The following is a 144,179-nucleotide window of genomic DNA, read 5'->3' on the forward strand; positions in this document are numbered from 1 at the left end:
GATCCGTTATTTCCAAAATTCGACGAATTGTGACTGATGGCAAAAACCTGATGTGTGATAGGGGCCTTGTGTTGGGTCTGTAGGGGCATTTTTGCACAGTACACACAGCAGCCGTCGTTTGCTCGGAATCATCGGCCGCGACATGTACGGCTTGCTATACGACTGTGGCCGCTGTGCAGATGGTTCTAGTCTTGGCCTGCAGTGCATTTCATGTCCCCTGACTGGAGCATACCATGTGTAAGGGTGTATGGCGGATTTGGTTGCATCATATTATTCCAATCATGTCCTAGTCCAGGACTTGTGATGGAAAAGCACTATCCGCCTATTTTTACTACTCAATAGATAATAACACATATATTTAGTAGTTGAGCCTGAGTGTCACAGAGTGAAGCCCAGCAGGCAGTAGCTCTTCCTTCCTGCAGCGATTTCCAGAGATGAGCACTCAGCACCAGCAGAAAACCAGTGTCCTTTCCTTACACCACTTCCTGACAAATTGGCCAGGGAATGATTTATCGACCCAATCAAAAGACGCGATACAGAGCTTGTAAGTTTGGAGATCAGTTTGTGTCCAATCAGAAGCCGCGTTAGAGATATGACTCTGTGCGTGTTGTAAATAGAAGCGGCAGGACAGCGGAGTCACGTGACGGAGCGCACCCGCACTACAGCGAGGAGATGAGCAGTCAGTCACCGGCCAGAGCGGCCGCTCCTGCCCCGCTAATCCCGAGCCCGAAGCGGGACAACAGATACTCCGTGGGGCCTGCGACCCAGCTTATCGGCAGGGGTATGGCCGCTTACTGCATTGCTACAGGGCGACGCTGTGTATTATGGTGATAGAATTGCTGTATGTTCAGCGGTAGAGCTGGGGCTGCATCACTTCCAGAAACAGCGCCTCTCCTGTGCGCGGGCTGTACCTGGTAGTGCAGCTCAGCCGCAGTCATTGCTTTTCTGTGAAGAGATTCTGGTCAGTGTAATGTCATGAGAAACCCGTGTAATCAGACCTTTCTAATTGTGGAGAATGAGCCTGGCCCTTCACTGAGCCCTATAGACCCACATACAGAAGTGCTGCCCCCCATTGCACTAGGCACTGCCTGTTATGACGAGGACTTCTAACCAGAACTGTCAGTACCTCAAAAATGATCAATTCCTTATAACAATTCCTGATTGGGCCGCTCTTCTCTGTTTATGTGCTGTGATGATGCTTCATTGCAGAGATATTCACAATTGTTGCTTTTGGAGGTCAGTATGTGAAATCTCTGCTTGCAGACTAACTTGGCGTTTCTCCAGAGTTTCCTCTGCGGGTGGTCACTTTCCACCCTCCCTCCAAGATGCTGATAACTGCCAAACCGTGTCTTGGAGGGGGGGAGTGACAGCATCATCTCCCGTCCCCCCATCTTCAGGGAAGACTCTGAAGAAACACCCAGCTGCATTATGAGCAGAGATTTCACATACTGCGCTCCAAAAGCAACAAATGTGGACATGTCTCTGATGGAGTGATGCACCGGAAAAGGGCTGTGACAGCAGGGAAGCGCAGGGATTGTTGCAAGGTATTTAACTAATATAAATAGGTTTTTTAATTCTTTTTCTGTTGACATAAACATATGGGGATTGTTGTTTTCAGGGCAGTGTTGTAGTTTTGAATTCGCTTTACTATATAATATATTGAGAAAAAAAAAAAACAGGGAGGGGAGTACTGTGACATGGAGGGAAATACTAAATCATGCCAATGTTCTTTTGGATTCTTCTTTTACATTAACTGTGCAATAAAAATGAATTTGCAGCATGATTCTCCAGGTCAGTACAATTTCTGCAATATGAAATTTATATAGAAGGTGTTGTTTTTTTTTTTTTTTTATTTAATCTCATTGGCTAGTGAAGTGAATTTTTTTATATTAGCGTTTTTTACGGATATACCGTAAGTGCTGTATGTTTTGTTTTTATTTTTATACTGGAACATGGAGCTATCTTGTATAAAGCGTGTGTGTGTGTGTATATATGTATATATATATATATATATATATATATATAAACATTTTCCCCAACGTTAGTCCTCCTCGGGGACTTAAAACCTTCCGATTAGCTGCACCACCGGGATCATGCCTCTGTCAAAGGCAATGTTAAGTATTTGAGTTTTTCCCATCAGTATAAGTAAGTCAAAACCAGGAGTGGGTGATAAATCCAGAAGTGGTGACGTGTTTCTATTATACTTTTCCTCTGATTGTTCCTCTCCTGATTTTGGCTTACAAATACTGAGGTAAAATACTGACCAAATACTGACCGTGGCCTAAGTGGATAAAACCCAGAGATCGCAGTTGCTGGCTGTATAACACACAACTCTGGCATACACTACAAATACATCGTGAGCACACTCTTGGAGTATATTCCCACAAACATGTTTTCAGTCCGAGTGGAGGATGCACAGCACATGGAACCATGTTAGACTGTGCTACTGATACTATCCACATGGACCACTTCACAGACCAGAAGAGTGCAGGTAAAAGGGCTGTTCCTGCACCACTCCATAATGTGGATGGCCACATGGAGCAAGTTACATTTACAATTTGCAGTCTTGATTAATAGAGACGTGTAGATCGAATCATGGGATTCCGGTCTATCAGCCAGGTCAGTAGTCTCTGGCTGCTGGGCAGGAGGCCTGCAAATCTTTTACCTTCTGGTATTCCTGATGTGGTGTCATCTTTGAGTCACTCTTCAATTATGACGTTGCTACAACCCTGGATAATCAAAAGCCGAGCATACAAGAAAGTAAGCGATTTGCAAGGCTCCCCTCCAGCGGCCAAAAATTATTGTCCAGGCCAATGGACCAGCGTCCCGCGAATCGATCTATCCATCTCTGTAGACTGCTTTATAAATTCAGCGGCCCTGTGAGCTTGCATTAAATAGGTTGGGGTCACATGCAGTAGCAAATCTGTTTGTATTCTTCATAAGACACATTTTTATTATATCTCAAATCATTTTACAGATATTGGAGAAATTCATTCTAGATTGTTGGATCATCGACCGATCATTCAGGGTGAAACGCGCTACTTCATCAAAGAGTTTGAGGTCAGTCACTCCATTCTTATTTTCCCTTTTTACTCTTTTTTTCAGCTCCTGTATGTTTTTATACTATTGGGCAGTGAAGAAAGGATAGTTACATTTTTACCGCTAAAATGTGTTTTGGTCCCAAGTTTATTTTTCTAAGGGCTGATAAAAAAAAAAAAGTGGACCTTAGTTTGTTGTAAAAAATTTTCATCATTTACTTTGTACAACTATGGGACTTTCACTCTCAACAGCCTGATCGCTGTTCTAATCCATTGCAATGGATTATAACTGTTAGTACTGCACTGACGCAAGTCCCTGAGACAATGCACTGTGCATGGTTTGAGGGGCTGTCATGTCATAGATTTTCAATTGAATCCAGGGCTTGGCTTAGTGGCTCTGGCTGAGCCATATCAAAACTTTGAACTTCTTCTGGCGAAGCCACTATGTTTTTGCTGTCGTGCTAAAAGTTGAAATTCCTCTTCGGTTTTTTGGTGGAGGCCTGAAAGTTGATGCAGAATACAACAGATACAACTGTTCCTAATTCTCTTCACCTTGACTAAAGTCCCAGTTCCATCTCCCTCCAAAAAACAGACCCAAGTTATAATTAAGCATTCATCATGCTTCATTGTGGGTATGGTGTTCTTTTGGTGATGCGCAGTGTTGGCTTTATGCAAACATACCTTTTGGAATTGTGGGGAAAATGTTGAATTTAGGTGTCATCAGACAATGCTTGTTAATGCTTTTGGCAGACATGATGATATATGTTTTGACAAAACATTGCCAGGCTTGAATGAGGTTGTGTTTTTTTTTTTCTTAGAAAATGCTTCTGCCTGGCCGGGTTACTCCAGGCCAGACATACAAAGAATACAAGAGATTATTTATACTACTACACAACCAGTACTTGACAGAAATTCCTACAGCTCTTATAATGTTTCTATAGGTCTCTTCGCTGCCTCCTGGACCAATTTTTTTTGAGGGGGATGTCCAGTTCTAGTTAATGTCACTGTTAAGCTAAATATAAGCTGCTTCTTCATGACAGTCTTCCTTGGTATATTTATTGCCTTGGAAAAAAAGTTGTACCCTTCTCCTGACTAATAACGTTCAACACTTATATCCATTTGCGGTGTTGTAAGCAGTTTAAAGACCATGGCTTTGTACACAAGTCTTTTCATAGAATCGTAGAGTTGGAAGGGACCTCCTGGGCCATCTGGTCCAACCCCCTGCTCAAAGCAGGATTCGCTAAATCATCCCAGACAGATGTCTGTCCACCCTCTGTTTGAAGACTTCTATTGAAGGAGAACTCACCACCTCTCGTGGGAGCCTGTTCCACTCATTGATCACTTTAACTGTCAAAAAGTTTTATCTAATATCTAATCTGTGTCTCCTCCCATTCAGTTTCATCCCATTGCTTCTAGTCTTTCCTTGTGCAAATGCGAATAAAGATGATCCTTCTGCAATGTGACAGCCCTTGAGATATTTGCAGACAGCTATTAAGTCTCCTCTCAGTCTTCTCTTCTGCAAGCTAAACATTCCCAAATCCTGCAAGCTTTCCTCATAAAACAGGGTTTGCAGACCGGTCACCATTCTGGTCGCTCTTTTCTGAACTTGCTCCAGTTTATTGATGTCTTTTTTAAAATGTGGCGCCCAAAACTGGACACAGTATTCCAGATGAGGTCTGACCAAAGAGGAGTAGAGGGCAATAATGACTTCACGTGATCTAGACTGTATGCTTCTGTTAATACATCCTAGAATTGCATTTGCCTTTTTGGCTGCTGCATCACACTGTTGACTCATATTCAGTCTGTGATCTATTAGTATAGCCAAGTCTTTTTCACATGTGCTGTTGCTTAGCCATATTCCTCCCATTCTGTATATGCTGTTTTCATTTTTATTGTCCAGATGTAGTACTATGCATTTTTTTTTTTGCCCACTTCTCCAGTTTATTTATATCTTTTTGAATCCTCTCTCTCTTCTCTAGTATTAGCTATCCCTCCTAGCTTTGTGTCATCAGCAAATTTAATCAGTTTAGCCTCAATTCCTTCATCTAAATCGTTGATAAAGATGTTGAGCAATATAGGGCCCAGGACAGAACCCTGTGGTACCCCACTTGAGACATTCTTCCAACTGGATGTGCAGCCATTTACGACCACTCTTTGGGGGTCCGATCACTACGCCAGTTATGAATCCACCTAACAGTTGCCTTGTCCAATCCATACTTAGCCATTTTTTCAATAAGGATTGTGTGAGATACTTTGTCAAATGCTTTGCTGAAGTCAAGATATACTATATCTACAGCATTTCCATGATCCACCCAATCAGTGATTCTGTCATAGAAGGAAATTAAGTTAGTCTGACATGACTTATTAGTTACAAACCCAAGCTGACTCTGTTTGATCACTTCATTCTTATCCAGGTACTGACATACATGTTGTTTAATAATTTGTGCAAAGATCTTTCCTGGCATAGAAGTCAAACTCACTGGCCTATAGTTGCCTGGGTCCACCTTCTTCCCCTTTTTTGAAGATGGGAACAACATTTGCTCTTCTCCAGTCTTCTGGGACTTCTCCTGTTCGCCAAGAATTTTCAAAGATTATGGAGAGGGGGTTCAAAAATTTCTTCTGATATCTCCTTCAGTACTCTGGGGTGTAATTCATCTGGACCTGGAGACTTGAATTCATTTAGGTTAGCTAAGTGTTTCCTCACTATCATTCTGTTTATAGATATCCTGGATTCTTCTATTCCCTTAATAGAACAGTTGATGTTACATTTCCTTTTTGAGAGAAAACAGATGCAAAATAGGAATTTAAAAGTTCGGCCTTCTCAACATCCTGTCTTACCATTTCATCATTTTCATCCTGTAAAAATCCTATAGCATCGTTGACTTTTCTTTTACTTTTGATATATCCCCAAAATCCTTTATTATTGCTTTTGACGTCTCTTCCAAGCCTCAATTCATTGTCAGCTTTTGTAATCTGATTTGTGCCCTGCAAGATCTGCAGACAGCATTATATTCTTCTTTAGATATGCCTCTCCCTTTCCATTTTATAAACATTTGTCTTCCTTTTTAGCATGTGCTTAAGTTCAGAATCTGCCTGCAAAAGTGCCCCGTAAAATGAACATAAGGCACAGCAATGTCAAAACAGCGTTGCTGTGTTTGCAACTGTTCAGTCTTGTCACTTCTTCTAATTGCTTCATGCTTTGGAAACCCTTAAATGGTTAAAAGAAATGACATGGAAGAATCCTGACAGTACGCGCTGTGGGCAATGTGAGGATTCACAAGTATGCTGTCAGTAGATCAAGGAAGACACGTTACTCCGAAAACTATTTTCAAGGGGTGCACAGAAAGGGGTACAAGTCCCAATTATAAATAAAGGAAAAAATCCAGCACTCCCTTTGCGAGAAAATTATTGATTCTTTATTCACAAGATAGGAATCCAAAAGGTTTATAATAATATAACGTTTCGGTCTCAATATGGACCTTCTTCAGACATGTGGATGCAGAAGCCGGGGAACCTGTGACAGTGGCGCCAGACATCATCGCGGGTGAACCGTTACAGGTAAGAGGGGCGCTCTTACCTGTAGTGGTTCACCTGCGATTCTGTCTGGCACCACTGTCACAGGTTCCCTGGCTTCTGCATCCACAAGTCTGCTGTCAGTGACTGCAGACTTAAGTTAAACCAGGACAACCCCTTTAGGTGCTTCTTAATAACGATCAGGCGGATATTTCTTCTTCCGTACCCATTTGATCGACTGTAGGAGCCCAACTGACAGTCAGGCTTTTATCGAAATTGTAGGGATCAGTAAGAATAACAATCAGAGCATTTTTACCATTAGATGTTGCTGTTAATAACAACAGCTTCTAAGTGGTTAAACAGAAGGAGTTGCCACTAGATTTAGTGAGAGAGAGAGAGAGAGAGAGAGAGGGTAGACTCCTTCTCGCACCAGTGCAACGTGATCAAGGGGGAGCCGAGGGTGGGTTTGCAGTAAGGCTCGGCTCACATTTATCCTGCACTCTGCTCTGAGCGCTTACACGTGGACTTCTGTTTAAATCTCTGAAATATATGATACAGATGGATCCACTGTGGATGCTGTCTGGCCTGTGATGCAGCAGTGCCCCTTTTTTTTTCTCTTTTAAAAAAAAAAAAAAAAAAAAAGGCTTGCATAAAAGCCCTGTCCGCCATAGTTTCGTGCACTTCTTAGGCTGGAGTCACACACAACGTATAAAAATCGGTCCATTTTTGTACGGTTGAGAATCGCATCAATGTTTCATGAACAGTGATCCGTATGTAATCCGTTTTTGATGTGAGGATGCGATTTCTTTGCATCAAAATATCCCTGTGACATCGGTATGGCATCCGTACGCGGCTAGCAAAATGGACATGAGTCCATAGCCTCGGATATTCGTGAAAAGTGTGTATGTATGTGTGTGTGTGTATATGTATATGTGTATATGTATATGTGTGTATATATATATATATATATATATATATATATATATATATATGTATAGCAGAATAGGTGAAAATTCAGTTGGCGGCATCTGTAAAATCATTACAGGACCCATATGAGGCATGGTTTACATACAGTAAACCATTGCATATCCATTAGATTTATATATGTCCCTCACTAATAATGTTAGTAGTGTGTGTATTAAATTTTGGAGCTGTAGGTGTTAAATTAAAGGATTAGGCTAGTTTCACACTTGCTTTTTTTTGCAGCGCGTTTTTCCCGCAAAAAAACGCATTAAAAAAACGCATACAAACGCTGCGTTTTTTTTCAAGCATTTTTATGCGCATGCAGGGAAAAAACGCAGCGTTTTTGTGCGTTTGTATGCGTTTGCGTTTTTTTACAGACTTTGGAAAAACCCCACAAAAAAGAAAAAACAACCATTCAACAACACACAAGACCAATGGGACTTCATTGTGGGTGTGGTATGTTAATATATAGACCCTGTCTACAGTATTCTTCACATTTGCTTGATTCTTCTCGTGACCATGGATCTGCGCTGGAAGAGTTTTCACTTCAACTTGGATTTGGACATCGCGATGGCTCAGGCGTATGCAGTTGCTTGCCATGAACAAAGGAAGAGAGAGAGGCAGCGAAGACGGCGGCGTATGTGGATACATCCGATTGTTGAACTCCGGGAGAGCCGTGGGGCATACCACACCCTCTACAGCGAGCTCCAGTCAAACCCGGAGAAATTTACAGATTATATCCGGATGTCCCACGAAAGTTTCATGGATTTGCTTGCTCGTGTCCAACAATCCATCCGGAGACAGGACACACAGCTCCGTCGTGCGATTCCTCCTGAGGAACGGCTACTGGTGACATTACGGTATGTTTTAAAAACCAAGGGGTGCGGTCTGATGTTTTTTTTTTAAATTTAGTATTCAAAACCTTGGGTAATTAGTTTTCGTGAATGTACTAATATTTTATTTTATAGTTTTTTAAAATATACATAAATATTAATTTTACTTCTTTGTCTGTTCACAGATTCCTGGCGACTGGAGAAACCCTATCTTCACTACACTTCCAGTACCGTATTGGAATCTCTACCTTGTCTGGAATTGTTGCTGACACCTGCCGGGCTCTCTGGAATGTTCTTTGTCCAGAATTTATGCCCCTGCCCACCGCTGAAAAGTGGATGGAAATTGCTGACAAATTCTGGACAGTATGCAATTTTCCCAACTGTTTGGGAGCTGTTGATGGTAAACACATACGGATCATCAAACCCCAAAGAACGGGATCTGAGTACTATAATTACAAAAAGTACTTTTCAATAGTACTCATGGCGATTGCGGATGCCGGATGTATGTTTGTAGCAGTGGACATTGGAGCATTTGGCCGTGGTAATGACTCACAACCTCCGGCCCATGTCTGAGTTTTTAAAAGCCTGTATGGCAACCGATTTAATTTCCCTATGCCACGGCCTCTTCCTCACACCGAAGCTCCGCCACTGCCCTTTGTAATGGTTGGCGATGAGGCTTTTCAAATGTGCGGAAACTTACTGAAACCCTACTCCAGCCGGGACTTGGACCACACCAAAAAAATATTTAATTACAGGCTGACCAGGGCCAGAAGAACTGTCGAGTGTGCTTTTGGGATTCTTGTCTCCAGATGGCGAATTCTGGGCACGGCCATTAATCTTAAACTTGAAACAGTCGATGAGGTGGTGAAGGCCTGTGTGGTTCTACATAACTTTGTGATGGCTACAGAGCACCTGACCTTTGAACTGGACGATGATGCTCCTAACCCATTGCCTGAATTCACTCAGCACACTCTCAGGTCATCCGTTGAAGTTGGCCAAATGAGGGACCAATTTGCGGCCTACTTTATTTCTGATGTAGGACGGGTGCACTGGCAAGATGAAATGGTGTAATGTTTTTGTTTGTTTATGGTAATAAAAAACCTTATTTGATACCATTACTGAGTGCACTATATTTTTTAATCTCCAATTAAATAAAAATATATTGGAACGAGCAAAGCTGCAGGCCATGAATCAGGAAACCAATTTTTTTCAAGAGAAAATTGTGCAACTAGTTGAAAACAAAGTATGTGATTTTCTCAAAACACAACCCTCAAAACCCAACCCCAATGAAAGTCCATGGGGAATACAAGTCAGCATTGAGTGGATGAATGTAATCTGCTCCATTCCAACTTACAAGTTATTACACTAGGCCTTGGAATGACTATACTAGGCCGTGGTATTTCAAATATGAGTATAGTAGGCCTTGGGGCTAGTAGTATAGTAATATGTGAAATACCACGGCCTAGTATAGTCATACCAAGGCCTACTGTAATAACTCGATTTTTAACAACTAGCATCTTGTTTCACAAAAAACAAACTGGTGAAACTAGAAAGAAACTTATTTTTTAGACAAGTTTCAACAGTTTGTTTTTCATGAAACCAGATCCAAGTTGGTAAAACTCGAGTTATTACACTAGGCCTTGGTATGACTATACTAGTCCGTGTTATTTCACATATGACTATACTAGGCCTTGGGTTGGTTTTTAACATGTATTTACCCATCAGTGTGTGTGAGCGGCGCAAACAACATTAATGAAACTTTTTTTAATGGTGAACCACAAATGTAAATTTATTTTTAATCACAAAAATAAACCAAAAAATTATTTTTTACGGCGTTTGGGGGCAGATGGTTTCAATTTGGGGGTGTGCAGGGAATATGCAACACTTGCAGTTGAAGACGGTGTTTGAGGGGAAGGGGCAACAAAACTTGTGGGGGAAGGTAGTCCAGTTAAGGGAATTAAACTAGGAACACTTGGAGGAGAGGAAATCTGTTCAGGTACATTAGTTGTAATGGCATGTCGCCGTAGGCTTGTGTGCCTGGACCGACTTTGGCCCAATGCCCGCCTTGATAGATTTCGCCTTGAACTAGGGGCAAATATTGACTGTAGGTCCCCCGTCTGCTGGTGTGGCTGCTGCTGAGGTGGCTGCTGCTGAGGTGGCTGCTGCTGCTGCTGAGGTGGCTGCTGCTGAGGTGGCTGCTGCTGCTGCTCTTCGTTGGCAGTGCTCGTCCTTGCAGGAGGACTGGTGGCGGCAGTGATGGTCCAGGTTTGTAGAGTGGTGGTGGCAGGGCTACTACATGTTGTTGTAGCGGCAGGGCTGTTCCATGTTTGCCTAGTGGTGGCTGAGCTCCACGCATGCATGGGAGTGGCGGTGGTGCTCCAGACAGGAGCAGCGCTTGCCATGGTGGTGTCGGTGAAGTGACCAGCTGCACTCAGACTTGTGGTGGTGTAACGGTGGGTGTCCTGGCTTTGAATAGAGGTGTCCGTGCAGTGGTATGCAGCACAAGTCGGTAGTGAGGTGAAGCGAGTCAATGGTGGCACAGGTGGAAATGACACCACTGACTGCTGACCGTACCGATTATGCTGCATAGCCTGCAAGAAAGCATTGTTGCAGGCCTGCAGCACATTCAGCTGTTGCTCAGGACTAAGGTGTTCCGCCATGCCCTTTTCAATCTTACTAAAAAAATGGTGTGCTGGTCTGTTGAGGTCGGCCTCCAGACGGTCAAGGCGCTGTTCTACAGAATTGAAGCGGTGTTCAAAGTGGTTAAAACCACGTTCCATGAGTGCAAAACCGCTTTCAACTCTGTCGGACAGTGACTTGAGGCTGGAATTAAAGGCCTCGCTCAAATGCATAAACTCGGGCAAGACATTCCTGTCCAAGGCCCTCTGCCACTGGCGGGTAGTGCCCGCATAACCAGTGGCAGAGACCTGGGATAGGGGAACACCTGATGGCCCAGCTTGCTGGTCACCAGCTGTGTGTGGTTGACCTGCAAGGTGCTTCCTGGCTGTCGGATGGCTGGGACGGGTCAGAGGACGTCCGAGGAAGGACCGCTCCAGGGCCAGGTTGCAGGGTGCTGCTCCAGGTGCTGTGGAAGAAAGGAAAATCATTACTACCATGCCTTTACAAGAAGCATCAGCTGTGGATTAGAAAAACACAGATTAATAAAAACCCAAAATTTATAATACTTACGATCTCGTGGCAAGGACCGGTCTTAGGAACTGCAACGCGTGATAGTGACGGTATCTAGTTCTGGTCCTTGACGCAGATCCACTGCGAACCTGGCCCTCAGCACAAACATCACTGTTGAAGCGGTCCTTGATCGAACGCCAACGTGTTCGGACTTTGTCCACTGTTGGTAAAAAAAAAAAAAAAAAAAACAGTGCCGTCAAGGACAACAGTCACTGCGGCACAATGTAGCAATACAATACTCAAAGCAGTCACTGTAGACCCCGATGACACTGTTGGGTTTCCTGCTAGAATACACCTAGCACGAAACCCAACAGTGCCGTCAAGAACAACAGTCACTGCGGCACAATGTAGCAATACAATACTCAAAGCAGTCACTGTAGACCCCGATGACACTGTTGGGTTTCCTGCTAGAATATGCCTAGCACGAAACCCAACAGTGCCGTCAAGGACAACAGTCACTGCGGCACAATACAGAGCAGGGAAATACTCACTAAACGCCTTTTTGGAGGATGCTGTGGCGCTGTCCCAGCCATCCATCAACGCTGCGGCCACCTCATTCCATAGCCGCCGGGTCACCACAATGTCCTTGTGCAGCCGGTCACGGCTGTCCCACAACGGCGAACGCTCCTGGACCAGGCTGATGAGCTGCTCATTATCCAGGTAGACGTCTTCATCCCGTTGTGGAACCTAGACAAAACACATTCATTAGAATAATCAAATTTAAATTGAATAAAAAGTTACAAAAAAAGAAACATAAAAAAAAGAGTAAAAATAGAAGATAAAAAATAAAGAACATTACAAATCATTTGATACATACATTCCGTATCACCACCGGGACTTGGCTTCGCTGCTCCTGCTCTTCGCCCTCACTAGTCCCGTCCGCAGAAGATGATGATGACGATGTCTTAAAAAAGTTGAAAAAAAACGTAAGAGATTTGGAGAAGCTGCAGATATACTTACCAGATGCACGAAAATAATCACCTCACGGTCTGCTTGCGCCAATTCCTGCCGCGATGGGGAATACTCGGATTCTGAAGACATACTGCATGTAAAAATAATAAAAATCATTAGTACATACATAATTTAAAAGGACAGGCATATAATGTAATATACTCACATTCTTCGCTGATAGAAGATGGGTTCCTTGTTGACTGTCTGCTCTCCAATCTGTCAGTGTAGTAGTGGCAGAGTTTTGGCAGGCACCTCCTTTATATAGACTTTTTTTTTTTGACTTTAGAAGATTATAACTAGTACAACAAGTGGACACCACCAAAAAAACGCAGCGCTAAAAAAACGCTTACATGCGCATGCCAGTGCGCACGTATGCGCATCCATAGGCTATAATGGCCATTTTTAGCGCAAAACGTGCGCATGCGCTTTTTTGCAGGGCCAAAAAATGCAACATGCTGCGTATTTTTTTTTTTTTTACAGGAGAACCAGGGCTGTGGAGTCGGAGCTCATTTTGGTGGAGTCGGAGTCGGTATAAAATGGACCGACTCCTAAAATATATAATAAATTGGGTACAGTAATTCAATGCAGGATGTGCTGAATATTTTTTCATAGGAGTTTGGGAAAGTTATGAAATGTCCTATAAATGGCTGTTATATTCCTGATCTAAGGCTACATTCACACACAGCGTTTTTCCTGTGTTTTTTGAGGATACGTTTTTCAGCTGCAAAAGCTGATCATCTTTTTAAAAAACTGCATCACCTGAAAGGTTTTTGAGCTCATAGATAATGTTTTCAATAGCAAAAGCAGATTAGAAATCTGCTCTATCTATCCATTTATCCATATCTGTCTATCCATATCGTATCTGTACCAAAAAGAATGAAAACCGGGTAGTACACCAATATATATTCTGTTCTATCTAAATATCTTGATTATTGGATCATAAAAATGATTAAATGTCTGAGGTTCACATTGTACTACAATAAATTTTTCACTTAAATATAAGCAATATGTGTCGGAGTCGGAGTCGTGGAGTCGGAGTCGTGGAGTCGGAGTCGGAGTCGGTGTAAGGGAAATTGAGGAGTCGGAGTCACAGGTTTGGCTTACCGACTCCACAGCCCTGAGGAGAACGATGGCTTGGGCGTGTAATAAAGATGGAAAAAATGTAAGTCTTTTTTCTTAAAGTGTGTGGTTTTTTTTAACCCCTTTCTGACTAGTGAATCAATAATGAATAGGTGTCTTATTAACATTATTAACCGCAAGAGAAGTATGCTGCCTCCCAGGTGCGAAGATCAAGGATGTGACCGATAGGATACCAAAGCTCATCAGGTGCAAGGACGTCCACCCATTTCTTCTGATACATGTTGGCACCAATGACACGGCAAGGAAGGACCTACCGACAATCTGCAAGGAATTTGAAGAGTTGGAGAAGAAAGTAAAGGAACTGGATGCACAGGTAGTTTTTTTCTTCTATCCTTCCAGTAGACGGGCATGGCACCAGGAGATGGAACAGGATTCTTGATCTGAACAACTGGCTAAGACGATGGTGCAGACAACAAGGATTCGGTTTCCTGGACCACGGTGTGAATTACCTGTACGATGGACTCCTCGCCAGAGACGGACTACAGCTCAACAAACCTGGGAAGCACACATTCGCCAGAAGACTCGCTACACTCATCAGGAGAGCGTCAAACTAGAAGAGGGGGTGGGAAGAAAAATGTTAGACACGAACATGAAACCAGATATTATACTGATGAATGATATGAGGTGTGGCAAAGAAGATCCAAGACAACATACTCAGAAGGGAGGTAAGAACATTTCTAAAACAATCAACAGGGAGGAGATTGGAACAATGCAAAAATCTCTAAAATGCATGTTCGCAAACGCCAGAAGCCTGACAAACAAGATGGAAGAACTAGAAGCAGAAATATCTACAGGTAACTATGACATAGTGGGAATAACTGAGACATGGTTAGATGAAAGCTATGACTGGGCTGTTAACTTACAGGGTTACAGCCTGTTTAGAAAGGATCGTAAAAATCGGAGTGGAGGAGGGGTTTGTCTTTATGTAAAGTCTTGTCTAAAGTCCACTTTAAGGGAAGATATTAGCGAAGGGAATGAGGATGTCGAGTCCATATGGGTCGAAATACATGGAGGGAAAATAGTAACAAAATTCTCTTTGGGGTCTGTTACAAACCCCCAAATATAACAGAAATCATGGAAAGTTTACTACTAAGGCAGATAGATGAAGCTGCAACCCATAATGAGGTCCTTGTTATGGGAGACTTTACCCGGATATTAACTGGGAAACAGAGAACTGCGAAACCCATAAAGGCAACAGGTTTCTGCTAATAGCCAAGAATAATTATCTTTCACAATTGGTGCAGAATCCAACCAGAGGAGCAGCACTTTTAGACATAATACTATCTAACAGACCTGACAGTATAACAAATCTGCAGGTTGTTGGGCATCTAGGAAATAGCGACCACAATATTGTACAGTTTCACTTGTATTTCGCTAGGGGGACATGTCAGGGAGTCACAAAAACACTGAACTTTAGGAAGGCAAAGTTTGACCAGCTTAGAGATGCCCTTAATCTGGTTGACTGGGACAATGTCCTCAGAAATAAGAATACAGAAAATGGGAAATGTTTAAGAACATCCTTAATAGGCACTGTAAGCGGTTTATACCTTGTGGGACTAAAAGGACAAGAAGTAGGAAAAACCCAGTGTGGCTCAACAAAAAATTAAGAGGGGCAATTAACAGTAAAAAGAAAGCATTTAAACTACTAAAGCAGGATGGCACTGTTGAAGCTCTAAAAAACTAAGGAGAAAAATTCTTTATCTAAAAAAATAATTAAAGCTGCCAAAAAGAAAACAGAGAAGCATATTGCTAAGGAGAGTAAAACTAATCGCAAGCTGTTCTTCAACTATATCAATAGTAAAAGAATCAAAAGTGAAAGTGTAGGCCCATTAAAAAATTGTGAGGGAAGTATGGTTGTAGATGATGAGGAAAAAGCTAATACCTTCTTCTCCACGGTATTCACGGTGGAAAAAGAAATACTAGGTGAAATGCTGAGAGACAAAGAAAACCCTATATTAAGGGTCACCAATCTAACCCAGGAAGAGGTGCAAATACGGCTAAATAAGATTAAAATAGATAAATCTCCGGGTCCGGATGGCATACACCCACGAGTACTAAGAGAACTAAGTAATGTAATAGACAAACCATTATTTATTATATTTAGAGACTCTATAGCGACGGGGTCTGTTCCACAGGACTGGCGCAAAGCAAATGTGGTACGAATATTCAAAAAGGGCTCTAAAAGTGAACCTGGAAATTATAGGCCAGTAAGTCTTACCTCTATTGTTGGTAAAATATTAGAAGGGTTTCTGAGGGATGTTATTCTGGATTATCTCAATGAGAATAACTTTTTAATGCCATATCAACATGGGTTTATGAGGAATCGCTCCTGTCAAACCAATCTAATCAGTTTTTATGAAAAGGTAAGCTATAGACTGGACCAAGGTGAGTCATTGGATGTGGTATAGCTTGATTTTTCCAAAGCATTTGATACCGTGCCACACAAGAGGTTGGTACACAAAATGAGAATGCTGGGTCTGGGGGAAAATGTGTGTAAATGGGTAAGTAACTGGCTTAGTGATAGAAAGCAGAGGGTGGTTATAAATGGGATATTCTCTAACTGGGTCGCTGTGACCAGTGGGGTACCTCAGGGGTCAGTGTTGGGCCCTATTCAACTTATTTATTAACGATCTGGTAGAAGGTTTGCACAGTAAAGTATCGATATTTGCAGATGATAAAAAACTATGTAAAGCAGTCAATACAAGAGAAGATAGTATTCTACTACAGGTGGATCTGGATAAGTTGGGAACTTGGGCCGAAAGGTGGCAGATGCAGTTTAACAATGATAAATGTAAGGTTATACACATGGGAAGAAGGAATCAATATCACCTTTACACACTGAACAGTAAACCACTGGGTAAATCTGACATGGAGAAGGACTTGGGGATCCTAGTTAATGATAAACTTACCTGGAGCAGCCAGTGCCAGGCAGCGGCTGCCAAGGCAAACATGATCATGGGGTGCATTTAAAGATGTCTGTATACACATGATGAGTGCATTATACTGCCTCTGTACAAATCTCTGGTTAGACCGCACATGGAGTACTGTGTACAGTTTTGGGCATCGGTGCTCAGGAAGGATATAATGGAACTAGAGAGGGTACAAAGGAGGGCAACAAAATTAATAAAGGGGATGGGGGAACTACAATACCCGGAGAGATTAGCAAAATTAGGATTATTTAATCTAGAAAAAAGACGACTGAGGGGCGATCTAATAACTATGTATAAGTATATAAGTGGACAATACAAATCTCTCTGAGGATCTGTTTATACCAAGGAAGGTGACAGTCACAAGGGGGCTTTCTCTGCGTCTGGATTCTTTACTGTTAGGACAGTGAGAATCTGGAATTCCCTGCCTGAGGAGGTGGTGATGGCGAACTCAGTCGAAGGGTTCAAGAGAGGCCTGGATGTCTTCCTGGAGCGTGTATCTTACAGTTATTGTTAGGTTCTTTAGAAGGATGTAGATCTGGGGATTTATTCTGACGGAATTTTATAGGCTGAACTGGATGGACTATTGTCTTTTTTAGGCCTTACTAACTGTTACTATGTTAACCAGGCTTAATGTCACCTTACAATAGCAAGGTGACATTAAGCCCTTATTACCCCATATGCCACCTCTACACGACAGTGGGAAGAAAGCGGATAAGTGCCAGAATTTCTGGGATGGCTGGGGGCAGATTTTTTTTTTTAGCCAGGGGGGACCAAAAACAATAGTCTCCTCTCTAGGCTATTAATATCTGCCCTCAGTCACTGGCTTGCCCTTTCTGGCGGAGAAAATTGCACGGGAGCCCACGCCAGTTTTTTCCGTGAATTCTTTAATGTAACAAATACAGCTCCAAAATTTCTCACACACACACACACACACACACACACACACACCTAACATTATTAGAAAATAGAAAAATAACGGCTATGCAATGGTTTACTGTATGTAATCCAAGTTTCATATCCTGTCAGGTTCTGTAATGATTTTACAGATGCCAACAATTGAATTATCGGCTATTCTGCTAGCTCTCTTTGAAATAAATACGTATATATGTTTTCACAAATATTTGAGGCTATGGACCCATTATATGTCCATTTTGCAAGCCGGCGAGAAAATCTCACCGTACTGATGCCATACGGATGTCACACGGATGCTTAGATGCGAGAAAATTGCATCCTCGCATTGCCAACTGATGACATATGGATCACTGTTCAGGGAACATTTCTGCTATTCTCATCCGTAAAAAGCAGACTGTATTTCTATACATTAAGGGTGTGTGCAGACGCTGCGGAATCCGCTGCGGATTAATTCGCACGGATTTTGCAAAAACTGCAGATAAAACCGCAGGTCGAAAGACCTGCGGATTATCTGCAATTTAGCCTGCGGTTTGGTCCTGCGGTTTCACCATCTCCACAGTGGTGGAGATAGGAAACTGCTGCGGATTCCGCAGAAAGAATTGACATGTCATTTCTTTCTGCGGTTTCAAAACCGCAGGAAAACCGTGCGGATTAATCCGCACCGTCTACACAGTGGTTTTTGGTTACCAATCATTTGAATGGTACTGTACACCGCAGCTAAAACTGCTGCGGGTCCGCAGCGGCCAAAACCGCAGCGGAATCCGCAGCGTGTGCACATACCCTAAGTGTGACTCCGGCCTTACATTTGTAATTGTGTATTTGTTTCATGAACGCGTGTGAACTTTTTTGTTCTGAATAGTCATTTTTTCAGACAGTCTTTTGCCACTAAATAATTTGATCAAATTTCCCTTTTTTCCAAAATGTTTTTTTTTGGTTTCACATACGTCTTGCATTAGTGACCGAACACCTTGCATTGTTCATGCTTCTTTGGTGGAGGCAAAATGTGGAAGTTGGAATCCTGAAACACAGCAAACTGCTTTTTGTAAGCTGCTTCTTTGCTGCCAAGAAAGCAGGTTTTGCCTGCAGAAAAAACTCCGTGTGAACATAGCATAATGGTCAAAGATGGGTGTCCAAAAAAAGACCATGTATCAAATAATGCAAGCAATAACTGCAGGTAAAGCTGAATGCTTTAAAATAATGAATACACCCAGTTTTTTTAAAGAATGAGCATGAAAGAAGTACAGGATGCTGAATATATGTGCAAAAGAGATTTATCAGATGTGGTAAAGGGTCCTATTAAATAGTGATTAATTGGCTTATGATGTTCTCCGTGGGTAAAAAAAAAAAAAGTCTGTAAGGCTGAGATCACACTACCATGTGTGATGCGAGAAACTCGCACAAGTCTCTTGCATCAACACCCGGCGACACTGTCGCCGGAACTCAGGACCGGAGCTGTGGCTGCATGTCTTTCTATGCAGCCGCAGCTCCGATCCCGATTGCCGGTGGCAGTGTTGATGCAAGAGACTCTTGCGAGTTTCTTGCATCACACACGTTAGTGTGATCCTGGCTTAAGTATGTGCCTCTGTTATCCCCTGTCCAGAGACCCCGCACGTATCGCCTGCCGTATGTGGCTTCCCCAGGGGTCCAATGTACTTGATCGCTTGATTTTTGGGTGTTTTTTCTTGTGCATGCATCCTGCTGCTGCAGAGCTCTGATCAGTGATGTAAATCACTGATTGGCACTTGTGCTGCTGTTTTTTTTTTTCTTGGAAAATTCTTGTAGAAATTATACTACGGGATATTGTACTGCATTACATTACGATTGGCGTAATTGTAACTGCAGTCCTTTTTAGTAAGGTTTTTTTTCCTTTTCTATTTTTTTTTCTCCTTTCCTCTATAATAATAAAGTTTTTCACACGCGCCCCCCCCAAAAAAAACCCTAAAACAAAATTTAACACACACCACACGTGAAAAAAAAAAAAAGTCCCGCTCGTCCCAAACACTGTATTCAGCCATGGAGGCATATGCCTTCCTTGCCTCTGATAGTGAAAGAGAGAATGAGTCCATTATTTATTTCTCCTCAAGTGATGCCGAACCGCTATGCAGCTGATGTCCTTTTCTGGACCACTATACATGGTGATGGCAGCACACCCACTGCTGTGTGAGGTTCGTCTACGCAGGTCCTCAGACTGTTTCCTGAAGTAAAACCCCATGGGGACCGTTGATCTCTCTGATGAAGTCCTACAGTGCCTTTTGAAAAGCTAAACTATGGCATAATAAGCTGGTTGTGCACGTCGTATGGCAATGTACTTTAATGCTATCACGATGTGCAGGCCAGACCGGTATGTACCTTCGGTTACAGGAGGTAGTGATCAACTCCCTAATCTTTGGAAGTCAGGAAGGAGCAGGCTGCAGTTCTTCTGGAACTGACTGTGTCCGTTTTGTACCAGGGCAACAATTTTCCTGGTGATGTCCATCAAACTGCAAAGAGAGGAAGGTCGCAAAAAAGGTGCAAAGTTTGTTACAGAAGGGGGATACAAAAAGACACAATTTATCAGTGTGCCACCTGGTCTGTGTATGAAAGACTGTATCAGAGTCTTCCTCTCATCCGTGGACTAATAAATTTATTTCTGACTTGCACAACTTGTGTAAGTCAACGTGATGCACTCTACATAACTGGTGTAAGCCAACCTGATGCACTCCACACAACTTTCGTATGCCTCCTGTAAGGCAGCGCTCACTGAGTGCATTGGGGAACACCCGCTTGGCAGCTCTATAACATAGATACAGAAAGACTCAATTTCCTTAAAAGTTCTCCTGGGTTTATTGCTCCATATCCCCAGCAGCACAAACAGAGTAGTCAGCCTTTAGGTCCGGCAACATAAAATAATAATAATGTCCATAAACAGGGCTTTGCTCCCTCAGACCCTGTTCACACACAGGCCAGGGCAATGTCCGTTAAACACTCAGTTCCATAGGGCAGTACAGTCTCTTACTAACCGGGGTCAGTGCCACTCACAGTTATCCGACCGTCCACTCTGGAGGCATCTCACAGACCTCGTTCCTCTGGTTCAGGAAAGCCAGCACTGATTCCCCTGGCTGTGCGATATCCAGCAAGCAGGGTTGGCCTGGAGCCACACACACACAGGAGGCCTTCTACCTCCCAGGTCACAGACAACTCTGTAGCGTCCCACCTGGACATATGGAGGTCTGTGCACAATCCAGACTCTCATGTGCTAAACACACCTTCATTATATAGGCTGTAACCCCACCCCACTGTGAGGTATGGATCACATGGCTGGTCACCTGGTCATGACCTCACGGCAGGTCCTGAAGGAAAATAGGGGTACAGCCAGCACCCTCACCCAAAGGTGAGGTAATATGGGTAGCCTGACCCTCCCATCTCTCATAGCTACCTGGACCCAAGTGCACTAACCGTTATATTAGTACTCACGTGCACTAATAATAAAACACTCCGGGTTGCATCTCAGGGAACATCCATCCCTGTGACATATATCGCCCATTCACAACCCTACCAGTCACTGTTTCTGCATCACCACAGAGGGAACGCCTGTATGCATGACCTGGGGAGCCCACATAGCTCCCCCTAGCTGTCACAGGGGTCACTGCATTACACTCCACATTAACAAAAATTCACATACCAGGAAAACATTACATCAGTTCCAACATAGGGTCACTTGGGAACGGGTTGGGTGTTCCACTGTTTAGTTGCATCAGTCTTTTCAAACGCGAAATGACACTTGCAGACCATTCCATGAAACTCTGCATTCCCAACGTGACTCCTTCCTTTCCGAGCCCTGCCGTGCGCCATAACAGTATTTTTTTTATTTTCTTTCCCCCCCCCCCCCTCATATGGGGTATTGGCGTACTCGGGAGAAAATGGACTCCAAAAATTGTTGTGCAATTTCTCCTGTTACCTTTGTGAAAATAAAAAAAAAAATTGGGGTTACAACAACATTTTTGTGAAAAGAAAGAAAAAAAGTAAAGTGTTCACCTTCCACATTGTGTTAATTCTTATGAAGCACATGATGGGTTAATAAACAACTTTTAAATGTGGCTTTGAGCTGTGCAGTTCTTAAACGGTGCCACTTTTGGGTATTTTCTGTCATGTAGAACAGGGTTCCCCAACTCCAGTCCTCAAGGCCCACCAACAGGTCATGTTTTCAGGATTTCCTTTGTATTGCTCAGGTGATAATTGCTTCACCTGTGCAATACAAAGGAAATCCTGAAAGCATGACCTGTTGGTGGGCCTTGAGGACTGGTGTTGGGGAACCCTGATGTAGAAATCTCCCTATCCTCTCCCAACCCCCCCCCCCAAGTTACCTCAAACGTGATGTTTTTCATTAACTTATTTATTTTTTTTCAAAATGAGAAGTTGCCAGGAAATTAGTGGGGGTAAAAAAAAATTAAAAATTGTGCTAATGTAAAGTAGACGTGTGGGAAATGTTACCTAATTAGTAAGTATTTTGTGTGACATAACTCTGGTTTAAGGGCCTAAAAATGAAAAGTTTGAAAATCACAATTTTTTTTTTGTGTGTGCCTAATTTCTGATATTTTCACAAATAAACTCTGGTGATATCAACCAAATTTTACCACTATCATGAAGTACAATATGTCTCAAAAATAGTCTCAGAATCAGTGGGATCCTTTTGGAAGTGTTCGCGTTAGAAGGGGTTAAAGGAAAATTATGTTCTTTTTTTTCCCACTATGCAGCACAATTTCAATTTTGCTTTCAATTTTACCACACTTAGATCAACACCTGCTCCTTATTCCAGTATGTTGTTAAAGTGATTTGCACAATTCCTCTTCCAAAAAAAACTCTTCTAGATACGTCAGCAGAAAAATAAAGTGAGTCTTGAATGATGATGAGTGAAAACAAAAAAATGGATAAAATATACCGTGTATATATAAAATGTATTACTGTCCTCAACATGGCTATGTCTTAAAGGGGGTCAGGGGCGAGAAGGTTTTAGGAGATGCAGGAATCGTGTAAAAGATTTTCTAGTATTCGAATGGCTGCATTTTTCCAGCCTTTCAGTTCCAGCTGTGTGCAATAGGTGGCAGTAATGTTCCACTATAGTGCAGTATTATATGCTCAGCAATTTGATTTTGTATAGACATGGCCAATTTTTCACCATGAAAAAGCTTACTACAGATTTGCAAGGAAATCCAGACCAGAACTTAGGGCTCACCCACACTGCATTGCAATCTGACCAATGTTATTCAATTAGGCAGTGCTTATCCGTGAGGTGGTTTGTTTCTTTTTTTTTTTTTCTCCGCTCATATCGGATTAAGGAAAGAAATCGCATCATGCTGTGACTGGATGCCACAATCGGGTTGCACTCCCCAATGCAAATCAATGGCTACGAGGAAAAAAGCACGGACAATGCGTGTGCCGTCCGATTTTTTTTTTTTTTTTTTTTAATAACACACACGTCTCAAAGGGAGCCTGATGTTTCATCAGCTAAGAACAGTAAATTCACAGCCCGAACTGTCAGAATAGGATAGAGATGGATGTCATGTGGAAATATTAGGCTATGTGCGCATGTTGCGGATTTGCTTGCAGAAATTTCTGCATGGTTTCTGCATCAATTGGCAGAAGAACGCAGTGGAAAATATGCACTTTTTTTGTGCGGGTTTTTCATGCTGATTTTCATGCATTTTTGTAAATCCATAGAGCTAAATATATTATTTAAAAAAAAAAAAAAAATGTAATTTCCTTGTTTAACCTCTTCTTCTTTTTCATTCTCCATTGCAGACCATAATATTACATACCATGTTCAAATTTACAATGTTTACACACACAAAACAAATATATTATACTAGATTAAGGCCCGATGCTATCGCATCGGGAGGATAGTGACACACCTCTTGCCATGTTAACCCTCAACACACACACACCTCCTCAACACACACTCCTCTCACCTTTCACCATCTCCACTCACGTCCCCCCCTCTTTCACTCCACATACGACCCTTTCTCTCACTCCGTCTCTCATACTCACGCCGTCATCACCGCTGCTCCACGATCCCCGACATCTTCTTCCGCCAGCGACATCCTGGATCCAGACGTTGTCCACGCTGGCGACATGTTCTTGCGGCGACGCCATCTTGAGTATCGTGAAATCCCGCGATACTTTGCCTTTTTTCTATTACTTTTCTTTTAGATTAGGAGATGATTATCTATTAAAATTTATATTTCCAGTTGGCTTGTCCATAGTGCCTTATTTTTTATCCAGATCTTGCTGACTTTAGTGATTTGTGACTTACTTTGCCAGTGTGTAACATGTCTTATGTAAAAAAAAAAAAAAAACACTAAAAAATAGCACTAAAAAACTTCCTACACATCCTTTTAGCATGTTTCTTTTATATGTTAAGTCCCAAGTTGGCCAATTCTGTTGATCAGATGACTGTCTAATGTGTATGGAGGTCTCCCAACGCTGCCCCGATTGGTCTGGGTAGAGCAGGGTCGGCACTTTGGAATTCCAATGGTGGTTCCTTTAGTTCTCTGCACTCATAAACTTCTGCCCAAAGAGTCACAGGAGTGCATGGCCGAATGCGTGTCTCTATGAGGGAGTCCAGGACGATAGCTGGCAGCTTTATAATGTGCGTTGGGTCCTTTTAGCTACAATAAAATGTACAGTCGCATTGTGTATATGTAGGAATATAAGAATCAGATAAGGGTCCCATACTTGCATTTACTGGAGGTGGCCATACACGTGAGAGGTCACAGTGAGGAGGAAAGAAGGGTCATGTATTTGAATTTCAGCACCCACAATCCTTTAGTTTGGAGAAAAGCCGTCCCTCGAGCATTCATCTATAGGGGGATCGGAAGGAATAGCTGACAGATGACAGCCATCCAAGGTGAATGCCTACCGTAAAAATTCCATCAGACAATGTTTTACTTTGTCAATGTACAAAATGTTCTGTTGATAATTGAAATACAAAACACACTCTATATTATCATTAATTTGTATGAGGATTTTACAGTAATTATTTTGTTTTGTGAACTGAAGGGTGCACAGACTTTTGCATGAGCTATAAGCAATTTAACATGCTGTAAGTTGTGGGAAATAAAACTAACACGCTACCCGCCTGTGCCTGCAAGTGATTAGTCTCTGCTATTGTACATCTTTGCTGTGAAGTTTTGGCATGACGGGATCCAGGATGGCGTCGGCAAAATCTCGCGAGATTTCGCCAACGCCATTTTGGATCCCGACGTCGTCCACTCCGGCGACATGTTCTTGCGGCAACGCCATCTTGAGTATCGCGGGATTTCACGATACTCAAGATGGTTTTGCCGCAAGAACATGTCGCCGGCGTGGACAACGTCTGGATCCAGGATGGCGCCGGCGGAAGATGTTGGGGATCGTGGAGCAGCGGCGATGATGGAGTGAGAGAAAGGGTCGCATGTGGAGTGAAAGAGTGAGTGGACGTGAATGGAGATGGTAAAAGGTGAGAAGAGTGTGTGTTGAGGAGGAGTGGTGTGTTGAGGGTTAACATGGCAAGAGGTGTGCTGTGACGTCACCAGTTACAACTGGATGGAAGTTGTTACAACCCGGAAGTTGCTTAGCGCATTTATTATTATAGAAGATAGATGTATCACACCTATGTTTTTATGTGGATAGGATATTTACATAGTGAGCCTCAAGAGGGACAGTATTACTGACGTATGTAAAGTGCTATTGAAATAATAGTACTTTATTAATAAATAAAAAATTAATTATTACCTAAGTTATGTAGGTATGTGTTAGCTATGTAGCTGAAATCTACGTATGTGTGCCTAAATTTTTTTTGTTTTTGCTTTTGTATATTTTTTTTTTTTTTCTAATCTATATATACCTATACCTATGTACAGTGGGGCAAAAAAGTATTTAGTCAGTCAGCAATAGTGCAAGTTCCACCACTTAAAAAGATGAGAGGCGTCTGTAATTTACATCATAGGTAGACCTCAACTATGGGAGACAAACTGAGAAAAAAAAATCCAGAAAATCACATTGTCTGTTTTTTTTTCATTTTATTTGCATATTATGGTGGAAAATAAGTATTTGGTCAGAAACAAAATTTCATCTCAATACTTTGTGATATATCCTTTGTTGGCAATGACAGAGGTCAAACGTTTTCTGTAAGTCTTCACAAGGTTGCCACACACTGTTGTTGGTATGTTGGCCCATTCCTCCATGCAGATCTCCTCTAGAGCAGTGATGTTTTTGGCTTTTCGCTTGGCAACACGGACTTTCAACTCCCTCAAAAGGTTTTCTATAGGGTTGAGATCTGGAGACTGGCTAGGCCACTCCAGGACCTTGAAATGCTTCTTACGAAGCCACTCCTTCGTTGCCCTGGCGGTGTGCTTTGGATCATTGTCATGTTGAAAGACCCAGCCACGTTTCATCTTCAATGTCCTTGCTGATGGAAGGAGGTTTGCACTCAAAATCTCACGATACATGGCCCCATTCATTCTTTCATGTACCCGGATCAGTCGTCCTGGCCCCTTTGCAGAGAAACAGCCCCAAAGCATGATGTTTCCACCACCATGCTTTACAGTAGGTATGGTGTTTGATGGATGCAACTCAGTATTCTTTTTCCTCCAAACACGACAAGTTGTGTTTCTACCAAACAGTTCCAGTTTGGTTTCATCAGACCATAGGACATTCTCCCAAAACTCCTCTGGATCATCCAAATGCTCTCTAGCAAACTTCAGACGGGCCCGGACATGTACAGGCTTAAGCAGTGGGACACGTCTGGCACTGCAGGATCTGAGTCCATGGTGGCGTAGTGTGTTACTTATGGTAGGCCTTGTTACATTGGTCCCAGCTCTCTGCAGTTCATTCACTAGGTCCCCCCGCGTGGTTCTGGGATTTTTGCTCACCGTTCTTGTGATCATTCTGACCCCACGGGGTGGGATTTTGCGTGGAGCACCAGATCGAGGGAGATTATCAGTGGTCTTGTATGTCTTCCATTTTCTAATTATTGCTCCCACAGTTGATTTCTTCACTCTAAGCTGGTTGGCTATTGCAGATTCAGTCTTCCCAGCCTGGTGCAGGGCTACAATTTTGTTTCTGGTGTCCTTTGACAGCTCTTTGGTCTTCACCATAGTGGAGTTTGGAGTCAGATTGTTTGAGGGTGTGCACAGGTGTCTTTTTATACTGATAACAAGTTTAAACAGGTGCCATTACTACAGGTAATGAGTGGAGGAAAGAGGAGACTCTTAAAGAAGAAGTTACAGGTCTGTGAGAGCCAGAAATCTTGATTGCTTGTTTCTGACCAAATACTTATTTTCCACCATAATATGCAAATAAAATGAAAAAAAAACAGACAATGTGATTTTCTGGATTTTTTTTTTCTCAGTTTGTCTCCCATAGTTGAGGTCTACCTATGATGTAAATTACAGACGCCTCTCATCTTTTTAAGTGGTGGAACTTGCACTATTGCTGACTGACTAAATACTTTTTTGCCCCACTGTATGTTTTTATGGATTTAAATATGTCTATGACATATATGTGAAAGAGATAATTAGTGTATGATATATCTATCTGCTTAGAATATATATATATATATATATATATATATATATATATATATATATATATATATATATACATACACTCACTGGCCACTTTATTAGGTACACCATGCTAGTAAGGGGTTGGACCCCCTTTTGCCTTCAGAACTGCCTCAATTCTTCGTGGCAGAGATTCAACAAGGTGCTGGAAGCATTCCTCAGAGATTTTGGACCATATTGACATGATGGCATCACACAGTTGGCGCAGATTTGTCGGCTGCACATCCCTGATGCGAATCTCCCGTTCCACCACATCCCAAAGATGCTCTATTGGATTGAGATCTGGTGACTGAGGAGGCCATTTGAGTACAGTAAACTCATTGTCATGTTCAAGAAACCAATCTGAGATGATTCGAGCTTTATGACATGGCGCATTATCCTGCTGAAAGTAGCCATCAGATGTTGGGTACATTGTGGTCATAAAGGGATGGACATGGTCAGCAACAATACTCAGGTAGGCTGTGGCGTTGCAACGATGCTCAATTGGTACCAAGGGGCCCAAAGAGTGCCCAGAAAAAATTCCCCACACCATGACACCACCACCACCAGCCTGAACCGTTGATACAAGGCAGGATGGATCCATGCTTTCATGTTGTTTACGCCAAATTCTGACCCTACCATCCGAATGTCGCAGCAGAAATCGAGACTCATCAGACCAGGCAACGTTTTTGCAATCTTCTACTGTCCAATTTCGATGAGCTTGTGCAAATTGTAGCCTCAGTTTCCTGTTCTTAGCTGAGAGGAGTGGTACCCAGTGTGGTCTTCTGCTGCTGTAGCCCATCTGCCTCAAAGTTCGACGCACTGTGCGTTCAGAGATGCTTTTCTGCCTACCTTGGTTGTAACGGGTGGCAATTTGAGTCACTGTTGCCTTTCTATCAGCTCGAACCAGTCTGCCCATTCTCCTCTGACCTCTGGCATCAACATGGCATTTCCGGCCACAGAACTGCCGCTCACTGGATTTTTTTTCTTTTTCGGACCATTCTCTGTAAACCCTAGAGATGGTTGTGCGTGAAAATCCCAGTAGATCAGCAGTTTCTGAAATTCTCAGACCAGCCCTTCTGGCACCAACAATCATGCCACGTTCAAAGGCACTCAAATCACCTTTCTTCCCCATACTGATGCTCGGTTTGAACTGCAGGAGATTGTCTTGACCATGTCTACATGCCTAAATGCACTGAGTTGCCGCCATGTGATTGGCTGATTAGAAATTAAGTCTTAACACACAGTTGGACAGGTGTACCTAATAAAGTGGCCAGTGAGTGTATATATCTATCATATATAAAGCTATGTATAGAAGTCTATTATCTATATTTAGATTGTAACTATCATTTATATATCTATCCATTCCAGGACCAACTTAAATAGTTTAAAGTAAGACATTTTTGTAAACGACATCTCTAGTGAAGATTTTTGGGCTATTAGGTAGCAATTGTCCTTGAAGTGGTGTATCCACCACTTTGACCCTAACGTTGCTGCGTTGCTTTACTCTGGAGAATGCAACATACAATTGTCCATGGGCAAATACAGGTTCGGGCAAAAAAATGCCAACTCGATTGAGGGTCTGTCCTTGGGATTTGTTAATGGTCATAGCAAAAGCAGGTTTTAGAGGAAACTGTCGACGTTTTAATTTAAAAGGTAACCCAGTTTCTGAAGGACACAAATCGATGCGTGGAATAAATACAATGTCTCCTTCAGCTGTGCCAGTGATCACTTTAGCCTGTATGATGTTGCGGAGTAAGGCTGGTTTCACATTAGCGCATTTTCAGCGCGCGCACGGCCGGGGGTAGCTCCGCCCCCGAGCCGGCTCTCTGCCCGGCGTGCCCGCCCCTTCCTTGTAGCGCCGCCTCCTAGCGGACAGCGGCGCCTGCGATCGGCGCACCCTATCTTTAGCATAGGGTGCGCCGATCGTGCGCAGGCCGTGCGCTAGTTGCGCTTTGACCTGCGCTGCGCACTTTTGACGGTGCGCCGTGCGCGCCAAAATCAAACTTTTTGGATTTTGGCGCGCACGGCGCACCGTCAAAAGTGCGCAGCGCAGGTCAAAGCGCAACTAGCGCACGGCCTGCGCACGATCGGCGCACCCTATGCTAAAGATAGGGTGCGCCGATCGCAGGCGCCGCTGTCCGCTAGGAGGCGGCGCTACAAGGAAGGGGCGGGCACGCCGGGCAGAGAGCCGGATCGGGGGCGGAGCTACCCCCGGCCGTGCGCGCGCTGAAAATGCGCTAATGTGAAACCAGCCTAAGGCAGTGACAATGAGGCGAGTGCCATTGCAGAGACCTTTCTTGGTGTTTAGGTTTCTTAATAGCATCACAATGGTGCCAATTTTAAGTTTTAAGAGATGTGATGGCATTCCTGATGGTGTCAGAGAGTTTAAAAATTCATCTGGGTAGTTTTCACATTCCTCTGCCTCATCAGCATCGACAGAATCATCACTTGTATATACAGTATAATCACCACTAATGCGATCCATTACTTTACAGTTCAGAAAATCTACGTCATCATTTTTTGGACATAGTATAGCATGTGATGCAGCAGTGTTGAGGCTTTGTTTGTCATTAACATCAATGCAAATATGGTCTCCAAAGATCTCGGTTACTATAGAGCCAGTGCAAAGCATGTCTGGAGGAATTTCAATGACATCCTCTCCAAGGTTATGTTCATTAGACAGCTCACCATTTCCAAGTTTAAGCAACCAAGTGCTGTATTCAGGATCAGTGGAGCGCATGTTGTTGATTAGCGGTAGTCTGGTAAAATGTTGCCAATGTTCTGAATATTTAATTCAGGAATCTACAATGTCTATTCTTGTTCCATGAGCGATGACGGGAAGACATTGTCTGAAGTCTCCTCCAAGAACAATAACTTTACCTCCAAATGGTGTTTTATTTTTTTCAGCAACATTTGTTGTCATGATGTCACGTAGAAGTCTGTCTATCACATTCAATGCATGTTTTTGGACCATAGTGCACTCATCAATAATAAAAAGTTTTGTACTCTGTAAATGTTTTCCTGCATTTGTATCGTTTTTAATCCTGGAAACGGATGTTTCGTTGATCGGAATAGGTATGCCATAGAGAGAGTGGATTGTTCGGCCTCCTTGTATCAAGTTAGATGCTATTCCTGTAGTCGCTGCAGGTGAGACAATTTCTCCTTGTCCTCTTAAATGATGTGTAAGTAGATGGTATAGGTAGGTCTTTCCACTGCCACCAGGTCCGTCGAGAAAAAAGCACTTTGGTGTTAAACTGCTATTTTGTAAAGCTTCAGTAATGACATTGTAGGCAAAAAGTTGCTCCTGATTAAGAGTTTCTTTCATCTCTGAAGCTTTTTTTATCTCATAATCCTTATCATATTGTTTAAGGAGGTGTTTAATATTTTTTGCTGGGCATGGTAAATTGAAATCAGCAAAAGTTTTTCCATGGACTATGAGGACATCTTGGACATCTTTCATAGCATATCCTTCACAATCGATACTCTTCAGTGTCGCTGTGGTATGTATGACAGTAGTCTTGTAAAAAATGGTCCTTAAATTCATTCCACAATTCAAGTGGATTACTGGGGGGGCCAAAAATACAGATATAAGCAAACATGTCTCTAAGTTGGGAAGGCATGTTAAGAATGCAAGCATCTCTTAAAGTATGTCTCCAGATGCTATCATCAAATAATAATCCGAGTGCTAACGCAGCATCCTTAAAGGTTTCATGCATAATTCCACTGACGGTTTTAATGCTGTCAAAACTGGTAGCAGCTTTTACATGCAGTAACAACAAACGTAAATAATAGCGTTCTTGGTCTTTCACACTAACAGTATACATTCTTACAATAACTGTGAGACCCCCTCGTTTTCTTTGTTCCCATGTTCCTTGTTTCCAAACGTAGTGTTCTGGAATTTCGCGGTAGAAATAGTTATGTGCATTGTGGTCGATCTTATTAAGGTTGAAATACGCCATAAGTGTAGAATTGAAATTGAGCTTTTGATAGATGTTGTCTGCAGAGTCACTCTCATGAAAATAGAGTGGTTGAGAATTAGGCAGATGTACGGCTAGGCGAATGATGGCATGAGATTGTTTATGCATAGGAAAAGCAAATATCCGCCATGCAGCCTCAGGTGCACTAACATATCTGGTATCCGTAAATTGGTGTGTTTCATCATGTTGGATGTTATTTTGGGAAATTTCAAGGTTGGCTTTGTCATGTCCTTTGTAAACGTATTTAAATAAATATTTTACACTTTGAATGGAAGCACATATTTCTACATTAATATGGCACTTGTATTTGATGAGTAAAAATGGGTTATATGGAACTACCCATGATTTGTCAATCATCTTAGAATGGTGTTCATATGTTTTGCCAATGGGTCTGTGGTAAGTGGGATAGCCATCCTTTTCTTTGATGGCATATGGTTGGTTTTGTTTAGGGAAACCTTTGCTACACTTTCCAAGATCCATACAGGGAGAATTAGGATTCTGTTCTCCACAGGGACCATGAATCATGTGTTGAAGAACAATGTTATGGAGCTGAGGGTAGATTGTTTCATCAGGTATTTCAGCCCAGACTATATTGTCTATGTCCGCCTCAGTCCGTAATTTAGACAGGCTGTCAAGAATAATTAAAATATGAGCGTGTGGGAGACCACGCTTCTGAAATTCAATGACATGGACCATTGCAGTGACGTTTCCAAATAATCCACTGCTAATGTCTTTTAACAGGGATTCCAGTTTAATTTTAAAGACGCGTGCAACCAAGTCTGGTCTGTGTTCAACACGCTGCCACGGTTCTAAATGTGTAGTAATCTCACTCCACTTAGGATTACATGTCATGGTGATAAATAGATCTGGTCGACCATACTTCGTAACAATAGCCATAGCATCCTGGTAGCGCTGCTGCACGTTTCTTGTACTGCCTTCAAAAGAAGATGGTAAAATGACAGTTTTTCCAATAGGGATGCCTTTTTGAACCGATTTTTTGAGTAGATGTTCTTGAAGGAGGCAGTAATCCTCCACTTTTAAATTTTTTTGGTGGTTGCGGATGTAATGTAGGCGATTAGCTTCGATTTTGACATAAGCATCTACTAAATATTGCTGTGTTAGCTTACCACCATTGAGGAGTGGATTAAAGTAATTTCTGACAGATAACATATAGCAATAGTATTGGAGTTGTGTGATCCTCCTCGGACTTTTGCCTTGTTGTTTGAGTCCATCATGCCATCCTTGGTCTCCATAAGGGAAAAATATTGGATACAGGAGGGCATCCAAATTGCTATGGAGAATGCTAATTTGTTGTGTTTTTGGAGCTAAAGGGTTGTGGGGATCAGGTTTTAAATGAATTAATATGTCTCTATTGAAAGGTGGCTCACCATTGTCATTTTGAAACACAACTGCTACTTCACTGACAGTGGGATTATTGTAGCGTCGAGGGTCTTGAGTACAATCTTGTTTAATAGCCATAGTGATGTTTGGCATGACAGTTCCGTTTTGTAGAGATTTAATTTTTTCTTGTTCTTCCACATCACGTAACATTTGATAAGCTTCCACAAAAGGATTAATAGTTTAGATTTGAAGGGCAATAATGTTCATCAATGTAGGATGACATTTTTGATTTTCTTTACATCGTAAGCGTTGTTCGTTTGCGGTAGCGGTATCGAGAATGTAAAGTTGGGCAAATGTGGGTTGTTTTATTCATCTGAGGGATGTAGTGTTCCAGTTCTATGATAGATCTGGCCATGTATGCGGAAACAGTATGGGCCATATCCAGGAGGTGGTGAAATGTTTGCACCCATGGAGGCAAAAGCAAAGGAACTGTTAATACTTCGAACATTATCCATGAAATTTTTGCTAAATTCACTTTGCCCTTTCAGCAAACGTGTAAAGACATCAGGATATTGTAGTATGGGTACATGGACTTTACCCTTCTGACAGCAGAGCGCAAAGTTATTATCAGAAGGTATCTCTGCTACAAAATGAAAAGCTTGGCAATGCTCACATACATGGGTCATGTCACCACAGCTGTGTTCAGTAATACTATTTTCATCATTAGTGAAAATGTGAGGTTGTAGTAGAAGTGCATGTCCAACCGATGGGGTGCGCCTAGTTTTGAGACCAACGTATATTTGTCTTGGTTGCACTTTCTGCGGGCTAACTGCAGCTTGTATGTGAAGAAATTGCGTCGGTATTGACTAATGGTGGTATTGATAGGGCAGAAACAGATTGCTGATTAGTTATGTCAGTAAACGGCATATAGGATGAAATGTGGCAGTAACTTGTTCCACATGCTGATGTGGAAGCATCCTGCTGTGAGTCTACTAATGATGAGGAAGAAGTCGTCTGTTGTTGGCGGTGATGGCATGCAGAGGCTTCTTCAGCCAATGTAATGGATTTAGAGTTAGGGGATTCGTGTGTGAGACGACGGCGTTTATAAGCCTTAATCTTGTCAAGTCGATGCTGTTTTTCCTCAGGAGTCTCATTAGCACGGCGTTGTTTTTGACGTAGTGCTAAAGCAGCTTTCCTTTCACTGGCATTACCATACTGTGCGTCGGTATTGACTAATGGTGGTATTGACAGGGCAGAAACAGATTGCTGATTAGTTATGTCAGTGAACGGCATATAAGATGAAGTGTGGTAGTAACTTGTTCCACATGCTGATGTGGAAGCATCCTGTTGTGAGTATAATAATGATGAGGAAGAAGCCGTCTGTTGTCGGCAGTGACGGCGTGCAGAGGCTTCTTCAGCCAATCTAATGGATTTAGAGTTAGGGGATTCGTGTGTGAGGCGACGGCGTTTATAAGCCTTAATCTTGTCAAGGCGATGGTGTTTTTCCTCAGGAGTCTCATTAGCACGGCGTTGTTTTTGTCGTAGTGCTAAAGCTGCTTTCCTTTCACTGGCATTGGCATACTTTTTGTTATGACTCATGTTGGCACAGGTAAAGGAGTCTATTTGGCAGTTATCTGGCAGTGAAGAAGGCGTCCTGGAGTATTGTAGTGTAAACAGATACTAATTGGCCCTGTAATTACCCAGCAGTAGTTATGAAGTGGTAGCGGCAAATTGGCCCTGTAATTAGACACCGGCAGTGAACAGGCAGAGGAGCAAGGCAGCAGTAGTTATGGTGGTAGAGGCAAATTAGCCCTGTAATTAGACACTGGCCATGAACAGGCAGAGGAGCAAGGCAGCAGTAGTTATGGTGGTAGAGGCAAATTGGCCCTGTAATTAGACACCGGCAGTGAACAGGCAGAGGAGCAAGGCAGCAGTAGTTATGGTGGTAAAGGCAAATTGGCCCTGTAATTAGACACCGGCGGTGAACAGGCAGAGGAGCAAGGCAGCAGTAGTTATGGTGGTAGAGGCAAATTGGAGCAAGCCAACACGTCCGCACAGCAAGTCGGCGTGAGGTAAATGACGCAATTCCGCGGATCCAAGATGGCGTCGGCGAAATCTCGCGAGATTTCGCCGACGTCATTTTGGATCCCGACGTCGTCCACGCCGGCGACATGCTCTTGCAGCGACTCCATCTTGAGTATCGTCCTCTTGCCATGTTAACGCTCAACACACACACCTCCTCAACACACACTCCTCTCACCTGTCACCATCTCCACTCACGTCCCCCCCTCTTTCACTCCACATACGACCCTTTCTCTCACTCCATCTCTCATACTCACGCCATCATCGCCGCTGCTCCACGATCCCCAACATCATCTTCCGCCGGCGCCATCCTAGATCCAGACGTCGTCCACACCGGCGACATGTTTTTGCGGCGACGCCATCTTGAGTATCGTGAAATCCCGCGATAATCAAGATGGCGTCGCCGAAAGAACAGTGAGTTTTCGCCGACGCCATTTTGGATCCCGACGTCGTCCTCGCCGCGACATGTTCTTGCGGCGACGCCATCTTGAGTATTGCGGGATTTCGCTGATCCAAAATGGCGTCGCCGCAAGAACATGTCGCCGGCGTGGATGCCGTCGGGATCCAAAATGGGGACATGTTTTGGATCCCGACATCCTCCACGCCGGCGACATGTTCTTGCGGCGACGCCATCTTTAGTATCGTGGGATTTCGCGATACTCAAGATGGCGTCGCCGCAAGAACATGTCGCCGGCGTGGAGGACTTCTGGATCCAGGATGGCGCCGGCGGAAGAAGATGTCGGGGATCGCGGATCAGTGGCGATGACGGCGTGAGTATGAGAGACGGAGAGAGAGAAGGGGTCGTATGTGGAGTGAAAGAGTGAGTGGAGATGGTGAGAGGAGTATGTGTTGAGGAGTGTGTGTTGAGGAGGAGTGGTGTGTTGAGGGTTAACATGGAAAGAGGTGTGCAGTGACGTCACCGGTTACAACTGGACGGAAGTTGTTACAACCGGATGCTGCTTAGGGCATTTATTATTATAGATTATGTAATATCAAGCCTAAGGTTTAGTAATGAACAGGTGTCAGCCAGATACCCTCATTATGTAACTCTTTATGTACAGTTTTAAAGACACGCAAACGCCTATGTAGGAGCATTAACATAATTAACCTACATATGCTGTAACAAAACTGCAACTGTCAGAAATTTGCATGAAACGCAATCTGTGTTTATTTTTCAAAAAAAATTGTGTGGGCTCCCTCATAATTTTCATAACCAGCAGAGGGAAAGCTGAGGGCTGATGTTATATTTTTTGGAAGGAGCTCCCAGGCTATTAATATCAGCCCATATGTTTGTTTAGCCTTAACTGGCTAATTTACAGGGGCACCCCAGAAAAAAAATTGATATGGGGTCCCCCTATAAAATCAAACCAGCAAAGGCTAGGCAGACAGCTGCAGGCTAATATTAATAGCTTGGGAAGGGGCCATGTATGTTGGCACCCCTCAGGCTAAAAGCATTCAGCTCTCAGCTGCCCCAGAAATGACGAATCTTATAGATGAAGCAATTCTGGCACTTAGGCTAAGTGCACACGTACCGGAACTCTCGCGGAAATTACCGAGAGAATTCCGGAATTCCAGTCCGCGGGAAAATCGCATTTTAAATTCCCGCGATTTTCCCGCAGAAAAACTAGCATTTTGCAAGCGTATTTAGCTTGCAAAATGCTAGCGTTCTCCAAGCGATCTGTAGCATCGCTTGGAGAACTGATTGACAGGTTGGTCACACTCGTCAAACATAGTGTTTGACGAGTGTGACCAACTTTTTACTACTGAGGCTGCTTATGCGGCATCAGTAGTAAAAGATAGAATGTAAAAAAAAAATAAAAAATAGTGTTATTCTTACCTTCCGACGTCCCGCGCAGGCGTTCCCAGTAGTCCTTTGCGAAAATGCCCGCGATGACGTCAGTTCTCGCGGGAACGCGACGTCTCGCGGTAATTCGCGATCCCGCGAGATCGGACGCCATCGCGGGCATTTTCGCAAAGGACTACTGGGAACGGGAGCGTGAAGAGAAGCAGGAAGGCTGCGCGGGACGTCGGAGGGTGAGAATAACAATATTTTTTATTTTAAATTCTATTTTTTACAGGGATATGGTACCCAAAGCCCGGAGGACAGTCTCCTCTCCTCCGGACCGTGGGTACCATCCGCAATTGTTCTGCTTACTTTTCGCATGGTGTGCACAGCCACATGCGGGAAATAAGCGGAACAATGCATTCCTATGGGTGCGGGATCGCCGCGATTCCGCAAATTAATGAGCATGCTGCGGTTTTTACCGCAAAGCGATTCCGCCGCGGTAAAAACCGCAGCATTAGCACAGCTTTGCGGAATCCCATGGGAATGCATGGGATGCTTATTTTTCGCATTTTCGCGGCAAAATCGCGTGGTTAAAACTGCCGCGGAAACGCGAAAAAAACGCCACGTGTGAACTCAGCCTTAGCCTCGCTCTTCCCACTTGCCCTGTAGCAGTGGCAAGTGGGGTTCATATTTGTGGGGTTGATGTCACCTTTATATTGTCAGGTGACATCAAGCCCACAGGTTAGTAATAGAGAGGAGTCTATAAGCCACCAATCCTTTGCTAATCCTATAGTTATTCTGGCTGTGTGTTTATTTACCACTAGATTATGGCCCGATGCTATCGCATCGGGAGGATGCGATAGCATCACACCTCTTGCCATGTTAACCCTCAACACACACACTCCTCAACACACACTCCTCTCACCTTTCACCATCTCCACTCACTCTTTCACTCCACATACGACCCCTTCTCTCACTCCGTCTCTCATACTCACGCCGTCATCGCCGCTGCTCCACGATCCCCGACATCTTCTTCCGCCGGCGCCATCCTGGATCCAGACGTTGTCCACGCCGGCGACATGTTCTTGCGGCGACGCCATCTTGAGTATCGTGAAATCCCGCGATAGTCAAGATAGCGTCGCCGGAAGAACATGTCGCCGGCGTGGACGACGTCGGGATCCAAAATGGCGTCGGCGAAATCGCTTGAGTTTTCGCCGACGCCATTTTGGATCCCGACGTCGTCCTCGCCGGCGACATGTTCTTGCGGCGACGCCATCTTGACTATCGCGGGATTTCGCCGATCCAAAATGGCGTCGCCGCAAGAACATGTCGCCGGCGTGGACGACATCGGGATCCAAAATGGCGTCGGCGTAATCTCGCGAGATTTCGCCGACGCCATCTTTTTGGATCCCGAGTCGTCCACGCCAGCGACATGTTCTTGCGGCGACGCCATCTTGAATCTCGCGGGATTTCACAAAATCCAAGATGGCGTCGCCGCAAGAACATGTCGGCGGCCTGGAGAACGTCTGGATCCAGGATCGCGGCGGCGGAGGAAGATGTCGGGGCAGCGACGATGACGGTGTGAGTATGAGAAACGGAGTGAGAGAAAGGAACGTATGTGGAGTGAAAGAGTGAGTGGAGGTGAAAGGTGAGAGGAGTGTGTGTTGAGGCGGTGTGGTGTGTTGAGGGTTAACATGTGCGTGTGTGTGGTGACGTCACCGGTTACAACTGGACGGAAGTTGTTACAACCGGAAGCTGCTTAGGGCATTTATTATTATAGATGATGAGGAAGAAGCCGTCTGTTGTTGGCGGTGATGGCGTGTAGAGGCTTCATCAGCCAATGTAATAGATTTAGAGTTAGGGGATTCGTGTGTGAGACGACGGCGTTTATAAGCCTTAATCTTGTCAAGTCGATGCTGTTTTTCCTCAGGAGTCTCATTAGCACGGCGTTGTTTTTGTCATAGTGCTAAAGCTGCTTTCCTTTCACTGGCATTGGCATACTGTGCATCGGTATTGAATGGTGGTATTGATAGGGCAGAAACAGATTGCTGATTAGTTATGTCAGTGAACAGCATATGGGATGAAGTGTAGCAGTAAATTGTTCCACATGCTGATGTGGAAGCATCCTCTTGTGAGTCTAATAATAATGATGAGGAAGAGGCCGTCTGTTGTCGGCGGTGACGGCGTGCAGAGGCTTCTTCAGCCAATCTTATAGATTTAGAGTTAGGGGATTCGTGTGTGAGGCGACGGCGTTTATAAGCCTTAATCTTCTCAAGGCAATGGTGTTTTTCCTCAGGAGTCTCATTAGCACGGCGTTGTTTTTGTCGTAGTGCTAAAGCTGCTTCCTTTCACTGGCATTGGCATACTTTTTGTTATGACTCATGTTGGCACAGGTAAAGGAGTCTATTTGGCAGTTATCTGGCAGTGAAGAAGGCGTCCTGGAGTATTGTAGAGTAAACAGATACTAATTGACCCTGTAATTGCCCAGCAGTAGTTATGAAGTGGTAGTGGCAAATTGGCCCTGTAGTTAGACACCGGCAGAGGAGCAAGGCAGCAGTAGTTATGGCGGTAGAGGCAAATTGGCCCTGTAATTAGACACCGGCAGAGGAGCAAGGCAGCAGTAGTTATGGCGGTAGAGGCAAATTGGCCCTGTAATTAGACACCGGCAGAGGAGCAAGGCAGCAGTAGTTATGGCGGTAGAGGCAAATTGGCCCTGTAATTAGACACAGGCAGTGAACAGTCAGAGGAGCAAGGCAGCAGTACTTATGGCGGTAGAGGCAAATTGGCCCTGTAATTAGACACCGGCAGAGGAGCAAGGCAGCAGTAGTTATGGCGGTAGAGGCAAATTATCCCTGTAATTAGACACCAGCAGAGGAGCAATGCAGCAGTAGTTATGGCGGTAGAGGCAAATTGATCCTGTAATTAGACACCAGCAGAGGAGCAAGGCAGCAGTGACGTCACCGGTTACAACTGGAGGGAAGTTGTTACAACCGGAAGCTGGTTAGGGCATTTATTATTATAGATATAACTTCCTTTATTTGATATAATCACACAGACTCCTTTATTGAATCTAAATTAACCATACTTACTGAAGGCCTAATCCCCAAGGCCCTCGTCTCCTGCAAACAATCATAAACCAACAAAATACTATCCGGTCGGAAGTTCTCCATTTAACCCCTTAATGACCAGAGCTTTTTTTCATTTTTCGCTCCCCTTCTTCCCAGAGCCATAACTTTTTTTATTTTTCCGTCAATATGGCCATGTGAGGGCTTATTTTTTGCAGGACAAGTTGTACTTTTAAACGACACCATTGGGTTTACCTGCCGTTATGATTCGCCAGGTCATTCTGAGTTCATAGACACCAAACATGTCTAGGCTCTTTTTTTATGTAAGTAGTGAAAAAAATTCCAAAGTTTGCTTAACCCCTTCACTCCCAAAGCTGTTTTCAATTTTTCGTTTTCGTTTTTCTCTCCCCTTTTTCCAGAGCCATAGCTTTTGTATTTTTCCGTCAATATTGTCCATGTGAGGGCTTATTTTTTCTGGGACAAGTTGTACTTTTAAACGACACCATTGGTTTTACCATGCCGTGTACTCGAAAGCGGGAAACAAATTCCAAGTGCGGTGAAATTGCAAAAAAAAGTGCATGCAATCCCACACTTGTTTTTTGCTTGGCTTTTTTGCTAGGTTCACTAGATGCTAAATCTGACCTGCCATTATGATTCTCCAGGTCATTACGAGTTCATAGACACCAAACATGTCTATGCTCTCTTTTATCTAAGTGGTGAAAAAAAATTCCAAAGTTTGCTTTAAAAAAAATTGCACAATTTTCTGAGACACGTAGCGTCTCCATTTTTCGTGATCTGGGGTCGGGTGAGGGCTTATTTTTTGCGTGCCGGGCTGACGTTTTTAATGATACCACGTTTGTGCAGATACGTTCTTTTGATCGCCTGTTATTGCATTTTAATGCAATGTCGCGGCGACCAAAGAAACGTAATTCTGGCGTTTTGATTTTTTTTTCCCGCTACGCCGTTTAGCGATCGGGTCAATGCTTTTTTTTATTGATAGATCTGGCGATTCTGAACGCGGCGATACCTAATATGTGCATGGTTTTTTTTGTTTTTTTTTCTATTGCTTTATTTTGATTGGGGCGAAAGGGGGGTGATTTGAACTTTTAGGTTTTTTGTTTTTTTTTTAACTTTTTTTTTTTTTCTTTTTTTTTACTTTTAGCATGCTTCAATAGCATATGTAGCAAATTTACTCGGGTGGCGCTGAAAGCCATCTGCCTGGAACAACCATAGAGGTCTCTGAGACCTCTGGTTGTCCAGGCAACATGACGCCGACCCCCGATCACATGACGGGGGGTTGGCGATGAGCTCATTTCCTGGCCCGGCGGCCGGAAATGTTATGTAAATGTCCGTTGTCAGCTTTGACAGCGGGATTTAACTAGTTAATAGGTGCGGACGGACGGCGATTCCGCTTGCGCGTATTGCGGGCACATGTCAGCTGTTCAGAACAGCTGACATGTTGCGGCTTTGAGGTGGGCTCACCCCCGGATCCCACCTCAAAGCAGGTTAAAAAAAATTGCGCCATTTTCCGAGACCCGTAACGTCTCCTTTTTTCGTCATCTTTGGTCGGGTGAGGGCTTAGTTTTTGTGTGCCGAGATGACGTTTTTAATAATACCATTTTTGTGCAGATACGATCTTTTGATCGCCCGTTACTGCATTTTAATGCAATGTTGTGGCGACCTAAAAAATGTAATTCTGGCGTTTTTGATTTTTTTTTTTTTTTCTCGCTACACTGTTTAGCGATCAGGTTAATCCTTTTTTTTTTATATCGGGCGATTCTGAACGCGGCGATACCCAATGTGGATTTTTTTTTTTTTTTTTATTTTGAATGGGGGGTGACTTTGAACTTTTATGTAAATTTTTTTTCATATTTATAAAACCCCCTTTTTTTTTTTTTTTTTTCTTTTGGCATGCTTCAATAGCCAAGCTACCACAACGTGATCGCCTCTGCTATATAGAGGCGATGCTCAGATCACCTCTATGTAGCAAATTTACTGCATTGCTATGAGCGCCGACCACAGGGTGGCGCTCATAGCAATCCGGCATCAACAACCATAGAGGTCTCAAGGAGACTTCATGGTTGTCATGCCGACGAACCGATGATCCTCGATCACATGACTGGGTTACCGGTGAGCACATTTCCAGCCGTATGGCCGGGAGCGCTTGTTAAATGCCGTTGTCATATTGACAGCGACATTTAACTAGTTAATAGTCGCGGGTGGATCGCGATTCCGCCCGTGGCTATTGCGGCCACATGTCAGCTGTTCAAAACAGCTGACATGTCCCAGCTTTGATGTGGGCTCACCGCCGGAGCCCACATCAAAGCGGGGGTGCTGCCATCGGACTTACTATTCTGTCCTATGGCAGAAAGGGGTTAATACAGAGTGTCCCACAGCGATCTCACGTGTTGAACAGTCACATCGGGTGATATGACTGCTCTACCCGGCCTCCGGCGATACACTGACAGGAGGTAATTGCTCCCGCAGTGTATCACTGCGCTGCCGTGAGAGTTCACTGGAGTTCATCAGCTTCGGTGCTCTCACTGCCGCTGTGTGAGAACTTTCTCCCGCAGCGGTTCCGTATGTGAGGGCACCGGAGCTGATCAGGTGATGTACTCCAGTGAACGCTCACGCATGTTCTCCGCTCACACACTCTTCTCACATCATTTCCTTTGACAATTCCGCAGCATTTTTGGCAGCAAATCTGCAAACCTTTTAACACCTGCATTTTTGCTGCAGATTTTACTGACTCAATGGAAGTCAATGGGTGAAGAATGCTGCAGATCTGCAAAAAGAATTGACATTCTGCGGAAAATAGAATGCTGCAAATAAGGACGGAAATTTCCCCATCATGGGCACAACACTTCAGGGTTGTCATTGATTAACCTTGCTTTAGTAATCCATTGCATTTTTTGGAGCATTTCCGCGTTGAAAAAAACGCTGCGGAAACGCAACAAATACGCATCGTGTGCATATAGACTTAGTGTCATAAGCCCCCTACATATAATAAACTAGCACCCTTTAGTGCCTTTCATGTGGCATTAAAGGGTATTTAACCTTATTAAATAAATAAATCATGATAAAAAAAACGACATGGGGTCCACCCTATATTTAACAATTAGTTAAGGGAATGCAGACAGCTGTGAGCTTGTTATCAGGCTGGGAAGAGCCAGATGACCATGGACCTTCCCAGTCTATTAATATCAGCTCACAGCTGTCTCCTTTGCTTTTGGCGGTTATAAAATAAAAATGAAATGACTTGGGCTCCTCCCATTTTTTATATCTGGCAAAGCAGACAGCTGTGAGCAGATATTAATAGGCTGGGAAGGTACATGGTTCTCTGGCCTATCCTAACCTAAAAATACAATCCTGCAGCCTACCTAAAATCAGTGCATCACAAATGTGCCAATTCTGTCGCTTTGCCTTGTCTCTTCCCGATATCCCTGGTGTGGTGGCAATTGGGGTAATGTTTTATGGGGTTGATGTCAGTTGACAGCAAGCTTAAGGGCCTGTCACACTAAGCGATATCGCTATAACTTGTGATGTTATAGCGATATTGCTAGCGATATCGCTGTGTCTGATACTTACCTCTGACCGCTCCCCCGCTGGTTATCGCTGATCACGCGACAACGTCCTGGACCGTTCCTCGTCGTCAGCTTCCTGCGGCGCGACGAGCGTGGAGCCGGGCGGGAGGACGTCCGGATCGCCTAGTGTGACAGGTAAGTAGCGACCCCCGTCCCCAGCGATGTCGCTGGTGAGATCTGCCTGTGTGGCAGCTCACTAGCGACCACTTAGCGATGCACCAGCGATCCTGACCGCGTCATATCGCTGGTCGGGATTGCTGGTGCATTGATAAGTGTAACAGTACCTTAAGTAATGGGGAGATGTCTATCAGACACCCTGTTACTAACCCAGTAATTTAAAAGAAAAACACACGGATAAAATATTTTATTTTAAAACACTCTCCCCCCCCCCCCCCCACACACACACACACACACACACACCCCCCCACACCTGGTTATGAAAAATAGGGGGACCCCACTATATATATGAGAGAGAAATGGTTATTATATGTATTCAGTGTCTTCTATTTATCAGTTGTATCGATATATCCGGATAGAATGGTTTTTTTCTTTTCTTTTTTTTTGTTTTTTTTTAGTTTGAAAGCTACCTTTAAAATTACATAGAGATTACAGTATGTAAAAGACGTTTATTGCATACACGTGTCATACGGAAGCTAGGTGAGGAAAAAATCGCAGACTCGCATGACAAAAGTTGAACTATATGGACTCTACTCATCCAACTTTGCAGGAGGAATATCAGAGGTTGTTTTTTTTTTTTTTTTTTATATACGCTAATGTGAGCGAGACTTTAGGCTGACCATTGAATCTCTGCAGTTTTGTGCCTCTGATCTATGCAAGGATTAGGATTAGACTTGTTCAATGGGGCTAATCCATGTATGGTTTCACAATGTAATTGTAGTTTTCTTGTAGAATTTGTATAAATAAGTTAAATAATTGAAAGTCGAATTACATGCAAATGTTGGAGTTAATTTTATAAAGCATTCTGTGCCATGTGAACAGACTCAGGAAATGGGGGTGCATCTTATAGTCCTAATGGACTTGCCAGGAGTGTGGCTATTCTGCCGGCCCTGGGCTGGGAAGAGGGGGTGTTCGATGGTCCGACGCTGGAGAGCGATGATCTGACTCCCCGCACCAGCCTGAAAAATATGGTAGATGCGATTTGACTTGCTAACCAACTGTCGATGTGCACTTAGATGAAATTCTAGCATACATAGAATCCCTTCACATAATTTCCATACAATGGAGCCATGACAGCCTGACTTGGATGCTTGATTATAACCACTAAATGAAAATTAGTGAAGAATGCTGCTTTTCTTATTAGAGGTCCATTGATATAATTTGTAATGGAGTCTATCAGGTTTGTCGGTCTTCTCTCTGTCAGGCAGCACTTGACTAATCAATTATTAAGTCATTTTGGACTGTCGGGAGCTTTACATGGTCATTTACATTGTGACGTTATTTTGTTTGTTTGTTTTTTTATCATATTGTACAGCAGATGGCAATACGTTACCATATTTCCTCCTCCTAACTGACTAGAGCGATCCCTGTCTCTGCACTCTACTTTGTTGGGTTATCCAAATTCTTAAAAAATGTATTTATTTTTTTCTCACTAAGGCTAGTTTCACATTAGCGTTTTTTTGCGCAGCGCATCATGCGCATAAAAAACGCAAAGAAAAACGCAAAACAAACGCGCGTTTTTATTTCGTCATGCGCACGCTGATGCGTCAAAATAACGCAGCGTTACTTGCGTTTTACATGCGTTTTTGCATGCAGTTGCGTTTTTTATGCGCATGCGTTTTTAGGTGTGACATTTCACAATAGAAAAATCCTTGAACACCAATGGGTCACCAGTGGGCGTGTGTCACTGGAATGTTTTATAGACCCTGTACTGCTGAATTCATCAGATTTTGCTGCTGTTTCCGGTGTCAAGATGGACCTGCGTCTGGATAATTTCCGCTTCAAGCTGGATCTTGACATCGCGCTGTCTCAGGCGTATGCCTTTTGTTGCCAGCAAGAAAGGGAGAGGGAGAGACAGCAGCGACGGCAGCGGCGTCGGTTTTGGAGGCATCCAATCATCGAACTCCGGGCAAGCCGTGGAGCATATCACACGCTGTACAGCGAGCTCCAGGAAAACCCGGAGAAATTTGCTGACTATACACGGATGTCCCAGGAAAGCTTCCTTGACTTGCTGGGTATGGTTGAAGGAAACATCCGGAGACGGGACACTCAGCTCCGGCGTGCCATTCCTCCCGAAGAAAGGCTCCTTGTTACCTTACGGTATGTATGTTGTTATGTTTGCATAATTTTTTTGGCTTTTTCCATTTTTTTTTTTTTTTTTTTTGGTCAAAAAAATTAGGTTTTCTTTTTGGCTATTGAATTTTAACATTATTTTTGGGAAATTGCTTTTTTGCATAATGGTTTTTCTTCTGTCATGTACTAATCCCATTTTTTTTTTTTTGATCCAAAAAATTAGGTTTTTTTTTTGGCTATTGAATTTTAACATTATTTTTGGGAAATTGCTTTTTTGCATAATGGTTTTTCTTCTGGCATGTACTAATCCCAAGCCTTTATAAAATGTTTTTTTGCTATGTTGTATTAAAAAAACATGCAAAATAGTTAGGCCATGTACTTTTTTATTTTCAGTGTTTTTAGTAATACCCAAGACAGAAATATAATTATTTTTTCTTTTTATGTTTGGCAGGTTCCTGGCAACTGGAGAGAGTCTTTCATCCCTGCATTTCCAGTACCGGCTGGGAATCTCTACTTTATCCGGGATTGTTGCCGACACCTGCAGGGCTCTGTGGGATGTTCTGTGTCCGGAGTTTCTGCCATTGCCCACTGCCGAAAAGTGGCTTCAAATATCGGAGAAATTCTGGGCAGTCTGCAATTTCCCGAACTGCCTAGGAGCGGTGGACGGGAAGCACATCCGCATCACAAAACCTGCAAGAAGTGGCTCTGAGTACTACAACTACAAGAAGTACTTTTCCACAGTCCTAATGGCCATTGCGGATGCAGACTGCCGGTTTGTGGCGGTGGACATAGGGGCATTCGGACGGGGCAACGATTCACAGACTTTTAAGAACTCTGATTTGGGCTGGAGGTTGTACGGCAACCATTTCAATTTTCCACTGGCACGGCCTCTTCCCCAAACCCAAACTCCACCACTGCCATTTGTAGTGGTTGGGGATGAGGCATTTCAGATGTGCCCAAACCTGCTGAAGCCGTACTCCAGCCGTGACTTGGACCACCCCAAGAAAATTTTCAACTACAGGCTTACGAGGGCTCGCAGGACTGTAGAGTGCGCCTTTGGCATTCTAGTGTCCAGATGGCGAATTCTCAGCACCGCCATCAATCTCAAAATGGAAACAGTGGATGAGGTAGTGAAGGCATGCGTGGATCTGCACAATTTTGTTATGGCAAAGGAGCGGCCGAACTTTGACATGGATGAGCCTGCTGCCAACCCTTTGCCAGATTTTACTCAGCACCCTCTTCGGTCCTCAGTCGAAGTTGCCCAAATGAGGGACCAATTTGCGGACTTCTTTTTATCCGATGTGGGTCGTGTAGCATGGCAGGATCAAATGGTTTAATTGTTTTGTTGTTTGTTAAAAATAAAATACATGTTTTTTTATACCTGTACCCAGTGTACTGTGTCTTAATAAACTCCACTACTCACCTGCCCAGGTTAAAGTAAAGAAAGGGAAACCACCATAAAAAAAAAAAAAAATTATATATATATATATATATATATATATATATATATATATATATAATTTTTTTTTTTTTTTTGGTGGTTTCCCTTTCTTTACTTTATACCGGACGGTCAGCCATCCAACTCTGAATGGGATACTATATTTCATTTTTTTTATTTATATATATATATATATATATATATATATATATATATATATATATATATATATATATATATATATATATATATATATATATATATATATATAAAAAAAAAATGAAATATAGTATCCCGTTCAGAGTTGGATGGCTGACCATCCGGTATAAACTAAAGAAAAACAAACCATAGTGTACGGCGCAGTGTGTGCAGGCGGCGAAAGACACAATAACCAAACATTATTTTGAAATAAAAATATAACATTTATTTTACTTATTTTTTAGTTGGTGGAAACTGGGGGGGTGTGGAGGGATGAGGAACGGCTTTGGGTGGAGTAAGGGGTTCTAGGGGAAGGAGGAACCAAAGAAGTGGGGGAAGGGAGCCGAGGCAAGGAAAGTTGTGAAGTGGGAGGTGAGGGAGGGTAAGAGTCCTCCTCTTTGTTTTTTTATGACGGTGGCCCGTCGTCTTGCTGCTGTCCTCGCTAGAGCCTGAGGACTGGCTAGACCCCAGGGACCGCCTTGAGCCTCTGGAACGCCTGGAGGCTGTGGACTGGCTGGAGCTGGGGGACCGCCTGGCACTTGTGGACCGCCTGCCAGGATCTTGTACCTGCTGTGGCATGCTGGTGGTGGTGGATGTCCTGGCAGGGGCCGTAAATATTGAATGCTGGTCCCCCAGCTGATGCTGCTCCGAGGTGGTGGTGCTGGTGGTGGTGGCGGTCCATGCAGGCGTGGTGGCTGTGGCGGTCCATACCGGGGTGGTCCTCCCGCTGGTGGTGGTGGTGGCGGCGCTACAGGCAGGGGTGGTGACGACGGGCCATCCAGTGGTGGTGGCGGCAGCAGTGGTGGGCCAGGCAGGAGCAGCGCTTGGCATGGTGTTGGCGGGTAAGTGTCCAGCTGCACTCGGACTTGGGGCGGTATATTGGTGTCCGGCGAGGCTTGGAAGTGTGGTGGCTGTGCAGTGATATGCAGCAGAAGTAGGTAATGCTGTAAAACGAGTCAGGGGTGGCACCGGTGGAAATGCCACCGCTGACTGCTGCATAATCCTACTCTGCTGCATAGCCTGCATAAAAGCATTGTTGCAGGCCTGCATGACAGTCAACTGGAGGTCAGGGGTAAGGTGTTCCGCCGTGTCCCGAGCTATTTGGGTATAAAAATGATGCGCTGGTCTGGCGAGGTCGACTTCCAGGCGCTCAAGGCGACCCTCGATAGACTTGTAGCGTTGGTCCAAAAGGAGGAAACCACTCTCAAGTCTATCGGAGAGTGCCTTGAGGCTACTCTGAAAGACCGAGCTCAATTCAACGAACTCGGGCATGAGAGGCCTGTCCGAGGTCCTCTGACGCTGCTGGCGGGAAGTGCCCGCAAAACCAGTGGCAGAGACCTGGGACAGGGGAACACCTGAGCGACCAGCTTCCTGGTCTCCAGATGACTGTGGTGCAGACCTGCAAGGTGCTTCCTCGCTGATGGATGGCTGGGAGGGGTCCGGGGCAGCTTGATGAAGGACCGCTTCGGGCCCAGGTTGCAGGGTGCTGCTCCAGGTGCTGTGAAAAGAAAAGAAAGAAATTACTACCATAAATTAACAATCGACAACTCCTGTGGAATAGAAAAGCACAGAATAAAACACAATACAACTAGAAAATACTTACGTTCGGGAGGCAAGGACCGGTCTTAAAAATGCCAAGGCACGATGGTATCTGTACTTCGTGCCGGTCCTTGCCGCAGCACCACTGCGAACCTGATTCTCCTGTCGGATATCCCTGTTGAAGCGGTCCTTCATCGAGCGCCAACAGGTTCTGACTTTGTTCACTGTGGTGGAAAAAAAAAAAAAGAAAAAAAGTAAGACTATGCACTGGAGGCTGTGATCATCCAACTGTGTGTGATGATAGAAACTCCATGGAGTTAATAGCATCACACACAGTTGGGTGATCCCGGCCAAGATCACTGCTGCATCACACTGCATTTAAATACTTACGAAAATCCTTGCGGACCCGGGGAGAGGCGTTGTCCCAGCCAGCCATCCATCAGCGATGCGGCCACCTCGTTCCAGAGCCGCCGGATCACCACGTTGTCCGAGTGCAGTTGGTGACGGGTGTCCCACAACGGGACTCGCTCCTGGACTAGACGGATGAGCTCGTCGTTGTCCAGGGCGAGGTCCTCCTCCCGCTGTGGAGCCTAGAAAAGAAAGACAAACATTAATCTTTGAAAGATTTTAAAATAAAAAATCTCGAAAACTAGCTGAAGAGCCCGGCGCTGCCCGGGCATAGTAACTAACTGTGGTTAGTTATAGAAAATTATAATTATCCTCCATCCCATAGTCCCGTGCCCATATACCATCATACATATCCTCCATCCCATAGTCCCATGCCCATATATCCATCATATATATCCTCCATCCCATAGTCCTGTGCCCATATACCCATCATACATATTCGCCATCCCATAGTCCTGTGCCCATATACCCATCATACATATTCGCCATCCCATAGTCCTGTGCCCATATACCCGTCATACATATCCTCCATCCCATAGTCCTGTGCCCATATACCCGTCATACATATCCTCCATCCCATAGTCCCGTGCCCATATACCATCATACATATCCTCCATCACATAGTCCCATGCCCATATACCCATCATATATATCCTCCATCTCATAGTCCCGTGCCCATATACCATCATACATATCCGCCATCCCATAGTCCCGTGCCCATATACCCAAACAAACATATATACACACACATACACACATACACACTTTGAGCTTTAGATATTGATACACAAGCCATGAAAAAATTTTTTGTTTTAAATGAAAATAAATGCAAAAAAAAGCAACAAACATCGAAAAAAACAACCATGAAAATTTAAAAAAAACTTTAAAAAATACCAAAAAAAAATAAATAAAAATAAACCAGCCTAGAAAATAAGTAAAAAAAAAAAAAACAGTCCGTCTGTACTTACATCACGTCTTCCCGCCCGCACTTGGCCTTGCTGCTCCTGCCGTTCCTCCGGTGGTGGTGGCGTGATGGAGGATGAGGTCTGAAAATTAAACAAAAAAAATTAACCACATGTGTTTATTTTTTCCAATCCATACGGAAGCATGGTACTCACTTCTTCTGCCTCTTGCACTGTCCCGGGGACATATTCCTCACCAGATGAAGACATGCTGCAATAAAAAAAAAAAAGAGACATAAGTACATAGAAATGTATTGAAATTTCAGCCAGACATTAGGTTTTTCATACTTACATTGGTGCAGCTTGTGCTGTGTGTCCACTCGTGAGCAATCCTTAAAGTATTGTGGAATCCCAGTGCCCACACCATTTTATCACCTTGGTTTAATTTTTTTTTTTACTATCTAGACCACATTTCAGTCGTGTTTATCTTAAAAACGCATGCGCATAAAAACGCAAGCGTGCGCAAGACCATGCGCACGTATGCGCTCCCATAGGCTCCAATGTGGTGTTTTTGCGCATTCCGTGCGCAAGCGTGCGCATGCGTTTTTTTTGACGAGACAGGGCGGAACCAAAAATGCAACATGTTGCGTCTGACGCGCCTGGCGCGAAAGACAAAAAAACGCACGAAAGCGCAAGTATGCGCAAGACCATGCGTACGTCATGTTAAATATAGGTGCGCAGTGCGCACGATGCGCTGCGCACAAAAGCGCAAATGTGAAACCAGCCTAACTGGTGCATTCTAAGGAGCACTAGTTACAGAGGAAAAACAATCCACTACAGTGGCAGTAGTCACTGGCAGAGTTGATCTGCTTTGCTGGCACATACCCGTGATAATGTGATCTCCCAGGTCCTGCAGAAGTATCAGCAATGTTGAAATTTCCATTCACTGTATAGAGTTTACTGAGCCTTGTGTAGCTGGCGAAGGAGAAAACTGAAGCCAAAACAAACCCTTTCTGTACCACCAGGGTCCCTGTCTACAGCTGGGAACTGCTCCTTTTGCTGGATTGTAGGAACTTGGTCCTGGGCTTTAACCGTTAGAACAGGGTCAAAGTGCGATAACTTTTGGGTGCAATGTCATCGTTGGGTTTATGCAAACATACACATTTTTGACCATCACGCTTTTTGTGGGTCACACAAAGACGTTTGGGTTTGAACTGTGGTGTCTGATGGCCACGTATCTCCTCTGCATTAAACTTTCATGATACCATTGATTTTATGTATGTAGTACAAATCTTTTGTGAGACCGCCGAGAACTGGAGGAAGGTTGATACTGAAAATAAATCATTTGATGAGTAATATCTACGGAGTAACCAAAAAGAAAAATGTTCTTCACAAACATTCTGCATTTTTTTGTTTAGCTATCCCCAGTGTGGATGACATATTGAAACCTCAGACAACTGCCATATGGCCATACATAAAATCGCTATCTGTCTATTTACCGTAATTGCTATAGTTTTATTTTAATAAAGCAAATGTGAGCAACTTCTGTGTCATCTGGCCATTGCTCAGATGAAAGAGTCAAGTTGTCTTTTGTAAAATGAAAGGGGTCCTCTGAAATTGGAATTGCAATGTAACACCTATTTTCTCTGGCTAATAATGGGGTCAGGTTCTGAACAGCAGACCCCTTGAGAACAATGTTTTCAATCAGACAAGGTTATTGCTCTGGGATTTTATACTGCCTTTAGCACATAACCTAACCATAAGGAACCGCCATCTAAACTTTAGAAATATGACTAAAGGGGTTGACTCGGTGTGTAGCGTCAATTTCTGGCTACAGCATTACAGTTTTTATTCCATAGAACAGGGACTGTGCTGCAGTACTGATATACAGGGAACAGATCTGGCGTGCGGCCCTAAACTGTTGTGCCTGTTGCCAGGTGAGCAAATCAAGGAGAGGGGGCCCCAGGCTGCCAGCGTGTCTGCCCCCCCCCCCCACTTCTGCTACTGCTCACTAGGCCCCATACAGTAGTAAGGGCAGTAATTCCTTGATGGCGGCCCTTCTCAGTAGTGAGGCAGTGCTGTGGAGCCGGGGAGTCAGGGATATTGAGGAGTTGACGGTTCGGCTTACTGACTCCTCAGCCCTGCAGACAACCACTTTTAAGCTTGGGTACAGCAACTCCACTGAGGCTGCATGAATGAATCCATGTCTTCTGTGTGTATATTCATAGTATTGTAAAGTGCATGAGAAGACTTGGTTCCTCCTCACAATCATTTGTTTTGTTTGTGAATTGTGTGAATTATTCGTCTGTGAATCGTGTGAATTACTGATCTGTATGACGTTACACTTAATTCACAATCTACCCAGCAGAAAAATGATTAGATAGAAGTAGACTTGCCAAATAGATATATTGTTGCAGTTAATTTTATAGGAAGACTCAGACAGTGTGTCGCCCCATTAGCAATAGTATGTCTCTGCTGTCAAAGGCAAAAAATGGTGCCGGTTCATATGTCTCCTGTTATGTGACTATCGGTAAAGGGAGATAAAAGAAGACTACACATCATGGCTCCTCTTCTGTAGAATGCTGTGTGATGGTAAACTGATCAGTATGTTTTTATTTTGTACTGAATAACACTGAATGCTGTAATATATCTTGGTTATAAATGCATTTAATGGTCACGGTAAGATAGGGACTACAGATAAGATAGGCAAATCTAGGTATTGGGTCATCTGCTAAATTTACCAATGCAACACAGCAGTGCAATATTACCTCCACGTAGGTCCGTGCTTGGTGTGAGGTCTCATACACGCCATCCAGCTATTATCCACCCGATCAGAGAGGTGGTCAGTGTTGTAAAGTGTAAGAAAGGCATGTTTGTTTAGGGAGTAGCAGGTTTTAACTGATAAACAAATAAAAATTTGCACTAGCACCCTGTACGCACCACAAGTTTTTTTTTTTTTTTTGGTTACCTTCTTGAAAGATTTAGCATTTTATTTTGAACTGCCAGGGCTGGGTATAATTGGGCTTGTGTAAGACCCAACGCTCTGGATTTGTAGTATTAACTTTTTATATAAGATTGACAAGTCTACAAATGTTAATTTAGTTTACATTATATCAGTCAAACGCCACTACTTACAAAACAAAAAGTGATTTTCATAATTTTACCACCATAACGTTTCTACTAACTATAGGCAATTTATGCATGAGTCTGTGCTGGCGTCAAAACCCTGGCTCCCAACTGAACTTCCCTGCCCTGCGAGAACTGTAAGTGGCGATTTCATCAAGACTGGCGATTCTTTAGTTGATCTTGATGAGGGGGGTGTTTTGGAGAAGATGCTCCTGATTCATTAAGAGGCTCATGCCTCTTTAATGAGTTAGGCGAGGCGTGTAATGGCATTCGCTGCTTTGTGGACTTGCCACAGAGCTTACTCCAACCTCTGCAGGAGTAAGGTTTGTGGCATAGCGGAATCCACCACTCTTCATGAATTTGATGAACATCACGTCCCAGCTCTGCCCACTTCAATATATGATTTTAAGAATAGGCTATGGCAGAACTTGGTGTCATAAAGTGGAGCAAAATATATCTGGAATACTTTGGGAATGGGGTTGCTGGCCACACTGGTGTTTAGATGTTATCCTCAACCAGGAATAGGAAAGTGATATCTGGGGATATTTCTCCTGGTAATAGAGAAAATATCAGATGTCCTGGCAGCCGAAGGGCTGTCTGATGGTTGGGGGCACTGATATCTAGAGAACCTCTCCACCTGGATCACTTGTTCGGATGTTGGCAGCCCGCTTTCGGGTTCGGAAGACTGAGCCATGAGTAGCGCTTCATGCACAATTTTAAAAATGGCACCAGATCAAGGGCACATGCGGCGGACCCAGCTGCTTTGGGGTCAGAGGTAAAGCTTGGCATGACGTCAACAGTGCACCAGCTCATGAATTCAGCTGCCACTTCCAGGTTTGGATGATAGGACCACTGAAAAGCATGTCAAAGTTTTAAAGGGGGGTGAAAAAGAAAAAAACAGGCAGCCATAGCTCCTCCCACACCTCCTCATAGTAAAAGAAGTAGAAGTGTGAGTTTACTCTTGCAAGTAAGAATTTACTTTTCTGATAAGAAAAATAATGGAAGATGCCAGTTGAGGTTATGATTCCTAGTACCCTTAAAGGGAAATGCTCATTTCAGAAAGATATAAATGATGTTTTGGAGAAATCCCCAAAAATTGATGTTGCTATTTACTGGATTTCTAAAAAATGTGGCCCTTCACTTTTGGTAATTTAGGATCTCTCTAAGGCTGGTTTCACATTAGCGCATTTTCAGCGCGCGCACGGCCGGGGGTAGCTCCGCCCCCGAGCCGGCTCTCTGCCCGGCGTGCCCGCCCCTTGCTTGTAGCGCCGCCTACTAGCGGACAGCGGCGCCTGCGATCGGCGCACCCTATCTTTAGCATAGGGTGCGCAGATCGTGCGCAGGCCGTGCGCTAGTTGCGCTTTGACCTGTGCTGCGCACTTTTGACGGTGCGCCGTGCGCGCCAAAATCAAACTTTTCTGATTTTGGCGCGCACGGCGCACCGTCAAAAGTGCGCAGCACAGGTCAAAGCGCAACTAGCGCACGGCCTGCGCACGATCTGCGCACCCTATGCTAAAGATAGGGTGCGCCGATCGCAGGCGCCGCTGTCCGCTAGTAGGCGGCGCTACAAGCAAGGGGCGGGCACGCCGGGCAGAGAGCCGGCTCGGGGGCGGAGCTACCCCCGGCCGTGCGCGCGCTGAAAATGCGCTAATGTGAAACCAGCCTTAGAGATCCATTAGATGGAAAGACTGACACATTCTTCAGGGAACATAGGAGGTGGCGGCTGGTTCATTTAAACAAAGTATAGCGGGCCGCTTGTACTGCCAGAACTCTGGTTGAATGGCTTCCAGAGCTAGATTTCCAAATAAGGAACAAATTAGAGAACAAATTTTAGGAGCATTACCCACTACTCAAGTAGCTGACTTCCTAGCGGACACATCAATGGATATGCCCTGTGGTCTTTCAAGCTTAGCTCACATTGCCCTCTGACTTAAAAATTGGTCAGCAGATTTCCAGTCAAAAATGAAACTGCACCATTCCTTGCCAGGGTGATTATTTGTTTGGTATGTTCCTTGATGAAATCCTAGAGAAGGCGGCAGATAAAGGAATTTTCCCCCTCCTCTCCAAAAAATGTAGAAAGTCCTTTTGGGGTTCGGCGAATAGAGGAAGTAGCCAGAGAGAAGATGGTGGAAGGGGTGGATGAGCCTAGGGAAAGAGATCAAACTAAGGGATCCCTATTTAAAAAGGCCAACACCTACAAAGGGACCCAAACAGCAATGACAAAGTTGCACTCTGTATTGCTAAAGAGTGTAAATATGACTAGCATTACTGCTCTAGACAATAAGAAAAAATAGAGATACTTAGCACATAATGTGGCCAATTCATGCATGCCCAGTTGCCAACAACAAGATAATCTCTGGTTTGCTGGGAATCTGCCTATTGTGAATCCTCTTATGTTAAATCCTGAATTTATGGGTAGGTAGGATCCTGCTGCAATTAAAACTGCCACACGATGAAGGGTGGAGTGCTCGGTCAGAGAGCCAATATATAAATTGCAAAAGACTGACTGTCTCTTCTAAATCAGAAAACTGGTTTGTACTACAAGTGCAAACTAAGAATAGCCATCTCTATACATAATTTGGACAATTTTATTTGCTTATGTGCTAAGCATCTCCATTTTTTTTATCTAGAGCAATAATGCTAGTTTTCATATGTACATTCTTTAGCATTACAGAGTGGAACTTTATTTATGTATAGAGAAGGCTACTCTTCGCACTTGTACACACCAGTTTTCTTATTTGGAAGTGCTAGTCAGTCTTTTTTGTTTCCAGACCGCAATGGCACCAGACTTCAAGTAGGGGGAAGATTAAAAAATGTTTTATCAATGGGCTCTACTTCTAGTCTTTCCGGGGGCCTCAAACTAATTTTTTCTTCATTTTCCCTACGCTGGATGATAGAGACCTGGGTAGGGGAAAAAGAACCAAATTTAGTTGGAAAGGATCTTAGTTAATAAACGGGTGTTGGTTCGAGTACCAGAGCCAGAAGAGGGAAAAGGGTTTTGCAGCAATTTCTAATAAAACAAACAGATGGTTCCTACAGAACCATAATCAATTTAAAAGCCCTGAATTGCTACATACAAGCTCAGAATGGAAACCCCAGGATCTACAGTTAAGCTTCTGTCCCTTTTGTTTCATGGCAGTAATAGACTTAAAAGATACATATTATCACATCCCGATCCTCCCAGACCACCAAAAATATCTGCGTGCTAGTAGAATTTCAAAGTGACCTTCTGCATCTATAATCTCAGTACCTACCTATTTGGGGTGATGACTGGAACCACTTCAGGCTCAGGTTTTTTTTTTTTTTTTTTTGGGACATCAGCTTGAACTCTATTTGCCAGCAATATTTCCTCCCATCTAAGAAAATTTAAAAGCTCAGGTCAAAAATCCTAAAACTTCAGAAAGAACATGTCATTCCAGTAAGCAAATCCATGTCCTTGTTAGGCTCCCTAACTGTCACAACTGCAGTGGTTCAGTGGGTTCAATTCCACGCGAGAAGTCTAAAGTGGGAGATCCTGGCAATGCAGGCAACAATAGATTAGTTGGATTACAAATTTCGACTGTCTACAAAGGTTCTAAAGTGACTGTGGTGGACAGACACTGAAAACCTGTTAAAAGGGATTCCATGTACAGTTCAAGAACCAGTAGTAATTACCACTGAGTCCACTAAGTTAGAGGGGTTTTGTTCTCAAAGTGTGGGATTCCAGAATAAAAAATGGTTCCTCCAACCTAAAAGAACTGACCATAGTCAGGAAAGCCTTACAGCCAACCTTGAAGTGGAGTACAGGAAAGAACTTGGTAATTCTATCAGACAACAGTGCAGCATTTGCCTATTTACCGTAAGTCACAATGAGGAATCGGATCAGATCCATTAATTAATGTCAGAGGTGGAATGGAGGTAAAGGTAGTGCATTTCTCCAAAGAAGAACAAAACTTTTTATCCCTTTCAGGCCAACACTTAAGGGGGGGATCAGAAAACGTAATTGCCGACTACCTATTCTATTGCATGATTGTTACACTTAAACGTTTCAGATCACCAAACAAATATAAATATTAGACAAAGATAACACAAGTAAAAAGTAAAAACAAAGTGCAGTTTTTTAAATTAAGGTCTTTATTATTAAGGGAAAATATAAATCCAAACCTACAAGGCCCTGTGTGAAAAAGTGATTTTTTTTTTTTTTTTCCAAACCTAATAACTGGTTGGGCCACCACCTTATTTTAATGTTGGAAAGATGTTCCTTTTATGAAATGTTGTTAGTTCTACGCTAGATGTAATGGGACGTACACCTTCTAAAAGGTAAACTTTTTTTGTCTCGTCAGTCCACAGAGTATTCTCCCAAAATTCTTGGGGATCATCAAGATGTTTTCTGGCAAAGCTGAGATGAGCCTTTATGTTCTTATTGCTCAGCAGTGGTTTTCGTCTTGGAACTCTGCCATGCAGGCCATTTTTACCCAGTCTCTGTCTTATGGTGGAGTCATGAACACTGACCTTAACTGAGGCAAGTGAGGCATGCAGTTGTTTGATTGTTGTTGTTGTGGGGTCTTTTGTGACCTCTTGGATAAGTCGTCACTCTAGCCCACTACTCATTCAAGCATATCTATTTTTACCCAATTCAAAAACAGTTAGTGTAACGCACAAATATATATTTTCTATACGATGTAGGACTACAAGAAGACACCATTGTGCCTACTCCTGAATTCTGCAGTTAGCAATGATCCTTTTGAAGCTGCATTGACCCAATGACACCACTAGATGGAAGTAGACCATTAGTTTTAATGTACTGCTGACAGATTTACTGTGCTGCCATTATCTTGTTAGCACAGCTCTTTGTATATGTGGCTCTTAATGTTGTTCACCTCAGAAAGGCGGGTCATGCCGAGCAGACACGACAAACACATGTTCCAAACAGATGTCCTTTGAGGCGTTTGTGTGAGGTGCCGTTGTGAGCTAATATCTTCCAGTGCTCCGCTGGGTCTGTGTTTCATTCCACTAAGGGTTTATTAAGGCTCCCACAGTCTTTGTAGTGGAGATTCTTTTGAAGCATTTTCCAGGCCTGCAGAACTCATCTTCTCCTATGTGCTGAGAGCAATGGTTTTATGAATCTGCGCTGATGTTTTACCTTTATGCTCAATGTGCCCAGATGTTTCTGACACTTTATATATCAAGATACTCGGGGCACAGATCTATCCCCAGAGACAAGGGTACAGAAATCTGAAGAAGACTCATCTTCTCTAATCGATCATTCAGTATATCCATAAGTGTAGCACATTGATCCTTACTTTTCACTATCAATATCTGCAGGAAAGGTGGGCATAAGTTAATAAATATTCTGAATATTGGATTCCCAGGCTTTTGGAGTACGGTTACAGTAGGGTCATGCTAACCTTCAACATTTACAGACATTTGTCGACATGCTATTCGATCCACATCAAGTTTCTCACTGGTTTCATCTGTAGTAATATCCGCATTGCTACTCTACTTCTGCAACAGTAGAAGCTTGGTCACATATAGCTTTTTTTACTCTCCCTCAAATGCAGAAAAGTGTGTTTCAGTAACCACAAATGAATGAACTTTCTAAAATGTTGTTCACATGTTTTTGTTTTTTTTTCCTTTATGCATTTTAAAAATGGCATTTTACTGCAGTTTTCTGAACTGACATCAAAACGGCTTGGTGCACACACACAAAAAAAAAAAGTAATTTGTGAACATACTGGGCAGAATGTCTGTAAGGCGCTGTGGAATTATTGGAACTATATAAGTGACTAAAATAAAGACTGTATTTTTTGGACTAGAAGACGCCCTGGACCATATGACGCTCTTAAGTTTTAGAGGAGGTTTGTAATAATTATATATCTACTGTATACAGCTCTGGCAAACATTAAGAGACCACTGCACAGTTTTATAAAAATCAGCTTCTCTACCTGTCTGACAGCCATTTCTTTCCACTGTCAGTTGAATTCCAACCAGAGGACACCTCATTCTTAATATGTGCTTCTGATTAGGTGATCACCTGAACAAATCTTATTTAACGGAAAGTATAACAAAAAAACCCTGCTTTGGTGTTCACAATCCTCTTGCCCTCTTGCAATAGGACAAGCTGGATGGCAAAACAAGTGCTAGTAATAGGAATGAAAAAAAAAATAACTTTTAACCATGCCAAAGGAGTTGAAAAGAAAAGTCTTAAATGAGGAAAAGAAGGGCTCAATTCTGGCTTTACTAGCAGAGGGATACAGTGAGCGTCATGTTGCCTCCATCCATAAAATTTCAAAGATGACAGTCCATTACAACTCGGTCAAGCAGCATATTGGGGACAACAAAGCTACAGACCGGCAGAGGGAGAAAACGACTTTGCACTGACCGGGATGACCGTCATCTTATTTGAATGTCACTCAGCAACTGCAGGATGACATCAAGTAACGTACAAAAGGAATGGCATATGGCAGCTGTGGTGTAGTGCATGGCAAAAACAGTTCATAACAGGCTACTAGAGGCAGGGCTCAAGTCATGTAAAGCTAGAAAAAAACCTTTCATCAATGAGAAGCCAAGGAGAGCCAGGCTGAAGTTTGCCAAAGACCATAAGGATTGGACCATGGAGGATTGGAGTAAGGTAATCTTCTCTGATGAGTCTAATTTTGAGCTTTGCCCAATACCTGGTGGTCTAATTGTTAGACTGAGACCTGGAGAGGCATACAAGCCACAGTGTCTTGCACCCACTGTGAAATTTGGTGGAGGATCGGTGATGATCTGGGGATGCTTCAGCAAGGCTGGAATTGGGCAGGTTAATCTTTACGACGGACTTATGAATCAAGCCGCATATAAGGTTATACTGGAAAAACAGTTGATTCTTTCTGCTCAGGCAAAGTTCCCCAACTATGAGGACTGTTTTTTTCCAGCAGGAAAATGCGCCATGCCACACAGCTAGGTCAATCAATGTGTGGATGAAGGACCACCACATCAAATCTCTGTCATGGCCAGCCCAATCTCTAGACCTGAACCCCATTGAAAACCTCTGGAATGTAATCAAGAGGAAGATGGATAGTCATAAACCATCAAAAAAGGACTGCTTAAATTGTTGTACCAGGAGTGGCATAAGGTCACCCAAAAGCAGTGTGAAAGACTGGTGGAAAGCATGCTAAGACGCATGAAAGATGTGATTTAAAAACATGGTTATTCAACAAAATATTGATTTCTGAACTCTTCCTGAGTTAAAACATTAGTATTGTTTCTAAATTATTATGTTTTCTTAGCATTAGTTGAGGTCTGCAAGCACTGCAATTTTGTTAGTTTGACCATTTTTTTAATTTTCTGAAAATAAAAACAAAATTTAGTGCTTGGAAATTCGAAGACATGTTGTCAGTAGTGATGAGCGAGCACTAAAGTGCTCATTGCTCGGGTTGAGTAAATTGGAATACTCGGGTACTCAACCCAAGCAACAAGCCCAATATAAGTGTATGGGAAATCCAAGTATTTTTAACGCGACCCTGCCGGGGATCCTTTTAAACTTTAAAATCGTCTGAAAATGATGGAAACAGTGCTAAAATGACATGGGAACATCATGGTGAAGACCCCTGGAAGCATTTCTGACTCCCAGGTCACAGCTGTGAGCAATTTTGTCCAAGTCTTATGCCATTTTTACAGGCGCACCATAAAACATACAAAAGCAAAACCAAAACGGATTTTCCTGGGAAATATGTTAAGGAACATCCTTTCCAGTTTAATGACTTTTATATAAGGCAAAATAATTAACCCAAAGCAAAAATGTTCCTCCACCACTTGGGCTATGTTCACACGTAGCGTTTTTGATGCTTTTTTCAACTTTACCATTGCTTTCAACCAAGACAAATACATTCACTGGGAAATGTCGCTTTAAGGGTATGTGCACACGCTGCGGATCCACATTGGACTTGGCCGCAGCAGGATCCGCAGCAGTTCCGCAGACATTGTACAGTACAATGTTAGCCAATGGGATTTCAAATCCGCAGTGCACATGCTGCGGATTTTTCCGCACGGATTTGCTGCAGTTTTAAATCTGCAGCATGTCAATTTCTGCGAATTCCGCAGCGGTTTGAAACCTGTTCCATTGTCAATCCGCAGGGGAAAACCGCTGGCAAATCCGCAGGAAAACTGCGGGTCACTTTACCTGCGGTTTTACCTGCAAATCCGCGCGGAAAAATCCGTAGGTGAATCCGCAGCGTGTGCACTCACCCTAACAGTTTACAACCTTATTTGGCCATATGGTTTGTGAAACATCAGACGTATCCTGTTTCGTTCATGAAGGAGGGACTCTGAAAGCCTTAAAATCTATTTTTAGAGGGCCCTCAGCCGGCTATGCTTTGTTGTTCCCATTATTAAACATTGTGTCCCTTATATTATTATTGCGTATGCAGCGAGTGGCAGGACTGCCCTAAATTTGGACGCACCCCAACAACCCAAGTTCCCAGTATTTATTTGGTACTCCCATACTGTTTGCTTATGCATTGAATGCAAGACCTGCCCTGCACCAAAGTTACACAAACCCCAATAAACCTTTGAACCGAGGTACTGGATAGCTACTTGCAACCAAAGTTCACGTTATGCTGATTTTTTTTAAGTTCCCTAAAGTTTGCCCAAAATTTGCACACTCCAATCCCCCAAGGAAGAAATGTGGAGGATGGCCTGCGAAAAATGTTTTCCCAGTTTAAAGGAGCAGGTCTCCTATACTTGTAATGCCCATACACTTAGGGTCTGTGCACACTTTGCGGATTCTGCTGCGGATCCGCATCGGATTTAGCCCTGCGGATCCGCAGCAGATTCTGCTGCTTTGTACAGTACCATTAAAGTCTATGAAAATTGAAAAACGCTGTGCACATGCTGCAGATTTTTCCACCCTGATTTTCTGCGGATTTAAATCCGCAGCATGTCAATTCTTTTGTGCGGATCCACAGCATTTTGACATCTACTCCATTATAGAAAACCACAGGGGAAATCCGCAGGCTAATCCGCACTAAATTCGCAGGTAAAACGCAGGTCATTTTACCTGCGGATTTAGCCAATTCCGTGCAGAAAAATCCGCAGCAGAATCCGCAACGTGTGCACATATCCTAAGTGTATAGGCTGAAAAACGTTTTCCCCTGGGGGGACACCTCAACATAGTATAAACATTTTTGGATCGGGCATCGTAAACACCCTTGCAAAAATTTCTAGTGGCTGTTGCATCACAGACCATGGTCACCATGGTGATCTAGTGGTGGTGGTGGATGATGAGGAGGATAACCGCAAACAGCCAAAATCAGGAAGCGTATGTGTGGATGTGAAGAGATGCATGGGAATATACCTCCCAAAAAAGACACTGGATTAGAGGTTAGGTTTCACTGTTATCATGCGGTGGTGTACAGAAGTCTAGCCCAATCCAGCCCTTGTTCATTTTTATAAGAGTCAGCCTGTCAGCATTTTCAATTGACAGGTGGATGCGCTTATCAGTTATAATTCCTCCAGCGGCACTAAAGACGCACTCTGACAAAACACTAGCGGCAGGACAGGCCAGGACCTCCAAGGCGTAGAAAGACAGTTCATGCCGTGTATCCAGCTTTGAGACCCAATAACAATAATTAAAAGGCACAGAGGAATCTTGGCGGGCATTGGTACGGTCAGCAAGGTACTCCCTCACCATCTTCCAAATCTTTACACTCCTTGTGAGAGTACCCCTCGCCTCAGGGCCACTGCGATGGGAAGGTCTGAGAAAACTCTCCCAGAACTTTGACAGTGTTCCCCTGCCTCTGCTGGATTGGAGTTGTCTCTCTCGCCTGTACTCCTTGGTTGTCCATTGAACTGTGACCTCTACCGCCAGCGTTTTCAGATGGAAACTTTTGTAATAATTCTGCAACAAGGGCCTTCTGGTACTGCATCATTTTAGTACATCTGTCTGCCTCTGGAAGAAGAGATTGAAAGCTTTCCTTGTAGCGTGGGTCTAGAAGTGTCACCAACCAGTAATGACTGTCAGCCAAAATTTTGACAATACGAGGGCCATGGGAAAGACAGCGCAACATAAAGTCAGCCATGCGTGGCAGACTGCTAACAGGCAAGACTTTGGTGTCCTCACCAAGAGGACGACTGCTCACGCCCTCCTCTTCCTCCATCATATCCTCCATCTCATCGTGCTCAGCCTGCAATGCCACCTCTTTGATTGTGAGCAGAGAGCGTTTCAGAAGACCGAGAACGATGTGACGCTAGTTATGGCGTTCTCGCCACTCACTATCTTGGTGGACTCCTAAAAGTTTTGTATGATGGTACATATGTCTGACATCCATGTCCACTCCTGAGGTCTTGTGTGGAGTCTGAACTGAATACCGACAGCCTTGTGGATGCTGGTAGTCAACAGCTGACCTCTTCTACTCATAAATCCTTTCCAACATGTGCAGTGTAGAGTTCCATAGCGTGGGGACATCACACACCAGTCAGTGAGCCGGAATCTGCAAATGCTGCTGAAGCACAGCAAGGGCGGTGAAAGCTGGAACTGACTTTCTAAAATGGCCACTCGGACAGCGTACTTTGACAAGCAGCTCCAGGTAGCTTTCATGAAACCGTTGAATGAGGTTAAGCACATGGGCTAGGCATGGTATCATGTGTGTGAGCTCGCCTATCACACACGACCAGGCCTGGCTGTAGGTTCAGCGATGTCAGCCACACATCTGCCTGCTCTTTCAGAGCTGTCCACAACTCTTCAGCATTGTGCGGTTTGTCAACTAAGCATATTTGCTTCAGTACAGCCTGTTGACGCTTGGCTGTGGCAGTGCTTCCAGCGTGTGACAGATGTGGTCATTTCGGAGATGGAGGCTGAAGAGGAGGATGAGGTGCAGGAGCTGTAGACTGTGGGGGCAACCCTGATTTACGTAAGACCCGCAATCCTCGGCTTCGGGAGGACGTGTTCCATCCCAAGGTCCTTCTGGGTACCGGCTTCTACTATGTTAACCCAGTGTGCCGTCAGCGGGATGTTGCATTCCTGCCCACAAGCACTTATCCACGTGTCCGTGGTTAGGTGGACTTTCTCAGAAACAGCATTGTTCAGGGCACATGTGATGTTGTTGGACACATGGTTTTGTAATGCCGAGTCAACACACCAGGAAAATTGGCAGCTGGGGTCCGAGTACCTTGGGACCGCCGCCGCCATCAAGTTGTGGAAAGCTTCCGTATCCACGAGCCTAAAAGGCAACATTTCGAGCGCAAGCAGATGAGAAATGTGTTTAATTTAGTACTGTGGCCTGTGGGGCGTTGGCTGCTTATTTACGCTTGCGTTCCAATGACTGGGGTATGGGCAACTGAAGGCTGCGCTGGGACAAGGATGTGGACGTGCTTGATGATGGTGGTAGTCCTACTGCCAGGTTGGGTCAGTTTACAGTGGGGAAAAAAAGTATTTAGTCAGTCAGCAATAGTGCAAGTTCCACCACTTAAAAAGATGAGAGGCGTCTGTAATTTACATCATAGGTAGACCTCAACTATGGGAGACAAACTGAGAAAAAAAAATCCAGAAAATCACATTGTCTGTTTTTTTTTCATTTTATTTGCATATTATGGTGGAAAATAAGTATTTGGTCAGAAACAAAATTTCATCTCAATACTTTGTGATATATCCTTTGTTGGCAATGACAGAGGTCAAACGTTTTCTGTAAGTCTTCACAAGGTTGCCACACACTGTTGTTGGTATGTTGGCCCATTCCTCCATGCAGATCTCCTCTAGAGCAGTGATGTTTTTGGCTTTTCGCTTGGCAACACGGACTTTCAACTCCCTCCAAAGGTTTTCTATAGGGTTGAGATCTGGAGACTGGCTAGGCCACTCCAGGACCTTGAAATGCTTCTTACGAAGCCACTCCTTCGTTGCCCTGGTGGTGTGCTTTGGATCATTGTCATGTTGAAAGACCCAGCCACGTTTCATCTTCAATGCCCTTGCTGATGGAAGGAGGTTTGCACTCAAAATCTCACGATACATGGCCCCATTCATTCTTTCATGTACCCGGATCAGTCGTCCTGGCCCCTTTGCAGAGAAACAGCCCCAAAGAATGATGTTTCCACCACCATGCTTTACAGTAGGTATGGTGTTTGATGGATGCAACTCAGTATTCTTTTTCCTCCAAACACGACAAGTTGTGTTTCTACCAAACAGTTCCAGTTTGGTTTCATCAGACCATAGGACATTCTCCCAAAACTCCTCTGGATCATCCAAATGCTCTCTAGCAAACTTCAGACAGGCCCGGACATGTACAGGCTTAAGCAGTGGGACACGTCTGGCACTGCAGGATCTGAGTCCATGGTGGCGTAGTGTGTTACTTATGGTAGGCCTTGTTACATTGGTCCCAGCTCTCTGCAGTTCATTCACTAGGTCCCCCCGCGTGGTTCTGGGATTTTTGCTCACCGTTCTTGTGATCATTCTGACCCCACGGGGTGGGATTTTGCGTGGAGCACCAGATCGAGGGAGATTATCAGTGGTCTTGTATGTCTTCCATTTTCTAATTATTGCTCCCACAGTTGATTTCTTCACTCCAAGCTGGTTGGCTATTGCAGATTCAGTCTTCCCAGCCTGGTGCAGGGCTACAATTTTGTTTCTGGTGTCCTTTGACAGCTCTTTGGTCTTCACCATAGTGGAGTTTGGAGTCAGCCTGTTTGAGGGTGTGCACAGGTGTCTTTTTATACTGATAACAAGTTTAAACAGGTGCCATTACTACAGGTAATGAGTGGAGGAAAGAGGAGACTCTTAAAGAAGAAGTTACAGGTCTGTGAGAGCCAGAAATCTTGATTGCTTGTTTCTGACCAAATACTTATTTTCCACCATAATATGCAAATAAAATGGAAAAAAAAACAGACAATGTGATTTTCTGGATTTTTTTTTCTCAGTTTGTCTCCCATAGTTGAGGTCTACCTATGATGTAAATTACAGACGCCTCTCATCTTTTTAAGTGGTGGAACTTGCACTATTGCTGACTGACTAAATACTTTTTTCCCCACTGTATATATCATCCAACACCTCGGCTTCACCTTCCGCTCCCTGGTCCTCCTCCTGACTTTCTGGCAATTGTGTCTCATCATCGTCCACCTATTCTGACACATTCCCACCGTCGCCTTTATATGAACGTGGCTGCTCAAATATTTGGCCATCGCTACATGCGATCTCACCTTGCCCCGCTCCAAGTGGACTGAGCGAGATGCCCAAATCTTTAAATGGAAAAATGAACAGCTCTTCATAAAGTCCAAGTGTGGGATCAGTTGTCTCCGTCCACTCGGCATGGCAGGAGGAATGAGGATAAAGGTGAGGAATATGCGGTCCAGACTCAAAGCTACTCAGGCTTGACTGTTTGGAAGACAGGGTTCTGGTGGTGGTGGAAAAGTGAGTGGAAGCATTATCCGTTATCCAGCCAACAACCTTTTGACACTGCTCTGGTTTCAGTAGTGCTCTTCTGCAGTCCCCTATGAATTCGGACAGGAAGGCCATGCAAGAAGATGTCTGTGTTTGTTGTGGCACAATTTCAGCTTGCCCTCTGCCTCTGCATGCACCATCACGTCCACTTTCCCATCCCTTGCCATGCGGCTTGCCCATTTTAAATGGACTACGATATTTTCCACGTTCACTATATATGGCTGAATTGGCAGCGAACTTGTATGTCACCCGTGTGCGGGAAAACCACATTTTAAAATATCTGGAATGTAGGTAAAATTGTATTTTTGTTATAAAACGGTTGTCAGTAACTAGGGTAAGACACAGCAAATACAGTGGAATGGATGCCTGAAATGCCACAATTTGTAGGCCACAGATAGATGAGGCGTCTGTCGGAGAGAGCCCACTTTCTAATCTGCCCTACATTATTATTTATTTATTTTTTTTGCCATCAAAATTGTGTCAATAATTAGGCTATGACACAACAAAAAAATTCTATGGAGGCCTGAAATGGCAAAATTTTGAGCACAATGATATGCGATCTGTGTGGCAGACAAAACCCAGTGTAAAGTATCTGCTCTGTAGTTAAATATTTTATTGGCACAAAATGTTGTCAAAGATTTGTATAAGACACTCCAAAAAAAATTCTACAGTACCACAAAAAATGGCAGACTTTTCTGCACACTCAGTTGTGATGCCTGGGACGGGCAAGCCAGTTTAAAATTGCTGGATTTTCACGCTGTACTATGAAAAGGATCTGGCTGTAGTCTGCAGTGTCAACAAGCAAATGGAGAAAAAAAAAGGGTTCTGGATTGCTTTGGAATAAAATAATCAGGATTAAGATGCCAAAAATTTTTTTTCCTAGCCACTGATACCTGGGGCTAGGTATATACGGTCAATATATGTAATAGGCAGCAGCTGACAGTAATGGAATGGACCCTCTTGATGTATACAATATCTAGATACCCACATACAGTGCCTGCATGAATTGCACTGACGTGTGTGTATATAGCCACATACACTCCCTTGCCAACCTAGCACTGCAATCTATATACCCCCGTAATTAGTCCTTAGAAGGACTGTTAGTTTAGCTGGATTTGTGTATTCTATGATGGTATACCCACACTAACTTATAAACCCCCAATTCGGACCCTATCTCAGCAGCAGCTCTCCCTACACTGTCTGTCTGATTTCCAGATGTGACTGTGATGAGCAGGGCGGCGGCAGGTCTCTTATAGACCTGATGACTGTGTGCTCAGCCAATCGCTGTAATACCACAACAAAGATGGCTGTGGCATTACAGTGCATGGCAGACAATTCCTGCATGTTGATTGGCAATCTAAAGAGCGCCAAACTTGTAGGGCGTAGACCCGAGCTCCCGCCGAATAATCCCGGAAATGCTCCTTTCACTCAAATATACCTATAAAGAGAAAAATCTGACAAACTGAAAAAGAAAAGAAAAAAAAAAAAAAAAAAAAAAAAAAATATATATATATATATATATATATATATATATATATATATATATATATACATACTCCAATCCTGGTATACATGGCCCCCATCAGAACAGCGTAAAAAAAAAAATCGACTGCTTATAATCCGAGGACAGCTGCCGGAGTACTCCATGCCGCCCACGCCTGGGACTATGGGCGTGTGAAGCAGTGCTCCATTGATGTTTAATAGTGGGCACAGTGTTGGCTGGAACCATCAGCTTCCTGCAGCTGCCGGCGATCACGTGTACCCGCTACTAAAGAGAATGAATATTCACTGCTCTCCACTCCCATAGGCTTGAGGAGCAGTGAATATTCTTTCTCTTGAATAGTTGGATAGCCGAGCCGATGCAGGAGCTACGGTTAACATTGTGCCAGCTGCTAAGGAGAAATGAATATTCACTGCTCCACACGGCCATAGTCCCTCACCTCTCAATGCTGGCTTCAGTGCATAGAGGTGGGAGGGGCTATGGGCCGCACCAGGCGGCTCGTGCCTCCTGTGACCCACAGCTTCGCTGCTACAACACCTCTCTATCCACAGCTACAGCAGGAACATCCAGACTATAAGACGCATCCCCCATTTTAAGTGCATCTTAGGCCTCTTTCACACTTCCGTTTTTGACAATCAGTCAAGATCCGCCAATTTTGAAAAAAAACGGATCCGCCATTTCTCTTTGCGGATCCGGTTTTTTTCCCCATTGCCTTTCATTATTGGCGGATCCTGACTGATTGCCGTCCATTGCATCCGTTTTTGTGAGGATCCGCCACAATGTTAGTGTCCGTCAACATCCTCAAAGATTTCCAAACGGAGCTTGCAACGTTTTTTTGGCCGGCGGATCCTCCAGACACTGAATTAACCCCAAAATCTGTCTGGGTGCCGGACCAACAAAAAATTATTTTTCTTTCTCTTTCTTTCTCTTTCTCTCTCTTTCTCTCTCTCTCTCTTTCTCTCTTTCCCTCTTTCTCTCTTTCTCTCTTTCTCTCTTTCCCTCTTTCTCTCTTTCTCTCTTTCTCTCTTTCTCTCTTTCTCTCTTTCCCTCTTTCCCTCTTTCCCTCTTTCCCTCTTTCCCTCTTTCCCTCTTTCTCTCTTTCTCTCTTTCTCTCTTTCCCTCTTTCCCTCTGCCTCTTCCCGGCCAGCGGTTCCTTTAAATTTCCTCATTTTCAGGATCCGTCTAAAAACGGATCCTGTACCATCAGTTGAGAACGGATCCGCTTTTCTGCCTTTTTGCCGGATTTTAACTGATGCAAATAACTGAAGTGTGAAAGAGGCCTAAGTCTGAAAAATGTTACGCATCTGCTACTGACAAAACTATCTAGCATGGAGTTGGGTTCTGCTTCCACTTGCCAGCCACAGGATGGGTAATTTTAGGATTGATTCTTTTGCACAAGCATTAATAGTGTTGTCCTTGGCAAAAAAACCTCTTAGTTAACCAAAGGCTTGTGAATGTATAAAGTAATAAAAGAAGCTGCTGCTTGTCCTTCTTGGCTTCAGAAGTGATTTCTCATCAACTGTACACGTGACTGCTGCAGTCAATCACTGTCATCGCTATAAAGAATATTATGTAATTGTATTTCTTTGTCTCTGCTTTTAAGGAAAAACGTGCACATAGAGAACTGAGGGTTCTAGAAAATGTGAAAAGCAGCATATCTGAAACCAGTGATCACGTTCTTCCAAGATGTATGGATGTGATGCAAGATCAGTTTGGACCGGTGCTGAAATTACGTAAGTTTATTGCATGACAACAAATAATTTATCTTAATTCCCTGCTAGAAAAAATAGACTTGGCTTAGGCAGACCTGAAAATTTGGGTGGTGCCTAATAACAGGCTTTGCCAATATTTCCATTGGATGTCCACACTCTTGTTCTATGTTAGGAGTGTTGGTATTAAGTTGAAATCACTTGGTCCTCAGCGCTGAAGCAAGCGCATAAGGCTGTGTTCACATGGAGTTTTTGGATCCGTTCAAACACTTGTGCAGGACACTTAAACTCTTCCTATTAATTTACTATTCATGTGATTTTAGTTTTTGATTATGGTGTGGTGTGTGTTTGTATTTGAAGTGGTCCTGCTGGAATCCCTCTAAAATAACTTCCCCAGGGATGAAAAATCTCTTCCAAAACCTCTTCAATAAAAGGGAAACTCCAAAAATCTTTTGTGAGCATTAGTCTATGGGTATGTGCACATATCTTTTAAATTCAGGCAAGCCTGCCGACCTTTTTGGAGGGTTTTTTTGGGATGTCTTTTTCACTGTCATTTTTATTTTACTCCATTCAATAATGATGAAACCACTAGTGTGTTTTTAATTTTTGCTGTAAAAAAACAAACAAAACAAAATTGATGGTAAAATACTCAGACATCCCAGCAGTTCTGCAGTTTTCAAGCTTTCACATTGACTGACTTATGTTGTAAAGTGCAAAGCATCTGAGTGGAAAATGATAGAAAAATGAACATGTCACTTTTTCATCCGCTTGTCTTTTTTAAAAATCGGAGTTAAGAGGTTCAAAAGCCTGAACATTTGACAAGCAGGTCTTTTTATATAAAAAAAAAATCATGGGTTCATTGTTCTGAGTGTCTTCTAATTGGTTTTTCAGGCAAATTCTACCTGAAAGACATTGAATGCACATACCCTTGGACCACGTTCAAATTGTTTTGGCTTTTTTTGCGTTCAAAAGCCTGTGGATCCCCAAGAAAAACACTTCTCTCAGAATTCTGTGAAACTAGCCTAAAGGACGTGGGCAGAGGAGAGGGAGGATATTTAAGACAATGAGGTCCTCCCCAAAACCCTCCTGAAATGACACTCAGAATTGCAAATGTTCATTCTTTTATGTAAAACTAGCTGAAGAGCCCAGCGTTGCCCGGGCATAGTCAAAGTGTGTGTGTATGTCCGGGATAGGCATCCGCACCGTCGCAGCTACAGCCACAAATATGGCACAGTCACACGTCTGGACCCCGAGAGCGTCCTAAGCTATGTTGTGAGGCGAAATTTTAACCTCGCGCGTTCCAATTCACCAATTTTGCCCCTGTCTACATAATAGGGAAACAGTGTGTGCGTATCAAGCCCCGCCCCTCATTATGATGTCACAATGGTTTCCATGGCGACGCTGATGTCGTCATAGGTTGCAAGCCCCGCCGCTCATTATGTCATAATGGTTGACTATATGATGGAGGATGTGTGATGGGTATATGGGCACTGGACTGTGGGATGGAGGATATGTATGACGGGTATATGGGCACGGGACTATGGGATGGAGAATATGTATGATGGGTATATGGGCACGGAACTATGGGATGGCAGATATGTATGATGGGTAAATGGGCACGGAACTATGGGATGGAGGATATGTATGATGGGTATATGGGCATGGGACTATGAGATGAAGGATGTGTGATGGGTATTTGGGCACTCGACTATGGGATGGCGAATATGTATGATGGGTATATGGGCACGGAACTATGGGATGGCGGATATGTATGATGGGTATATGGGCACGGGACTATGGGATGGAGGATAATTATAATTTGTTATAACTAACCACAGTTCGTTACTATGCCCGGGCAGCGCCGGGCTCTTCAGCTAGCGCGTGTGTGTGTGTGTGTGTGTGTGTGTGTGTGTGTGTGTGTGTGTGTGTGTGTGTATATATATATATAATATATATTCTAATATTCATTCATAGTCACATCTTGACCACAACAGGTTGCACCGCCTGTTTTTGTTTTGCCAGTAGCGACCAATCACTGAGCATCTTTCATGATGAAAGCTGAGCTGTGATTGGTTGCTATGAGCAACAGATTTCCTTGTAGACAGTTGTGGTAACTGAGGCCTATTATTCTTATCATTTCCATGCTGTTATCGTCCTTCTGTAAAGCTAGAAATAACATAATTTATTACTGTGCCGAAACAGAACGCCCTCTGACACAGACTGCAGGGGGAGCCCAGAATCAGGAACTTCTTGGTCTGGCATGAAGCATCCTGATTAATTTAAAAATTCAAACACAGATTAAAATAGAAACACAAGACGGATTTCTCCAACCCAGGTGTCATTTTAATCAGTATAACAGCACCAACCTGACAATGTTGGCTCTGACGGGATGATGCGGGATATTAGGGCTAGTAGTCCGGTGGCTCTGACGGGATGATGTGGAATAATAGAGTGAGTGTGTCTTTGCGGAGTGGGCGGGGCTATACACTCAGATATAGAGAGAGAGATATGATCATTATAATGTGTTATAGCTAACCACAGTTAGTTACTATGCCTGGGCAACGCTGGGCTCTTCAGCTATTTGCACATAAAACATTTCACGTCATATATTCAACACTACAGATTTGCAACACATGATTACCTGAGTATTGATAGTATTTTATTTTCAACTCATTCAAGAGCCTTTTGATAAACAACATTTTTGTTTTTTTCCTTCCGGTGCAAAGATGAACAGATTTTTGGCAGTTCCAACTTTTGAACAGGCCACGTAAAGTTGACCATGAGAAAAGCATGGAGATTGCATAACGATCCCTACTACTTTCAACGACTGTGCACTAATTGCAATAAATCGTATTGTATACACAGCCTACTTCTTCTGCAGCACCACACTTTTCTCCTTTTAGACATTGTTCACACATTATTTGGTCAGTATTTTTACCTCAGTATTTGTAAGCTAAAACTTTGAGTAAAACAATCAGAGGAAAAGTATATTAGCAACACGTCACCACTTTTGTATTTTTCTCCCACTCGTGGTTTTGGCTTATAAATACTGAGGTAAAATACTGACCAAATAATGAACGTGTGAATGTGGCCTTATATACAGCCTCCATCTGCAGTGCCTCACTCTTCACTATACACAGCCTCATACTGCAGCAGCACCTCATGCCTCTTTTTTCTCCCTCACGCCTTTTTTCCCCTCACGTGCACAGCAACTTCCTTTTATGAGCACAGCGGTGTAATCCATGAGGCTACTCCCTCTCCTTTGATGTCATGCCTCACTGGAGCAACACCATTCTAGACATGACTGAACCTAGATGTGGCTTGTGCCTGCCCACGCACTGATACTCTGAAGGCAGTGTCCCTGATTGTAGCTCACAGCGGCTGGGATGTCACAGCTGGTGAGTTTTGCAGGGTGGCTTTCGAGGTGAAGGTGTCTCCGCCTATGTGCGCTAACAATGTGGGCCGTGTGGATGGAGCTTTGCATGCGGAGTGGGCGTGGCTTGACACACACGCACCGCTTGCACTCGGGATCGGAAATACATGCAGCCGCACAATCCCGTCCGAGTGCCGGCGGCAGTGACAGGTATTGATGCGAGAGACTAGAGCAAGTTTCTCGCATTGCAGTTGCAAGTGTGACCCTGGCCATATATAGATTATACATGTTTAATCTTTTGGGCATCTTTTAACTGGTTCAGGATTCCAAAGATTCCAATCTGTTAAAAGAAGTGGCCTGGCCATTCTCCAGTCGTTTTCTGCTTTGGAGGCGCTGTTCTTTACGTTTACAAATCCATGGGAAGGCACAAAAGACATCTGGACATCTTTTTGAGCATTTTTAACATTTTTTTCCTCCAAAACTGCTCAGTTTCTTCATTGTTGAATAGAATTAAAAAAGAAGAAAAACTGTGGGAAACGTCAGTAGAAAAGATGCCAAAAAAATGCTAAAACTAAAGCTCTCAGGAAACACTTTAAGGCTGTGTGCCCACGTATCAATTTTTAAGCGTTTTTGCCGCGATTTTCGGCGCGAAAACATTTAAAAATCGTGTACAGAACGCCCCCCATGCATTCCTATGGCATTCCACACATGGTGTGCTAATGCTGCGCTTTTTTACACAGCGGAATCGCATCGCGGAAAAAATCGCAGCATGGTTATTCTTTTGTGCGGAATCGCAAAGAATTGCCGCGATTCCGCACCCATAGGAATGCATGAGAATCGCTTACTTCCCGCATGTGGCTATGCACACCATGCGGGAAGTTAAGCGTCTCATGTGCGGTTGGTACCCACGGTGTGGAGGAGAGGAGACTGTCCTCCAGGCCCTGGGTATCATACCCCTGTAAAAAAAAAGAATAAAAAATCGGGGTATATTTACCTTCCGGCGTCACGCGCTGCATTCCCGGCCTCAGCGTTCCCAGTAATGCCTTGCGGCAAGGTCCTGTAATGACGTAGTCTCGCGTGACTCTTAGCGGTCTCGCGAGATCAACGTTATCACAGGTCTCGCAAGGCATTACTGGGAACGCTGAGGCCCGGGATGGCAGCGCGGGGACGTCGGAAGGTAAATATACCCTGATTTTATTTTTTTTTTTAGCATTTTAACATTCTATCTTTTACTATTGATGCCGCATAGGCGGCCTCAATAGTAAAAAGCTGCTCACACTTGTCAAACACTATGTTTGACGAGTGTGACCAACCTGTCAATCACTTTCCAAGCGATGCTTCAAATCGCTTGGAAAGTGCTTGAATATCGCACGCGAAAATCGCTGCAAAATTGCGATCATAATTGCGGTGAAATCGCGCTGAAAAAATCGCTCGATTTCTGGGAAGGAGTCCGGTTTTTAGTGTCCGGAATGAGACGCTACGTGGGCACATAGCCAAAAGCAAAGTTCCAGACAGTTATATACACAATCTTATTGATAGTCATGTACGGATTACATGGTTTTTTTTGTTTAGTTTTTTCCTACTGTGGAAACGCTCTGGAAAAAAAAAATGTTTTTTGCTTGCTCTTGTTTACCGGCGGATTTTCCTCATCCAGTGGAATGCTATTGGTTAAATCCTAGAAAACTCTGCGTACTCTCAAAACGAAATCGACTTGACGGATTTGAAACACGCACCACAGCTCCGTTTACGTTGAGTAAAAATAAGCACAGTGTGCATGAGATCTCTAGAGTTCTCATTCACTGGAACTGTAAGATGCTGCATTTTTGATGCAGTGAAAATACGAAGCAATAAAAACTTAAAGATAACTCCTCATGGGCACACAGTCTTAGGGTTTACAAAACACCAGAAATAAGGAGTTTTCTGAAGCCTCTTCAACCTGACAAACTGTCCCTCCTAGCTTCCTTATAAAGAAGAGAAAAGTGTGATCATAACATCAGGGTGACAAGTATTTTGTCTGATAGGATAAAGAATCTAAGCTAAAAATGGTTGAATAGAATGACCTGGCTTGAATGTATACCATCCTGAGTAATAACGTGTGTTGTCTTGGCACTTCATGGTTTTGACAAAACTCACATTTTATCTATGGAAATGTAGCTGTGAGTGAGTTCTCCAGGTTCTGATCTAAGCGACTGCAGTTGTCAGCTCCATGCTACCTCTGCACCCTGTGACAGAAAAATGTTTGCTGGTCTTTCTTAATAAATGGCCGGAATAAACCTGAAGGGAAAACCTCAGAGCGACACACACTGTATTTCATAGATGGCAGCAGGTTGCCCCTTGGGCTACACAACTCGTCGTATGCTCTAGTCTCCTTTCGGCACTGCAGATAACCTTCTGCTGATGTTTCCTTTCTGAGGATCAGTGTCCATGGCTGATTGTACCTTGTATTGCCACCAGCCTGGATTTTGAGCATTATGACGGCGGGTCATATGCGAGGCTCTCCTCACAAAACACACCATTTTCAAACCTCAAATTAAGATTCGGTGAGATTAGCCTAAACTTTTTGCCTTCCGGTTATTCAGCGGTAAAGTCCAGTAATGCATTCAAGACTGGGCTTCAAAACCCCGATCTCTGGAATTTGAGGGGTCCCAGCAGATGTCCCTCAGCGATCAGCAAGTTAACCTCTATCCTGTGGAGTAATCCTTTTAAGTTCAGAGTCGGTTTAACCTCACTTTCTCAAGAGAGACTGATTGTAAGGTTATAGTCACACATTACATATAGACTGTGACTTTCCAGTTACACATTCTTATTACAGTAGCAGTGTTGTGGATTTAACAAACCACCACATACTAAAATTTTATGCTGTGGATTTTCCACTGATATTAAACTGCAAACTGTGAAATCTGGGGCAACAGAAGCTGAATAATATGCTGCGTCTGAGGTTTATTAAAGAAGTGTGGACGCACCCTATACTTATAGTAACTTTCCTTTACAATAAGCCTTCCCCCATAAATCATTGGTACCCCTGAAAAGAATAAAATTTGTATGTTTTTCTCCTCCATTTCTTCTCAATTCACAGGTAAAATATGTATTCAGGAACTGCAGATTTTCCGGATAGGAGAGAACAGTTGGTGCGCATAAAGTCACAGATGCTGTTTAATGGGTTTTTTTTCCCAACATCGTAAATGGTTAAAAGTAATAGGGCATCATTGAAATGTACATCTTCTTAAAAAATCCCCTCCATTCTCAGTAACTTAAGGATTTTTAATTCTCTTGTATACTGCTTATTGTCTAGGCTTCCAGCCACATCCGAGGAGACGAGTCTCCTAGTTAGAGTGCAGTGCTTGTAAGCACTGCTCTCAAGCTCGCCATTTTGCCGGTGCGTTCCTGAAGTGCCATGTTGACAATTACCCCTTTAACTATACTATATAGCTGTTTTCTCACATTGTATGTGCTTTAAACCTTTTTGCTGCAGCAAGCAAAATGCATGTTTCTTGCCACTTTAATCCGCAGCAATTTTTTTTTTTTTTTTGCCTTAGCCGTACTGTAGCCCCAAGCAAAATGTGACTGTAGTGCTTCCCCAAAATGTATATAGTCATCCCTTCTAATCATGAAGGCCAAGTATTTCAGTTACATCTATTGTAAACGGGTGCATAAGATGAAGTACTTGGCAATGCGTATACTAACATTGGTAGTGGTATGGCTCACATGATCTGGATTGTGCATCTTAAGTCCACAGCACTTTACAGCACAACATTATTCTAAACACCCACTATTACATTACAGGGGAAATATGAATGAAATGAGCGAATACTGTGGATTTTCACAGCTGTTGTCACCCTATTCCATGCTCTGTGATAAAGTCAGGTGAGATCCGCAGCCAAAGTAACGCATGCAGATTTTGTTTTGGATCTTGACCAAATCCTTTTGCCGCATTCGCATTGGCGCGAGAAATGAAGTATTGCATTGTGTACATTGAAATTAATGTGGTTCCTGGTTTTTCACTGGCAAATGTGGCCAACGAACGTAAAAACCTTGCTTTGGCTAAGCCAGTTTCCCACATCTGCCAAATGCAGAATAATGGGCTTAGATATCAACACCTAGCTCGTCAGCGGGTCTTCTCACTGGAGTTAACGAGCTCACATATGCCTATGAGGCAGATATTATGGGTTAGGAGACCCCCCGCTTGGTCTGGGTGTTGGGATCTGGACACACAAGTCATGATATAACTTAGAATGCTATATCAAAGGGAATTTGTAAGTGGGTCTTCTAAATCAGACAACTCTTATAATATTTCCTGATTACTATAGTGATGTCTTCGTGTACAGCTCAATATCCTCCTACCTGTATATTTCTGCTTCCAGACCACTTCTAAGTTACATACCTCTATATGTTGTTGTTTTATGGGGTTAAGGATTTTGGGAGCCTCTGAGCCTAGAAGCCTTCATTAGTGCAGGCCAGAGTAGGCTTGGTTGGTCCTGCTCACCACAGTCTTATTCCAACATATGCTGTAAAGTCTTAATTGTTTCTGCATAGTCTTACATTCCTGGGATTGACCAAAATATACTGCATATGTCAAAAGGGATGAGAAAAAAAGTGTTTAACTCTTTTTGTGTGCCTTTAGCTCTTGCCAAAAAAGAAGAAAGTGACACGAGCTGGCAAAATATCCCTGAGCTATGTAAAATTCAGTCCTGTTGTGGTTTTAAATCTGGCACCTGGCAAAGTTTTCACACTTGGGAAGTAGCTGGGAAAGTTTCTCATTTTTGATGCCTAAACAGAAAAATGTGGGTTTAAAAAAAAAAAAAAATAAAAAAAATGTCCTCCCCCTCTATCCATTAAAGGGCTGTTTATGCACCTGCGCAGTCTAGAATGGCAAAGACAAGGGGATGCGACCTGCTCTAGATCCGGTGGAAGGTGCCGATGCCACTAGTTCTGGAAGCTTGAAACGTCGCGGCGTGTGCCACCTCCTGTAGAGCAGATGGCATTTCTCAGCAGAGGGTCTGATTACGGGGATCTTCTCCGCTAATAGATGGCATAGGGAATGTAGAAAGGAACTGTTAAATGAAAAATGTATGTGACGTAAATGATGGGGCTCCGTCGGGCGTTGCCTAATCACATGAAGTTTTTGTGTGCGTGTGACATAATTATGTTACTGGGTTTTTCAGGGAAAAGAAGAGGTGTGTTTTTGTTTGTTTGTTTTGTTTTTTTTTATAGCAATCACGCAGCTATATAGTCAGGTGCCAGAGCTCCTTGTCACACGTCCTCGGTTTCCATACTGGCCTTACTTTAAGTGATAATGTTACTTGCATTTTTAAAGCTACTTGTATAAAAGAAACATATGATAGGCGACATACGTATGATCACTGGGACCCCCGTTTTCCTCAGTATAAATATAATGGAGTATATATTTGACTAGCACTCCGTTCACGGTCTATGGCTGCGAAGTCAAACACATTCACGACTGCTGCCATAGACCCATAGAGAATGTAGCGTGGGGCCCACATGCTCACACACTGCTCCATTCAGTAGAAACGTTCTCATGATCTGTGGAGGTCCAGGCTGTTGGGCCCCCTCACCCTTTTTGGCTATTGGACATTCCCCCCCCCCCAGCAATTAATGTATCATATATATATTTTTTTTTTTTGTAAATGGAAAATAACAGCAGTGCCCCCAAATGGGTTTTATTAAATCTGTTTTGCATTGTTTGGCTTTTATTTGCTCTTTGTTTACCAGCATATTCAACTTTGATGTAATCTGTGGTCATAAATAAGCTGAGAGGGGCTCTGAAGAACAGATAATGCTCCGGTCAGAATGAGATCACAGAAATGGCATTACCTTTACAGGGTAAATGGTGCAAACTTTTGAATGAAACTCTGTTGCAAAAAAAATTTATCTATTTTTTTTGCTCAAAATACTTGCATTAAATAAGAAATGGTCTCCAAAGGTGGACAGCCTCTTTAAAGCACAACAACAGCGTTTATTTTTTTATTTCAGTGCTGGGTGCTCCTAACATAAGGTCGCTGCAGCTAATACTGTACTTGCCATTTTGCAGTACCCTGGTTCAACATCGGTACTCCGCCTGGGTATTTTGTGATTACTGTCCCGCAGCGACCTCATGTGTCTACCAAGGACGTAGGCAGTGCCTTGGTCCAGCTGCTATAGAGTACTGATGTGTACACCGGACCCTGGTCCTACAAATCTCTCTGCTTAACTGGCGACTATTGCAATCTAGTTGTAGGGTTTACACAGCCCAAGGGGCACACATCATGACACCGAATAGTCTTGAAAAGATAAAATGGCTGTATCAAATAGACACTCAGCCTTGTTCATATGATAAACAAATGAAATCCTTTATTGAGAGCCAAAAGCTAACATTTACTATCTAATTAAAACCATTGAACAGGACATCCTATAAATCACGATAGGCACGGACAAACTTATAGGGTCAACTCCTGTAGATTATTTTTATAATGAAGTACATTTATCAAAGACAGCATACTTAACAATAAATGTCAGGTGCAACCTATATTCCTAAATTGGCCAGTTATCATAAATAAAGATCTAAAATACTAAGAAAGGTAAAGAGAAAAGGCAGAGATGCCCGGAGGAATCTTGCTCCTTCCCTGCCTGATTAGACTGGTTTTGGATTCGCTCTTTAAGGCTTGTTCACACAATGTGTTCATAATGCATGTTTGTCTCAATTTTCCAAAATTGCAGTAGAAAGCAATCGACCTTTACAGTGATTTCAGAAAATTGCCGTACAGAACTTATTGCAAGCGCATTGTGTGAACATGCCCTTAGGAGAGAACTATTTTTTCATACCACGGTTTTATACTTTGGAGCAGTATTTTCTTCATTTGCTGTGTCACCTATTCATTTATCTGCAAATAATTTGCATCTGACAGTGGGCAGTTTGGTATGGGCATAGAACAAGTCAAATACTTAAATGCTTGTCGGAGCCTTCTAGAACATGTAAATAAAGGAAGTATTTGAGTCTTCGCCTCATCTGTTAACAATCTGTGACTTGTCAAGCCTTTCCTTCCATATGCGCAGCGAGCTCCAAATTCCCATTGCTTGTCAGCAGTATAAAGTGATGGGGCCTTAATCTCCTTTCCTGCTATGGTTTCTCTAAAGCAACGGGGTGCAGTGCACTGAACCGGGGACGCGCAGGTCTCACCCATGGGCACTTCCTGAACATACTGCTAAAATGTTTTACTACAATGAGTCTGCAGCCTACCACACACTGATTTGGACACAGTTTAATCTCGAGGACAGGACAGCTGATTAATCCATTCATATCTGTTTCTTTCAGTGGAAACTGCCAATCACACCATCCATAGGCTCCAGCCTCGAGACCAGGAGAATGGGAAGGTAAACATGGCTCTCAGCTCGTTTTGTCACCAAACTCTGAGATTCACAAAATGTCCAGGAAACCTGTCGAGAAGCTGAAATATCCTGTGAAATCTTTATTTTCTTTTTATTGTATGCGTGATATAGGCAAAGATTACTATAAAGAAGGACCCTAAATACAGCAAATCTGCCCAGATATGCAAACACCTATACTAAAAAACACACTGAAAGGTGGACAACGATACACAGTCGATGCTGTATGCTATGACTGCTCATTACCGAGAAGAATAGATTTTTAACAACATGACAAATGCAAGTTTTGTTACTGGTGATATTTTTGCTGTACATAAAATACACTAACTTCTCTTAATTGCATTTTTTTTATAGTAATTGTTTGCTGGATTATGCCACTGCTTTCTCAGTCCATTTATCCTCCTCTGCCTAATTTTGTCCTTTGCACCATTTTTATGTTTCACTGTTTTATATCCTGAGTTCCGTAACTATTGCACAATTTTCCCCACAGAGCTTCATCAATGATACTATGAAATGGCTGTGGGTAAAATTGTGCAAGAAATATGACACACCAAGCTGTGTAATAAAACGGTGAAAAATAAGTGGTGCAGTGAAAAGAACTAGACAGCGAGTACATAGTAGGATTATTTTTTTTCTTTACGCCTGACAAAATCTACTATCTTGATATCGCATATTATCTGTACAATTCAATTGAAAACCAAACTGATATCTTTTTGGGTGCACAAAATTTCTTTGTTGAAGTACCCTTTGAATTTATGACAGCATTTAATCTTTTTGGGTTGGAGTCGATCAGCGTGGCGCACATCTAAAATTGGCTATTTTTGCCCACTCTTCACAGTAGCACTCTAAATCTGTGAGATTGCAACGGTGTCTACAACATCCTCTGCAGGGCAACCCACAGATTTTCTGATGGATTCAGGTCTGGGCTCAGACTAGGCCATACCAAAACTTTGATCATCTTCTGGCGGAGTCATTCTCTGGTTGGTTTGGAGGTACGCTTAGGGTCATTGTTGTTCTGAACAGTGAAATTTCTAAAGGTTTTGGTTCAAAATTGATACTTGGAATTGTTCCCTTCACCTTGACTAAAGCACCAATTTCAGCTGCAGAAAAAACTGCCCCAAAGTATAATTCTGCCTCAACCATCCTTCACTGTGGGCGCCATGTTATTTTGGTGGTGTGCAGTGGTGGCTTTACGCCAACATACCTTTTGGAATTATGGCCAAAGTCACACCTTGGTCTCATCAGACAATAACATGTTTTAAAATATACAGGAGCATCTCACAAAATTAGAATATTATAAAAAAAACAAAAAAACAAAATTATTTTAGTTTTTCAATTCAAAAAGTGAAACTCATATATTATAGAGTCATTACAAACAGAGTGATGTATTTCAAGTGTTTATTTCTGTTAATGTTGATGATTATAGCTTACAGCCAATGAAAACACAAAAGTCGTTATCTCAGTAAGGCTGTGTGCCCACCTAGCGATTTTTAAGCGTTTTTGCCACGATTTTCGGCGCGAAAACGTTTAAAAATCGTGTACAGAACGCCCCCCATGCATTCCTATGGCATTCCGCACATGCTGTGCTAATGCTGCGCTTTTTTCCGCGGCGGAATCGCATCGCGGGAAAAATCGCAGCATGCTCATTCTTTTGTGCGGAATCGCAAAGAATTGCCGCGATTCCGCACCCATAGGAATGCATGAGAATCGCTTACTTCCCGCATGTGGCTATGCCCACCATGCGGGAAGTTAAGCATCTCATGTGCGGTTGGTACCCACGGTGTGGAGGAGAGGAGACTGTCCTCCAGGCCCTGGGTACCATACCCCTGTAAAAAAAGAATTAAAAATAAAAAATCGGGGTATATTTACCTTCCGGCGTCCCGCGCTGCATTCCCGGCCTAAGCGTTCCCAGTAATGCCTTGCGGCAAGGCCCTGTGATGACGTGGTCTCGCGTGACCCTTGCGGTCTCGCGAGATCGCTATTGCAACGCGAGACTACGTCATCACAGGTCTCGCAAGGCATTACTGGGAACGCTGAGGCCCGGGATGGCAGCGCGGGACGCTGGAAGGTAAATATACCCCAATTTTTTTTATTTTTTTTAGCATTTTAACATTCTATCTTTTACTATTGAGGCCGCATACGCGGCCTCAATAGTAAAAACCTGGTCACACTTGTCAAACACTATGTTTGACGAGTGTGACCAACCTGTCAATCACTTTCCAAGCGATGCTTCAAATCGCTTGGAAAGTGCTTGAATATCGCACACGAAAATCGCGGTGAAATCGCGCGGAAAAAACGCGCGATTTCTGGGAAGGAGTCCGGTTTTCTGTGTGCGTTTTATCACGCAACGTGGGCACATAGCCTAAATTAGAATACTTTATAACACTAGCTTGGAAAAATGATTTTAACATTTGAATTGTTGGCTTACTGAAATGTATGTTCAGTAAATGCACTCAATACTTGGTCGGGGCTCCATTTGCATCAATGCGGCGTGCCATGGAGGCGATCAGCCTGTGGCACTGCTGAGGTGTTATGGAAGCCCAGGTTGCTTTGATAATAGCCTTCTGCTCATCTGCATTGTTGGGTCTGATGTCTCTCATCTATCTCTATGGGGTTAAGGTCAGACAAGTTTGCTGGGCAATCAAACACAGTGATACTGTTGTTTTTAAACAAGGAATTTGTGCTTTATGGCAATGTGGACAGGTGCAAAGTCCTGCTGGAGAATGAAATTTCCATCTCCAAGAAGCTTGTTGACAGAGGGAAGCATGAAGTGCTCTAAAATTTACTGGTAGACGGCTGCGCTGACTTTGCTCTTGATAAAACACAGTGGACCTACACCAGCAGATGACATGGCTCCCTAAACCATCACTGATTGTGGAAACTTCACATTAGACCTCAAGTAGCTTGGATTGTGTGCCTCTCCACTCTTCCTCCACACTCTAGGACCTCGATTTCCAAGGTCTAGTGTGAAGTTACCAGGTACATCCATTTTGATACAGGAAAGATGTATATCTTTGTACCGTGTTAGCCAGTGGATAGAAAAATATTCAGGATTGAGAGTCCTCAGTAGTTGATACCTTTTAATGGCTAACTGAAAAGATGGTAATACATTGCAAGCTTTCGAGACTACTCAGGTCTCTTCATCAGGCTAGACTAATACAAAATCTGAAGTCACATATTTTTTCTAGGCTGTATTGTGCATAAATATGTGACTTCAGATTTTGTATTAGTCTAGCCTGATGAAGAGACCTGAGTAGTCTCGAAAGCTTGCAATGTATTACCATCTTTTCAGTTAGCCATTAAAAGGTATCAACTACTGAGGACTCTCAATCCTGAATATTTTTCAGGTAGGTACATCCATCCATCCATCTCTGGCAAAAATTAAGAGACCACTGCAAAATTTTCATTTTATCTCATTTTTCTCTTTATAGTATTTTTTGAGTAAAATTTAATTTGCTCTTTTATTCTATAAACTACTGACATGTCTCGGAATTTCCAAGCAATAAATTTTGTATTTATTTTCAGAAAACGAGAAATGGTCAAAATAACAAAAAAATGCAGTGCTTGCAGAACTCAAATAATGCTAAGAAAATAAGTTCATAATCATTTGGAAACCACAATACTAATGTTTTAACTCAGGAAGAGTTCAGAAATCAATAGTTTGTGGAATAACCATGATTTTTATTCACAGCTTTCATGCGTCTTTGCATGCCTTCCACCAGTCTTTCGCACTGCTTTTGGGTGACCTTATGCCACTCCTGGTACAAAAATTTAAGCAGATCTTCTTTGTTTGATGGCTTGTGACTATCCATCTTCCGCATGATTATATTCCAGAGGTTTTCAATGGGGTTCAGGTCTGGAGATTGGGCTGGCTATTACAGGGATTTTGATGTGGTGGTCCTTCATCCACACATTGATTGACCTAGCTGTGTGGCATGGCGCATTGTCCTGCTGGAAAAAACAGTCCTCAGAGTTGGGAAACATTGCCTGAGCAGAAGGAATCAACTGTTTTTCCAGGATAACCTTGTTTGTGGCTTGATTCATACGTCCGTCGCAAAGATTAACCTGCCCAATTCGAGCCTTGCTAAAGCATCACCAGATCATCAATGATCTTCCACCAAATTTCACAGTGGGTGCAAGATACTGTGGCTTGTACACCTCTCCAGGTCTCCCTCTAACTATTAGACCACAAGGTGTTGGGCAATGCTGAAAATTAGACTTATCAGAGAAGATTACCTTACTCCAGTCCTCTATGTTCCAAGCCTTATGGTCTTTGGCAAACTTCAGCATGGCTCGCCTTTGCTTCTCATTGATGAAAGGCTTTTTTCTAGCTTTACATGACTTGAGCCCTGCCTCTAGGAGCCTGTTACGAACTGTTCTTGCTGTGCACTTCACCCCAGCTGCCATTTGCCTTTCCTCTTGTAGGTCACTTGATGTCATCCTGCGGTTGCTGAGTGACATTTAAATAAGATGACGGTCATCCCGGTCAGTGGGGAGTCATTTTCGCCCTCTGCCGGTCTGTAGCTTTATTGTCCCCATTGTCTGCAGCTTGACTTTGTTGTAATGGACTGCCGTGTTTGAAATTTTAAGGATTGAGGCAACATGATGCTCACTGTATCCCTCTGCTAGTAAAGCCAGAATTGAGCCGCCCTTTTCCTCACTCAAGACTTTTCTTTTCAACTCCTTTGGCATGGTTAAGTCATTTTTTCATTCCTATTACTTTTTGGATATTACTAGCTCTTGTTTTGCCATCCAGCTTGTCCTATTGCAAGAGGATTGTGAACACCACAGCAGGGATTTTTATACTTTCCTTCGTTAAATAAGATTTGGTTCAGGTGATCACCTAATCAGAAACACATTAAGTAGAATGAGGTGTACTCTGGTTAGAATTCAACTGACACTGGAATGGAATGGCTGCAGACATGTAGAGAAGCTGATTTTTATAAAACTGCACTGGTCTCTTAATTTTTGCCAGAGCTGTGCAATGTAGATAGATATGGAAGGCATTGACAGAATTAATATTGGCCTGTAGCTTGAACACATTACACAATATTTTTAAGGCTGATCTTGTGCCATATTTCATAAACTTCATACATTACTAAACAGATCTTGGACTTAAGCATGCTGAATTTACTTTCAAAATCTGTCAGAATGGCTGTATAATACTTTAAGAAAGTTTAACCCTCCTCCCTGCTGCTGCTGTGATCTCGCACTCCTGAGGACTCATAAGTTATTCACTTTATAGCTAGACTGCTAAACTGCTCGTCTTAATATCCGGATAACACAGATCGTTTTGTACGACACAGAATATATGTTAGAATTATAGCCGCACACAAGCTTTTATTATAGTCTTATCCCTATCTGCTCTTACTGCTATAATAAATATTTTGTTTATTAGAGCACCATTTAAGGCAATCATTCACTACTGGAAAACCTCTACTTAATCAATTCAGGGCCGCATAGAAAATTAAGACATATACTCGCCGTTGGGGCTCATGCTCATTTTCAAGAAAAAGTGACAAGTACAATCCGATAAAAAAAAAAAAATCAGATTGCACTCTGACTATGATTCCCTGCTCATTTGCGTCGTTTTCTTTCTTTCTTTTCAGCTCAAATTGACCTGAGAAAATTGCAGCATGCTGCGATTTACCGCATTTATTGGAGGAGACTCTTAATGCACTCCCATGGAGATTATTGAAGCATGTCCGAAGTAAAAAAAAAAAAATAAAAAATAAGTTTAAATCAACCCCCTTTCACCCCATTCAAAATAAAACAATAAAATGCAGCAATGGTAATCTATCTTTAAAAAAGGATTAACTTGACCGCTAAATGGGTAGCGAGAAAAAGTCAAAATGCCAGAATTAAGTTGTTTTGGTTGTCATGACATTGCATTAAAATCCAAGAACGGGCGATCAAAAGATTGTATCTGCACCAAAATGGTATCAATAAAAACGTAAGCTCGGCACTCAAATAATAAGCCCTCAACAACCTGAGATCATGAAAAATGAAGATGCTATGGTCTCGGAAAATGGCGCTTTTTTTTTTTTTTTTTTTTTTTTAAACAGAATTTGGATTTTTTTTTGACCACTTAAGTAAAAAAAAAGAAGCTAGACATTTTTGGTGTCTATGAACTTGTAATTAACTGGAGAATCATAATTGCAGGTCCAGTTTAGCTTTTGGTGAACATGGTGAAGAAAAAAAAATCCAAAAAACTGTTGTGGAATTGCACTTTTTTTGCAGTTTAAAGAGTCATGGACGCTAAGCGCAATTAAAGGTACAAAGCTGCAGGTTACAAGACAAAGCCACCTAGTTTGTCCAATAAAAACAATTAAATGTATAGTTTAGAACTTGCGCTATGAATGTACCCTAAAATAATAGATAAATACTATCAGCTATATAATAAAAGACAGTAACAAAATGCTTAGTAATAACAATTGAGGTCAACTTTGACACAAGGCAAGGTTTTTAATATTAGACAGTGTAGGACTATCCCAAACAGAGTTACCGTGTCGTGGTGGGATAGCTTTCATGCTACTTTTGATCAAAAACAGTATCACTAAAAACTCTGTATTATTTAGATGCACTTTTGCTTTTACTTATTTAGTTACAGCAGGGTTTTTGCTCACTTTGTCTTTTGCAGGTTTTATCAGCTATATAATAAAAGACTTAGTAACAAAAAGCTTAGTAATAAAAATAAGTGCCAATAAAGGGTTACCTTGGTATGTGCTCTGAAACTGAATAGAGGTAGTAGCCTTTAGAGGAAGGTCCTATAGGGAAAGCTGGATGATCCTCTTTTCAGAGCTAAAATGAAAGGTGGTTACCTTTTACGGAAGGTCCTGTAGGAAAAGCTGGGTGATCCTGCCAATAAAGGGTTACCTTAATGTGAGTTCTGAGACTGAATGGATAAGTGGTAGCCTTTAAAGGAAGGTCCTATAGAGAAAGCTGGATAGTCCTCTTCTCAGAGCTAAAAAGAAAGGTGGTTGCCTTTTAAGGAAGGTCCTGTGAGAAAAGCTGGGTGATCCTGCTTTATATGAGAAAAGCTCAATACCTCCGTTCACAGTTGTTAAACTCTGCACTCTCTGGCCCATCCCTGACGAAGGAATCAGTGCATTCCGTAACGCGTAGGACAGCTTTTTTGGCCCCCTGTGCCTTCCTTAGCCAGAGATCATTATTGGTTGTCTGAGGAATTTTCTGTCACGCTAGGCACGAAATTGGTCAAGATTCACTGCTGGCAGCTCCATCTGCAATTGCTGATCAATGATGTGCTTAATGGCATACCCGTCTAGAGATGATCCAGCTTGTGGTAGCAAGCATGTTTAGGCTATGCAGGCTACTTTCAGAGACACAAGAAACACATTTGTTTTGCAAAACAGCTCCTGTAACACTTCGGAGAAATTAAAACTGTTGGAGAAAAATAGCACAATAGGGTCTTATCCGAGATTAAGTAGTTAATGCAAAGTAATAGCACTCACCAGAGGTAGCTTAAGACAAGCGTTGGAGAGATTCGCTGCTGCAGATCCATGGATCCACAAGGAACCGGCCGTTGAGAATACAATATGGGAGAACGTGGTCAAATTCTGCGCTGCTGAATCACTGTAGTCCAAAGGGATTATTAAAAGTGGTCTTTATTCAACGCGTTTCAGAGTTTCAAAGAACTCCCAAAACCTTGTGAAATGACAAATGCCAGTGGGCAATGCATAAAATCAGTATTTCGCATGGCTGGCATACGCCATTACATTCTATGGCCCGCAAGTATTGCGATGCTTGAGGGAACAGACAATTTGCATCGTAATACTTCCGGGCCATAGAACGTAAAGGCGTATGCCGGCGCATTCGCAATACTGATTTTATGCTTTGCCCACTGTTGGGTAAAGCATACTGCGCACGCGCAAAATGCCATTTGACTGCACACGCGTGGTAACAGTATGCAAACGCGGGAATTACAAGAAAAAAATGCGTAAAGCAAGCCAGGAGCGGGGAAGAGACGGACAATTATCCCCGCCCATCGGACCGGACCAAGCAGATTTACATACACTCCGGGAGGAATATAAACGGAATTTATTGATCAAAGCTGGGGAGTCAAGTGGTTTCAAAAGTACAGTTATAATGCATAGTTGACACTGAATTGAATGATATTTTTAAAGGATATGTGAAAAAGTGGTGACGGATTCCCTTTATTTGCACCTGTTTGAACTCGTTACCTGTATAAAAGACTGGGATATGCTACAGGACAATGGTAAAGCAGCTTAGTGAGAAGGCAACAAATGTTGGCACAAATATTAGATAATGGAAGAAGCACAAGATAACTGTCAACGTTCCTCAGTTTGGGGCTCCATGCAAAATCTTGTCTCGTGGGGTAAAGATTATTACGAGAAAGGTCAAGAATCAGCCCAGAACTACATGGGAGGACCTTTGTCAATGACTGGTAGAGAGCTGGGACCACAGTCTCAAACATTACTGTTAGTAACATACTATGCAGGACACGCACGGTCCGCTGGTTACGCCAGAACATGTCCAGTTTGAAATAAGCCAATAACCTTCTGGATGATCCAGATGAGGCATGGAAGAAGGTCATGTGATCAGATGAGACCAAAATAGAACTTTTGATATCAACTCCACCGTGTGACAGCTGCACCATATTGAAGGGAGGATGGATGGGAATGTATCTCGATATTTTTGCAAACCACCTCCTTCCCTCAGTAAGAGTATTGAAGATGGGTTGTGGATGACCCAAAACACGAAGGCAGAGTACCTAAGAGGTGGCTCCGTAAGAAGCATTTCAAGGTCCTGGTGTGGCCTCATACCTAAACCCAATTGAAAATCTTTGCAGGGAGGTGAAACTCAATGTTGCCCAGCAACAGCCCCGAAACATGAAAGATCTGTATGGAGGAGTGGGACAAAATCCTTGCTGCGGTGTGTGCATATTTGGTCAAGAGCTACTGGACTTCCCAGGACCAAGATAGCATTGCAAGCAGTCTTTTACAGTCCTCCTACCTCTGACTGCAATATCAAGCTTTCATCCCTGAACAGAATCAGATAGCCAAATCATGAGACTCTTCCAAAACAGAGAGACTGATATGTTGAACTTGCACATCCCGTACACATGGGGGGTCTCTATTAGAGTTGAGCAACTTTTGTTTTTTTATGGTCGAGTTTCGTTTCGTGAAACCCGACTTTTCCAAAAGTCGGGTCGAGCAAGATCGGCCGATTATAGGGAAAATTCGGGGTCGTCACGAAACCCAATGTAAGTCAATGGGGAATAAAAGTCGGCAGTGAGAGGAGGACAGGAAACACACCTACAGTGCCCATTTGAATGCCAAAAGCATCAATTCTTCTTACTTAAGCTTGTCAACCTTAATTAACTTCATAATACAAGTTACGCACTGAAAAATGTGGGTTATTTGGCTAAAATTGTGGGGGGGTAGGGCTGGCTCCAGGTTTTCATGTGCCCTGGGCGAAAGAGCGCCCCTTTAACACATAATACCACAACTCATCATGCTCCGATACGGCAGAGAAATGGCGGTATAGTACAATGAAAAATACTTCACTTTTCCATCTCATGACGAGGCCCATCTATTTCTCCATACAGAATCATTGGTCCCATATAATGTTTGAAACAGTATATGATGAGCTCCACATAATGCTACAGTATATGTTGGTCCCCATGGATGAAGCTCCACTGTCTTATGGGCCCAAATAATGCTCCAAACATAATGGGCCCCATTTCTAATGCTGTAGTGTATAATGGGCCCTGTAAATGCTGCTCCAGTGTCTGATGTCCACCTTTGGAATGTTCCAGTGTATGGTGGGCCCCATCTATCATTCTCCAGAGTATAGTGCTCCCCAAAAATTGCTGTCCCAACATTGAAAACAATTAAATAAGTCTCCTCGCTAGGGAATCCCTGTACTAGTCTGGACTCCTCGTCGTCCCCATCTTCCATCTCACTGCACAGTATTTCAACCTTGCAAGTGCTGTGATCCTGAGCAAGCAGGGGGGGCCCACTCGTTGGCGACGGCACTGGCACAGGGCCCCTGATAGTACGGTGGTGTGTCTGATGGCGGGTGGGCCGAACCTGCACTTTCATCTGCAGCTTCCTCTTTGTCACCGTGTAAGATGGAACTGTATATGGGAAGGGTAACCTGAGTTTCATCAGGGTCAGATTCGGGCCGTGTAGCGTGCGAGGGGAATGTAGTGGTCTGGGTCAATGTACCAGCAGATTCATCGAGCAGTGGCTGGGCATCAGTGCACTTGTCGCCCCCAGGAGTACGGTCGCCACAGTGGCATTACCTTCCTCCTAGGGAGTGTGATGTCATGCTTGGGAGCAACGAAGGATCTCTCTAGCAGGTTAACTGATTGGGCGGCGTTATTCCCACGAGTCATGACCCTCCAAACAGCGTTCATGAAGGCAAAGTGTTTGTTTTACGTGGGCAGTATGGTTGCAAAGCTGAACCTTAAAGGAATGTCCAGAAGGGCACCACCAGGAGTGGAGCCTACGGCGTAATTTGACTCAACACGGGCAACCTCAACCATGCCAGCTACAGAACAGATGCACACATTGCAAGCTTAATTCCGTTAACGAACGAGACTCCGTCATGCCCCGCGGTCCGAGTCCGGCTTACTAGAGGGACACGTGAGGCTCTGGCACATGAGATTGGCCAATAACTGGTGTGTCATGCCCTTACATGTCCGTGGCTGCATGTGCGCTACACTGAAAAGGCCAGCGTTTGTCGCTTACAGGTGCAGATAACCCGCTGAACAACGTTAGTGATGGGGATCACTGATTACAATTATTACTCCCGAACGATGATTTCCCAGTAAGTGCAGGTCAACCGCAGTTCCAGAATTAGGCCTAACCGTCATTCCTGAAAAAAAATGAAAAACTTACGTGTGCAAACCACAGGTGCTGTAGCTTGCTTAACAGCTCGCCAGCCGTTCTCACGCCCAGTATGGGTTACACGTGATTGCACAAAGGTGAGAAAGGGTACCGTATCCCCGGATAACATGTATGGATAGCGTACACATTCAAAAGATATGTCTATACATCAGGAGGCAGGCTCAGACGGTGTAAGGCCCAGTATGGCTTGCAAGTGATAGCACAAAGGTGAGAAAGGGTACCGTATCCCCGGATAACATGTATGGATAGCGTACACATTCAAAAGATATGTCTATACATCAGGAGGCAGGCTCAGACGGTGTCAGGCACAGTATGGATTTGACGGCCCAGACTACACAGCAGAGGAGCAGGGAGAGGTAAAGATTGCAAATGCTGGGGCCCTGCCCAAGCAAGGGGGGCCCACTCGTGGGCGTCGGTACTGGCACTGGGCCCCTCATAGTACGGCGGTGTGTCTGACGGCGGGTGTGCACCACCACCGTCAGAGACACTTGATTGCACTATGAGGGACCCTGTGCCAGTGCCCGCGCCCAAGAGTCGGCCTACCCACCTGTCCAGGGCAATGGCACTCGCACAGTGTCGTGCGCTAGGTGGTGACCCCGGCCATGGGGGGGGGGCAGCACAGTTAGGGAGTTTTAGAAAGTGGCATATGTTGATGTTGGACATTCAGCTGATGCAAAAGGCGAAATAGGTCAAGTCCCAGGAAGAGGTGGACCAAAGCAAGCCATTTTTCTGTCACCCTATGTGTCATCAGGGGAAGGTGGGACAAAATCCTTGGAAACCCATGCATGGTTCATTTTAATGAAGGTTAGATCATCCACATTTTGGGTTGACAGACGGGTCCTTTTTTCTGTCAGGATTGATCCAGCTGCACTGAAGACTCTTTCCGATAGCACACTTGCAGCTGGGCAACCGAGCTCCTGTAAGGCATATTGTGCCAATTCAGGCCAGGTGTCCAGTTTAGCAGCCCAATAGTCAAAGGGGAATGACCTGTGTGGGAGAACATCGATATGGGAGGAAAAGTAGTTTGTAACCATAGTTGACAACTGCTGTCTCCTGCCACTTTCCATCGATGCTGTATTACCAGTTGTGTGAGCGGTACTTGAAAAATCAGTCCACAACATTGTCATGAAACCCCTGTCTCCAACGCCACTTCTGCTGTGTGCACCACGAACACCTCTGCCAAGCTGACCCCGGCCCGTACGGCTCGTGTGAGAACCATCACCGCTGCTGTGTGCTGGGAATGCCTCAAGCAACCGATTTACCAGAGTTGCTTGTTTATTAGCCAATATTAGGTCAAGGTTCTCCTGTGGCATGATGTTTTGTAATTTGCCTTTATAGCGTGGATCCAGGATGCTGGCCAAACAGTAGTCGTCATCGTTCATCATTTTGGCAATGCGGGGGTCCCTTTTTAGGATCCGCAAGGCATAATCTGACATGTGGGCCAATGTTCCCGGTGTCAATGATGCACTGCGAGTGCTGGTTGGAGGAGCACTTTCTGGCAAATCCACATCCCTCCAGTCACGCACAAACCCTGTACCAGACCTTGCCACGCCAACATTTTCACTTGCCCCACGAGATGCATCCTCCTTCCCTAAGTAATCATCCCCATCATCATCCTCCTCCTCCTCTTCTTCCTCCAACTCGTCCAGGAGAGGTCCCTGAGCAGACAATGGCTGAATGTCATCAAGGATTCCCTCCACCTCTTCCTCCTCGTCAACATTGGCTGCAGACGCCTGGTCCTTAAGGTGCGTCAAAGTTTGCATGAGCAGACGCATAAGTGGGATGCTGATGCTTAGGATGGCGTCGTCTGCGCTTACCAGCCGTGTGCATTCCTCAAAACACTGAAGGACTTTACAGAGGTCTTTCAGCTTCGACCACTGCACACCTGTCAACTCCATGTCTGCTCTCAAAGTGCCTGGCCGTGTATCCTCCCACAAATGCATTATGGCCTGCCTCTGCTCGCACAGCCGCTCCACCATGTGCAGGGTGGAGTTCCACCTTGTTGCAATGTCGATAATGAGGCGGTGGTTGGGAAGGTGGAGCAATCGCTGCAGCTTCTGCATACGAACGGAGTGTACAGGCGACCGGCGGATGTGCACGCACAGTCTTCGCACCTTCTGGAGCAGGGCTGTTAACTCCGGATAATTTTTGAGGAAGCACTGCACCACAAGGTTCAAGGTGTGAGCCAAGCAAGGTATGTGGCTGAGTTTTGAAAGGGCTATGGCTGCCACAAAATTACAGCCGTTATCACTAACTACCTTGCCTGCCTCAAGATGTACACTGCCCAGCCATGACTCAGTTTGTCGCTTCAAGTACTCGGCCAGCACCTCGGTGGTGTGTCTGTCGCCCAAACACATCATCTGCAACACAGCCTGCTGACGCTTTCCACTAGCTGCTCGATAGGGGGACACCTCGTGTGCAACAGTGGCAGCTGCAGATGGAGTGCTCGTACGACTGCGCTCTGTGGATGAGCTTTCGCTTCTGGAGGAGGAGGAGGGTGGAACGCCTACAGCCAACTGTTTCCTATACCGTGGGCTAGGCAGCACTGTCCCACCACCGCTGTCCCCTGTGGACCCTGCATCCACCACATTAACCCAGTGCACAGTGATGGACACGTAACGGCCCTGGCCATGCCGACTGGACCATGCATCAGTTGTGAGGTGCACCTTTCCACTCACTGACTGCTTGAGTGCATGGACAATGCGGTCTTTCACATGATGGTGGAGGGCTGGGATGGCTTTGCGAGAGAAGTGGCGACTGGGTAGGTCATAGCGTGGTACTGCATAGGCCATGAGTTCGCGGAAAGCTGCGCTTTCCACCAACCGATAGGGCATCATCTCAAACGAGATTAGTTTGGCAATGTGGGCGTTCAAACCCAGTGTACGCGGATGAGAGACTGAGTACTTTCTTGACCTACTCATAGTGTCTGGGAGGGTGAGCTGGACTTGAGAGCTGCATATGGTGGAAGTAGCGGTGGACAGGGCGGACTGAGAGAGGGTTGATGATGGTGATGGAGTTGTTCTTTCTGATGGCCTAGATTCAGTATTTCGTTGATATAACAGTGGGATTCCCTGACTGCTGTGGCCTTGCAACGACACCTCAACATTTGCTGCTGTGCTAACCGGTGGGCTTACAGTGGGGGAAACAATGTAGCGTTGATGACTACCTTCTTTGTGATCAGTTGCACATGTGGCACTTGAGGTTTGGTGTTGTGTCCACGCTTGCAAGTGCATGCTGGTTAAATGTCTAAGCATGCAACTGGTATTCAAATTTTTCAGATTTTTCCCTCGGCTAAAGGTCTTTGCGCACTTCTTACAGATAACCTTAGCCTGATCATGAGGATTTTGTTCAAAAAAGTGCCACACTGCACTCTTCCTACTTTGGCAGACATTTTGCGGCCTAGCACGCTGTGATGTTTTGACCCTCTGGACAAGCTGTCCAGCAACTCTTTTGATTTTTGGAACCTGTCTTTGGAGTGCTCCGGGCCTGCCAGATAACAGCTGTTGCGATGTTGATGTCTGCTGTGGATGCTCCTCATCTGAGCTATTGGAAGCAGCACCCTCTTCCCCCAATGGATGCCAATCTGGGTCAACAACTGGGTCATCCATCACCTCCTCTTCTATGTCATGTGCACCTTTCTCTGTGTCACCGTGTATGTTGGTATAGTGTGCGGGAATGGGCACCTGAGTCTCATCAGGGTCAAAATCTGGCTCTGTACACTGCGAGGACAATGTAGTGCTCTGAGTGAATGTACCAGCAGAATCATCTATCAGCGGCTGTGCATCAGTGCACTCCATGTCAGATTCATCTTGGCCTGGGTAATTCACCATTTCACTTGATAATCCAGGCATGGTATGTGAAAACAGCTCCATGGAGTAATCAGTAGTATGGCCTGCGTCATCCTTCAATCTTGGTTGTGGTGAAGGACACAAGGAAAGGTGTGGTTCATGAACATGAGCCTCCAATGACGACTCAGTGCTTTTACTTTTTACAACTTCAGAAGAGGAGGCAATAGAGCTGGAGGCTGAGTCAGTAATGTAAGACAAAACTTTTTCCTGATGCTCTGGCGTTAAAAGCGGTTTGCCAACTCCTAGAAAACTAAGCCTTCGAAGCCTTATGGAGCCAGACGATGACGCAGGCTTAACACCTCCTGCATTCGGTCCTATTTTGCTTTTGCCACTACCATCAGATCCACCACCAACACCATCATTACCAGCTGCCAACCCCCGCCCAATTCCACGGCCTCTTCCACCAGCCTTCCTCATTTTTGGTAGAAATGTAGACAAAATCCTACAAACTATATAGTAATGTAAAACAAGGTACAAGGTGTCTATAGGACAGGGGAGATTTAGATTTTCTGCAGACACTTGTGGACACTGGACACTTGGATTGTGTGAGGCCCACTGAATATCACAGCGCTATGTCACAGGCTCGATGGTACAGGTGTGAAAAAAGTGACTACAGGATAAGGGAGATTTTGAATTTCTGGGAGATTTTGAATTTCTGCAGACACTTGTGGACACTGGACACTTGGATTGTGTGAGGCCCACTGAATATCACAGTGCTATGTCACAGGCTCGATGGCACAGGTGTGAAAAAAGTAACTACAGGATAAGGGAGATTTTGAATTTCTGCAGACACTTGTGGACACTGGACACTTGGATTGTGTGAGGCCCACTGAATATCACAGTGCTATGTGTCATGATTTGTAGTCTTGCCCTGTCCTGTATTTTGTATAATAGGTCATTTAACTTTCCTCTGATTCATTTGCTGTAAATTAACCATGTCTCCTTCCCCCAATACTTTGCAATGTCTTGTGATGTACCGGGACCATAATCTAATTTAGGCTTGTGTCAACAGCTAGTGGAACTTTGGCTATTGTTTTCCTAAGCAGAAGATAACCTACAATACACATCCTGTAGACTAAGTGGAGCCCTTACATTTCTAGAATCTTCTGATGGACCAAACCATTGAATAGTAGGTGTGACCCCTACCCCCCTTCAGATGGACTGATCCCAGGAGCCCTGACAATACATTCTTGCTTTAAGATCAGATGTGAGTTGGATGCTAAAAGAGAAGGACGAGGCTGTCTGAGGAAGCTTCGGCCTCTGTGTGATCGTGGTGGATTTCTGGGACTCTTAAAGGACTATGGTTTTGTGATCTGGCGCAAGGATTGTCGGGAGGTGCCCCCGAATCAGTTTCCTGTGGACTTATTTTGGGACTCTGCAAATTACCTTCGTGTTGTTCCTGTTTTTTGGTCAATAAATCTGTTGGATTATTCCCAGGCCTGTTGTCCCTCCTTGCTCTGGAGAATACTCCCGTCACAAACTGGTTGGCAGCGCTGGGATCAGAGCAGAAGGAATGGAGGACAACGGCCCATCAACATCTGGAACCAGCACCGCAGAGTACAAGAACTGGACTGCGGTGAACCTACAAACAAAGGCCCGTGAACTGGGAGTCAGCTACAAGGGACTCTCCAAGGATCAGCTGATTGAGGCTTTGGAAGCAGTTCACCTGCAAGATGATGCTGAGGAAGGATTCTCACAGCAAAGAGAGGAAAGGCGGCAGTCGGAGGTAAATACCCAAAAAAGTCAGTGGGTTGTGTGGTACGAGGAGGAGATGGCCTTACTGGGAGAAGAGGCTACCATAGAAGATAAGAGGGAGGTCATGCGCACAGCCAAGGAGAGGCAGCGCAGGATGGAGGAGAGGGCAATGCTGGAGAGGGAGATCGCTTTGGAGGCAGCGCGAAGCTCCAGACAGACTGTACCCACAGCATCCCCCATGAGGGAACTCCCCAGAGTGTCCCGCAAAGACTTCAAGCCGTTTAATGAGGCTTCCGGTGACATTGAGGGCTTCTTCCTGGACTTTGAGCATCAGTGTCGATTAATGGAAGTCCCGGAAAGGGAGCGCGTCCGACATCTTGTGGGGCTCTTAGAGGGTGGAGCTGCCGCAGCCTATAGAGCTATGGACCCTCGGTGGAACTGTGAGTATGCAGAGATTAAACGGACTGTTCTAGAACATTATGCTGTGACCCCAGACACTTACAGGACCCAGTTTCGTACTTTAGCCTGTAATGAGGAAGTGTCTTTCAAGATGTATGCCCACAGACTCAAACAAATATGTAATCGCTGGCTGGAGGCAGAGGAGGCCTTAACCTGGAACACCTGTCTCCAGGTTATCCTAAAAGAACAATTTTTTGCCCAGTGCCCCGCTGAGATCAGGGAATGGGTGCGTGAGAGGAAACCTGCTACAGTGGAAGAAGCTGCATCTCTCGCTGATGAGGCTCTCACCATCAAGCCTCGGTGGAGAGTTCTGTTGGAGGATGGAGAGAGGCCTACCAGCTCCACAACACCGGTGGCCCCCAGTTCTTCTGTCCCCATTGTTCCCCGTTCCTCTGAGCCACCACCTCGTGTTGATACCTGTGTTAATGTGCCTCCTGTTGCTTCCACTGCGTTTTCTGGAATACGACGAGGAGAGGAAGTAGCAGAGCGCAGGTGTTATGGTTGTGGGCATCCGGGGCATCTGCAGGCCTCATGTCCAGCCAGCTCATGGAGGAATCGTCCTCAAACCCCTACAGCACCTTCAGGTGGGAGCCGACCGGCAGGTTCCCTTACTCCTCGCCCAAGAGGACGCATTGGATGGAGTGAGACACAGCACAGATGCTATCGATGTGGGCAGCCTGGGCATCTGCAAGCCTCCTGCCCAGCTGTTCAAATGAGGATTGATCCTGTACCCAATCATATTATTAATTATGTACAGCCAAGTGCCATGGAGGAAGACGTGTCACCACTAAGTGAGGACTGGCCTAGTGCCTCACCCACCCATGTTGCACCACTAGGAGTTTATGGTGTGCGACCCGCAGCTATGACGACTTCAGCTCATCGAGGTAAGCACTTGCAGGAGGTCGTGCTGGATGGACAAAGACTTGTTGGATTTTGTGACTCAGGGGCTTTCCTCACGCTGGCTGATCCCCGAGTGGTTCGGCCTGAGGCAATCCATAGAGGACCTGGAATTGTCATTGAACTGGCTGGTGGACAATGGAGGACTATTCCCACAGCCACTGTGGATCTGAACTTTGGTTTTGGGGTCAGGCGATGTTTGGTTGGGGTGATGGGTGGTCTGCCTGCAGCTGTTCTCCTGGGCAATGATGTGGGAAAGCTAGGATGCCAATTCGTGGCTGCATGAAGCCACATGTAAGTTACGCCATGCCTGTGTGTACTTAACCAGTGACCTGTAGAGGTCCCTAGTACGTACACAAATTAGGAGGGGAAGGGATTGTCATGATTTGTAGTCTTGCCCTGTCCTGTATTTTGTATAATAGGTCATTTAACTTTCCTCTGATTCATTTGCTGTAAATTAACCATGTCTCCTTCCCCCAATACTTTGCAATGTCTTGTGATGTACCGGGACCATAATCTAATTTAGGCTTGTGTCAACAGCTAGTGGAACTTTGGCTATTGTTTTCCTAAGCAGAAGATAACCTACAATACACATCCTGTAGACTAAGTGGAGCCCTTACATTTCTAGAATCTTCTGATGGACCAAACCATTGAATAGTAGGTGTGACCCCTACCCCCCTTCAGATGGACTGATCCCAGGAGCCCTGACAATACATTCTTGCTTTAAGATCAGATGTGAGTTGGATGCTAAAAGAGAAGGACGAGGCTGTCTGAGGAAGCTTCGGCCTCTGTGTGATCGTGGTGGATTTCTGGGACTCTTAAAGGACTATGGTTTTGTGATCTGGCGCAAGGATTGTCGGGAGGTGCCCCCGAATCAGTTTCCTGTGGACTTATTTTGGGACTCTGCAAATTACCTTCGTGTTGTTCCTGTTTTTTGGTCAATAAATCTGTTGGATTATTCCCAGGCCTGTTGTCCCTCCTTGCTCTGGAGAATACTCCCGTCACACTATGTCACAGGCTCGATGGCACAGATGTGAAAAAAGTGACTACAGGATAAGGGAGATTTTGAATTTCTGGGAGATTTTGAATTTCTGCAGACACTTGTGGACACTGGACACTTGGATTGTGTGAGGCCCACTGAATATCACAGCGCTATGTCACAGGCTCGATGGCACAGGTGTGAAAAAAGTGACTACAGGATAAGGGAGATTTTAAATTTCTGCAGACACTTGTGGACACTGGACACTTGGATTGTGTGAGGCCCACTGAATATCACAGCGCTATGTCACAGGCTCGATGGCACAGGTGTGAAAAAAGTGACTACAGGATAAGGGAGATTTTGAATTTCTGCAGACACTGGACACTTTTGGATTGTGTGAGGCCCAATGAATATCAGAGCGCTATGTCACAGGCTCGATGCAGCAGGTGTGAAAAAAGTGAATTGTAGAATTGGGCAGAATAGGAATCTCCCTAGAGTGTAGGTCTGTAAGAACGGAACAAGTCCTCCACTTATCCTTCCACAGTGACACACAGATAGCTTCACTGTGGCTGTGATAACAGCCGTTACACGGTACTGTGTGAGGAGCGTACACCGCTGTATGGTGTGAATAAATGCACGCTCAGTACCTTAGCAGGACAAAAAAAAATTGGGATTGCTTTTAAAAAAAGCAGTTTGCAGAGCAGTGGGGGAACAGCAGTGCAGCTGTCAGGAAGCCTTAGAAGGCAGCCTAACAACCAACACCGCTGATCCACCACAATATAGCCTCCCCTTGCACTGCACACACAGTGACTGGTGTGTTGCACAGGCAAAATCGCTAGCAGCAGAAGCAGTTTTTTTGTCTTCTTCCCTGCCTAACGCTCTCCCTACAGAATCAGCAACCTCTCCCTATGCTAAGATCGGCAGAAGTAAGATGGTGGTCGGCGTGCACGCCCTTTTATAACCCCTGTGACGCCCACCAAAGCAAGCCAATCACTTGCATGCCCTTCTGAAAGATGGTGGCGACCCCCTGCCTATGTCATCACGTTGCCCACAGTGTCCGTGGATCCTGATTGGCTGAAAATGAGCGCTAAACAAACTTTTGAAACGCGACTTTGGCGCGTAAGTCGCCGACCTCGTTGCCGGCCTCATCCTAGGGTCGGGTTTCGTTTCATGAAACCCGACTTTGCCAAAAGTCGGCGACTTTTGAAATTGTTCGACCCGTTTCGCTCAACTCTAGTCTCTATGTTAAAGTCTTTGAAAATCGGTTCCCGTCCACATCAACCAAACCAATTTGTACATTTTGTAGAACTAACCTGTGACGTGTCATTAATACTGAGTATAAAAATAAATCCTACCTACTTTATATATTTTAAATACTTGACTCTTTGGAAAAGTCTTGACGCACAACATTTACTTTACAGCTGTTTGGCTTTTTTCAGCTCGGTAAATTTATTTTGTGACCTTTTTAGGGTAATTATGGAACTGCCAAAGCTGTTTTCCTTAAATGATGGGTATATTTTAATTCTTTAAACTAAGAAGATTAAACCTTACTTGTTTGTATTAACATCAAGAGTGGGAAACCACTATGACCTATATACTCCCACAAAAAATCAACAGTGGTCTTCAGTCTGTGGTCTAGACTGGAGTGGTGAAAGCCCGCAGGACTTGTCCATACAGGTCCCCCTCTGTTTACTGAAAAATAGGGGAAAATGCTTACAAAGGTCACTGTACAAAATAACTGTGGAAAAGGTCTGTGTACTTCGATGTCTCTGCTGTTTTAGAATCTGTCTGTGACCATTGTTTTGAAGATACAACTAACGACTTTTGCATATTTTAAATTTAGGAAAAATGTGCAATTATTCAAAAAAATTTATTTTTAGAATTATTGCTTTCCTCCATGTACGTGGATGTTTTTAGCGTTTATATCTAACGTACTGCAATATGTTGTAGGTTTTATTTTGTATACTGATTTACAAACAAAGCTGTGGAGTTTCTAGAATTGTATCAAATCTGACTTTCCGTAATTAATTATTTATTCCATTAAGTGAAACTTAGAAAAGCTACAACTCCCCTATCTGTAAAAGTTACTTTCTCTATAGTAAATGTATTATTATTGGACAATTATGAGGGAGTTGGGAGTGTGGAAAAATAGGAGTCAGAACCTTGGTTTACCAACTCCACAGTCCTGTTTACAGTAGACAGTGCATGTAACTGTATGGCATATGTTGGGACCATATGCTTGTGTACAACTAGAGAAGTTCCCAACATATAAAGTATGTAATGAGATGTGAATAGTAAAAATCACTTTTGAGCCATGTAGTAGGTGAAGAGTCACTTGTGGCTGAACACAAAAATAAAACTAAGTGGTCTCTGCAGATTGTGTAAATAAACTCCCAAATATCATCACCTTACTTTTACTAACTTACCATTAAAATATGTGGACAGAGCAAAAATACTTGCACTCGATGTCCCAAATCAAATATCCTCAAATACTTGTTGGCAGTGTCACTATGAAACTGGCAGGTTCCATCCTGGGGTCATATTTTGAAGAGTGTGATATCCTGTATCCTTCTGAAAAGGCACTAAATCCTAAAAAAATAAAATGTTTATTAAAGTTTCTTTTCTATTACAGGAAAAATATATATTTTGTACCATGTTTGCTAATGCATAGAAAAATAAATCAAAAGTGAGTCCTCAGTGCTTGATGGCATCTATTCAGTTAGCCATTAAACAAACGGTAAGCTTTCAACACTGCTCATTGTGTTATGCTAGGCCTGATGAAGAGTCACATATTTCTACAGAACAGGACATGGGTATAGTGTACCAAGCAAGACAAGTGATGTGAAGCAGAACCATCAGTATTGGAAGGGGAGAAACTGTTGTAGCGGCAAATTTTTTCCTTCGTCTCTCAGAAGACCTCTGACCTAGGTTTTATGCATAACGATTATTGTAGAGATGTACAATTGGTTAATAAGTCAGTCCTTTTGGTAACCAGATTTTATTTTTTTGCGTTTGAATAGGAAAAAAATGTGCACAACTGGATAGTAACATTTCTTCACACGTGACTTATAGTTCGATTTAAGATATGGTACATTCTAATAACTTCCATTGTGTTATGGGAAAAATATATGAACTGCACCAACACTTTACTGCCACAAGTTTTCCTCCCTTTCCCTCTTGCCTTACTATGTGACTCTTCGGTTTCCCTCAGTCAGGCAAAGTACATCACAAAATCATGCCTAGGCTCCAAAGATTGCTTTGTGTTATCTTTTCAGTTGGCAATTATCTAAGGGGAATGGATATTCCTTGTGGAGAGTGACATGCCAGATCTGGCATGCCAGTATGAGGAGACTTAAACGCCTCACCTCACATTCTCCTCTGGGAAATTATATATGAAAATTGTCTCTGGTGGCACTAGTGTTCAAGTCCTCTTCCTCTCTGCAGAGACCATTTGTAGTTGGCAATTAAAAAGTATCAACCACTGATTCTCAACTTAGGGTTCTTTTCTGTTTTTGAACTGACTACAAGAAATTGACACCAATAGTCACTTGTCCCAGTATTGCTGTAGCGGAAATAAAGTTTACAAGTAGAATTTTATACTTTTGTGTGCTATGTAAATATCTACAGTTGTGGCCAAAAGTATTGACACCCCTGCAATTCTGTCATATAATACTCAGTTTCTTCCTGAAAATGATTGTAAACACATTCTTTGGTATTATTATCTTCATTTAATTTGTCTTAAATGAAAAAACACAAAAAGAATTGTCCTAAAGCCAAATTGGATATAATTCCACACCAAACATAAAAAAGAGGGTGGACAAAAGTATTGGCACTGTTCGAAAAATCATGTGATACTTCTCTAATTTGTGCAATTAACAGCACCTGTAACTTACCTGTGGCACCTAACAGGTGTTGGCAATAACTAAATCACACTTGCAGCCAGTTGACATGGATTAAAGTTGACTCAACCTCTGTCCTGTGTCCTTGTGTGTACCACATTGCGCATGGAGAAAAGAAAGAAGACCAAAGAAATGTCTGAGGACTTGAGAAACCAAATTGTGAGAAAGCATGAGCAATCTCAAGGCTACAAGTCCATCTCCAAAGACCTGAATGTTCCTGTGTCTACCGTGCGCAGTGTCATCAAGAAGTTAAAAGCCCATGGCACTGTGGCTAACCTCCCTAGATGTGGACGGAAAAGAAAAATTGACAAGAGATTTCAACGCAAGATTGTACGGATGTTGGATAAAGAACCTCGACTAACATCCAAACAAGTTCAAGCTGCCCTGCAGTCCAAGGGTACAACAGTGTCAACCCGTACTATCCGTGGGCGTCTGAATGAAAAGGGACTGTATGGTAGGAGACCCAGGAAGACCCCACTTCTTACCCCAAGACATAAAAAAGCCAGGCTGGAGTTTGCCAAAACTTACCTGAAAAAGCCTAAAACGTTTTGGAAGCATGTTCTCTGGTCAGATGAGACAAAAGTAGAGCTTTTTGGGCAAAGGCATCAACATAGAATTTACAGGAGAAAAAAAGAGGCATTCAAAGAAAAGAATATGGTGCCTACAGTCAAACATGGCGGAGGTTCCCTGATGTTTTGGGGTTGCTTTGCTGCCTCTGGCACTGGACTGCTTGACCGTGTGCATGGCATTATGAAGTCTGAAGACTACCAACAAATTTTGCAGCATAATGTAGGGCCCAGTGTGAGAAAGCTGGGTCTCCCTCAGGGTCTTCCAGCAGGACAATGACCCAAAGCACACTTCAAAAAGCACTAGAAAATGGTTTGAGATAAAGCACTGGAGACTTCTAAGGTGGCCAGCAATGAGTCCAGACCTGAATCCCATAGAACACCTGTGGAGAGATCTAAAAATGGCAGTTTGGAGAAGGCACCCTTCTAATATCAGGGACCTGGAGCAGTTTGCCAAAGAATAGTCTAAAATTCCAGCAGAGCATTGTAAAAAACTCATTGATGGTTACTGGAAGCGGTTGGTCGCAGTTATTTTGGCTAAAGGTTGTGCAACCAAGTATTAGGCTGAGGGTGCCAATACTTCTGTCTGGCCCATTTTTGGAGTTTTGTGTGAAATGATCAATGTTTTTTGCTTCATTCTCTTTTGTGTTTTTTCATTTAAGACAAATTAAATGAAGATAATACCAAAGAATTTGTGTTTGCAATCATTTTCAGGAAGAAACTGAGTTATTATCTGACAGAATTGCAGGGGTGTCAATAATTTTGGCCACAACTGTATGTATCAAAATAATGTAGACCTATTTTATAGATAAATCTGTGATCACTATAGTGACGCCTGATGTTAGTATTCTGTAGGGCCCTTTTGCTTTGTGAAATCAGTGATGGTTCGACATCAGACACTTTACCAATGTGATCTTTTTATGCATATATTAAACAAAAGATCATTTTGGCTCCATTTTCTTTGTTCTAATCAACCCACAGTCCCGCCCACACAGTCAACCCATTATGTTTGGCAGCATAGGTTAATCAGTGAACGTCCAGTTTCATGAGGCTGTTCGAAAATACATTTAGGTTCTCAATTAGTACTGCAGAATTCTTCTTGGCTTTTTTGCCTACTTATTACATGCAAGTTGACTTACAGCAGGGATTGAGAATCTGCGGCTCATGGGCCACATGCAACCTGCGATGCCATTCTGTTCGAACCCCCCTATCATGGACATAGTCAACCTGTTTGTCGAGCATCATGTGGCAGCCACACGCAGTCGCGACTGGACTAATGGTGCACTGTGTAGATATCTCTGGATACCCCATAAATCAGGAGAATGGGGTCACTTAACCCGTTAAGCACTACTGAAAGCTGTATGTGAATTTTATATAGGTGGCCACTCTCCATTCATGTATTGTGACTGTCACACATCTGCGACATCTGCAGCTGCGGCACCAAACAGCTGATCATTGAGAGCACTCAATGTGTCCGAGTTCCCGATGCAGCTTCTTCAGTAAGTGCTATAGCTTGCCGAATAAGGAGGGAGCCGACGATGTTCGCTCATCTCTATACACGAGATCTCTATAAATCCCATCCACCCTGCTGGAATTCTAAGACGCTTCTTTTTTTGCAGCATCAAAAACTCATTACAAAGCTGATTGGTGGAAGTTAAAGTCTTGCAAGTAGAATTTGTACCTATCCGATATCTATGATATACAGGTGGGTCTCACAAAACTATAATATCATCAGAAAGTTAATTTTTCAGTTCTTCAATACAAAAAGTAAAACTCATATAGTCATTACAAACAGAGTGATCTATTTCAAGTGTTTATTTCGGTTAATGTTGATGATTATGGCTTACATCCAATGAAAACCAAAGTCATTACCTCAGTAAATGGGAATACTTTATAACACCAGCTTGAAAAAATTATTTTAAAATCCGAAATGTTGGCCTACTGAAATGTATGTTCAGTAAATGCATTCAATGCTAGAACTCAAGCAGCTTGGATTATGTGCCTCTCAACTCTTCCTCCAGACTCTGGGACCTTGATTTCCAAGGTCTAGTGTGAAGTATCCACAATCAGTGATGGTTTGGGGAGCCATGTCATCTGCTGGTGTAGGTCCACTGTGTTTTATCAAGACCAAAGTCAGCGCAGCCATCTACCAGGAAATTTTAGAGCACTTCATGCTTCCCTCTGCCGACAAGCTTTTTGGAGATGGAACTTGATTCTCCAGCAGGACTTGTCACCTGTCCACACTGACAAAAATACCAATTCCTGGTTTAAAAACAGCAGTATCACTGTGCTTGATTGGCCAACAAAATCGTCTGACATTAACCCCATAGAGAATCTATGGTGTATTGTCAAGCGGAAGATGAGGGACACCAGACCAAACAATGCAGATGAGCTGAAGGCGACTATCAAAGCAACCTGGTCTTCCATAATATCTCATCAGTGCCACAGGCTGATCGTCTCCATGCCATGCTGCATTGACGCAGTGATTGATGCTAAAGGAGCCCCGACCAAGTACTGAGTGCATTTACTGAACATACATTTCAGTAGGCCAACATTTTGGATTTCAAAATCATTTTTTCTAGCTGGTGTTATAAAGTATTCTAATTTACTGAGATAATGACTTTGGGGTTTTCATTAGCTGTAAGCCATAATCATCAACATTAACCGGAATAAACACTTGAAATAGATCAATCTGTAATGACTTTATATAATGAGTTTCACTTTTTGTGTTTTGAAGAACTGAAATAAATTAAATTTTTGATATTCTAATTTTGTGAGATGCACCTGTATATGCTTTCAATATGCCATAAATGTCAGACAGTAATGCCCCTTTCATTTTTAGTACAGCCCCCCAGATTGATTTAGTGTGACTCTGGCCCTTGGATCAGAAAAAAAGCTGTCATCGGTGACTTACAGATTAGTTCAAGAAGAATTTGGACAGTGAAATAACGTTCATTATTTAGCCTCTGTACAACAGTTCAATTGATCTATCACATGTTGATAATTTGTTATTAAAGTGTAGACTTTCAACTTTAATGAGTGTAATCTCTAATGGGCAGCGTCTTCTCTAGCATTGTCCCTAATACTAACTATGCTTAAGGCCAATTTTCCCTTTTTCAGTGCACAGGGCTAAATGACCACCGGTCGGTGGTTGTTTTAATAACCTGTTTACACAGAACAACTCCACTTCATATGCTCGTTGAACGATCAGTAATCCGTCAGGGTGCATAGGCCGCCTTTGCACAAACAAGGAAAAGGATCCAAGTAGAAAGCAAAGCAATGATCTCTTCTCTTAACTTTTTGCACTACTCTCTAAGGCTAAGTTCACATTTGCGTTCAGGAGGGCTGTGGATGGCTGTCTACTTCCTCCTTTCTTCCTCCCTGAAGCTCCGCCTACGCTCCGACTACTTCTGTATGCGTCCTGCGTACCTATCTTTAACATTGGATACGTAGGGACATGCATTGTATGCGGATGCGTCCGCATGCGGCGATTTGATGTGTGCGGCGACCGCACGGGAACGCGATATGTTACTCAATGTTAAAGATAGGTACGCAGCACACATACAGGACTAGGCGGAGCTTCAGGGAGGAAGAAAGAAGGAAGTAGGAAGCCGTGCACAGACCTGAACGCAAATGTGAAACCAGCCTAACAGATGTGTGACTGAAGCCTTACTCTAGTCACATATGTGTTCTACCCATGCTTTTCATGGCTAGAACATGTACCTATTGAAGGTGTTTGGGTGCGTTCGTTGGTCCCATCGGGGCTTACGCCTGAATCTCTTGAAAATTTGAGATTTTGGAGCATGCGCCAACAGAGCTTTAGACTATAATGGTGCTGACAGAGGGGAACGTGTGCGCTGACGTGCATCTTTTTCAGGCATATATGCCTGCTGGAGACGGTCACTCAGACGCCATCTAGTACAGTCAGTGTGAAAAATTGCTGGTGTGCAGAGGCACACTGATCGACAATACGGCTGTCTAAATTCTGCAGGTTACCGGTGATTGGCATCTTGAGACAAACCTTCTAGATTTACGATCATTTAAGGTATTTATTGATTGTAGACTTTGACAAGGGAATACCACCTTCTAGAGATTGAATAGCGGCATGGTGGCTCGGTGGTTAGCACTGTTGCAGTGCTGCGGGTTTGGCTTCAAATCCCATTAAGGACCATATCTGAGCGGAGTTTGTATGTTCTCCCTGTGTGTATATGTTTTTCTCTCACTCCATAGACATACTGATAGAAAATTTAGATTGTGAGCCCGATAGGAGACAGCCATGCTAATGCATGTAAAGTGCTATTGAATATGGCGCCATATTCAACTGTTGATAATCTAGTTGTACTCCATGGTCTTCAGTGCATTCTTCTTTGAAAGGTTGCTTATTTCCTGGAACATTGTGTTTCTTTTTGCATTGACCTTTCTTGGGATCTCCCAATATGCAGCCCAATGACTCCAGACCCTCTAGTTCGTTAATTTGTCATGAAGGAATTGGGTTATCGGCTACACCACAAACGACTAATCCATTTGTTGCCCTATTATTTCTGTCCCTGTAAGAACTGTAGGGACTATGTAAACCTGCTTGCAATTCCTAAAGGGTTAGTGCTATTTTTTTTTTTTTTTTTTTTTTTTTTTTTAAACCCATTGACTTGAAGCAGAAAGTCTAGGCTTCAGTTACTTCTTTATGTGATGATTTAAAGTAAGTTGTGGTATTAGAAAGTGGCTACATTTTAAAAGCTATCACTGTCCAAATTTTTTAGACCTGACTAAACCTGGAAGAGAAACATTTTCACATTAACCTTTTGGTGTACTGATCTGTCTTGGATTTCGGTTACAATACCGGTTTGTTTTTATGCTGTCTTGTTTTATTGAATAAAGTACCGTTACTGTATTTTGTGAACAGCGTCAAATGTACAAAGGCAGTGACTGAATCATATAAAGATATGAATAATATAAAAAAAAACAAAGCGTCAGTTCCAGATTTGTCATAGTGAATAACCGGGAAATGTAAAAAGACTCGAATGCTTATTTACATGTAAGGAGAGTAGTTGCACAGAGCTTCAGTGAGGGCTACACCCAAGTCACATCATTTTCCCCATACCTATTAAAAAAATTGCCAGCAGCCTCGATTTGTATAGACTATATCACTATCTGAAACTTCAGTATTTTGGTTTTTTCTTTTCCAATGAGATCTATTCTACAGGATAGATTCTAACATATCAAGCGCGTATCAATAGCCGTTCCGCCCATAAGGAGTGTTTCTTCCAGGAAAATGTCCTCTTGAGGAGATCATAGTTTTTCATCTAAGATTCCAATAAACATCTCCTGTATCATACACTGGCTATATGAAGGAGGACAGGCGGCTCCTGGACATCTTCTCCCTGCCCGACGCCCTGGATTGACAAGTCTCGGTCCCAGATGATGGTTTTCTCCAAGATTCAAATGTACCTAGCTAAGTTCTTACAGCCAGTGCCTGATATGCTGCTCCTGGACCGGGCAACATGTATGAGCTGTCAGATTCTCTTTTTAAGTAACTCTGATGTATAATTTATTTAGAATACATTATTAATTGTATCTTTTTTTTTTTTCTTTTTAGAGTGACGCAGCAGAAAAACTTAGACGTGAGAAACTTCGGGTACAGTGGGAGGCATTCATGAAGGAACAGGAGCAGAGACAATCTGCGATAGACGAGGAGCACAATAAAGCTGTATTACGTCTAAAGGCACAGTATTCACAGATGGAAAGAGAGCTCTCCAAAATGGCCTCTCTTTAAAAACAACTGTGCACTTCATAAAATATGCCTGTGATCCATAGATGCCTGTTTGCCATTCTGTTACCGATTAGAAAAGCGTGTTGGTAAGCTTCCATTACCTCATACCGTATATCAAGTGCCTGATGAAGATCCAGATCTGAGACCAGATCTAGAACAAGAGGGTGTGCTGGAGTTTTATACATGCATAGTATACTTTTCAATGTGAGTTAAGGCTAGACATCATGGACATTTTGCTGTTGGTCTTATTTGTGCTTGTCCCTGGATTATTGTCACCTTTTGTATTGATTCTGTTTAATGCAAACCATTTTGTACACTGTATTGTACAGACATCACTGTGGTCCTGAGCAATGTCCAGCTCCTTCTTTACCTGAAATACTTCAGCAATAAAATAACGAGGTACAGCAAGAAGTGAGAAATTATACAATAAAGTCAGTTTAAAACCTTTTTGGCAAGTACTGTTAACATGAAGCACATTCTTTTTTTTCATAAACCCTCCAGAAAGGAGATATTGCTTTACTACAGGTCTAAATGAAGATTGAAATAAATGTATACTGCTCAAAAAAATAAAGGGAACACTATTCCATTTGCAACAGGCTGTTTGTGTTCCCTTTATTTTTTTGAGCAGTATATAATTCCAACTGCACACTTGGGCTATGGTCACATGTTGCGTTTTGCTGCATTTTTTTTGCAGCAGTTTTTATGCAAATTTTCAGCTGTTTCCGAGTACCAGCAAAGTCTGAGATTTCAGAAATCTCATGAACACACCTTTTGTCTTAGGAGCTTGGTTTTTGCAAAGTGCAGAATGTCACTTTCAGCATTTTTTTGCAGCGTTTTTCACCCATTGAAAGCAATGGGTAGAGCAAAAATACTGCAAAAATGCAGGTATCAGGTTTTGCTGACAACCTAAAGAAGTTGAATTATTATATTATCATTTTTTTATTTTTTTTTAAGTTTAGTGCTTTATCATCATGCAAAGGAGCCAAATGTACCCTGACAAAAATGCAGTAAAAAAAAAAGCAGAAAAAGCACAGCAAAACCTGCTTTTAGTAAGCAGCTTAAACTTTGCTCTTTTGCTACAATGTGTGAACAAAGCCTTTGTATTTTTTTTTTCCCTGCAATATGGTAAGTTTTTCGACACTTATTTCCTCTACGGTAGTCCACGAATAGAGAAGTGGCAACTAGAGATGAGCGAGTATACTCGTTGCTCGGGTTTTCCTGAGCATGTTTGTGTGGTCTCCGAGTATTTTGGCGTGCTCGGAGATTTAGATTTTGTCGCCTCACCTGCATGATTTGCAACTTGTAGACAGCCTGAATACATGTGGGAATTCCCTAACAAACAAGCATTTCACACGTATTCAGCCTGTCTACAAGTCGCAAATCATGCAGCTGAGACGATGAAGTCATCTCCGAGCACGCCAAAATACTCAGACACCACCCGAGCAACGAGTATACTCGCTCATCACTAGTGGCCACTCATCATTTTCAGGCAGTCATCAATGAAATGTGTGTTGGTAAAATTAGAGATATTTCTATAACTTCTGTTGATTACAATGGAGAAAGACAACATAACCACCTTGATTACTGGTTGATATACACCTACAGCATGGGATGCCATGAAACGTAACTTTTAATAAAGTATAATAAAAATACACACAAAACCACACGTAAATAGTGTAAAACATTTTAGCACTTGTGCCACACAATTATATAAAGAAGTACTCGCGATGACAACAGTACAAGTAATAAAAATTGGGAAGATCTCACCCGTGTCTTTGGAGATAGCCCGTAGAAGACCACCCCGGAGGAAGAGTTAGGGAAAAATTCTGTCCGTATTATTCCCTGTCATACCCCATGCCCAAGTGATGCCCTAGTAGTAATGAAACCCAATCATTCCCTACTTATTTCAACCTTGTTGCATTGGCTTCATCGGGGGAGAATATAACAAGTGGTTAATTATACAGATGCTTCTCACAAAATTAGAATGTCATCAAATAATTAATTTATTTCAGTTCTTCAATACAAAAAGTGAATCTCATATATTGAGTGATTGCAAACAGAGTGGTCTAGTTCATGTGTTTATTTCTGTTAATGTTGATGATTATGGCTTATAGCCAATGAAAACCCAAAAGTCATTATCTCCGTAAATAAGAATACTTTATAACACCAGCTTGAAAAATTATTTTAAAATCTGAAATAATGGCCTACTGAAATGTATGTTCAGTAAATGCACTCAATACTTGGCCGTGGCTCCTCTTGCATCAATTACTGCATCAATATGGTGTGGCATGGAGGCGATCAGCCTGTGGCACTGCTGAGGTGTTGGGGAAGCCCAGGTTGCTTTGATAGCAGCCTTCAGCTCGTCTGCATTGTTGGGTCTGTGATCTCTCGTCTTCCTCTTGACAATATCTCATAGATTTTCTATGGGGTTAAGGTCAGATGAATTTTCTGGCCAATCAAGCACAGTGATACTGTTGTTTTTACACCAGGTATTGGTACTTTTGGCAATGTGGAGAATGTGGTCCTGCTGGAGAATGAAATTTCCATCTCCAAAAAGCTTGTCGGCAGAGGTAAGCATGAAGTGCTCTAATGTTTCCTGGTAGACGGTTGCGCTGACTTTGGTCTTGATAAAATACAGTGGACCTACACCAGCAGAAGGCATGGCTCCCCAAACCATCACTGATTGTGGAAACTTCACACTACACCTCAAGCTGCTTGGATTTTGGCCTCTCCACTCTTCCTCCAGACTCTGGGACCTTGAGTTCCAAATGAAATGCAAAATTTACTTTCATCTAAAATCAACACCTGAGACCACTGAGCAACAGTCCAGTTGTTTTTCTCCTTGGCCCAGGTAAGACGCTTCTGGCGTCTAGTGGTCATAAGTGGCTTGACTCAAGGAATGCGACACTTGTAGCCCACTATGTCCTGGATGTGGATCTTGAAGCAATGACTCCAGCAGCAGTCCACTCCTTGTGAATCTCCCCCAAATTTTTGAATGGCCTTTGCTTAATCCTTTCAAGGCTGCGGTTATCCCGGTTCCTTGTGCACTTTTTTCCTGCCACTCAACTGTCCATTAACTCCTTTACCCCCAAGGGTGCTTTGCATGTTAATGACCAGGCCAATTTTTTCAATTCTGACCACTGTCTCTTTATGAAGTAATAACTCTAAAATGCTTCCATGGATCCCGGTCATTCTGACATTGTTTCTCGTGACATAATGTAAATTAATGATAGTGGTAAAATTTCTTTGATATGACTTGCATTTATTAGTGAAAAAAGCGGAAATTTGGCAAAAATTTAGAAAATTTGGCAATTTTCCAACTTTGAATTTTCATGCCCTTAAATCACAGAGATATGTCACACAAAATACCTAATAAGTAACATTTACCACATGTCTACTTTACCTCAGCACAATTTTGGATCCAATTTTTTTTTTTATTAGGAAGTTATAAGGGTTAAAAGTTGACAAGCGATTTCTCATTTTTACAACACCATTTTTTTAGGGTCCACAATCACATTTGAAGTCACTTTGAGGGGTCTACATGGCAGAAAATACCCAAAAGTGATACCATTCTAAAAAATGCACCCCTCAAGGTGCTCAAAACCACATTCAAGAAGTTTATTAACCCTTCAGGTGCTTCACAGGAATTTTTGGAATGTTTAAAAAAAATTAACATTTAACATTTTTCACAAAAAATTTAGTTAAGATCCAATTTGTTTTATTTTCCAAAGGGTAACAGGAGAAATTGGACCACAAAAGTTGTTGTACAATTTGTTCTGAGTATGCTGATACCCCATATATGCAGGTAAGCCACTGTTTGGGCGCATGGCAATGCAAAATTGGCTGGAATTGAGATAGGACGCCATGTTGCATTTGGAGAGAGCCCCTGATATGCCTAAACAGTGGAAACCCCCCACAAGTGACACCATTTTGGGCAGTAGACCCCCTAAGGAACTTATCTATATGTGTGGTGAGCACTTTTGAAACCCAAGTGCTTCACTGAAGTTTATAACGTAGAGCCGTGAAAATAAAAAATCATATTTTTTCCACAAAAATTATCTTTTCGCCCCCAATGTTTTATGTTCCCAAGGGTAACGAGAGAAATTGGACCCCAAAAGTTGTTGTGCATTTGTTCTGAGTACGATGGTACCCCATATGTGGAGTTAAACCACGGGCACATGGCAGAGCTCGAAAGGGAAGGAGCACCGTTTGACTTTTTCAACGCAGAATTGGCTGGAATTGAGATCAGACACCATGTCACGTTTGGAGAGCCCCTGATGTGCCCAAACAGTGGAAACCCCCCAATTCTAACTCTAATCCCAACTCTAATCATAACCCTAATCCAAACCCTTACCCTAAATTTTTCCCTAATGGGACAATGGGACAATTGAAATAAATACATTTTTTTAAATTTATTATTTTTCTCTAACTAAGGAGGTGATAAAGAGGGGTTTGATTTACTATTTATAGTGGGTTTTTATATAGCGGGTTTTTATGTTTGGAAGCTGTCACACACTAAAGACTCTTTTTTTTTTTTTTTTTTGCAAAAAATAGTTTTTGCATCACTGCATTTTGAGAGCTATAATTTTTCCATATTTTGGCCCACAGAGTCATGTGAGGTCTTATTTTTTGTGGGACGAGTTGACGTTTTTATTGGTACCGCTTTCGGGAACATGACATTTTTTGACTGCTTTTTATTCCGATTTTTGGGAGACAAAATGAGCAAAACTAGCAATTCATGAATTTCTTTTGGGGGGGCATTTACACTGTTCCACATGTGCTAAAATTGATAAGGCAATTTTATTCTTCGGGTCAGTATGATTACAGCGATACCTCATTTATATAATTTTTTTTTATGTTTTAGTGCTTTTATATAATAAAAACTTATAGAAAAAATAATTGTTTTTGCATAGCTTTATTCTGACAGATATAACTTTTTATTTTTTCGCTGATGACGCTGTATGGCGGCTCGTTTTTTGCGGGACAAGATAGCGTTTTCAGCGTTACCATGTTTATTTATATCTGTCTTTTTGATTGCATGTTATTCCACTTTTTGTTCGGCGGTATGATGATAAAGCACTGTTTTTTGCCTTTTTTTATAGGGTTCACTAAAGGGGTTAACTAGTGGGACAGTTTTATAGGTCGGGTTGTTATGAATGCGGCGATACCAAATATGTGTACTTTTATTGTTTAGATTTTTTTTATTACAATATTGATTGAATAAATATTGATTTTATTTATTTAAATATTTTTACAATTATTTAAAAAATAAATTTTTTATTCTTACTTTTACACTTTGTCCCACTATGGGACACTTATTTTGTGCAGGCTGATCGCTTCTATAGCATGAAGATCTGCATGCTATAGAAGTTGTCAGCCCTGAAGCTTCTATAGACTAACCTGAGAGACGTCCTGGTCATCACTGCACATGACAGGAAGTCTCTCAGGCCTGGAGCCCCGGATGTCGTCATGACGACATCGGGTCTCCATGGCAGCAATCGGGACTCCGCTTCAGCCCCTCTGCTGCCTCTGGAACACTGCGATCATGTTTGATCGCAGTGTTCCGGGGGGTTAAAGTGCAGGGAGCCGTCCATGACCGCTTCTGGCACTTAGTGCCGGATGTCAGCTGTGAGAATCCGCTGACACCCAGCTGCGATCAGCCGTGATGAAGTGGCTGGTTTAAGCCATGAAACGCGTAAGCTCATTAAAGGATTTTTTCTGTTACCTCTGCTGCAGAAGGTGTGTTTCTGGTCAGCTCGGTTTTTAGAAGCCCGGCTTTTTTTCCATTCCTTTGGATTTTTTCATTTTGTGCTTGGATACAGCACTCTGTGAACAGCCATCTTCTTTAGCAATGACCTTTTGTGGCTTACCCTCCTTGTGGAGTGTGTCAATGACTGCCTTCTGGACATCTGTCAAGTCAGCACTCTTTCCCATGATTGTGTATCCTACAGAAACAGACTAAGGGACCTTTTTAAACACTTAGAAGCCTTTACATGGGTTTTTTATTAATTATTCTAATTTACTGAGATAATGGCTTTTGGGTTTTCATTGGCTGTGAGCCATAATCATCAACATTAATAGAAATATTTGAAATAGATCACTCTGTTTGTAATGACTCTATATGAGTTTCACTTTTTGTATTGAAGAATTGTAATAAATGAACTTTTTGATGATATCCTAATTTGTGAGAAGCACCTATATATGAGAGTTTATTGAGTAGTGCAGAGGCACTGAATACTCATAAGGGCTTGAAAATTTAGCCTGAAATGTGGCGGATAACCTCTAGGCCTTGAACCTGAGAAGCTGACAACTTCACAACTCCTAAGAAATCCAACTATTATGTGGATGGAGATGCACGTAAGTAAGCGGTTAGTCGCGATCTGCAAAATCTTCTTTCACAACATGGATTTTTCTGTATGCGTAATTTTAATTTCATCCATCAAATCTGTGTTCCAGCTCTAGACCTGTAATGTGTATGTCACTCACTGGAAACCATATTAAGCGATACTTTTGAAATAAACAAATTAAATGCAATAATGAAGGAACGTTTTTATGACTTTTGCATTTAAAATGACATTTTAGTCATCCCACTTCTTCAGGTCGGAAAATATGTAATTGCAATCATTGAAATAATATTAAAATGTTATAAGAGCAACAACGGTAGCCTGTGTCAGTTTATGGCTTTATGTCAAAGCCCCCTTCCTGGCAACATGGTGAAAATGTGATTACAGTGAGTGCAGGAGATGGAATAAATATTTGAGATTTCTTACAATAACACTGAACTGCAGCCAAGCTTCCTTATCCGCTACTGTCGGTCTGAGGAATCATCAATCATCGCAGGGTAACTGGCCTGAAGAAGGAGTTCGCCATCACTAGAACGTGTTGGAATGCAGGTCACTGCAGCGGAGATTTTTGTACATGGTGCATGGAAAAGAAAGTGACTATGACTATAGCAGATCATCCCCAAAGATGTGTTACTTGTTGGAAGCTGCACAGTGAGCCTTTCACGGGGTGCCTGAGCTCCATGTCTCCTGCATTAGGGGCGCTAAAAAGTGAAGCTTCTTCCTGTGCTAACATACACTTTTATTTTTACAAGAATGTAGGCGAGTGCATTTGCCTGCCATACCGCCTAAATTACTAGATTCTTTAGCATCATTTCCTTAGAAGATTTGGTATGTTCAGCTGCATGATTTAAAGAGTATCTACACTTTTTCCATAGTATTTCGGCACAACATTGAGAAATAAATGACCTTTATTACCTACAGTCAGGACCGGGATAAGGTATTTGGTTCCCTAAGCAGATGAAGCTGATGGCGCTCCCCAACCCTGATGAACTCTCAGCAGCAAAGTAAAGGAATGAGTCAGAGACAAAGGTAAACGACCCCCCCTTCACAAAAAAACCCAGCAAAAGTAATGTACTTTAGGGGTGAGGCTCAACAGAGAGTGCGTTTTCAAAGTTCGATATGGAATCAGTCATTGTTTGTGGACCATTTACACAATACAAGGGATAAATAGCGATAGTCATACCCGACATCCTATATTTTATATGTCAGGCCCAAAGACAGTAATGGAAGCAAATATGACTTAACTATAATGGTAGCCGTTTGGTTTCAATTAAAGTGTCCATCATTTGGCATAAGCCCTGATGGAAACTAAACAGACCCCATTATACATAAAGGGATACGCATACATATGATTGTTTTAAAAAAAGCACTCCCTTCAATACACATTCGGTATTTTACATCAGTATTTGTAAGCCAAAATCAGGAGTGGAAGAAAAATGCAGAAGTGGTGACGTGTTTCAATTATACTTTGCCTCTGATTTTGGCTTACAAATACTGATGTAAAATACTGAATATGTGAATGTGGCCTAAAGAGGATATCTGGGACTTTTTGAAAAGGAAAAAATGTACCTAAGCACTAACAGGCAGGTGCCGTTGTGCATGGTACCGTTCTTCTCCGGCACAGAGCTATCATAGACCACTCCTGCCGGCGATTCTGCTGACATCATACCTCATCATGTCTCAACTACCACAACCTCCTGCTCTGTGGCCTCCCTTTTAACACTCACATCCCTCCAATCTATCCTAAATTCTGCTGCCCGACTAATCCGTCTGCTTCCCAGGACTCTCTGTCAATCCCTTCTCTGGCTCCCCATTACCCAGAGACTCTGGTTCAAAACCATGACCATGGCATACAAAGCCATCCACAAACTGTCAACTCCATACATCTGTGACAGGCAGACTATTCTCTCTGCGGCAGTCCCTGTGAACAGTTCGTGTCCCATCTGTACCTTCAGCATCACCAGCTCCCTTGCCAGCCCCTTGTCCTTCCTGGGATGATCCTGTTCTGCTGGTGCCTAACTGCACTATTTTACAGCCTGGGATCCCTTAATGCTGTCTGCTGCTTTATCCCCACGGCCTGTGACTGTCTCCTGAACTGTATGCACCCTGCCCTTGGGCAGGCTGCCCCAGAGTCTGATTCTAAACAGGAAGTCGCTTTCCTATATCTCCCTGCTGTGTGCTGCTCTGCTCCAACTACTTTCCTCTACTAAACCCCTATGCTGCCTATACCTTACTACTCTTACATCTATCCTATGCTCTACCTCTAATGTGCCCCCTCTATTCTAATCCCTATGGTCCTATACTACTTCCTAATCTACCCCTAAGCCTATGCACAATACAGGACAAATACATTTACATTACAGTACATACACAATAGTAAAACATTTGTAAACTGCACAGTAGATTAACATTAATAAAACGTCTGGGTGCCGCATGTGATTGTCCAAACAGTGTCCAAGGTAGAGGAGGCACGTGAGGTTCCCACCTCCTTACACCATAACAGCAGTAAAACTTTGTAGAAATTGCACCTCTCAATGAATTAATCTATGGCTGCAGTGACTATTTTGTAACATCTATGCCATGCTTTCTTCTGCAAAATTGCAAATCTGCCAGTTTAGTGCTCATACATTATGCCCCCATAAAGTCGTGCCCCCATATATTGTAGCGCCCCATACATTGTGCTCAGCTTGTGCTTCTGGAGCCCAGCACCCCATAAATTGTTAATTGATCCATCCCTGCTACAGTAATGCCAAACATGTGGCCACTTACTACGGTGACATAGTGCGGCTCAGAAGGACGGGGGGGCATTTGGATTTGAGAGCACAATATTCACTGTATTTAATTTAAGGGGTGTTGGACACGTGTCACTTTTTACAGAGTCTTTGTCCTACCAGTAATGTGGAAACCCCCTATATTTCCAGTAGCAGATGACGGACCTGATTGGGGCTGGTTTCTGACATAGGGTTTTATTGGTAATATTTTGGGGTACGTTACTTTTTTGATCCTTTCCAGTATAACGCTGGAATCACCCACCATAATAAGGCAAATGGAGATACCTTGGATTCCACTGGACGTCTGCTCTGGTGGTATCCAATTTTTTAAGCGTTCACAGAAATGTGGTCACCCACACTTGTGCTTTAAAAAGACGTCTAAAATGATAGGACATTGCTGGAACAGAGACCATAGTCCATAGCTACTCCATCTGACTCAGAAATGATTGGCTTCTTCGTGGTTTTGTCTGAATCTCACTTTTGGGGATTTATACAGAAACCCTGATGTAAGCACCGAGTGTATAAACGTAAGCCGAGCCTTATTCACTACTATAGAAGTTCTTATTTGTATTTTTGCGCAGTTCATCATGTTGTATAAGTGATTAAATAGCTTTATTCTTCGGTCAGTACGATACCAGATTTCTATAGTTCGTTTTTTTTTATGTTTAGCAGTTGCTGCTTTTTTATATAAAAAAAAGTTTTCTTGGGCAAACCAGTTGTGTGAGGGTTTTTTTTTTGCACAACCATTTTGGGGTACATAATTGTTTTCAGATTTTTGAGACACAGAATGAAAAACCAGCAATTCAGTTATTGTTTTTATCTTTTTTTGCTCCGTTCACTGTGCGGTAAAAGTCATGAAGACTGATTTCTTCGTCGGGTCAGTTTGATTACAGCAATACCAGATTTACAGTTGTGCTCAAAAGTTTACATACCCTGGCAGAATTTTTGTTTTCTTGGCCTTTTTTCAGAGAATATGAATGATAACGCTAAAACTTTTTCTCCACTCGTGGTTAGTGGTTGGGTGAATCCATTTATTGTCAAACTTCTGCAACCCAAAACATACAAATGACCCTGATCAAAAGTTTACATACCCTGGTGATTATGGCCTGATAGCATACACAGAAGTGGACACAAATGGTTTGAATGGCTACTAAAGGTAACATCCTGACCTGTGACAAATGCCAGGAAAATTGGGATGCAAAAAAACCCACAAATAACATCAGCTGAAATACTCCACTCTCTGAAAACTAGCGGTGTGGCTGTTCCAAGATGCACAATAAAGAGGCATTTGAAGAAAAATGGGCAGCATGGCCGAGTCGCCAGAAGAAAGCCATTACTGCGCAAATGCCACAAAGTATCTCACAATGCTCAAAAAAGCACAGAGACAAGCCTCAAAACTTCTCGAACAAGGTAATTTGGAGTGATGAGACCAAAATTGAACTCTCTGGCCACAACCATAAACGTTACATTTGGAGAGAGGTCAACAAGGCCTATGATGGGAACATCATTCCTACTGTAACGCACGAAGATGGATGGCTGATGTTTTGGGGATGTGTGATCTACAAAGGCACAGGAAACTTGGTCAAAGTTGAAGGAAAGATGAATGGAGCACATGATTGCAAATTTGTCTCCAGTATTTGCTGATAATCAGCCCGGAAACTGCGCATGGGACGTACTTTGACATTCCAACATGATAACGATCCAAAACACAAGGCCAAGTCGACCTGTCATTGGCTACAGCAAAACAAAGTGAATGTTCTGGAGTGACCAACTCAGTCTTCACTCAACCACTAACTATGAGTGGGTAAAAAGTTTTGGTGTTATCATTTATATTCTCTGAAAAAAGGCCAAGAGAGCAAACATTCTGCAGAGTATGTAAACTTTTGAGCCCAACTGTATCTGCATTTATGAAGCCTAACTCTAGGGCAGAGACAGACTGCCATATTCTCTGTGACGATCGCATTGTAAACCTTGCACTGGCTGTCTGCTCTCCTAACATGAGCTTTTCTGCATTGAAATACTTCATGTTGTCAAGCTCAGGTCAGAAGAGGTGCTGGGCCAGTCCGTGCAGTGTGATGCGATCCTTGCAGGAGTTATACGGCAGTCTGTCTCTGCCCTAATTCATGCTTCCTTAACTATGGGAAGCATGAAGCAGGGATAGGTACCATTATCTCCAATTTGAATAAAACGTTACCTGTGACAGCTGAAGGAGAAGATGGATGGGAGGAGAGGTATTCTATTATGCTTCACAGCCTTTTCTTTTTTTCAAAGAAATCTCAAAATTGATTACTTTGAGTAGGTATCTTGGATTTAATATCACAGTTCATATTATATAGGACCTTATGTGCAAATCCTGTGATGATACACGTCAGACACTGACCATATTAAGTTAGAAATCATTAACTGGGTAGTATAAAATGCAGAGAAAAGAATACGAATGCCTCCGTAATCACATTTCATCATCCTGCTTGATTTTGATGAAGCATATTCAGTTCACACACGACACTTTGGAGGAAACGTTTCTGTGCCTGTAATCCATATTGAGAAATAATGACATTTTACATCCTGATTCAACAGCTTGAAATCTGTATCTCAATCTGCAAAGGGCAACACAGCTACATCATTTTCTCCAGTGGGGAAGTGGCTATCGCTTCCAATTTCTATGTAATTTACTCCTTGCCAGAAATCTGTCTAGCCGTTGCAGCCAATACTTAAATTCTTATTTCATTTCTTTTCCTACAATACATATGCATGTTTCATTCTAACCCTGCGGCTGCTGCCTCGATCATCTAACAATGACATGGTCACATCATTTCCTGAAGAAGTGGATTTGGAAAGTCATAATCTGCCCAGTAAATATGTTGGAAATCAGTTCCTGATATTCTTCTTAAATTCTGCAGACTTCCCAAGAATCCGGAAAAAACAATCCGCATGAGGGGTTTTGAATGAAGGTAAGACATTATAACTTCCTGTTCTGTGCGCTAGACGTCCAGCTTTCATATCACCATGCACGTTGCACTTTGCAGGCCTGTTTTGGCAAGTTGCCTCCTAACTTGCTCATCACCTAAATATGAAACGCATACATGATTTCCTGGACATTTAGCCAACAAAATAAATGATTCATTACTATTTGAACGCAAAACTACACTGTGTTCCAAATTATTATGCAAAAATTATTTCCTCATATTTTCTCTAAATTACCTATATGAATTGCAGTCATTGTTATTTTCCCGTCATCTAATATTCCAGTATAATTGCAATGTTTTTGAACAAACTGCCTATGAAAACAGTATATTTTTAAAAATAAGAAACACTCAAAATGCATGTTCCAAATTCTTATGCACAGCAGAGTTTTCAATCTTTTTATTTTTATTTTGAACAAAAAAAATGGTCAATTGTGAAATGATAAGCATTATCAGCTTATTACAAAATGAAATCAAACAGTTTTCAAGTCAAAACTTTATTCTAGGTGATGTTACATTTGCACATAGGACCCCTTGTTCGAAAGAAGCTTCTGAACTCTCTTGTCCTTTGAATTTGTCAGTTTTTGGATGGTTTGTGCTTCAATTGTTTTGCATGCGGACAGAATACCCTCCCAGAGCTGTTGCTTAGATGTGAACTGCCTCCCGCCATCATAGACACTCCTTTTGATGATGCTCCAGAGGTTCTCAATGGGGTTGAGGTCAGGGGAAGATGGTGGCCACACCATAAGTTTGTCCTCTTTTATGCCCATAGCAGCCAGAGATGCAGATGTGTTATTTGCAGCATGAGACGGTGCATTATCATGCATGAAAATGATCTTGCTGCGTAAAGCACGGTTCCTCCTCTTGAACCATGGCAGGAAGTGCTGTTTTAGAAACTCCACATAGATTATGGAGTTCATCTTTACCCCTTCAGGGATTCTAAAGGGGCCGACAATCTCTCTCCCCATTATTCCAGCCCAAAACATTACTCCACCTCCTCCTTGTTGGCGCCTTAGCCATGTTTTCATGGGGTGTCCATCAACCAGCCATCCTCCACTCCATCCATCTGGACCATCGAGCGTTGCACGGCACTCATCGGTGAATAAAACAGTTTGGAAGTCAGTCTTCATGTATCGTTTGGCCCACTGGAGCCGTTTCTGCTTGTGTGCAGTTGATAGAAGTGGTCGACAGGATGGCTTACGTACAGCTGCAGACCTCTGAAGGACCCTGCATCTTGTTGTTCGGGGGACGTTGGAGGCACCAGCAGCTTCAAAAACTTGTCTGCTGCTATGACAAGGCATTTTTGCAGCTGCTCTTTTAACCTGACGCAATTGCCTGTTGGAAAGAGTCCTCAATTTTTCCTTATCAGCAGGCACACACGGGAATCAGCTACAGTACATACTTCTTGATTGTGCGATTCCTGCAGTCCATTTAAAAAATGAAAGCCCATACCGGGTTTTCTTAAACAAACTCCTTGGTCCAAATAGCTTGACCAGGTTTGAACTTACTTTTATTCTGCCCTGCCAGTCACAGGCACATTGCTGTGATCACGAGACACTCCAGCGGATCTAATACATTTCAGAGCACATCCTGGGGGACACATAGCGGCCCTCACATATGACACCGGTCACTGCCTCACATACCCCCCTCTCTGTTCAAACTTGTGGGGTTGAACATTTGTCACCATACAGGGGGCCTGTAACAGTGCATCCGCATTTCCATGTGATTTCCCCGCCCGATGTTCCACTGAAAAGCTGAAGTTTTGTATGGACAGGAACCATCTGATGACTCGGGCATTCCTCTCTTTTGCATTTCTCATCCAGACGGGTGAATGGTCCATTACCAACCGAGCAAATAGTGGCGCAGAGACTCCAATGCCCATTTAATTGCCAAGCACTCCTCCACTACGCTATAATTTTTCTCTGCCGGGGTCAGCTTCCGGCTCAAATAGGTGACTGGATGCTCATCCCCGTTCACCTCTTGCGACAGCACCGCTCCTAAGCCTGCCTCTGAGGCATCAGTTTGGACAATAAAGGATTTCTTGAAGTCTGGGCTGACAAGGACTGGCTGTCCATACAATGCTGACTTCAGAGCATGGAACGCTTCCTCCGCTTGAGGATTCCACCGGACCATCACCGTCTTCTTCCCCTTTAACATGCCCTCGCTTATTTGGTACTTAAGGACTTGGGCCAGTTTTAAATGGCCTCAATTTTGTTAACTTGGGGTTTGATAACCCCTCGGCCAATCACGTATCCGAAGTACCTGGCCTCGGTGAGACCTCTCGCACTTTTTTGGGTTGGCTGTTAACCCCGCGATTCTAAGAGACTCCAGCACTGCTTGTACCTGGGACAGATGAGTATCCCAGTCGGTACTAAAAATGACTATGTCATCCAAATAGGCCGACGTGTAACCCCGGTGAGGCGCCAACACAATGTCCATCAGAATCTGGAACGTGGCCGGAGCCCCATATAATCCAAAAGGCAAGACGACATATTGATAGAGACCCTATGGTTTATAAAAGTGGTCTTTTCTTTTGCAGACTCAGTTAAGGGGACCTGCCAGTAGCCTTTTGTGAAGCCTTTCAGCGTGGTGAAGTACTGGACCTTCCCCAATCTCTCAATTAGCTCGTCCACCCGTGGCATGGGATAGAGGTCAAATTTTGACACTTCATTTAACCTCCTGAAGTCATTACAGAAGCGTAAAGAAAGACCCATTGGGTTTCAGTATCAGGACAATGGGGCTGTCCCACTCACTTCGGGACTCCTCAATGACTCCCAACTGGAGCATTTGCTTCACCTCGGCTGCGATAGCTTGCCTTCGGGCTTCTGGTACTCGGTACGGTTTCATCCGCACCCTTACCTGGGGCTCAGTGATAATGTAATGTTGTATCACCGAGGTCCGGCCTGGCAGCTCTGAGAATACGTCTGTATTCCTCTGCACGAGGGCCCGAGCCTTCTGCCGCTGCTGTTTGGTGAGAGAGTCATTTATTTTAACCTGTCCCCCGGCTGTGTCCTTGGCCAGTGCCAGAGGGCCCTCTGTTGGTACGATCGGAGTCGCCTCCATGACCAAACAGTCCCGGTCCTTCTAGGCCTTTAGCAGGTTTACATGGTACAGCTGCTCGGGTTTCCTTTTTCCAGTTTGGTAAACTTTATAGTTCACTTCCCCCACTTTCCCCCATATCTAATAAGGCCCTTGCCATTTGGCCATGGGTTTACTCTCTGGGGTGGGTACTAGTACCAACACCCGGTCCCCTTCTTTAAAGGTCCTGACTGTGGCCCTTTTATTATACGTACGGTTCTGAGCGGCCTGTGCATCCAACAGATGCTCCTTTACTATGGGCCGCATGACCGCAATCCGATCCTGCATTTTTGCCACATACTCGATGACACTCTTATGGGGAGTGGGCTCCTGTTCCCACGTCTGGCTACATCCAGCAGTCCCCTCGGGTGCCTGCCATACAGTAGCTCAAATGGGGAGAACCCCGTGGACGCCTGTGGTACCTCGCGGATGGCGAACATGAGATGGGACATGTTACTGCCCTAATCCCTTCCATCCTTGGCGACCACCTTTTTTAGCATGGCTTTGAGGGTCTTATTAAACCTCTCCACCAACCCGTCGGTTTGTGGATGATACACCGATGTACGTAGCTGTTTAATTTGGAGCAACTTGCACAGCTCTTTGGTCACATTAGACATAAAAGGGGTTGCCTGATCTGTCAAGATCTCCTTGAGTAGCCCAAGGTGACAAAACATGGCAAACAGTTCCCTGGCTATTAATTTTGCCGAGATGTGGCCGAGTGGTATCGCCTATGGATACCAGGTGGCGTAGTCTACGACTACCAATATGTGTTGGTGATTCCGCGCTGATTTTACTACTGGCCCTACCAGATCCATCGCAATCCGCTCAAAAGGTACCTCTATAACGGGCAGAGGCACCAATGGGCTTCGGTAGTTCGTGGTGGGTGAGGTCAGTTGGCACGTCGGACACGTCTCACAATACCTTTGGACCTCAGCGTAGACACCTGGCCAGAAGAACCGCTGCAGTATGCGCTCCTGAGTCTTTTTGTCTCCCAAATGCCCTCCCAGCATGTGAGTTTGAGCCATGTCGAGCACCACCCGGTGGTAGGGCTGGGGCACTACCAGCTGTTCTACCACCTCACCCCTGATTTTATCCACCCTGTACAGTAGCTCCTGGTTGATTACCATCCGTGGGAACTCCATCTCCGCACCCAGTTGCTGAGCCACACCATTTATCTCAATTACTCTTTCCCATGCCCGTGCCAAAGTGGGATCCTGGAGCTGAGCTGTCCCGAACTTACCAGAGGACAACTCTAGTTCAGGAATCGGTGAGTTCTCCTCAACTTCTCCTGCCAACACCTCTAGGGGAAACCCATCAGGGTTACACTCTGTCCCTATATTGGTGACCCCTATGGCATGAATCCCTGACTCAGGATCTTCAGGTTCAGCACCCGGAATACTTTTTACCCTGAGAGGGTTAACACTGGTCTCCCATAGAGACCAGAACAGGGGAAAGTCTCTTCCTAATACAGTCCCATAAGGAAGAGTCTTTACCACTCCCACCACATGTTTTATCTCCCCACATGGGGTGGAGAACGGGACCTCCTCAGTCGGGTACTCACGGAGGTCCCCATGTATGCACACTACCCCCACCTTCCGTCCATTAGGGCTATCCCCAGCAACCAGGGACCCATGCACCATAGTTACCCAACTCCCCGAGTCCAAGAGAGCGTCTGTCTGGTACCCATTAACGAGTACCTGGCACAGATGACGTTCAGTACCAGCAGGGTTTGTAGAGGCTGTGCAGACTGGCTGGGCATACATAGATACCCGGCAGGTATATCTGCAGTATATGGGTTCCGTCGTTAGGGGGCAGTTAGCAACCACATGTCCAGGCTCTTGGCATCACCAACACTTAAGAACCGGTGCATGAGGGAACCGTGGGGCCATTTTAGGGGACAAGGGGCGGTTGACACTCTCCTTCCAAGATATCCTTTCAGTTCGGGCACGATCCGTATGGGCGTTGGTGGAGGGTTGTGAATTTTTCCCAGGCTCCTGAGCTGACGGGGCCTTACGTAACAGACGAAGTGGATCAGTGTCCCCTATAAAGTCTTGAGTGGCTGTATACCGCTCCACCAGTCCTACCACCTGGTCCTGAGTGCCCGCGTCCCCTTGCCCCACCCAACGCTGTATGGCAGCTGGCAGGGCCCTCACCAGTCGGTCAACCACCACGCTCTCTACCATCTGGATCGGGGTCTTACCAGTTGCTGTAAGTCATAAGCTTGAGACCGGGCTGGGCGAGTCTCAGAAAAGGACCACTGGAACACCCGTTGGGCCCGCACATATGTTTTAACTCCCATTCGAGCAAGGATCTCACCTTTCAGCTTCCCATAGTCCAGGGCATCGTCCCGACTGAGGTCCAGGTAGGCCTTTTGTGCATCTCCCGTCAAGAAGTTGGAGACCACCTCAGCCCACTGAGCCACCGGCAAGTTCTCCGGCTCTGCAGTGCGTTCAAAGATGGTGAGAAAAGCCTCCATGTCGTCCTCAGGTGCCATTTTCCGCAGCGCTGAACAGACCTTGTACCGGACTTCCGATCGGTATGTGGTGGCTGGGGATCCTGCCTCTTGTAGAGCCACAATCTGCTGCAGAATTAAATTGTTGGTTTGCCGCTGCTCCTGTAGCTGCTGCTGCTGTTCCTCTTGCAGCTTCTGCTGTCGCACCTGCGAGGCGGCCAACTGTCTCAGTATTTCCTCCATCTTATCAGTCGGCTTAAGCTGCAGCTTTGCAGGCCTAATATATGACATGCAGCACGTTTTGGGTATGTCTCAATTCATACTGCCCGCATTCTCCACCATATTTAAAGCAGCGGTGTCCACGCTGTGCAGTTATGTGGCAGTGACTCAAGCAAGTTCAAAACAAAAAGGTTTTTAATGTCCAACAAAACTCAGTGCACAGCATGCTGTATCTTCCGGATCGCAGCCGGGTAAACAAAACACCAGTCCAGGGCAGTTGCTGTGAGCGACGTACTGCCGGGTATACAGGGAGGGTTGCCAGTACCTTTGGCTCTGCTGGCCCTGTGTTAACTCACACAGGGTGTGCTCTGCAGATCACCTGCTCTGTTTCCTCACCAGAGCAACACTGACAAAATCAACCCTCCCAGCAGGGTTTATTTTTCCTTTTCCAACCTGTGGCCATAGGCCACTCAAAAGACCTGGGCTGGAGGAAACGGACCAGACCCCACTACCTTCCTGCAGTCTGTTTAAAAAACAGTCCATACCGGGTTTTCCTAAACAAACTCATTGGTCAAAATAGCTTGACCAGGTTCAAACTTACTTTTATTCTGCTCTGCGAGTCACAGGCACATTGCTGTGATCACAAGGCACTACAGCGGATCTAATGCATTTCAGAGCACATCCTGGGGGACACATAGCGGCCCTCACATATGACACCGGTCACTGCCTCACACTACATTGATTTATTTTCTGTCTACATGTACTGATCTTATGTTTATGTAATAAACTTATACCTTTTTATATACATCACACATTGGATGTATTGCTCCGTTTTTTTCTATTGTTTAGCTCAGTTTTGGATCGTCCCCTCTTCTTGTCCTGCACAGGGGTATAGGATCCCTTTGCAGCTCTTTAGTTATGGTTTCTGTTATGGTCTTTATTTTCCTTAAGAGAACTATATATATTATCCAAATTTTTAAGTACTATTTGATGTGAAGTTGTTAGGGTAATGCCCAAATATGAAATACCATTTTATGCTTACTCCAAGGGAAAAAGGGAGTCAAGCCTACATTTAGTTTGATATGAAATATGAATAGGAAAAATGGAAGACTTAGCCCTGTTGAGTTTATAATATGAATATTAAAAAAGATAGATTTGTAATAATATGCTGAAGAGATTTTTCCACATTTGTACATGTTAAAATAACGTCATCAGCATAAAGTCCAATTATGTGATCAATATCCCCTACTTCTATACTGAAAATGTGTGGATTTGATTGAATGGACTTCACTAGGGGCTCCATTGCTAACGCAAATATAATAGGAGACAGCGGACACCCCTGATGGTTTCCATTAGTAATATTAAATCCCGGTGGTAAGAATCGGAAACTACTGCCCTGGAGTTAGAATACAAGGACCTAATTGCAGATCTTATAAACTACATCAAACCAAATTGTATAAGAACCTCTTCCAGATATCCCCAGTGTACCCTGTCAAAGGCCTTCTCGGCATCCAAAGACAAGAGCACACTGGGGATCCTGGATAACTCAGGTATCCTAATCAGATTTACCATCTGTCTCGTTCCATCCTTTGCCTGCCAACCTGTCAAAAACCCTACTTAGTCCGGGGCCACAAAATGAGATACCACTTTGTGCAACTTAGAAGCTATCAACTTTGAAAATATTTTTTAACTGTAAAAATTTTTAGTTTAACAATTGGACACAAATCCGAACAAATAATGAGAGTCAGTACCTTCATACAAAAAGTAATCAAATTAAACTTGGAGAGCCTCCGGAGTGAAGAACTGTTATACAAATATAGTATAATACAATCTCTAGACCTGGATAAGATCAAGCATTGAGTTCAGAAAAAACTGAGAGTCCTATAAACATAGACTTCCAGCTATACCATTAGCTACCTCCAGTTTATAATGTACTGAAAATCACATTATAAAATTAAATTAAATGAAAGTGAAACAATAATAATAATAAAAATAATAATGAATGAATCCCATAAATACACAGGGCAAGACATACACAACAAGGGTAAAGAAGGGGGAAAAGATGCAGATTCCAGAAGATAAAAGAAGCAGGGTAAACCTTAACCAATTCTATGAGCCCAATCGTAATCCCATGGGGTCCAAACAGTGTTGAAGTTGTCCACTCTCGCTCCCATCAAAGCCGTCATATACTCCATACTGCGAATGTCAGCCATTCTATTCAATAGGTGCTGCTGAGATGGAGGGGAAGACTGCTTCCAGTTAAGGGCAATCAGACACCTAGCTGCAGTAGGAATATGAAGTAACAATCTGACTGAATTTTTTTCCCATCCATTTAAGGGAAACGTTAAGCAAATAGATAGCCGGGTCAAGCCCCACCTCTACGTAGAGAACCCTATTTATCAAAATTCTCACTTTATCCCAAAAACCCACAATCTTGGTACAAGACCAAAAAATGTGGTATTGGGTGCCCACCTCAGACTCGCAACGCCTGCACAAATTTGAGAGTTGGGGGTTCAATCTGTGGAGTAAGTCAGGGGTATGATACCAGAATATTAATATTTTATACTGATTTTCCTTGTAGAGGGTACAAATAGTGGATTGGTCGCTTTTTCCCATATGGTCTGCCAACACTGGGGTGATATACTTCTCCCCAGGATAGATTCCCATCTACTCATGTAAGGGTGTTTAAGTTGTTGGCCCTCCTCAGGACAATTTAGTATCCAGTATATATCTGTAATTAATCCTCTGGTTGACATGCCCCTTTTGCAGATTCTCTCAAAATCAGTAGGCATAGACACCCTCAAACCACCAAAAAGTGAAAAGGCAAAATGTCTGATTTACAGATACTGGAAGAACTCTTTGTTAGAAATTGCAAATTTAGACTTGATGGTATCAAACGAAAGAAGCTCCAGTGTGTGTCCCGGTCCACCAAATCCACAGACCTGAATAATCTCGCAGAAATCCATGGGTAAACCATTACAGAGTCCAGACTATTCGGCATCAAAGGTTAATATATAAAAGAAACCATAGGTGAATTAGGGGAAGTCAGGGTATACTTTTTCATACATGTAGTCCAAACCTCCTTGGTGAACTGCATAGAGCCCAACAAAGAAACTGTTATTTTAGCGGACCACAGTAGTGAGTTTGGATATATAGGAGCCATCCATAATTTTTCTATCTCTGTCCACTTGTTGTAAGCCCACAATGAAGTCCACAAGGGGATCCTGCGCAAATGAGTCACCCAATAATGTTTAACAACATCAGGGACTGAAAGACCTCTTTGCAACTAATGGGAGACAAGGACACGCTTGGATATTTGGTTGCACTTATTATTCCAAAAGAACCTCATTATGGACGCTTGAAGGGCCTTAAGTTTACTCATGGGAACCTTAATTGGTAGAGTTTCAAAGTAATAAAGCAGCTTAGGAAGGACAAGCATTTTGACTGAAGCTATACGGCCTATTAATGAGAGCTAGAGTGGCATCCACCTAACCATCAGTCTCCTCATCTCACCCAGAAGTGATGGGAAATTGTATGCATATAGATTGCTGTAAGAGGAAGACAGGTTAACCCCTAAATACCTAATGGCCTCAGACTTCCATCTAAACTTAAAATTTAACTTTAAACGGTCCAATACATCAGGGGTATTTAATGGCAGAGTTTCCAATTTAGAGGTGTTCAATTTATAACCCGACAGGTCCCCATATTTCTTAAGGTCTTTCATAAGATTAGGTAGTGTAACATGCAGTTTAGTTACAGTTAAAAGAACCTCGTCTGCAAATAAAGAAATCTTAAACACAGGGCAGCACGGTGACTCAGTGGTTAGCACTGCAGCCTTGCAGAGCTGGGATCCTGGGTTGAAATCCTACCAAGGACAACATCTGCAAGGAGTTTGTATGTTCTCCCCATGTTTGCGTGAGTTTCCTCTGGGTTCTCGGGTTTCCTTCCACATTCCAAAGACATAATGATAGGGATTCCAGATTGTGAGCCCCAGCGATGACAGTGCCGATAATGTATGTAAAGCGTTGTGGAATTAATTGCGCTATATAAATGAGTAAAATAAATAATTTGTTCCCAACCTCAACTCCTGATATATTAGGGTTTTGTAACTTTGAAAATATTTTAACATCACAAGTCAACAGTGAAATATAACTCTAGAACTCTCCAGAGACTCCCGACAGTTGCCTGGTTTTGGGAGAGTTATAATTCTGGCCTTAAGATTAACTGCGGCTATACATTCTGTATTCTTCCAATAATGGCGTGAAGGGTGGCGTGAAGTTGTCAGCTGGACCAGCGGAGAGGGAGTCAACCTTCTCCTGTCTCTTTCCCGACAAGTCTTAACCATTCCCGCAATCTGACCTATTTATACTCCCCGTGACCCCTGCAGTCCAACGTGAAGGTCCTTCCCTCCCAGAAGAACCCTCCCCCCGGCAACAGTGGTGATAGCCCTGATAGACCGGAAACCGCTACTTCTGCCCCGGCTCATCTTCTTACAGTCTGACCATGACACTACTCCTTTCGATGCTTCCACACAATTAACTAGAGCAGCGTCTTGCCGAAAGCAAGAATAATCTTTTTCATTAGCGTGAAAATTTCTCCCTATCTCAAATGATATTCAATAATTAATGGGCCAAACTCTTTCCTAGTAGCTGTTAATTATGAGCAATCTAAGACCCTCGAAAAAGAGACATTGAAATCACCACATATAATTTGAAGACCTTGTGATATTTCTTTTTGCAGGAATTTATGAACAAACAATATTTGCGAGGTGTTTGGGGCATATATAGTGGCAACTAGTGTTGAGCGACTTTTGTTTTTTTAGGGTCGAGTATCGTTTCATGAAACCCGACTTTTCCAAAAGTCGGGTCGCGCAAAATCGGCCGACTATAGGGAAAAGTCGGGGTCGTCCCGAAACACGAAACCCAATGTAAGTCAATGGAGAATTAAAGTCGGCAGTGAGAGGAGGACAGGAAACACACCAACAGTGCCCATTTGAATGCCAAAAGCATAAATTCTTGTTACTGAAGCTTGTCAACCTTAATTAACTTCATAATACTAGTTACACACTGAAAAATGGGGGTGGTTTGGCTACAGTTGGGGGGGAGGGCTGGCTCCAGGTTTTCGTGGGCCCAGGGCCAAAGAGCGCCCCTTTAACACATACCACAACTCATGATGCTCCGATACGGCAGAGAAATAGCAGTATAGTACAATGAAAAATACTTCACTTCTTACATCTCCTGACTGATATCCATTTTAAATTCTCCAATACCTCCAAAAACGGACAGTATATAACTCCATACAGTATTATGGCCAGCGCTTAGTGCGCTATACAGAGTAATGAGGCCAATATATTTCACCATACGGAATCATTATTCCCATATAATGTTTCAAACCATATATGATGAGCTCCACATAATGCTACAGTATACGTTGGTCCCAATGGATGAAGCTCCACTGTCTTATGGGCCCAAATAATGCTCCATATATAATGGGCCCCATTTCTACTGCTCTAGTGTATAATGGGCCCTGTAAATGCTGCTCCAGTGTCTGATGTCCACCTTTGGAATGCTCCAGTGTATGGTGGGCCCCATATATCATTCACCAGAGTATAGTGCTCCCCAAAAATTGCTGTCCCAACATTGAAAACAATTACATAAGTCTCCTTGCTAGGGAATCCCTGCACTACTCTGAACTCCTTGTCGTCCCCATCTTCCATCTCACTGTACTTGGCTGTTTAGGCCCTCCCACCGGCAGAGACACTTTTGCGTACTATGCGGTGCCCTGTGCCAGTGCCATCGCCCATGAGTATGCCCCCCCACCTGCTCAAGGAACCTGCACTTTCATCTGCACCTTCCTCTTTGTCACCATGTAAGGTGGTATAGTATGCGGGAAGGGGAACCGGAGTTTCCTCTGGGTCAGATTCTGGCTGTGTAGAGTGCGAGAGGAATGTAGTGGTCTGGGTCAATGTACCAGCAGCATCATCCAGCAGTGGCTGGGCCTCAGTGCACTTGTGGCGTCCCCAAGAGTACGGTCGCCACTGTGGCATTGCCTTCCTCCTAGGGAGTGTGTTGTCAAGCTTGGGTGCAACGAAGGATCTCTCTAGCAGTGAAACCAACACACAACACATTTCCCACTCCAGGCCAGCAGGGAGACCTCTGAACCTGACTGCTGAGGAGCTGCTCTCTGTGGTCGGGAGGAGGTAAGTTAGGGCACTCTGTGCAGGGAAGGGGAAGTGTGTGGACGTGAGAAGGGGAGCTGGAGGATGAGCAGAGTTAAGGCTCACTCCTAGCTGGAGCGCATGGTCCGGATTCCGGTCTCCGAGTTTGTAGGGACACTGACGTTCCAGCAGCAGAAACCGGGGGAAGTAGCAGCTATAAATGCTCTGTACCCAACTAAGGCTCGGAGGCCCCAGCATCGACGTGTGCGAGGCAGAAGGAAAAGGCTACAGCTGTCTGCCATACAAGTAAAGTCTGAGGAACATCTGTTAGACAGGAGGCGTTTCAGTGAACCACGGTCCTGTGAGTGCTTCCCCCACAAGCGCTAGAAAGGAGACGTTCAGGAAGGTACATGTTGGCGGAGTGTTGGAAGGGAGCTTTCCATTCTGGTCCCGGAGGTTGGCAGAGGTCCTGACCCGGAGGACACAGCACAGAGGCAGGCATCTGTGTAACCTGCAGACTGTGAGTAAAGCTTTGGAACTGCACGCTCTGGTGTCCTACAGTTATTCCAGCACCGCTACATCTGGGTACCAGCACCTACACCTCCTGTGCCTTTCCCCCATCACTACATCTACACTTCCCTGGGACTCCAGCTCCACCTGTGGGGAGCTTCACCATCTTTGCTGCACAACACCATCAGTCCCAGAGGATCTGCATGCAGCGTCGGCCTAACATCTATGTTGCCGAACACCACAGGTGGCGTCAAACTATCTATATGAACTCTTTACCATTATACCAAGCCATTTACATGGGCGCCCAGGGCCACCGTCCGGGTGACCGCTGCTGTGACACATCCCACTGACACCGGCCCGGTACCGAGTACCCCACAGCCTGGGAGGGTGACCCATATGCCGACTGCTGATCGGGCGGCGTTATTCCCACGAACCTCCAAACAGCGTCCCTGAAGGCAAAGTTTTTGGTTTCCGGGGGCAGTATGATTGCAAAGCTGAACCTTAAAGGAATGTCCAAAAGGGCACCACCAGGAGTGGAGCCTGTGGCTTAATTGGACTGCACCCGGGAAACCACTACCATACAAGCTACAGAAAAGATGGACAGATTGCAAGCTTTGTCGATTCTGTGTGTGGTGTGGTATGTCCGTTTGTAGTTGTGCTAGCGATTTCTCAGCTTTATTCCGTTAACGACCTTAGACTCCGGCATGGCCCCGTGGTACGCGTCAAGCTTACTAGAGGGATACGCGAGGCTGTGGCACGTGAGATCGAGCAATAACAGGTTTAGCATTCCAGTACATGTCCGGGGCTACATGCACGCTACACTGAAAGGACCAGCTTTTGTCGCTTACAGGTGCAGATAACCTGCTGAACTCCGTTAGTGATGGGGATCTGGGATTCAGATTATTCCCTGCGAACGATGATTTCCCAGTAAGTTCAGGTCAACCGCAATTCTGGAGTTAGGCCTAACCGTCATTCCTGAAAAAATTACGTGTCCAAACCACAGGTGCTGTAGCTTCCTTAACAGCTCGGCAGCCGTTCTCAGGCCCAGTATGGATTCAACAAAATTGTAGAAAGTTGATAAAGGGTACAGTTTCACCGGATAACACGTATATATGTAGCCTAGTTTACACATTAAAAATATATGTCTATAGATCAGGAGGCAGACTCAGATGTTCTCAGGCCCAGTATGGATTTGACCAGATTGTACAAAGTTGAGAAAGGGTACTTTATCACTGGATAGCAGGTATATATAACATAGTTTAAACATGCAAAATCTCCGTGTTCTCAGTATGGATTACACAGCAATCTAAAAAGTGGAAAAAAGGAAATGCATTTGAGGCGTACACAACTATATACTTTTGGTGTTATTTTTAAATCTTCATATATATTTCTGTCTCAGTAATACAGTCCAGCCTCTCCGCAATAGGAAATGAGATGCATACAGTTAGTGACATAAAAGCTATTGATTGCAGAAATCTAGGAATTATTATTATGCACGGGAAAAACTTCCGTCACAATTCTCATAGGCGATGCTGACCCTCAATTAATTTGTGTGTTGAGACAGTGAAAACATTTTTTTGTGAATAAAGTCTTGCTGTATCGCACTTCAGTTGATTTCATCACTGTTACTCATCTCAATCCAATTTTTATCACAGGGAGCAATGTAAACATGGTGCTCACTGGCTATCATGATCTGTCACGTAACTTTGGAGTGCAAAAGACAGAAGCCACAGGCCGTAGGCGATTCTATTTGATTGGCATGAGAGGGCACATTTTGAAATGTGCGCCAGAATGTCACACGTTAGTGAGTAGGAAAACTGTGAAAGCTGATGATAAACCACCACTGCATGTAATTGTGAGTCGACGTCCATAAGAAATGGAAGCCACTGATCATCTGGAGCTAGAGCCCGGCCAGCAGGACAGGGCATAGCTACATCTTAACCATCATCTTTCAGTTAAATCAATTTGTAGTGGCAGTCCCAGTGAAGGATTTGACAGCACAGACTACACAGCGGAGGAGCAGGGAGAGGTAAACATTGCAAATGCTGGGGCCCTGCCCAAGCAAGGGGGGCACACTCGTGGGCGTCGGTACTGGCACTGGGCCCCTCATAGTACGGCGGTGTGTCTGACGGCGGGTGTGCACCACCACTGTCAGAGACACTTGATTGCACTATGAGGGACCCTATGCCAGTGCCCGCGCCCAAGAGTCGGCCTACCCACCTGTCCAGGGCAACGGCACTCGCACGGTGTCGTGCGCTAGGTGGTGACCCCGGCCATGGGGGGGGGGCGACCACTTAGGGAGGTTTACAAAGTGGCATATGTACATGTGGGTCATTCAGCTGCTGCAAAAGGCGAAATAGGTCAAGTTCGCGGAATAGGAGGAGGACCAAAGCAAGCCATTTTTCTGGCAACCTATGTGTCATCGAGGGAAGGTGGGACAAAATCCTTGGAAACCCATGCATGGTTCATTTTAATGAAGGTTAGATCATCCACATTTTGGGTTGACAGACGAGTCCTTTTTTCTGTCAGGATTGATCCAGCTGCACTGAAGACTCTTTCCGATAGCACACTTGCAGCTGCGCAACCGAGCTCCTGTAAGGCATATTGTGCCAATTCAGGCCAGATGTCCAGTTTAGCGGCCCAATAGTCAAAGGGAATGACCTGTGCGGGAGAACATCGATATGGGAGGAAAAGTAGTTGTTAACCATAGTTGACAACTGCTGTCTCCTGTCACTTTCCATCGATGCTGTATTAACAGTTGTGTGAGCGGTCCGTGAAAAATCAGTCCACAACATTGTCATGAAACCCCTGTCTCCAACGCCACTTCTGCTGTGCGCACCACGAACACCTCTGCCAAGCTGCCCCCGGCCCGTACGGCTCGTGTGAGAACCATCACCGCTGCTGTGTGCTGGGAATGCCTCAACCAACCGGTTAATCAGAGTTGCTTGTTTAGTAGCCAATATTAGGTCAAGGTTCTCCTGTGGCATGATGTTTTGTAATTTGCCTTTATAGCGTGGATCCAGGATGCTGGCCAACCAGTAGTCGTCATCGTTCATCATTTTGGCTATGCGTGGGTCCCTTTTTTAGGATCTGCAAGGCATAATCTGACATGTGGGCCAATGTTCCCGGTGTCAATGATGCACTGCGAGTGCTGGGTGGAGGAGCACTTTCTGGCAAATCCACATCCCTCCAGTCACGCACAAACCCTGTACCAGACCTTGCCACGCCAACATTTTCACTTGCCCCACGAGATGCATCCTCCTCCCCTAAGTAATCATCCCCATCATCATCCTCCTCCTCCTCTTCTTCCTCCACCTCGTCCAGGAGAGGTCCCTGAGCAGACAATGGCTGAATGTCATCAAGGATTCCCTCCACCTCTTCCTCCTCATCAACATTGGCTGCAGACGCCTGCTCCTTAAGGTGAGTCAAAGTTTGCATGAGCAGACGCATAAGTGGGATGCTCATGCTTAGGATGGTGTCGTCTGCGCTTACCAGCCGTGTGCATTCCTCAAAACACTGAAGGACTTTACAGAGGTCTTTCAGCTTCGACCACTGCACACCTGTCAACTCCATGTCTGCTCTCAAAGTGCCTGGCAGTGTATCCTCCCACAAATGCATTATGGCCTGCCTCTGCTCGCACAGCCGCTCAACCATGTGCAGGGTGGAGTTCCACCTTGTTGCAATGTCGATAATGAGGCGGTGGTTGGGAAGGTGGAGCAATCGCTGGAGCTTCTGCATACGAAAGGAGTGTACAGGCGACCGGCGGATGTGCGCGCACAGTCTTCGCACCTTCTGGAGCAGGGCTCTTAACTCCGGATAATTATTGAGGAAGCACTGCACCACCAGGTTCAAGGTGTGAGCCAAGCAAGGTATGTGGCTGAGTTTTGAAAGGGCTATGGCTGCCACAAAATTACGGCTGTTATCACTAACTACCTTGCCTGCCTCAAGATGTACACTGCCCAGCCATGACTCAGTTTGTCGCTGAAAGTACTCGGCCAGCACCTCGGCGGTGTGTCTGTCGCCCAAACACATCACTGCAACACAGCCTGCTGACGCTTTCCACTAGCTGCTCGATAGGGGGACACCTCGTGTGCAACAGTGGCAGCTGCAGATGGAGTGCTCGTACGACTGCGCTCTGTGGACGAGCTTTCGCTTCTGGAGGAGGAGGAGGGTCGAACGCCTACAGCCAACTGTTTCCTATACCATGAGCTAGGCAGCATTGTCCCACCACCGCTGTCCCCTGTGGACCCTGCATCCACCACATTAACCCAGTGCGCAGTGATGGACACGTAACGGCCCTGGCCATGCCGACTGGACCATGCATCAGTTGTGAGGTGCACCTTTCCACTCACTGACTGCTTGAGTGCATGGACAATGCGGTCTTTCACATGATGGTGGAGGACTGGGATGGCTTTGCGAGAGAAGAAGTGGCGACTGGGTAGGTCATAGTGTGGTACTGCATAGACCATGAGTTCGCGGAAAGCTGCGCTTTCCACCAACTGATAGGGCATCATCTCTAACGAGATTAGTTTGGCAATGTGGGCGTTCAAACCCAGTGTAAGCGGATGAGAGACTGAGTACTTTCTTGACCTACTCATAGTGTCTGGGAGGGTGAGCTGGACTTGAGAGCTGCATATGGTGGAAGTAGCGGTGGACAGGGCGGACTGAGAGAGGGTTGATGATGGTGATGGAGTTGGTGTTCTTTCTGATGGCCTAGATTCAGTCTTTCGTTGATATAACAGTGAGATTCCCTGACTGCTGTGGCCTTGCAATGACACCTCAACATTTGCTGCTCTGCTAACCGGTGGGCTTACAGTGGGGGAAACAATGTAGCGTTGCTGACTACCTTCTTTGTGATCAGTTGCACATGTGGTACTTGAGGTTTGGTGTTGTGTCCACGCTTGCAAGTGCATGCTGGTTAAATGTCTAAGCATGCAACTGGTATTCAAATTTTTCAGATTTTTCCCTCGGCTAAAGGTCTTTGCGCACTTCTTACAGATAACCTTGGCCTGATCATGAGGATTTTGTTCAAAAAAGTGCCACACTGCACTCTTCCTACTTTGGCAGACATTTTGCGGCCTAGCACGCTGTGATATTTTGACCCTCTGGACAAGCTGTCCAGCAACTCTTTTGATTTTTGGAACCTGTCTTTGGAGTGCTCCGGGCCTGCCAGATAACAGCTGTTGCGATGTCGATGTCTGCTGTGGGTGCTCCACCTCCTCATCTGAGCTATTGGAAGCAGCACCCTCTTCCCCCAATAGATGCCAATCTGGGTCAACAACTGGGTCATCCATCACCTCCTCTTCAATGTCATGTGCACCTTCCTCTGTGTCACCGTGTATGGTGGTATAGTGTGCGGGAAGGGTCACCTGAGTCTCATCAGGGACAGAATCTGGCTCTGTACACTGCGAGGACAATGTAGTGCTCTGAGTGAATGTACCAGCAGAATCATCTATCAGTGGCTGTGCATCAGTGCACTCCATGTCAGATTCATCTTGGCCTGGGTAATTCACCATTTCACTTGATAATCCAGGCATGGTATGTGAAAACAGCTCCATGGAGTAATCAGTAGTATGGGCTGCGTCATCCTTCAATCTTGGTTGGGGTGAAGGACACAAGGAAAGGTGTGGTTCATGAACATGAGCCTCCAATGACGACTCAGTGCTTTTATTTTTTACAACTTCAGAAGAGGAGGCGATAGAGCTGGAGGCTGAGTCAGCAATGTAAGACAAAACTTTTTCCTGAAGCTCTGGCTTTAAAAGCGGTTTGCCAACTCCTAGAAAACTAAGCCTTCGAAGCCTTGTGGAGCCAGACGATGACGCAGGCTCAACACCTCCTGCATTCGGTCCTATTTTGCTCTTGCCACTACCATCAGATCCACCACCAACACCATCATTACCAGCTGCCAACCTCCGCCCAATTCCACGGCCTCTTCCACCAGCCTTCCTCATTTTTGGTAGAAATGTAGACAAAATCCAACAAGCTATATAGTAATGTAAAACAAGGTACAAGGTGTCTATAGGACAGGGGAGATTTTGAATTTCTGCACACACTTGTGGACACTGGACACTTTTGGATTGTGTGAGGCCCACTGAATATCACTGCGCTATGTGACAGGCTCGATGTCGCAGGTGTGAAAAATGTCACTAGAGGATAATGGAGATTTTGAATTTCTGCACACACTTGTGGACACTGGACACTTTTGGATTGTGTGAGGCCCACTGAATATCACTGCGCTATGTGACAGGCTCGATGTCGCAGGTGTGAAAAATGTCACTAGAGGATAACGGAGATTTTGAATTTCTGCACACACTTGTGGACACTGGACACTTTTGGATTGTGTGAGGCCCACTGAATATCACAGCGCTATGTGACAGGCTCGATGTCGCAGGTGTGAAAAATGTCACTAGAGGATAACGGAGATTTTGAATTTCTGCACACACTTGTGGACACTGGACACTTTTGGATTGTGTGAGGCCCACTGAATATCACAGCGCTATGTGACAGGCTCGATGTTGCTGGTGTGAAAAATGTCACTAGAAGATAACGGAGATTTTGAATTTCTGCACAGACTTGTGGACACTGGACACTTTTGGATTGTGTGAGGCCCACTGAATATCACAGCGCTATGTCACAGTCAGAAATTGGCTAGTGTATGACAAACTACAAGGTGTATATAGAATTGGGCAGAATAGGAATCTCCCTAGAGTGTAGGTCTGTAAGAAAGGAACATGTCCTCGACTTATTCTTACAGAGTGACAAACAGCTTCACTGTGGCCATGATAACAGCCGTTACACGGTACTGAGAGAGGAGCTTGCACGTACACGGCTGTCCGGTGTACGTAAGATTGTCAAGCTCCGTGTTTTTTAAGTATACGGACTGACACACGCTGTCTCTCTATAGTTTTGAATGTGATCAAACAGCAAATATATTTAACTGTTTGAAAACTAGACAAAACTAGAAGGTGCAAGTCTGTAAGAACGGAACATGTCCTCGACTTATTCTTACAGAGTGACACACAGATAGCTTCACTGTGGCTGTGATAACAGCCGTTACACGGTACTGTGTGAGGAGTGTGCACCGCTGTATGGTGTGAAAAAATGCACGCTCAGTACCTCAGCAGGACAAAAAAAAAAAATTGGGATTGCTTTTAAAAAAGCAGTTTGCAGAGCAGTGGGTAAACGGCAATGCAGCCGTCAGGAAGCCTTAGAAGGCAGCCTAACAACCAACACCGCTGATCCAGCAAAATATAGCCTCCACTTGCACTGCACACACAGTGACTGGTGTGTTGTACAGGCAAAATCGCTAGCAGCAGAAGCAGTTTTTGGTGTCTTTTTCCCTGCCTAACTCTCTCCCTACAGAATCAGCAGCAGATCTCCTTATTCTGAGATCAGCATGAGTAACATGGCGGTCGGCGTGCACGCCCTTTTATACCCCCTGTGATGCCCACCAAAGCAAGCTAATCACTTGCATGCCCTTCTGAAAGATGGTGGTGACCCCTGCCTATGTCATCACGTTGCCCACAGTGTCCGTGGATCCTGATTGGCTGAAAAAGAGCGCAAAACAAACTTTTGAAACGCGACTTTGGGGCTTAAGTCGCCGACCTCGTGGCCAACCTCATCCTAGGGTGGGGTTTCGTTTCATGAAACCCGACTTTGCCAAAAGTCGGCGACTTTTGAAATTTTTCGACCCGTTTCGCTCAACTCTAGTGGCAACTGTATAAACCACGTTATCTATTCCGTACAACATACTAACATAATAAACCTGCCCTCAGGATCACTAAATACCATAAGTTTTTTAAAGATGAGGTAATTTTTAATAAAACTGCAAACCCCCAATTTCTTTTTCCTCCCACTTGCATTCACAAACAAAAGCATACAGAAATTTAGTGCATTTCATTCTTAAATTACAGTATCATTTTCTAATAACTGTGCCTCTTGCATGTTATATCACAGTGAGATCTAATGATTTCTCTCCAGGTCATGGATCTTTTAGTGGGAGAGTTCAGCCTCTGTATGTTAATAGATAGCCACTGAATGCTCATATTTCAATAGGAAACACCTGTAAACTCTAAAATCGTGCTGAAAATCCTTGACGTGACAAGCAAACATATAACATGAGAAAAAAGGAAAATGACAAAAAAGGACAATTATTTAGGCTGACATACTGCCCCCTAGGGGAATGAAACTGAACTTGCTTCAAATGCATATACCGGTAAATTTGTAGTTAATGCAAGCTCTCAGTCCCATTATAACCTGAAAGTCCAGTTTGACTCCTGCATCTTCCCTGACTTAAATCTTTGCCCATTCCCGATCTAATTTCTTCTGATTGCCATTATTTTGCATCGCATTCACAGAAATAGAAACCAGCAAATTCCACTTGTGCAACAGATTTTCCACTTGTGTCGGTGTCTGACAGAAAAGTGTCGATTCTGTATGAAAAAAAGTATTTTTTTTTACAGGAAACCTCCATCTATATATACTATTATTGTCTCTCAATATTTTGTATACATTTGCAAACTCATTTCTCTTAGAGAGTGTCAGCATAGACAGGACTGGAAATAAAAAAAACAATGTGTTTTGAAAATTATCTGGCAAATTAGTTTTTTTTCCTTAAATTCTGCAAAAAATGCTTCTTTGATTTTATAAAGATGAAATTGTGCCAGAATATCCCGTGGCAATGCTGGATTAAGGTTTTTTGGTTTTGGGATCCTATGGATCCTGTCCCTCATCAGATCTCGAAGATCTAACTCTGGAAGAACCAAATTAAAAAATTTGCAGAAATGACTAGCCAAATCCATATCTTGAATACATTCAAGGACCCCCCTCACCCGCACATTGTTCCAACAGGATCTATCTTTTAAATCACAAATCTTGCCTTTAAGGTGATTTATTTCCTCTTTCAGGGCCACACTAGCATCTAATAAGTCATTATGTGAAGGCATATTCTGCCATTTTCATTTCAATATGAGCTGTGCAATCACCCAAAGAGCCTATATCCCCCCTTAACCCCTTCACCCCCAAGGGTGTTTTGCACGTTCATGACCGGGCCAATTTTTACAATTCTGACCACTGTACCTTTATGAGGTCATAACTCTGGAACGCTTCCATGGATCCTGGTGATTCTGACATTGTTTTCTCGTGACATATTGTACTTCATGTTAGTGGTAAAATTTCATTCAAAAACTTGCGTTTATTTGTGGGAAAAATGGAAATTTGGCGAAAATTTTGAAAATTTTGCAATTTTCCAACTTTGAATTTTTATGCCCTTAAATCACAGAGACACAGCACACAAAAAACTTGATAACTAACGTTTCCCACATGTTTACTTTACATCAGCACAATTTTGGAACCAAATTTTTTTTTTTGTTAGGAAGTTAAAAGTTGACCAGCGATTTCTCATTTTTACAACACCATTTTATTTTTAGGACCACATCACATTTGAGGTCACTTTGAGGGGTCTATATGATAGAAAATACCCAAAAGTGACACCATTCTAAAAACTGCACCCCTTAAGGTGCTCAAAACCACATTCAAGAAGTTTATTAACCCTTTAGGTGCATCACAGGAATTTTTTTGAATATTTAAAAAAAAAAATGAACATCTAACTTTTTTTCACAAAAAAAATACTTCAGGTTCAATTTTTTTTTATTTTACCAAGGGTAACAGGAGAAATTGGACTGCAAAAGTTATTGTGCAATTTGTCCTGAGTATGCTGATACCTGATATGTGGGGGGGAACGACTGTTTCGGCGCATGGCAGAGCTCAGAATGGAAGGAGCGCCGTTTGACTTTTTCAATGCAAAATTGGCTGGAATTCAGATCGGACGCCATGTCACGTTTGGAGAGTCCCTGATGTACCTAAACAGTGGAAACCCCCTACAAGTGACCCCATTTTGGAAACTAGACCCCCCAAGGAACTTATCTAGATATATGGTGAGAACTTTGAACCCATAAGGGCTTTACAGAAGTTTATAACGTACAACGTACAGCGGTACAATTAAAAAATCATATTTTTTCCACAAAAATGATCTTTTCACCCCAATTTTTATTTTCCCAAGGGTAACAGGACCCTAAAAGTTATTGTGCAATTTGTCCTGAGTACGCTGATACCCCACATGTGGGGGTAAACCACTATTTGGGCGCATGGCAGAGCTCGGAAGGGAAGCAGCGCCATTTGACGTTTTTGGCTGAAATTGAGATCGGACATCATGTCGCGATTGGAAAACCCCTGATGTACCAAAACAGTGGAAGCCCCCCACAAATGACACCATTTTGGAAACTAGACCCCCTAAGGAACTTATCTAGATGTGTGGTGAGAACTTTGAACCCCCCAGTGCTTCACAGAAGTTTATAACGCCCGGGCGTGAAAATAAAAAATTCGTATTTTTTCCACAAACATGATTTTTAGTCACCATTTTTTTATTTCCCCAAGGGTATCAGGAGAAATTGGACCCCAAAAGTTGTTGTCCAATTTGTCCTGAGTATGCTGATACCCCATATGTGGGAGAAAACTACTGTATGGACACACGTCGGGGCTCGGAAGGGAAGTAGTGACGTTTTGGAATGCAGACTTTGAGGTAATGTTCTGCGGGTGTCATGT

General features: G+C 43.6%; 2 protein-coding genes across 3 annotated transcripts; one reads left to right on the forward strand and one right to left on the reverse strand.

Moving 5' to 3' along the window:
- The first annotated feature begins 431 nt into the window (after positions 1–431).
- Positions 432–109,530, forward strand: BLOC1S5 (biogenesis of lysosomal organelles complex 1 subunit 5). 2 transcript variants are annotated; one of them, XM_073567021.1, is made up of 5 exons: positions 432–544; positions 2,978–3,060; positions 69,220–69,349; positions 80,008–80,066; positions 108,910–109,530. In XM_073567021.1, the coding sequence occupies exons 1-5, from the start codon at positions 505–507 to the stop codon at positions 109,084–109,086; spliced, it is 489 nt and encodes a 162-aa protein (XP_073423122.1). In that variant the 5' UTR covers positions 432–504; the 3' UTR covers positions 109,087–109,530. The 2 variants fall into 2 exon arrangements, with proteins under 2 accessions (XP_073423122.1, XP_073423114.1); XM_073567013.1 differs by lacking the exon at positions 432–544 and adding an exon at positions 569–781.
- LOC141082934 (uncharacterized) lies at positions 46,891–49,030 on the reverse strand. Its single transcript, XM_073567001.1, has 2 exons — positions 48,357–49,030; positions 46,891–48,251 (listed from the first exon to the last, which is right to left on the reverse strand). Exons 1-2 carry the CDS (start codon positions 48,668–48,670, stop codon positions 46,988–46,990), a joined length of 1,578 nt encoding a protein of 525 aa, XP_073423102.1. The 5' UTR covers positions 48,671–49,030; the 3' UTR covers positions 46,891–46,987.
- Positions 109,531–144,179: the final 34,649 nt, after the last annotated feature.

The sequence above is a fragment of the Dendrobates tinctorius genome, unplaced genomic scaffold, assembly GCF_039654945.1.
Source record: "Dendrobates tinctorius isolate UK_male_01 unplaced genomic scaffold, ASM3965494v1 ptg000004l, whole genome shotgun sequence".
Taxonomy (NCBI): Eukaryota; Metazoa; Chordata; class Amphibia; order Anura; family Dendrobatidae; genus Dendrobates; species Dendrobates tinctorius.

Excerpts from the sequence above, each read along its gene's own strand:
- LOC141082934 (XM_073567001.1), bottom strand. The coding sequence starts at position 48,670 with ATGCAGTGTGATGCAGCAGTGATCTTGGCCGGGATCACCCAACTGTGT. Across the intron at positions 48,252-48,356 it reads CCGGTCCTTGCCTCCCGAAC|CACCTGGAGCAGCACCCTGC; the intron begins GTAAGTATTTTC and ends TTCTTTTCACAG.
- BLOC1S5 (XM_073567013.1), top strand. The coding sequence starts at position 673 with ATGAGCAGTCAGTCACCGGCCAGAGCGGCCGCTCCTGCCCCGCTAATC. Across the intron at positions 782-2,977 it reads GACCCAGCTTATCGGCAGGG|ATATTGGAGAAATTCATTCT; the intron begins GTATGGCCGCTT and ends ATCATTTTACAG. Across the intron at positions 3,061-69,219 it reads ACTTCATCAAAGAGTTTGAG|GAAAAACGTGCACATAGAGA; the intron begins GTCAGTCACTCC and ends TCTGCTTTTAAG.